General features: G+C 40.5%; 1 protein-coding gene across 5 annotated transcripts; it reads right to left on the bottom strand.

Annotated features, from left to right (window-relative positions):
- Window positions 1-21,572: 21,572 nt before the first annotated feature.
- Window positions 21,573-80,184, bottom strand: TUBGCP5 (tubulin gamma complex component 5). Of its 5 annotated transcripts, XM_082840695.1 has the most exons (23): window positions 80,016-80,184; window positions 77,592-77,645; window positions 77,364-77,472; window positions 54,111-54,207; window positions 53,622-53,701; window positions 53,086-53,221; window positions 49,312-49,426; window positions 43,898-43,987; window positions 43,043-43,136; window positions 42,301-42,547; window positions 40,361-40,563; window positions 39,182-39,297; window positions 37,410-37,678; window positions 36,237-36,435; window positions 34,551-34,739; window positions 33,553-33,735; window positions 28,725-28,809; window positions 28,373-28,493; window positions 27,723-27,898; window positions 26,511-26,636; window positions 25,425-25,513; window positions 23,676-23,776; window positions 21,573-22,123 (listed from the first exon to the last, which is right to left on the bottom strand). In XM_082840695.1, the coding sequence occupies exons 1-23, from the start codon at window positions 80,159-80,161 to the stop codon at window positions 22,068-22,070; spliced, it is 3,081 nt and encodes a 1,026-aa protein (XP_082696821.1). In that variant the 5' UTR covers window positions 80,162-80,184; the 3' UTR covers window positions 21,573-22,067. The 5 variants fall into 5 exon arrangements, with proteins under 5 accessions (XP_082696821.1, XP_082696822.1, XP_082696823.1 ...); XM_082840696.1 differs by lacking the exon at window positions 77,592-77,645; XM_082840697.1 differs by lacking the exons at window positions 77,364-77,472; window positions 77,592-77,645; window positions 80,016-80,184 and adding an exon at window positions 77,176-77,352.
- Window positions 80,185-111,706: the final 31,522 nt, after the last annotated feature.

The following is a 111,706-nucleotide window of genomic DNA, read 5'->3' as shown; positions in this document are numbered from 1 at the left end:
AGAACTTTTAAGATCTACTCTCAAATATAGTTAACAGCAGTGTTAACTATAGTCATGCTGTACACTACATCCCCAGTACTGATTTATCTTATAACTAGAAGATTGTACTTTTTGACCCTCTTCATCTAATTGCTCTACATCCAAGCCTCTGCCTCTAGTAACCACAAATCTGCTTTTTTTCTATGTTTTGTTTGTTTTTGTTTTTTTTAGATTTCACATATAAGTGAGATCATAAAATATTTTGTCTTTCTCTTTCACTTAGCATAATGAACTCAAGTTTTATCCATGTTGTTGCAAAGGACAGGACTTCTTTCTTTTTTGTTGCTGAATAGTATCCATTATATATATATTATATATGTATTATATATATGTATATATACCAAATTTCCTTTATCCATTCATCTGTCGATGTACACTTAGGTTATTTCCATGTCTTGGCTATTGTCGATGTCTCTTTGACATACCGATTTTGTTTCCTCTGAATATGTACCCAAAAGCAGATTTGCTGAATAGTATGGTAGTTCTATTTTTAATTTTCTGAGGAACATCCATACTGTTTTCCATATTGGCTGAACCAGTTTACATTCCCATGAACAGTACACCAGGGTTTCCTTTTCTCTCAGTCCTCCCCAACATTTGTTATCTCGTCTTTTTTTTTTTTTTTTAAGATGTTGGGGGTAGGAGTTTTAGTAATTTATTTATTTATTTTTGTTGTGTTGGGTCTTCGTTTCTGTGCGAGGGCTTTCTCTAGTTGTGGCAAGCGGGGCCCACTCTTCATCGCAGTGCGCGGGCCTCTCACTATCGTGGCCTCTCGTGTTGCGGAGCACAGGCTCCAGACGCGCAGGCTCAGTAGTTGTGGCTCATGGGTCCAGTTGCTCCGCGGCATGTGGGATCCTCCCAGACCAGGGCTCGATCCCATGTCCCCTGCATTAGCAGGCAGATTCTCAACCACTGCGCCACCAGGGAAGCCCATCTCTTGTCTTTCTGATGCTTAGCCATTCTAACAGGTGTGAGATGATATCTAATTATGGTTTTGATTTGCGTTTCCCTGATGATTAGTGATGTTGAGCACCTTTTCAAGTACACGTTGGCCACTTGAATATTGTCTTTGGAAAAAGGTCTGGAAGACAATATTCTTAAGTTGTCAATACTATCCAAAATGATCTGTAGCTTCATGCAATCCTTATCAAAAACCCAATGGTGTTTTTTGCAGAAATACAAAAATCCATCCTAAAATTAATATGAAATTTCAAGAGACCCTAAATAGCCAAAAAATCCTGAAAAAGCAGAACAAAACCAGAAGACTCAAACTTCCTGGTTCAAAACATTACAAAGCTTACAGTAATCACATCAGTGTGTTACTGGCATAAAGACAGACAGACAGACCAATGAGATAGAGTAGCGATCCCATAAATAAACCCTTACATATATGGTCAAATGATTTTTAACAAGATTGAAAGACCACTCAATGTGGAAAGGACAGTCTTTTCAACACATGGTGTTGGAAAAACTGGATATCCACATGCAAAAGAGTGAAGTTGGACCATCACCTTTACCCATATACAAAAATTTCCTCAAAATAGATCAAAGACCTAAATGTAAGAAAAAATACTATAAAACTTCTGGAAGAAAACATAAGAGAGAACTTCATGACATTGGATTTGGCAATGATTTCTTGGCTATGACACCAAAAACACAGGCAACAAAAAGAGAAAAAAAAGATAAATTGGACTGACATCAAATTTTGAAACTTTTTTGCACTACAGGACACAATCAACATAGTGAAAAGGCAGCCCTTGGACTAGGAGAAAATATTTCTAAACCATATATCTAATAAGGGGTTAATATCCAAAATACATAAAGAACTTGCACAGCTCAACAACAAACAGCCCAGTTCAAAAATGAGCAAAGGACTCGAATAACTATTTCTCCAAAGAAAATAACAAATGGCTAATAAGCACATTAAAAGATGCTCAACATCAGTAATCACTAGGAAAATACTAATCAAAACTACAGTGAGTGTATAGCTGATTCACTTTATTATAAAGCAGAAACTAACACACCATTGTAAAGCAATTATACTCCAATAAAGATGTTAAAAAAAAACTACAATGAGATACTACGTCACATCAATTAGGATGGCTATTAATTAAAATTAATTAAAAAAACAGAAAATAACAAGTGCTGCTGAGGATGTGGAGAAATTAAAACCCTTGTGCCCTATAGGTGAGAATGTAAAATGATGCACATGCTGTGGATAACAGTACAGTGATGCCACAAAAGATGAAAAATAGAATCAACATATGATGTAGCAATTCCACTTTTGGGTATATGCCAAAAAGACTTGAAAACAGGGTCTCAAAGAAATATTTGTACACCCATGTTCATAATAGCATTGTTCACTATAGCCAAATGATGAAAGTAACCCAAGTGGCCATTGACAGATGAATGGATAAACAAAATGTGTTATATCTATACAATGGAATATTATTCAGCCTTAAAAAAGGAATGAAATTCTGACACATGCTACAGCATGGATGAACCTTGAGAACCTTATGCTAAGTGAAATAAATCAGTCATAAAAGGACAAATACTATATGATTCCACTTCTATGTAGTACCTAGAATAGTCAAATACATAGAGATAGAAAGTAGAGGGTGGTTGCCAGGGGCTGTGAGGAGGGGGAAATGGGGAGTTATTATTTAATGGGTACAGAGTTTTAGTTTTGCAAATGAAAAGAGTTCTGTAGATGGACTATGGTGATGGTTGCATAACAATATGAATGTACCACTGAACTGCAGACTTAAAAATGGTTAACATGGTAAGTTTTATGTTATATGTATTTTATTACAATTTATTTATTTATTATTATTATTATTTTTTTTGTGGTATGCAGACCTCTCACTGTTGTGGCCTCTCCCGTTGCTGAGCACAGGTTCAGCGGCCATGGCTCACGGGCCCAGCCGCTCGGCAGCACTTGGGATTCTCCCGGACCGGGGCACGAACCCGTGTCCCCTGCATCAGCAGGTGGACTCTCAACCACTGCGCCACCAGGGAAGCCCCCACAGGTATTTTTGATGTTTGTTGGGGGGAAGGTGAGCTCCACGTCCTCTCACTCCACAGTCTCAACTCCCTCCTCCAGCTGATAAATTTTTTGAGAATCCCCTCTAGCTGATGTATCATTTCTCTCTTGCTGCTTTCAGGATGCTCTTTTTGTCCTTGGTTTTCAACAATTGGATAATAATGTGTCTCTGTGTGCATCTCTTTGTGTTTATCCTTCTTGGATTCATAGAGCTTCTTGAAGGTGTAGGTTTTTGGGGTTTTTTTAATCAAATTTGGGAAGCTTTTGGCCATTGTTTCTTCAAATATTATTTCTGCCCCTTTGTCTCACTTCTTTTGCTGGGAGTTCCATTATCTGTATATCGATACACTTGGTGGTATCCCACAGGTCTCCTAGGCTTTTGCATTTTTCTTCTTTCTACTCACAGTGGGTGATTTATATCCATCTACCTTCAATTTTGCTTATCCTTTCTTCTGGGTGCTCAAATATCTATGAAATCCTCTAGTGAAATGTTCGATTCAGTTATTGTATTTTTCAGGAAAAAGAAATTTGGAAGGGCCATTAGATTACAGTTTATTATAAAAGGATATACAGGAAATCCAGATGGAATAGATGTATAGGGCAAGGTATGGGGAGAGGGCACAGAGCTTCCATACCCTCTCTGAGCATGCTACTCTCCCTGAATCTCCACGTGTTCACCAATCCAGAAGCTCTCCAACCCTCTTCTTTTGGGTTTTTATGGTGGCTTCATCACAGTAGGCACAATTGCTTCTATACAAGACACTTTTTAAAAATAATTAATTAATTAATTTTTGGCTGCATTGGGTCTTTGTTGCTGTACATGGGCTTTCTAGTTACGGTGAGCAGGGGCTACTCTTCATCACAGTGCTCGGAGTTCTTATTGCGGTGGCTTCTCTTGTTGCGGAGCATGGGCTCTAGGTGCACAGGCTCAGTAGTTGTGGCACGTAGGCTTAGTTGCTCCGCTGCATGTGGGATCTTCCCGGACCAGGGCTCGAACCCGTGTCCTCTGGATTGGCAAGCGGATTCTTAACCACTGCGCCACCAGGGAAGTCCCCAGCAGTCATCTTTTGATGTTCAACTACTTGTTTTTGTTTTTGCAAAAACTCCTATATATCCTGGCTCCTCTCTTACCTCTTCAGAACAGTCCCTCAGAGCATCTCGACCAGGGCTCGAACTCGTGTCCCCTGCATTGGCAGGCAGATTCTTAACCACTGCGCCACCAGGGAAGTCCACAAGACACTTCGAATGCGTTAATTTCCTCAAGAAATACTTTCTTCAGCTTTTCTTCCCAGGATTTAGGAAGAAATGGTATGGTATGGTATGGTATGCCTCATTTGTAATCTTTTGCCCCAGGTAGCTGTGTGTTGCTTTTTGTCTTACAATGTTTTTGAGGAATTCCTACTTCTTTTCTTCCCTGAGTAACTCTTTTCTAAATTAGGTAAAACAAAGGCAATTACCATATGTTGGTCCTTCAGGTAGCTGCAGATGTCTGGAAGAGGCAAACACAATTCTTTGTAAATAAGTTGTGCTCCCTGTGAAGCCAGGGACCACCAGAGTCCTGCACTGGGAACGTTAGCTTCTGTCTTCAAAGTCACCAGCAAGTTGAGGAGGGGATGGGACAAGGGCAAATAAAAATGTACAAAGCTTTCCCATCATTTTAATTTGGCTTTATCTTGATTCAGTACTTGCTTGGTTGCTGTTAACCTTCAACTATTCCAGGGTTCTGACAAAGTTGATTCTTAGAGTTCTTGCTTGTTTTTTCATGTTTTTGTTGGGGTAGGGCCCTTTGAGCTGCCTATTCCAGTTTTGTTCCCAGAATTAATTTTTAAAACAACAAGAACAAAAATCAAAACAAAATAAAAAGTAAAGTGTGGTGGTGCTCATTTTTCTCTCTGGCTTTTATTGTGGTAGAAACTGCTAATGGCCATCAATACCTGCTTCACCTCTTTTCTGGTTAGTGTATGGATCACCTCCAGGATTAGCTGGGTGCATGTGTCCCTGGCCTGCTTATAGTTAGGTGTAGTTAGATACAAAGTTCTGGCCAATGTGACTTAAGAAGAAGTGGGTGTGCAGCTTCAGGAAGCTGTCTTTAAAGGGCTTGATATGCCAGCCTCCAGCACTTTCTTTCTCCTGCTGACTGATAAAATAACCCTCATGAAATATGAAATGAAACCTGGGGGTAGAGGGCCAAAAAGATAGAAAGAATCCTACAACTTTGTTGACTGAAAAAACAACCACAACCTAGAAGTTGAGAATCATGTTTTATTTGGGGCATTACTGAGGACTTACACTTGGGACACAGCCTCTCAGATGCTCTGAGGGACTGTTCTGAAGAGGTAAGAGAGGAGCCAGGATATGTAGGAGTTTTTGCAAAAACAAAAACAAAAACAAGTAGTTGAACATCAAAAGATTACTGCTGGGGACTTCCCTGGTGGCGCAGTGGTTAAGAATCCGCTTGCCAATCCAGAGGACATGGGTTCGAGCCCTGGTCCGGGAAGATGCCACATGCCGCGGAGCAACTAAGCCTGTGAGCCGCAACTACTCAAGCCCGCACTCCTAGAGCCCATGCTCCGCAATAAGAGAAGCCACCGCAATGAGAGGCCCGTGCACCGCGACAAAGACCCAACACAGCCAAACATAAATAAATAAATTAATAATAATAATAAAAAAGATTACTGGGACTTCCCTAATGGCCCAGTGGTTAACTCTCTGTGCTTCCACTGCAGGGGACGTGGGTTCGATCCCTGGTTGGGGAAGTTCCCCATGCCACGGTACAACCACCACCAACAACAACAAAACAAGATTACTGCTAATTATTAAAGAAAACCAGACATCATCAAGTTGATGAATTTAGCACTTTTCTATGTATGGGAAGATGCAAGAGTCTGAGCTCACTGAAATCATCCTTTTTATATGCACCTTAACTATCTACTATCTTGATCCTGAAATCCCTCAGGATGTGCCGTTGGAAGCAGCTGCAGTGGCTGATGGCCCAAAACATACTTCGTTTACTGAAATGGCAGGTGACACTCTTTGTCCACAACTTTGTCACCAAGATGTTCCATACCTGAGCTGCACTAATTTCAGTGGTCTTTTGTTTTTCATTTTTGCAAGAGAGAGAAACAAACTTCTAATTTCTTTTTTTTTGAATTTTATTTTATTTATTTTTTTATACAGCAGGTTCTTATTAGTCGTGAATTTTATACACATCAGTGTATACATGTTAATCCTAATCAATTCATCCCACCACCACCACCCCCACCACCACCGCTTTCCCCCCTTGGTTTCCATACGTTTGTTCTCTACATCTGTGTCTCAACTTCTGCCCCGCAAACCGGTTCATCTGTACCATTTTTCTAGGTTCCACATACATGCGTTAATAGACGATATTTCAAACTTCTAATTTCTATATGTCCTTGGTATTTTGAGGTTTCTATCATTTCTGTTGAATCTAATCCTGATACATTCCTCATTCTACACAGGAGAAAGTCCACACAACTTAGTCTGAATGTGGCAGAAATCTTCAGGGTTATGGATTATTTTACTCCAGTATATTTTCTAACTTATTATTGGTATATAGGAAAGCATTCTTACTAATTTCAGAGCATTGTTCTCTCATTTTGAGGGGAGAGGGTTCTAGAAAGACAATTCAATTTATCTTCAGATGATGATAATTTTGTCTCATTTCCAATATTAATTCTTTTTTTCTTATTTCATTAAGCAGAACCTTAATAATTTCTTAGCTGATCCCACCATTTCACAATGACAGGATCTCAGTAGCTGTATTTGTACACTCTGACCTCATATTTCTCGCCACCTTATCTCACATGTATTAAACCTGGGTGGACACCTGACCCAAGTTGTGTTCTCTTTCCTGTGTGTTCCTGAGGGATGACAACAGAGGTTCTCAAGGGAGACTTGGTGGGTGAGGCAGCAGTTATTTGTAGTTTACACGTGTCATATGTCGGACAGTTAACTCGAAGCAGTGGCAAGGCCTCCAATCACTGCCTTTCCCTGGATCCTCTGACGCATACAGCAATTCATATGTTTAGCTTCCTGAAGAAGGGCCCTAGGTTTGCAGGACAACCACACTGCCAAGTCAGAGGCAACAGAAATAGACATGGCTTTTAGTCTATCCAAAATGGGGTTTCTGGCATATGCTTGTGGAAACACAAGTTCTCCAGCTTGTTCTTTCCCTCACTTCATATCCATCTTCTCCTGCCCACTGGTCCTGTGGACAACACACTCCAGCATCAGATGCAGACACAACCTTATGGAGACTGAGAAGCCAGCTCCCACAACAGTGTAAGGTCAAATCTTTACAGAAAAATCCCTGTGACAAGTCCATATGTGATTATCCATATTTACACAAATAATATGTATATTAGTGGTTCTGCTTCTTGGATTGAATCTTGACTGTTACGGGGGATTTGTTACTTAGGGAGGGATGCTGCTGTAACAAAACCCTAAAACGTGGGTGTGACTTTAAAACCAGGGTTTCAGCTGTGTGTTAATGATAGCTTCAAGTGCCTGAAACACAGTGTTTTTGCAGACAAGGACCTTGAGGAAGTTGCTGGAGAGGGCTTAGAGTAAAGGGAGAAAAATATCATTGAAAACTGGAGGAGAAAATTTAACAATGCTGTTGCCTGCAGTTTTATGGAGAGAAGAAAATATATCTAATGAAGTGAGTAATTTAGCTAATGAGGTTTTCAAGCAAAGTATTGCAGATGCTGCCTGGTTTATTCTTGACAGTTTTAGTAAAATGTGAGAGGAGAGTGATAACTTAGAAAAGATTTTTAAATAAAAAGGAGCCTGGGGGCTTCCCTGGTGGTCCACTGGTAAAGAATCCGCCTTCCAATGCAGGAGACGCGGGTACGCTCCCTGGTTGGGGAACTAAGATCCCACATGCCACGGGGCCAAAAAAAAGTAGCAGAAAAAGACTTAAAAAAAAAAGGAGCCTGAATTAATGGTTTGAAGATGTTCAGTTTCTCCATGTGGCAAATGATGCTAAAATTAAAAAATGGCTGCTGTGCCAATATCAAATATAATTCACTGCCAAGACAACATGGTCTGAAGATAAGGGGGAGGGTGCGACTATAAAATACTGTCTTAAGACTTCAGAAAGCTCAAAAGTTGTGCCCCAGCTTATCCTCAGTCACATAGAGGACTAGATCAAGGGTGTGCCTCATAGACACTTTCAGACCATAGGGTCTCTAGTAAGTTTAAGGAGGCTACTCCTCAGGAGGAATCCAAGGAAGATAAGGGTTTACAGTTGACCCTTGAACAATGCAGGGGTTAGGGCACTGCCCCTTCACACAGTTGAAAATCCAAGTATGACTTAGAGTCAGCTCTCTGTATCCATGGTTCCACATCCACAGATTCAACCAACTTTGGATCACGTAGTAGTACTGTAGTGTTGTTACTGAGCATAGAAGCCAACACTATGGCACTGGCTTCTAAGAAAATACAGAGCTTTTCTGTGAGGTCCACCAGCAAGGAGACAGGAGTCATGGCTCAAATCTGTCTCCCTGTTCTGGGGTTCAATTAAACTTTTATGAGTTAGGGGAAGAGGGTTGGTATGTGGAAATACTGGTGGGGCAGGATTCCATTGGAGGGCTTTGGAACTTTGGAACATTTATGGTAAAGTGTGGTAAAGGGGTTTCAGCACTGGATCTTCCTGGATAACAGACCCTTCACTTCTGAAAGGGCTCCAGTGTTGAGGTTCTGGTCGTGTCCCTGTTTTTTTGTTCCATGGGGGTGAAGGGTAAACTTTAGTTCTGGGTGTTATTTGAAGTCAGAATTTCTCCTCTGCAATGCTTCAGCTGCATGATGGCAGTTTTGTCCTGTTGTCTCCGAAAAACAACTCAGTATCTTATTAAAGGATAGGGTCAGTTTGAGCTGGTTCTGCAGTTACAAATCCCACCTTTTTGTTGTTCATTCTTCAGTCTTGAAGGATAGGGTGTGATGACAGCTCTAGTTGCTTCCTTCTGGTAAGGGGTACAGGTTTGGGTTTGAAGAATGAAATTGTTTTGCATTTAATTATAAATATTCATGAGTTCCAGGATGAGGCCAATGCTTTGGGTTTGGGCCTGTATGTTGAATGATCATCATATGGGTTGGGGTAGGGGGTCTAAGGATAGGAGGCACACATCAGATACAGAGTTTGACAAGAAGGAATATACATCCTAGTAAGCACAAAACAATGACACCTAGTTTAAATAATCCCTTAAATATAGACCTTATTTCTGATGGGACCCACGAAAAGATATTTCCTAAGAGGTCAGATCCAGGTTCTTGTGATGACATTTGTTGGAGCCTAGTTGCCTGTTGTCTAATTTTACCTGAGTGGGTTTTAACTTTTGAGGTATTAATATGTATACAACAGGAGCTATTGACCACTACACATATGCTTCCTTGTTCTGCTAAAATATAATCTAAAGCAATTCTATTGTCTAGTACTGTTCTGACTAAAGGATCTAGAGCCCTTTGCTGGAAGGTTTACAAAGACAAAACCTAAAAAATTTCATAAGTTGTTTACCAAGAATTAGGATTGGAGTTGGCAAGGAGTAAGGCTTGTTAAGCAAGGATTGGTTAGGGTCCAAAATGGTTTCATAGTTTTCCGCACAGTTTTATATCTCATCAGAACAAAGAATATCAAACATGGCAGGGGTACACTTTTTCAAGGTTTCAAAAAGACAAATCAGCATGTACAGTCAGTATGGCCTTGGAACCTGGCAAGGGAGGCTTATCATTGGAGTACTAGCATTGGCATCCCAGGAAGGGAGGCATTTATCTCTATCTTCAAAACAGTCATTCTTTACTCTGGACAGCCCACCCTTTTCTTTAATGATTAAAACAGATGTGCAATGGGTGTTTGATACGTCACCAACCAGGCTGCTCTAGTTAGCATAAAATTCAAATTAAACCATGTATAAGTCAGAATGATTTCCCCATTTCAACATGATGAAAACTTCTTCCATTGTTTCTCCCTTTTGATCACAAATCTTTTGATAGAAAGCACTGATGATCAAAATATTTGTCCCTTGACTCGAGGGTGCTTGCTGCCTGCCCTGAGTCCATAATGTCCCTCAGTGCTAGGCCTCTTTTTTATTTATAGATAGATAGATAGAAAACTAATTGGGGGAAACTAATTGGACATAGTGAACAAGCACAGAGGTTTATACTAATAGGGAAACATTATATATTTTCTCAATTATATCTAATTGTCACACAAACATTGTACATGTACTTTTAGCAGTAGGCATAAAACAAGTGGCAATACATGTCATGAGTAGTTATACTCTGTGACAACTTCACTAAAGAATTTTGTTTCCATCCTGAACACTGGGGCAAAAGTATACTTAGAATAATAAATTTCAATTTTGATAGGGAGACAAACATTTGGTAAACTGTTCAATTGAACTGGTAGGATGGGTCTTACAGGCCTGGTCTGCATTCTTGGGTCAACTGTCTACCAATGCTGTTGTCTTCTTCTCATTCTGGTGTGGGTGTCATTTCTCCTCTGTTTGAGCATTGTTTTAAGGTGAGTTTGAGGTCAGTAGTCCTCTCTGTTCATCAGTCTGAGGCAGAGGCCCTTTTTTTTTTTAAATAAACACCATGCATTCACTACATTACTTTTATTTATTAAAATATATATTTATTTACTTTATTTTCTTTTATTATTTTTTTGGCTGCGTCGGGTCTTATTTGCGGCACGTGGGGTCTTCATTGAGGAATGCGGGATCTTTCATTGAGGCACGGGCTCGTCATTGTGGCACGTGAGCTTCTCTCTAGCTGTGGCATGCGGATTTTTTCTCTCTAGTTGTGGTGCGTGGGTTCCAGAGTGTGTGGGCTCTGTAGTTGTGGCGTGCAGGCTTAGTTGCCCCGCAGCATGTGGGATCTTAGCTCCCCAACCAGGTATCGAACCTGCGTCTCCTGCCTTGGAAGGTAGATTCTTTACCACTGGACCACCAGGGAAGTCCCCAGAGGCCCTTTTTAAGTGGGAAATTTGAATTCAAGAGTTATTTCCCTTCAGTTTCGCTGTGCATGAGATACCTGATAAGGGTCCTTCCATCTAAGTTGGAGACAGTCCTTTAAGTGGTGTCTTTTCCAGTATGCATAATCTCGTGGTTGTAGGTCATGGGGCATCTGACCTTCATTCAAATATAGATTAATATGATAAGCTTCAGAAACAAACTTCGAATGTCCTTTTAATAATTCAATTAAACTTTACCACGATGTAACATACCATCAAGGAACCATCTAGGAAGTGAGTCTTAGGCAGTATATACTGAACCTCAAAGACCATTAACAATAGCACCAGAACTTAATATCCATTGAAACCATAAACTTTTCTCTCTAAAATTACCCTAATTTCTTACCAGATATAGCCAAATTGAGGCTAATTTGTTTGTAAAATAATTCTGATTTCAATAAGCGTGTCCTGATTATTTACATAAGTGTAATTTATCATATAGGCTCTTTTGAATTGGCTTTGCTGGAACTTTTCATAAGAAATCTCAAACTGAACTTAAAAAAATTTTTTTATTGGAGTATAGTTGATTTAAAATGTGTTAATTTCTGCAAAGTGAATCAGTTATACATATACACATGTTCACTCTTTTAAAAATTCTTTTCCAAGGGACTTCCCTGGTGGTTAAGACTCCATGCTCCCAATGCAGGGGACCCAGGTTCGATCCCTGGTCAGGGAACTAGATCCTGCATGCTGCAATTAAGATCCTGCATGCCGCAACGAAGATCCCACGTGCCGAAACTAAGACCTGGAGCAGCCAAATAAATAAATTTTTTTTTTTTTTTTTTTTTTTTTTTGCCGTACGCGGGCCTCTCACTGTTGTGGTCTCTCCCATTGCGGAGCGCAGGCTCCAGACGCACAGGCTCAGCGGCCATGGCTCACTGGCCCAGCCGCTCCGCGGCACGTGGGATCTTCCTGGACCGGGGCACGAACCCGTGTCCCCTGCATCGGCAGGCGGACTCTCAACCACTGCGCCACCAGGGAAGCCCTAAATAAATATTTTTTAAAAAATCTTTTCCCATATAGGTCATTACAGAGTATTGAGAAGAGTTCCCTGTGCTATACAGTAGGTCCTTATTAGTTATCTATTTTATATATCGTACTGTGTATATGTCAATCCCAGTCTCCGAATTTATCCCTCCCTCCCCGCTTTCCCCCTTGATAACCAAAAGTTTGTTTTCTATGTCTGTGACTCTATTTCTGTTTTGTAAATAAGTTCATTTTTACCATTCTTTTAGATTCCACATATAAGCAATATCATATATTTATCTTTGTCTGACTTACTTCACTCAGTATGACAATCTCTAGGTCCATCCATGTTGCTGCAAATGACATTATTTCATTCTTTTTATGGCTGAGTGATATTCCATTGCATATATGTACCATATATTCTTTATCCATTCCTCTGTTGATGGACATTTAGGTTGCTTCCATGCCCTGGCTATTGTAAATAGTGCTGCTATGAACACTGGAGTGCATATATCTTTTTTTAAAATAACTTTATTTATTTATTTTATTTTTGGCTGCATTGGGTCTTCGTGGTTGGGTCTTCATTGCTGCATGCGGGCTTTCTCTAGTTGCGGTGAGCAGGTGCTACTTTTCGATGTGGTATGTAGGCTTCTCATTGCAGTGGCTTCTCTTGTTGCAGAGCTCTGGCTTTAGGTGCGCAGGCTTCAGTAGTTGTGGTACGCGGGCTCAGTAGTTGTGGCTTGCGGGCTCTAGAGCACAGGCTCAGTAGTTGTGGTGCACAGGCTTAGTTGCTCCCCAGCATGTGGGATCTTCCTGGACCAGGGCTCGAACCCATGTCCCCTACACTGGCAGGCAGATTCTTAACCACTGCACCACCAGGGAAGCCCACATATATCTTTTTGAATTATGGTTTTCTCAGGGTATATGCCCAGGAGTGGGATTGCCAGATCATATGGTAGCTCTATTTTTAGTTTTTTAAGGAACCTGCATACTGTTCTCCATAATGGTTGTACCAATTTACATTTCCACCAACAGTGTAGGAGGGTTCCCTCAAACTGAACTTTTGAAAGGCCTCTCAGGGCCAGGAAAGTGATACCAAGGGCTTGCTATCAGATTCTGCTTGCATAGCTATAGATTTGTGTGAATTCCTCTCTTCTCAAGGTCCCCCAAAGATCTTGAGATTCTTGCACCTCTCAGGAGGTGGCTTTCCTTATTCACATGATAAGGCTGCTGGGAACCTAAGAGTTTCCAATTTCTGGAGGAATCATCTAGAGAGAAAAGATAAATGTTTTAGTTGTGCTCACGCATGTATAATTTACCAGGTTGCTATAAGTCATACCTAGTGTAAGGGGAAAGTTTACTTATATTTGGCAAACCGATTTAAAAAAGCTAGTAATATTTCAGACCAAAACCCCTCATAAGAATTATAGCCATATTCATCAGTTCACTCAGTCCTATGTAACTAATCCTTGATCTTGAGCATTTATTAACAGTTTTATGAAGCATCAGGATTTCCATTAGAATGTTTAAATTTCTTATCCAGTTCAGGAGTATGACCTGAAAGTTATCGGAAACCTGTACTTGTCAAAAAAGTCCTTTCTATGGTCTTCCTATAGCTGAGGCATTTTTTTTTTTTGCAAAAGCATCAGAATGAAACAATAACTGTCTATGGATGACAAAAGATTTTAAAAAGCATGGTTAAATACCTGATTACAATGCAACTGACAAGGAAATTTGGTTATTTTTGTGACATACAATATTAAAATTGTGTAACATTATATGAGGACATATTCAAATCTTGTAAATTTCACATAATTTCTAGAACATTTATATTAATGACGTTTATGCATACAAAATAACCTAAGAAGGTTTATCACCACTCATTTGACAATGCTTCCCATGTAATTTAACAAACCAAATAAACCTAATTAGTTTAACATCTCTTTTGCGTTATGTGGTCCTCTCACTGTTGTGGCCTCTCCCATTGCAGAGCACAGGCTCCGTATGCGCAGGCTCAGCGGCCATGGCTCACGGGCCCAGCCGCTCTGCGGCATGTGGGATCTTCCCGGCCCAGGGCACGAACCCGTGTCCCCTGCATCGGCAGGCGGACTCTCAACCACTGCGCCACCAGGGAAGCCCTCTCCAGCTTTTTTGAGTCTAACCAAATGGGTCTTGAACTTACCACCTTTTCTTCTGGAAGTATCTTTCAAAGTCCTTGTTCAGTGCTTTTGACTGTCAGCTGTTGATTTACTTCTTCACTCTTTGAGGTCTTGTCATACACATGCATGCTTAGGAGTCAATCAAGTATGTGAGAGGAGTTTAATACAGATTATAGGGCTCCCCTTCAGGGTTTGAGCCTTCCCGGCAGTCCTGGAGTCCAAGCCAGTGAGACTTCAGCTTTCCAGCTGAGCTCTGTCTGTTCATCCTGGAGTGCTGTGTATCCTGGGGTGCTCTTAGAGAAACCCTTGTAAATGTGGGTTTCAAATAATGTGGTTTCCTTCTCTAAATACCCGAATTTTCTGCTTTTGTTCATTCTCTAGTACCTTTTTAAAAAACATTTTGTCCAGAGTTTATTATTGGCATAAATTTTAGTCTAATAATGCTCTACTCTGCCGTCACTGGAACCAGCAATCTTACTCAATACTTTAAAGATGTTGTTCCAGTTTCTCTTAGTTGCCTTGATTCATATATGTCAGTATCACTCTTATCATTGTTACCCTGTATGTAATGTATTTCTTTTCCTCAGGCTGCCTTTTAGGATTTTATCTTTTGTTTTTAGCAGTTTGACTATGATGGACCCAGGTATGGTTCTGTTTGTCTTTATCTAACTTGAGATTCATTCACCTTCTTGGATCTACGGGTTCATGTTTTTCAGCAAATCTGGAAAATTTTAGGCCATTCTTTTTTTTTTTTGGTGTGTGTGTGTGTGTGTGTGTGTGTGTGTGCACGCACGCACTAATTTAACCATATAAATATTCATTTATACAGTAAGGAAAAACCTCTTCACCTTCATCTCCTCCCAGGCACCATGAGGCCCCACCACAGACACCCAGCCACCGTCCACCCAGGTGGAGGAGGCAGCTACTGCTGCTCCAGGTTTACTCAAGGAAGCAAAGAAAAGGCCAGGCAGGGAGTCAGCTTGCATTTCTGGGCCCTGGCAACCCTGACACCCTCTCCTGCTGGGGCTCACATTGAATTTGGGGAGGCATTTATTCTTATGCCCACTTCCCACCTTGGCCACCCTCAGGCCACACCAGCTGTCATGGTGAGGTTCTCTTTTGGCTGGAAGGGTCTTTGATGGACATAAGGTTACAGCCAGTCCTTGCTGGGGGAAGAGAAGGCTGTTTCTTGTAGAAAAATGCACTGAATTCAACTGTCCCCATGGAGAACAGAATAAAATCATGCACGCGTGCACACACATCCACACACACCTCACTCTGTGCACACAGATAGGCTCTTCTCAAGCCTGAGCCCCTCTGCCTCCCCCACTGGGCTCAGGTCCTTAAGGGTGGTGCCTGCCTCACCTCATGTGTGCCAAACACTGATGGTCCTGCCCAGAAGCAGCCTGCCATTTGGGAAAGAGTCCGAGGAACTGAGACTACCGCGGTTGAGAGCGTAGCCTCTGCCGCCCCACTAGGCAGGGGAGAAGAGGGGTTCTAGGACTTGCTCAGAACCCAAACCAGTAAGAAGAGGCAGGATGAATGGTACTAAGAGCCTCCAGGCCCTGGGAGGACCACAGACTCTTTCCAGCCCTACTCCATGGCTTGCACTTGCTCTGGCCTCTGCAAGGAGCTCACCTCTCCAAAGATGTGTACAGAAAGGGTTTGCTCTTGAGAGGGAAGCCAACATGCTTGGGACAATTACCTTGCTGGGTAAGATTGCCTAAAAGCAAGAGGAGGAGCAGGGTCCTTGTGGCAGGGCCAGAGCCACTGACGGTGACCACGAAGCCACTGCTGAATAACGGGCAAGGGGAAGCGGCACCCAGTGTGAAGATGTGATGCTTTGAGGGCTATCAAGTGAGGAGAACAGCTTGGCATGTATGGGTTCCAGGGCAGCAGTCTGGGCCCAACAAACACAAGGCAATCGTGAACCTCTTTGGCTTGGAGCTGTGGCGGTGTGGGCACCTTGCAGGGACTCCCCTCTGCTGTTGGAAATGGGGTGCTCTTTGTGTGCAAAGAAAGTAGGTGCTCCAGTGTGAGCCCTAGTCCAGCCCCAGCCCCAAGGGCACTGCCCTTTCAGCAGGCTGGCTCCACCCTCCCCCAGGCAGGGCTTCTTCAGGGGACCAATGTTTATTCCCCCTTTTATTTGGGGGGAGGTGCAGAGGCAAAGAGGGGATTTCATACAAGCTTTTCTCTCACAATCAAGCTCTGAAAATACAACAGTCCTAGAAAAGGATGAGGAGGAACAAACGACACACATTTTTGGAACTCAGACACCCAGATAGAGACAGACAGGCACCCCACACCCAGGTTTGCTTGTGTCACACTCCCGGGGTGGGTGGGGTGTGGTAACAGGCAGGTGACCCTGCAACTGCACCCTAGATCCATGTCCCTGGGTACCAAACCAACCAGGGCTTGGCCATTATTCCTTTTTTGTTTTTAATATTTATTTATTCATTTGGCCGTGCACGGCCTTAGTTGCGGCACACGGGATCTTTTATTTGCAGCATGCAGGATCTAGTTCCCTGACGGGGGATGGAACCCAGGCCCCCTGCATTGGGAGCACGGTGTCTTAACAACTGGACCACCAGGGAAGTCCCTCAGCCATTATTTCTTAAAATATTTTTCTGGCACATTCTGTCTTTTCCTTCTGGGTCATCAATTACATGTATGTTAGATTATATAATATTATCACACAAAATTAGTGATACTTTTTCATTCCCAATTTTTCTCTTTCTTCCTGTAATTTTTAGTAATGTCTTCAAGTTTATTAACCTTTTTGTCTTCAGTCTCAGCAGATTTGCTGATAAATCCATCTAATAAATTTAAAAATTTCGGGAGGTATATTTTAGTTTTTTTTTAGACTTCCCATTTCTCTACTTGAAATACCTGTCTTCTTCACCATGTATGTCATCTGTTCCTGCAAATTCTTCAACACAATCATAAAATTATTTCAAAGTACTTGCCTGGTAATTTTAATAACTGAATTAACTGTGGGTGTGCTTCTATTGACTATGTTTTTCCTTGATTATGGGTCCCATTTTGTTATATATGGTGATAGTTACACATCTTCTAAGTTTTAAAATGGTAATCTAGATATTGTCTATAAAAAGAACATTGGACACTGTAGTATAATATTGCTTTATTTAATTTCCTAGAGAATGCAACTCTGTCCTTGTGATACTGTGTTTTATAATAAGAAATATATATTTGGTCTTTATCCCTGTTCCTGACAAAGAGCTCCTAAAATCCTTAGGATTTCCTGTGATGAGAGCAACAAAGGTGTCTTTTATTTTTTAGTACCACTGTAAACATTTTGTCTAGACTTTATCACTACTGGTAAAAATATTAGTCCGATATGCACTACTCTGCCATCATTAGAACCTGCAGTCTTTCTCAACACTTTAAAGACATTTTTCCAGTTTCCTTTTGTTAATGAGGTGACTTTTTGAAAGCCCCTGGCCTAGGTAACCTAAGGATGACAGTTTGTCACCAGAGGAACCAACCATGTGATTAGAGGGGAGAGCGGCTGGAGACTTGAGTTCATCACCAATGGCCAATAATTTAATCAATCACGTCTATGTAATGAAGCCTCCATAAAAACCTAAAAAGGATGGGCTTCAGAGTGCTTCCGGGTTAGTGAACACATGGAGATGCAGGGAGAGTGTTGCGCTCAGAGAGCATGGAAGCTCCGCACCCTTTCCCCATGCATTGCCCTATGTACCTCTTCCATCTGGCTGCTGCTAAATTATATTAGTTCATAATAAACTGGTAATCTAGTAAGTAAAATATTTCTCTGAGTTCTGTGAGCTATCCTAGCAAATCAAACCCAAGGAGGGGGTCGTGGGCACCTCCGATTTACAGCCGATCAGTCAGAAGAGCAGGCGACAACCCGGACTTGTGATTGGCATCTGAAGTGGGGTACACAGCAGTACTGTAGGACTGAGCCCTTAACCTGATCTGACACTATCTGCAGGTGGATAATGTCAGAACTGAGTTGAATTATGACAGCGAGTTGGTGTCAGAATTGTAGTGTGGGGAAAAACACACACATCAGAATGGGAGTGTCAGAATCTTGAGTCCTATATTTGGTGACAGGAAAGGATTCTACAGATTCCTCCTAGGTTTGAACTGAATTGCAGCTGAGCTGCACTAATCATATTGAACCTGTGGTTCCCAATCTCTAGCCTCTAATACCACCGCCTCTTTAATCTTGTGAATATCTGAACTAGGAGGGGTTGGGCTGCAGTTTCAGATACTTTTGGTTCACATTTGGATTTGGCTTTGACAGGGCTCCAGAATACAATCACTCTGAGAAGGCACAGGACTACTACACTCCCAGCTTTTTATCTACTGCCACCTTCTCAGCAAAATCTGAGCAGGACTGGGGGAAAAAATTGTTGGGGTAAGTGACTGATCTTTCATTCGCAGCTTTCACATTCCAATCCATCCTACCAGACCACATTGCTTGTCAAAGACTCAACTGGTTTCTTCTCAACTGTATATTCTCTCCATCTACGGCACATGAAGTCCTACTGCAAACTCACACCTGCACCAGTGGAAGTATGTAGGGCATTTTCTGAGATAGAGAATTTGGATCAGGTCTCAGATCAATCTCTGATAAAAGTGAATAAGCGTAGGTAAATTATATCTCAGTATTTGAAAAAGGCCGGAACTCTAGGTACCTTAACTAAATTTTCAGTCTTCTTGCAACTACGTGTGACATGTAGGACAGATGCTTGCCCTCTGCTTCCTCTCTTCCTCTGTGGGCTGAAAAGTAGACAGAGGGCTGCCAGCTGTCCTTGGCTATTCAAACAAGGGCAACATCATTGGCAATAAGAAGCCAGAAGGGACCTCTGTCCTCAACCTCATGGTGTAGAACCACTCGGCCACCTTGAACCCCACTTGGACCTCTGCACTATCATGGGAGAGAAATGAACTTCTCTTTCCTCATGGAAATGTGTTCTGGTCTCTTTGTTACAGAAGTTGAGCCTATGTTCTAACTCAGTGGTCTTCAAACATTTTCTCTTAACTTTGCAAAGACTATAGGTTCTGCTCTATTGGTTTATCACAAATGCTTTCAATACGTCTTCATTAAATTTTTAAAGCTACACATTACCTATGCAATTTATGCCAAATATCCCCAAGTTTAACGTAATTGCAAAACCAGTCCTCATTGGCAAAACCATTCTCTGACTGAAGTAATGAGCTAAGTCAGATTACTTCCTATCAGAAAATGTCTGACTTCATTTTTAAATTTCATAGGTGTTAGCCCAGGCCAACCATGTCACTTCTGAATCCTAATTCTAGGATTGGTAGATTCCCTTAAATTTTTCATGCCCATAAAATACCTGGAGAGTCTTCATGTACCCCAGGGTACAAAAACTCCAATTGGAAGGCCACTGCCGAGTAGAGTAGCACACACAGTTTTAGCCCTGTCAGTGGCACCAGCTCCTGTCCACAGGGGCTCCTCCTGGACTCCCCTCTCCACCCAACTACCTCTCCAAGCCTGTCTCCTGACATGCCCCTTGCTCTCTGTGCACTAGCCACACAGGTCTTGCTTTGTCATGGACACACCAGGCTCATTCTTCCCATCCCCACCTTTTACATGACTGTTAAGACATGACTTTCAAATGTCACCTCTCAAGGAGGCTTTCCTGGATCCGTCACATGGGAGATCATTCCCAAGTTGATCTTACACATTATATTTTACATCAAGATAAATTCTAGATGGAACAAACAGTTAAATATAAAAATGAAAACTTAAAAGTTCCTAAGGGAAATAATGTGAAATTTTATAAAATCTTGGAGTGGAGAGGACCTTTCTTAAATTTTATTTATTTATTTTTTTGCAGTACGTGGGCCTCTCACTGTTCTGGCCTCTCCCATTGAGGAGCACAGGTACCGGACACGCAGGCCCAGCGGCCACGGCCCACAGGCCCAGCCGCTCCGCGGCATGTGGGATCCTCCCGGCCCAGGGCATGAACCCGTGTACCCTGCATCAGCAGGCGGACTCTCAACCACTGCGCCACCAGGGAAGCCCTTGATCTTCATTTTGTTTAGTTTTTTTCTTGTTCCAAGGATGGGAATGATGACTTCCAAGCTCCTAACATGCCCAACTGGAAAACCATAAGATTAAAGGTCCAAACAGAACCAGAAGAAAAATTAAGTAAAAGAGATCCCATCTATTCCACACAGAGGAGAAGGCGATTTAATGTACATCACAGCATTAACTTTCCTACACAAACTAGTTAAGGAGCAGTTCTTACTTAGAGTTAGTGTAAAAGTCCTTTATTTAGATGACTCAAGAATCACCTGATGAGTGTAGCTGATGTGCTGGTGCACTGCCAGCACACAGCTGCAGTGTCGCTGCTCCTGGGGTGGCCTCAGCTGGAGAGGTCATGCTTGCCCTAGGGACCCACAACCAAGGACTGATGAAGGTGGGGGATAGAAGCCTATTGTCTCAGCCCTGCAGGGCTGGCTTTTCTCTCCAGCCAGTTCATCGCCCTTTCCCTTCCTCCCACTGGGCACTCTGCATCTTGGAGGCTCCTTCCCAAAGAAACCAACTGGTGACACTTTGTGAAGTCTATTCTTCCCCCAATTTAAACTTTGCTAATCTTCCCTTGGAAACTCTTAAAGTCATGAGAAAAGTACAAATACAGTATAAAATCAGTCTAAGATAACAACAAATTCCAAATACTCATTTTTTAAAATGAAAATATTTACTTTCCTAAATATCCTGTAAATAAATGTATCTTCTATCCCAGGTTTAGAAACACTGATAATAAACATAATTCAGTTTATGAAAGAATTATGTTTTGGTATGTTTGATGTGATGATTTTTGCTATGCATAAAGAACTTTACCAAAAGAGCCAGGCCATCATTGTTCGAACCTTGACTCCATCATGACTGCTTTATGCGAGCCTATGCTTCCATCAGTTTCTACAGGGTTTTGACTTAAAGCACCAGATCAAGAAATACTTCTCATATCTTATAGCTGTTAGGTTATACTGCAGTGTTTTCTTGAGACCTGGAAGTAACTATTCATCCCTGGCATTTGAAGGCCTCCTCAGTGAACTTCCTCCAAGACTTCAAAGTAAAGCCTGAGACCTGGGCTCATTCCCAGGAGGGCTTATTAGCCGACTTTGCCATCTGCATGCAGGAAATGCTGATGCTGTAAAATGACTGAGATTGGGCAGAGGCCCCTGGTGCTCAGCTCTGAGGCTATGTGGACTTCAGTAGTTGTTTTTAAAAAAATAAGTAGTAAATATAGGTTAAGTCATAAATGCTAGAGACATGCCAAGGAGTATATAAAGAAAATGTAGGAAAACTGAACAGTAAATATAGTTTTAATTAATTGTGGTTAGCTCACAAAAGCCATACAGTAGGATGTATCAACAGCGGGCTTTTACATTTATTGACATTGGTGGAAGCTATTTTCCATTTTGGAACTTCCCAGGCATACAAAAAAAACACAAAACTTCTGTGACTAAGCAAAAGGGGAATAAAGTGGTTTAATTTATTTTTAATATTAATAATTACATTTTCAAAAACAATTATTTTATATTTAAAGGTATCAATACCATAAATCTACAGCTTATAGTAGGAAATATAAGTGTAAACAGCCTATACACATTCTGCATTATTGATACAGTTTTATATGCATAACCCAATATACTAACCAATAATCTCCAGAGAAAACACATAAAACCCACTTGTCTAGACAGTAGACAACAGTTTTAAAAACAAACCAAAATAGACTCCCGTTTCGCAGCTGCATGTGGTGGAAATGTGTATGTATGAAGATTAAATCTGAGGCATTTACTACACTGAAGATATTTGCTCCATGCCAGCCATGAGTGACAGTGCTAGAGATTCCACTGTGGGAAGAATAAAAATAGGTTAATAAAATAGGTTTAAATGTTTGAAAATAGCTAAATAGGCTCTAATAAATGTCTTGAAAAGTATTTAGAGACACTTTCTATTTTTAATTAAAATACTCATTACTTCTAACATACAATAAAGATGATAATCATTTATTAAATACAATTGAGAAAGTATGATTTATTTCTATTTCAGATCATTTTAGTTTTGAAAACAAAAAAAAAATCTGGGCATTACACTGAGCAAATCACATTTTTCAAAATGTCATAAAATCTGGCCTCAATTCATAACAAAACGCCATGTTCTGAGCTATGAGTGGAATCTCCTTGCCTAACAGTCACCCAGTGCAAAAATGGACAAATGTATCAATGTTTCCTCTAACACATTTCTAACACAGTATGGTTTTTTTTTTTGGCCAGGGGTAAAAATGGGGGAGGCTGAGAGGTGGCAGTAGGGGCTTACAACAGTAATTTGTTTTTAAATACTTGCATAATAAACAAATGCCTCTTCGTTGTAGAAGTCACACGACACAGGAATATAGGGATCTAAGTAAGCACTGTGAGATCAGAACTTTCTCTGTTTTCCTGCCTGGCCGGCCCCCAGCTTCTTCACCACTTACGCAGAGCATTCGGGGAGGGCTGGGGGTCAGGAGGACTGGCTCTGCGTGCACTCCTCTAGGATTCCAGTCTGCCACGCCAACAACGAGTTTCTCTATCCTGGCAAACTATCCTGGCAAAGATTATGTGCCTCCGGCCGGTCACTGCCCCGCCTACCTGAACTGTGGGTGCAGCAGGTCAGCACTGAAGGGCTCATCTCATCCCAGAATTTATTTAGATTTCTTTGCATTCACAACTTTCTGATGATATGTTTTTGTTTATTTATTCTATGTTCACTCGTTACTCTAACAGTATTTTAAAAAATGTTCAGCTACTTTTAATGAGCATATCACAATTTGAACATACAGAAATAGGGAACAAATTAGTCCTGCATACTTTTCCCAAAAAAGCTCTGCAAGAGATATTACTTAGTCCTTTGTGTCTGTAGATTAAATGACCATCTTCTCCCCATGACTCACCCCACAGACCTCTGTCTGCTTCACACACTGTCTGTGTACTGAACCGTCAGGCCTGCATTTCCTTGTGTAAGAGCCAGCCTTGGGAATTTTAAAATTGCTAAAAAAACAAAAAACAAATACCCCCCCCCACCCCCGCAAACCCTATATTTTGAAAAGGAATAGTTACAAAGGCTACACATGACAGTGAAGTGTACTGAAACCTATTCTGCCATCTGCTTTAATTAACAATGGTTTTAGAAATCCATTGGTGTAACACATGATATACTAGAAAGCAAAATCTTCAGTCTCAATGTTTTACAACTGATTCACTCACCCCACTGTAATTTGGGAAAAACAATTCAACTGCTGAGGGACTTTCCAGGTTCGAAGTGGTGAAAAATTCTAATTCTTCATGAGATCAGTACCAAAACAATAACAGGTAGACTTAGTTATCAGAAAATATAAAAGCAGTAATATTTTAACATAATACTCACGATGGGGAAAGGATCCTCTACAGACAGCTTTGTTTAAAACGGTTACAAGAAACATATGGCAGTTTTTAAAATCAGACTCCATTTTCTCTATAGATTCCATTCTAGGAAAGAAAGTAAATTTCAATTTAGGTAAATGCATAAGGAGTTACTAGGTAGGCTATAAAATACCTTTGGAGTAATTTCAAATGTGCTTCAGTTTAATTATGTAGAATCCTAACTCTAAAGATTCTAAAATAAAATATAAAATTTCCTGCCAAACTTTCAAAGAGTCTGAAGGAAAGTGTCATTAGGATACAAAACTGCTGCTTCAGGATGGTAGTGAGTTCTAGAGTGAGGATAACTGAGGATATTCCCTTTTCTATTGTACAGTTCTATACTTTTACTTTTCACAAGCACACCTTCTTTCAAATAAACAGCACATTAAAGATATAAAACCTTACATTTTAAACTTACTAGAAAACTGTTATTATGGGAAATAGCAAACACCCATACCCAGCTTCAGTAGTCACCCCCTTGCAGGCAGTCCCAATTATACCCTTAGCCCCATATCTTTAGAAGCAAAGTTGAGACATCATAGCATTTCAGTCATAAATATTTCAGTGTGTACACACAAAGATAAATACTCCTTTAAAATCATAGCCACCATACCATTTGCTTAAAAATTTCACCTTGCTTTAAAAATTTTTCACTTTCTGCTTTAAATGTGAATCAAGATCAGTTAATTTCCATAAACTGTGATGGTTAATATGCCTCTTAAGTCCTCCTCACCCCCTTGTTGAAGAAATAGTTCAATTTTAGCCAACAATATGCAGCAGTGTTATTACCTTCTCCTCCACCTGACAGTGACATGGAGGGGGAAGTCTGCTGCACACACTTGAGACAGCAATAATAAAGTAAGACTTCTGTTTTCACCCCTGCAATGAGGAATTTTATCTACCATTCAGAGTATTCTGACACAGCCATATGTTAAGATTTTAGATTAGTGCTATAACGAACTTTCGGCTCCTTACTAATAACAACTAAGTACAAGCTATTATCCCAACAGCCCAGTCAACCAGACTTGCTCTTTTAAATATATTTCAAGGAAGTAGTAATAGCAAGATTACATTAATTTTATAAACAAGACAGGGACAAACTATTGAGCTGCACATTCAAGGTAACAGTAGAGGATGGTACTCTGGATAGGAAGAAAGAGCTCCTGGGTCCTCTTTCTATGTGATAGGTGTAGATAATAAACACCCTAAAAGTAAAATATACAATCATTCTTTTAGAGCTCTCTAAAATGCAATTTTGGACTAGGATCTAGCATGATGTCCAGAATTTGGTTTAAAATAATTGAGTGAATGGGAGTGGGAGTGGGCAGTAAACACAAAACAGAACTGATTGTCACTGGCATCTGCTGAAGTGGAGTGATGGACCCCAGGGTCTGTTATGTTCCCCGCCCGCTTCTGTGTATGCTCGAAGGCATCCATTAACAAAAATTTAGCAAACCTATACAACAGGAATGTAATTTAAGGATATTTGCTTGTTCTAATCAAAAGACTTCAGATTTTTCTTGTTTTACCGCTCAGAAAAGAATTGCATAATTCTTGATGTTGCCTAGTTTAGATGAACAAATTCAATTCTTTCCATAATTATAAGTGTATGTGATGTGTTGCCAAGAAGAAAAACAAGGCTCCCAGAATGAAGCCAGCTAAAAGTGAAACTGAAATGGTCACAGCACAGAGGCCCCACAAGCTGCGTACTTACTGCCATGCCCCCAGGCCAGCCTGCCAACCATCTGCAAACATGAGGGCCAAGTTCAACACCTTCATGATGGCTTCCTTCACAAAACTGACCTGGAGAGAAAGCCATGGAAGAACATAGGCTCTGTGACCATGTTTGGATACTGACACCAACACTTTCACCTAATTTAAATGAGTCACAGAAAAAGCTCAGTGCAATCATTGCCTTCTAGGTATAAGGAAGGGTACTAGGCTCTGAACAAAATGCACTTGGAATTGGACCACACGCCTACTGCACCCACAGTACAGGTATATCAGCAGCAGAGTCTGACCAACAGAGCCAGCAAGCTACCTTTTCCTGGGACAGCCATTTGAATTCACCAGTGAAATGGGGCAAGTTATTCCAATGGCTGTAAGATGACTTAATATATTCACATCAAGCTGGACACATTTCCTGACCAAAGCACTATTATTCCATAACTGCAGATAAAATTTTCTTATTGAATCCAAACACAGTGCTGAGTGCAGACTGTCACAATAAAGTTGTCAGCTGTTTCTCTTATATGTAATTTCCAGTCATATGGCACAAATTTGTAACCTATTTGATCTGGTCCTTCCTTAAAGAATATTTTGCAATGTCATGAAGAACCTAGGGGTAAGACAGGAATAAAGACACAGACCTACTAGAGAACGGACTTGAGGATATGGGGAGGGGGAAGGGTGAGCTGTGACAAAGCGAGAGAGAGGCATGGACATACATACACTACCAAACGTAAGGTAGATAGCTAGTGGGAAGCAGCCGCATAGCACAGGGAGATCAGCTCAGTGCTTTGTGACCACCTAGAGGGGTGGGATAGGGAGGGTGGGAGGGAGGGAGACACAAGAGGGAAGAGATCTGGGAACATATGTATATGTATAACTGATTCACTTTGTTATAAAGCAGAAACTAACACACCATTGTAAAGCAATTATACCCCAATAAAGATGTCAAAAAAATATTTTGCAGATCAGAAGCTTAATAAGTATAAAATTCCAAAGTAGAGAGACAACTTCCCTTGGCTGGCTTCATTCCTGCCTCAGTGGCCAAGTTCACAGGTGACACCTCACATACCTTTTCTCTCAGCAGACATCGATCATGGATGGTTGACAAGTATCTATAGTGAATTTTAATCAATTGATCTAAATCCTTGGCTTCTTCGACTTGATGTTGAAACTCCAGCCCTGTACTGTGAAGAATCTTGAAAGATGACAAATTTAATCAATATATTTTTTTCTTTGAGAACTAATGTGCCACACACAAAACTTTTTTTACCAACCTCTTCTACATTCACTTGCACAGGGAGGGAATGCCTCACTCTGGACTAACAGACTGCTCCTGTGTGGAGGGGCAAGTATATGAACTGTATAAGATATGCATTGATTTTTTTAAAAAAAGTCACCAGATAAATTGAATTTATATGTTTTAATAAATTCCACTGCTTACATAATGGTCTTTCTTTAAAAGGAATATGACTGTATCAAGTAGAAAACAAAAAACAAATTAAACAAAAACTTAACCATTTACTCTCAACAATTAAGGGCTTAAGGTTGGTCCTCTGAAGGCCACTAGTGCACGGGAAAGAGAGCACCTCTGCCATGTGTATCATGTATAAAACACAGGCTTCAAAGGCTCACTTCATCCAAACAAAAGTGGGTTCTTAGAACCTATCTACCAGAATGACTACAAATTCTTTTTTAGCAACCATTATAATCCCAATGAGTACCGTCCTCGAATAACACTGCTACTGTTCAAACATCTGAACTCCTCTTCAGAAGTTCCTCTAGAACTGGTTTTAATACGTGTAAGAAAAGCAGTTTTATTTACCCTACGAGTTACTTCTTATATTTAAGAAAAAAAGTATATAATCTGGCTGCATTTTCCTCCTTACACCCCATACTAGCCTGACAGATTTGTTTTTAGGCTTCCATTACAAAAAATTGAAGCCATTTTCCAGGGACAGCCCTGTTCCCACTGCTGACATTTAAAGGACTATGTGGCAAGTTCTGATGGCAAGTCCAAAAGAGGCGCTCTGGGTGTGTCATCCCAAGGGGTCACTAGACAGGAGAGACACAGTGTCTGGAAAACATGTGCTCTGGCATGTTTTAAAAAACACTTCCCCCTGCTGCCATGTTACTTTATGATCAAGTTTTTAGTATGTGCTACCTTCACATTTACAGTCTATTATCTTGTGTGCTTGTTTGTATTTATAAATATATTACAAGTAATTCTCCACGAACAGATGTATACACGGTGACAGAACTGAGTGGATGGACAGACACGAACCCTGGTCATGATGTAGTTGTGTAAGCTGTTCACAAAGTGCATGAGCTTTACTCTTAAGAGGAACATACGATGGATCTGCTGTCTTACTGGCTCCTTCTGTGGTCCAAAATTAGCAGCTGTGTCTTGTCCACCTAAGAGTCCTTCAAGTTGTGGTTTTTCAGCAGGACTAGCTAGTTCTGTAAAGGAACGAAGAGGAGAGGGGGTGGGAAGAGCATCCACGCAGACCCCACCTGCACCACTGCACAGAGCAGGACTTGCAATGGTGTGGTCGTCTGCCCTGTAAAGGGCACTCGGCTGGATGCACAGCAGGGACCCCATCCTCCCTATCTGGAAGGTGAAGCAGTTAAAGCTGCCATATCACCCTGATTATCACTGTCATCAAAAATATAAAAACAAAGTCCTATTAACTTGTCATTAAAACTTTTTTACATAACCTAAGAATTTTTATTCTGGCTAAATTCCTAATTTAGTTATTGTATTTCAGATTAACTGTACTCATTCAGGGAAGTTAATTCTGATGTCTATAAGCTATGGCCATAAATACATATCATTTTGGCACTTGTGTATATATAAAAAATGACCTAAGACTACCAACCTTTTTTTCAGTGCTAAAATTAAATTATAATTTATCTGTTGAAAACAAATCTTACCACCAAATAGTAAAACATCCAGACTATATTTTGCCCATTTTATTTGCAATAAGAGAAGAAACACCTGATTATAAATTTTTTGACATTCCAAACTTATAACAATGTCCACAGGCCATGGGACCTATGAAAACAAAAATAGAAAATTAGAATAGAAAGTAACCTATTACTCATATGTCTCAAATTTTTTTTTTTTGGCTGTGCCGCACAGTATGTGGGATCTGAGTTCCCCGACCAGGGATCGAACCCGCGCCCCCTACATTGGAAGTGCGGAGTCTTAACCACTGGACCGCCAGGGAAGTCCCTTGTATGCCTTAATTTTAATAGAAAATGTTCTTAGAGTATCAGCACATACCTTATAGCTCAGGGTCAGACCATCTAAGATATGAACAGGGAGTTTCTTCTTAGCTGTGTCAACATTTTCAAAAGATATAGATAGACTAGGTAAAGAAATAAAAGTTTTAGTTATTTAGCATTTTGAGTTATTTAATTTATATATTCCAAAAAGACATTTCATAAAAGGAATGCAGATATTCCATATTTTTCTAAACATATATTCCAGAATAGAAATCAGGTTTTAGAAATAAAGAAGGGGGGCAAAATTTTTAAATAATGGGTTTAGCTATAAAAATGAAGATACTTATAGTAAATTACTTAGGAAAAAAGACAAAGTCAGGGAAGGTTAACTGTATTTGGCAGGTGCCTAGTCCTGGTAGAGTTCAGCGAGAGGCTCAGGAGACAGACACTCTGTTGGGGGTGGCAGGAGAGAGGGTGGGGAGAGACAGAGAGACAGAGAGAGAGAGGGAGAGGGAGTGTGTGTGTGTGTGTCTGGTGGCGGGAGAGGCTGTTCTCACCCTGGAGAGCAGGCATATGCAAGTGTGTGGGCAAGAATGGGGTCTGAAAGTGAGAGAGTGGCATGTACATATATACACTACCAAGTGTGAAACCGATAGCTGGTGGGAGGCAGCCGCATAGCACAGGGAGATCAGCTCAGTGCTTTGTGACCGCCTGGAGGGGTGAGATAGGGAAGGTGGGAGGGAGGGAGGCGTAGGAGGGAAGAGATATGGGGACATATGTATGTGTATGGCTGATTCGCTTTGTTATGGGGCAGAAACTAACACACCATTGTAAAGCAATTATACTCCAATAAAGATGTTAAAAAAACAAACAAACAAGAATGGGGTCTGCTTCTAAAGCAAAGGTGTCACACATGGCTTCATCCACTCCTGCCCAACTAGTCTGAGTGTGACTCTCAACAGAATGCAGCTACCATAGGGCATGGAAATGTTCCTGAGCCAGGCACTTATTTCCTTCACTCCTCAGAGCAGTTCTGTCACTGTGCTGAGAAAGGACGTGACTCTCCCAGGATACAGAGGCACCTGTGACGATGCCTGGATGCAGCCCACGGAAGGTTAACTTGAAGGCCAAGGCAGGAGTTAGCCTTACAACCAGAGATGTAAGGGTCGGTGTGTGACTTACAAGTTTAGCCAATTCATTCCATGTCACAGACTAGTCAGAATTTTTTTAGCTTGTAAGTCTGTTACACGTGCATCTACCAAGTACTTAGTAGGCAGCTACTGAATACCTTGTCAAGTGCTGCACTAAGCAGGTGATAAAAAGCCAATCCCTGCCCCCCTCCAGGGGCTCATAGCCCAGAGCATACAAAACGTGCAGTCACCCTCCAGTCACCAAGCCAGGGGGGCAGAGCTTTGCGGAGTGCAGACAACTGCTGGCCATGCCCATGGGAGAGCAGCTAACTCAGGTAACTGGAGGGTGCAGACACGTGAAGGCTCCTGGGGGAGAGAGTACAGCTCTCGGGGAAAACACAAATGTCCCAAATCCCTGAAGTGGGAAGTATGGTGGAGAGAGAAGGTGATGTGTCTGTCTCTGTGTGCACAAGAAGCGAGGTGGGGAGCCAGACAGTGAAAAGCTCTCTCTCTCAGGAGAAGCTCGGCCCGTCTGCTCCAAGGCGCCAAGCAGCCCAAGCATGCGTGGGGGTGGGGCGGCTAGTGTCCCGTGTGGCCCTAGAGGGCCAAGTGGGAAGGGAGAGATGCCGAGACAGCTGGTTAGCAGGCGGCAGGGAGGTGCTCTCCAGTGAGCACTGAAGGGCATGGGGAATGTCATCCAGGAGGCAGAACCGAGGGACCAGGGTATGTGGGGGCCGGCAGAGAGGAAGGAATCTAAGGTGAGCTACACTGGGCACTGGGATGAACAGTGGTCCCATCCAGAAGAAACAAAGGGCTGAGAAAACGATGAAGCTCAGTTTTGGACACATGGCATCTGAGGAAAGTCATGAGGCACTGGTTGTGCAGACACCTGGGCTAAAGGTACTGACCTGCAGGTCACTAGCGGTCGCTGAAGCCATCGACATGGAACGAAGGTGCCCCAGGCAGGAGAGCGAGAAGCTATGCTAAGGGTGGGCGGAGGGCAAGGGGCTCACAGGGAGGATGCAGAAGGAGCACCAGTGACAAGGGAGGGGTATGGGCAGGGCAGGGGAGCTTGGAACCGGGAAGGAGACCTGTGGGTGCAGACTCAGGGAGACTGAGGGCACAGACAGGCACCTAGAACACATGGAAGCCATAGGAGAAGGGGTCCCATTAAATTAAACTAAATTAAATTAAATTAAATTAAAACTACACTGAGACATCATTTTTCATCATCACTGGCAGAAATCTGAAAGTCTGACAACATACTCTGTTGGTGAGGCTGTGGAGAAAGCCTCATTGCTGGTGGGAATTAGAAAAAATACAGCCTTTATGAAGAGGAATTTGGTAACAGCTAGCAGAGTTACACAGGTGTTTACCCTTTTACCTGGCAATCCCATTCTAGAAAAATACTCCAAAGTTACACTGGCAAAAATAAGAAGCGAAATGCACAAGACCAGTCACTGCATACATACATCGCAGAAGAACAGAATCCACGTGTCCACCAACAGGACACCTGGTTGAATGAACACAATCAGCTGTAAAGTAGTGAGGACAAGCTCTCTAGCCTGCAATGCAGTGGGTCAGATGTATTATCTACTTAAGAAAAGTTAAGCAGGTGTTACAGAGTGCACACTGTGTGCTTCCTTTTCTGTAACATGTGAGGAGAAAAAGGAATATGTACACATACGGTTTTGGTTCCAAAAAATAAACACTGGAAGGATAAAATAAAATCTAATAAAAAAAGGTTATGAGGAAAGAGAGAAAATGGACAGGAATAGGAACAGAAGCCAGAGCTCCCTAAAAGTAATTTTGTATCAATGATTTTAACTTAAGAAATATATAGCTGTTTTATACAATTAAAAAACAAAATGGAATCAAGAAAAATAAAAATGAAGTGATTCCTAAAAGTAGAAAATAAAACAAATGAACCCAGCCCTATATTTGTGGTATAATCACATTGAGAATTGTTCCAGGTGACCCTGAAATACAGGATTCTGATGACTTGAAAGTACAGGAAGAGAATATAGTCACAAGCATGTTTTAAACTCTCAGTGGGCTTGTTGCTGTTATTGTTACTTTGGAACTATTATGATTTATTATAGAATAAATATAATAAATATTTATGTTCATGAGTTAGGAAGCACTCAAGGGAAGATACAAAAGAAAATCAAAAAAGTGAAATCCTATAATCTTTAACACATACTGGAAATATCAATATGAGCTTATGATTCATCTTCCTCTTTCTACATATTTCCTAGCTCCATCCACTGAGTGAGCCCAGAAGTACTGATAATCCAGTATAGACGAACACTCTGGGACACAGACCAAGGGCTTTTAAAGCCACAGAACAGACAGGACCAGTGATCCTGGAAGAGGTGCAGAGCCTGGGGCAGGAAGTGCACAGGATGAGTCCAGACATCCAGTCCTGAAAGCAAAGATGCTCTCCAAGATTACTAGAGTCAAGTGAAGGAGTTCCGTCTGGGTAAAGATGGGACAGTCTGAGCAAGAAAAAAAGAATAACTGTAATAGATTGAAACATACTAAAAATAACAAAATTCATGAGTTTCTATTGATAGTGAAAAATATAACTTTAGCCTTCCCTGGCCCCCCCTGAGGATTACTAGGCACTAATTCCTTACTATGAAAAGAATCTAGCTGTTACCCTGCTTTTACTAATAATTGATGAAAATTCTACTTCTATGGAATCATCAAAGGACACATGACATAAATAAAAGGAATTATTTTATCTACTACTAAGTAGTAGATGGTTAGTAACCTGGCATGGCTGTGAGGAAAATAATGTCCTAAGTGGCATGTAATAAATGTTAATTATTATCATTATTACTTTTCAAGGGCCACTGAGGGAGCCAAGAAAGGTAGCCAAGCAAGGACACGGAACAGGAAAAAGGACGAACAAGCAGGGTGGAAAATGAGCCTCTGTTATACAAAGATTTAATGGCATCAACCCACAGACCTGGCCCAGGTGCTCAGCAGGCCGACTGACAGGGAGGAGGGAAGGTGAGTTCCCGAGCCGGGGATAAACCAGTACAACAGCTTGAAAACAGGCAACGCTGTCTGTGAAAAGTGGTGGAATCTATTTCCCCTCTAACTGGGCTGGCCTCTGACTTGGTCTGTGGTGGAAGTAAGGGTCTGTGAGGTGAGGCCTGCAGCTCAGGTCTTGGCCAGTGCCAAGGGCTCTGCTCTCACTCTCTCAGAACACCGCCTGTGACATCACAATGAAGGCTGGTGCAGCCGGCTGGAGGGCAAGGGTGGGGCAGGAAGGCAGCCAGTATGGACTCCAGCCATGTGAGCAAGGCCATCAGACCCTGAGAGACCACACGGTGCCATCTCACATCTCCTCTCATTCAGTGGGCAAGTTGCTGCTGTCTCAGCTTTTTTTTTTTCTCAAAATATTTATTTATTTGGCTGTGTCAGGTCTTAGTCGTAGCACGTGGGATCTTTGCTGTGGCATGAGGGATCTTTTTCGTTACGGCATATGAACTATTAGTTGCGGTATGTGGGATCTAGTTCCCTGACCAGGGATCGAACCCGGGCTCCCTGCACTGGGAGCCTGGAGTCTTACCCACTGGACCACCAGGGAAGTCCCTGCCTCAGTTTTCTAATGTGTAAAATAACATTAGTAAAACTCATAGGGGTTGGTGTGAGGATTAAATAAGATAACATATAAAAGAGAAGAGTTCGTGACACATGGATTATCTTATAATTTTTAAAATAAAAGGTCCTCCCATATTTTACCGTGAACTGTCTTCAGGATAACGCTGTCCTACTGCTTCTTGAAGCTGGACATTAAGAAAAGACACATTCTGCCAAGTTTCCTTTTCTCTTATTTTATCAAAAATTGACGTGTAGAAGTCATACATGGTATCTCCCCCTTCCATTAAGAAGAAATTCCTCATGGCCTGTAAGTACTCAACCAACCTGAATGAAGAGAAAATAAGTGACAGAAAAATCTTAGGCTCATAAGATAGGATTCTAGATCAGGATCAGGTATCATTTTTAGTGAAACGCGTTTACACTGTACATTTACTAAAATTAGAAATACTAATACATCTTAAAGATTTTCAAAAATAATAAAAACAGCATATGGTTTACTTTTAATAATCAGAAAGAAGTTATTTTTCTATAACATTGAAGAAAATTTGGCAAAGTCACAAAAGTGTAATAAAAAAAGTTAATCCAAATCTACTATTCATGATGAATTTCCACTGTTAATATTTAGGGTAGTTCTTCCCAGTCTTTTTTCCATGCATTAAAAAAAATAGTTCCTACCATATTATATATCCTATTTTTTAAGATTTAAGAAACTTTACATTATTTAAAACTCTGCATAAACATAATTTGTATGAACTTTACAAAGTTCATACATGGAAATGAATATGCCATATTTTAAAATGGATGTGCATATTTATGGATATGCCACAATTTAAAGAACTAGTCATCCATTACTAAGTAATTTCATGTTTTTTCTCTGATAGCAAACTTCGTGACAAGCATTTTTGTGTAACAAGCTTTTTCTGTATTTCATTTGGGATAAATTCTCAGAAACAAATTTCACAATAAAGTTAGGAAAACACTGATGGTCTACTGATCTTCTCAAAAGAAAATTGTTTATTGCCTATCCATTCCCTACTCTAACAAAAATTAGCTTGAAATCTAGGTTTAAAAATAACTTCAGCTATTCTTAAAGTACAATAAACTACCGACTACCTCCCAAATGAAACCACTCCTCATACCTGTAATCTTTTTTTAGAGTTCGCATGAGGTTTCCACAGCAATCTAGATACTGTTTGTCAATATGAGGATAGAGGCAAGATCTCAGCGTTAATTCAAAAGTCTGGCAAGTCACAGATTCTGATGATCTATCCACACATATGTCTCCACCAGCAAACTTCTCGTGAAAGTCACTCTGTTCCAAATACAACCTTTAATATAAAAATATGAGTCTTCTTTGTAAGAGCTGCTGTCAACAGAATTCTCTTTTCAAAAAAAGACATCAATTCTTTTTTTGTCTTTTAATGGAGGTACAGCTGATTTACAATATTATATAAGTTTCAGGTGTACAACACAGTGATGCACAATTTTTAAAGGTTATACTCTATAGTTATTATAAAATATTGGCATATTCCCTGTGCTGTACAATATATCCTTGTAGCTTATTTATTTTATACATAGTAATTTGTTATCTCTTAATTCCTCACCCCTATCTCACCCCTCCCCCTTCCCTCTCCCTACTGGTAAACCAATATTTTGTTCTTTGTATCTGTCAGTCTGTTTCTTTTTTGTCATATTTACCAGTTTCTTGTATTTTTTATTTTTAAAATTTATTTATTTATTTTTTGGCTGCGTTGGGTCTTCGTTGCTGTGCGTGGGCTTTCTCTAGTTGTGGCAAGCAGGTGCTACTCTTCATTGCGGTGCACAGGCTTCTCATTGCAGTGGCTTCTCTTGTTGCGGAGCGTGGGCTCTAGGCACGTGGGCTTCAGAAGCTGTGGCACACGGGCTCAGTAGTTGTGGCTCATGGGCTTAGCTGCTCCGCAGCATGTGGGATCTTCCTGGACCAGGGATTGAACCCGTGTCCCCTGCATTGGCAGGCGGATTCTTAACCACTGACCCACCAGGGAAGCCCTGTATTTTTTAGATTTCCCATATAAGTGATATCATACATTATTTGTTTTTCTCCATCTGACTTACTTCACTAAGCATAATACCCTCTAAGTCCATCCATATTGCTGCAAATGGCAGAATTTCATTCTTTTTAATGACTGAGTAGTATTCCACTGTATACATATACACCACATGTTCTTTATTCATTCATCTCAACAGAATTCTCTTAAATCAAAACTCTGTAGTCCCGTATTTACCTTTAGTCGTAAAATTACCAACTATTACAGAAATAAAAATCTTTTTCCTCAAAGTATTCTTTGTGTGAAGCAGACCTTCACAGAGTTGCTTCTGCCTAAAAGATCAAGTACTGAGTAGGTCTTTCTAGCCCTTAGGGTTGAAAGAAGTGAATGACGGCCATTAGACAATAAACAGGGTATTGTGTGGGTATTAATAATTTATTTCATTGGGGCAATTATCTAAAAGCCCCTAAGGGCCAAGATACATCGGGAGGGTCTGACTCAACATGTCCCAGGACCCCTAACTTCCATGAGCATCTTCTGTATGAGTGACAGCGCTGCCCATGGGCCTAGGGCTCATGATAATCTGTGGACTTTCACAAATAATAAGGAGGCTAAGTTATGTATCTGAAATAAATGAATGCAATATATTCTTGTATTTCATTCATTAGAAAGGAGAGGCTACAAAGGTTTCTATTTTTAAGGCTGGAAAGCCCTACCTGGCAGAGATAAACAGTTACTAAATATTGCAGCACAGATTCTGCCATTTCAATCATTGAAAATCCTGCAGGTGCGTATCACCTTGCAAAATTAATCGCCAGCAGCGGATCATGAACATCATCCAGTTCAAGATGCCTCTCGGCAATGGACTGCATCTTAATGAGGGTCTCTCTGGTGGCCTGTTGCTCAGTGAGGGCCTGTGCAGTGGAGTCTTCTCCGTGTCGAAGACGAGACTGCACAGACTCCAGAAACAGGGTATACAGACTTTTTCTTTCTGCATCTGAAACATAAAGAAATGTGTAAGATGCATTATGTTCTAGTAAATAACTAACATTAAGAAATATTAAGTAAACTTATCTAAATATATTATAGCCTGGTATTTTTCCTTTGGCCTATGAAGGTCTATCCCTGTTTTGTTACCCTTACAGTATAGTACCCTTAGTACAACTAAACATTTTTATAACCTCCGTTAGACAATTGCAAAGTTCATGGTTAAACATTCAAAGTATAAGCTAGTTTTTTTCTGAACAGAGTAACAGCTTAAGCAGGAAGCCTGAAAGTAAAGTTACCATTATACTAGATAGCACTATGATAACACTAATAGGAGTCATAATTACATTGGGAAAAACACTTTGAACAGTGGCCCTGGAAAGTTCTTTACGTTTTATTATTCAGTTAAAAAGGAAACATTCCACAAAGTGAAAATATTACTTAAAGTAGATATAATAATTTAAACTAATTAACGTAACATTAAGATGATTTACAAACAAAACAACTAAGGTCACACCTATACCTCTCAAAGCCTTTTTAGACAGTTGATAAAACCTTAAGTATATTGCTTAAATTACATCCAAAAAGACCACAAATTATATCAAGATTTTCTCAAAACCTATGATCAAGTCTGAACCGCTCACCAACAAATTCCTATCTGCCAGAGTTCATGTCCTCAGGTGCCAAATGCTGCTCTGCATTAAGAAATACCAGAGAATTATTGTTAAAGGACCAGTCCTAAGGCATCAAGAATAAGTAAAATGCATGTGGAACATATTATCACTGCCTTTCAAACATCGTGATAAAAGTTTCCAACGAGGACAATCTTTTTTCAGTCAGAGCAGCGTGATCTATCAATTTGATCATGGTGATCAGTTCCAAGAAAATAAAAGGCTTTGATAATTTTCAAACTGCAAAATAATGTCATATCTCAGAATGGCAAGCGTGAAGATTGGAGCAGCTGCTCCATCACTAAGGGGTTACCTCTGGCTGTGGCTTGGCACGTGGTGCTCTCCATGCATTGCAGGTTCTTCAGCAGCTGCATTGACTTGCCAGCCATTATGATCTGCTTAAGGACAGGTTTCAGGAAGGACACCATGGTGTGCTGCCTGCTGGAGGGCCCTTGATCACTGCCAGAACTCGCGCTAGCGTTATCACTCATTTTTTCTTCGTTTTCTGTCTTTTCCGATACACTGTATAGCGTGTAAGTTGCATACCAAAAGTCTCTGTGATTTACCGGAACATTCTTGTTTCTATAGGGATTCAAAAGAATTTTAAACTTTAACTTCTCTTCCTTAAAAACAACAGTATATCTATTCTAGCTTAGGCATGTTGTCCAAACATTCCAAAACATAGTAATATCAATTATTAGTAAAACAATGCAATCTTTAGGTAAAATGGGACAAATGTTTTACCTGACTTCAGCTTAACATAGAAAAGTGGACAAATACTCTGAATGGCATAGGTAAAATCTAACTATGCAGAAAGTTTCCTGAATTGGAATTAAACAAAATATGATTAATTTGGTTCTCTTTAAAGGTAGAATAAAAGTTTACCCATCTCCTCTGAAAGTAAACTCCAGAATTCCACATCTTTTCTTCCACAACTATTTCCACTGGACTATTTTAACAATGAAACAAGGTGTACTCATCACCCCCTGAGGATAGTCAGAATCCCGTTTTTACAAAAATCCTCATGTGCAACAGAAGAAACAAGACATAATGAGACCCAAGATTCAGCTAAAGAAAGGCCAGTTCTTTTATATGAGCACTGTGTAAACAGGGTTACCTTTCTGTAGCTCTAAGTTACTCTCCCTGATGAGTTAAATGGATAGCTATCAATAAAAACATGTATCCAGGGACTTCCCTGGTGGCGCAGTGGTTAAGAATCTGCCTGCCAATGCAGGGTACACAGGTTCGAGCCCTGGTCTGGGAAGATCCCACACGCTGTGGAGCAACTAAGCCCATGCACCACAACTACTGAGCCTGTGCTCTAGAGCCTGCGAGCCACAACTACTGAAGCTCGCATGCCTAGAGCCCGTGCTCTGCAACAAGAGAAGCCGCTGCAATGAGAAGCCCATGCACTGCAACGAAGAGTAGGCCCCACTCGTCACAACTAGAGAAAGCTCGCATGCAGCAACAAAGACCCAACGCAGCCAAAAATAAAATAAATAAATAAATTAAAACAAAACAATAAACATGTATCTGTACAGAGTGCAGAACTTAAGACTGAGTTAAGAGAGTGCAAATAGTTCTACATTGCAGTTTCCATGATTCTGTTCAGAAAAATCAATTAAATGAAGGGGAATCATCATAGATTTTATGATGATCAAGATTTTCCTTAATTGTTTTATTAAATATTATACTAAATAGGTAAAAAGAGCAGCTAATTAGGAGAAATAAATATATTAGAGGCATATTCTGTAATATTTTCACACCTTTTGTCTCACAGATAATTTATTCCCATTGGTTCCCTTTAATGAAGCCATCTGACATCACCTAATTCATTTTAAGGGACTCAGTGTGCCTTTCACCATACCAGCCAGCCAAAAACACACTATCACTCAAAAATATAATTTGCTAATAAGCAAAGCTGTGATTGACATAAAACTTGGAAAAATATTTTTGCACTGGTACCTGATGTCATCTATAAAAATGCAAAAGAACCTGCCTATGGATCAGGTGAAGCTAACAGAAGTGTACGATCTCCACATGGGAGAAGAGAGGTAAAGCCAGCTCCTGCTGTGCCTCCCTCACCTCTGGATGATGAACTCCCGGGCACAGTCGCACAGGTGCCCATGCACGATCCACTCATCTACAGTCTGCAGGTAGGGCCGCACGGTCTCCACCCAGAGCGAGAACAGCAAGGAGACCTGAGGAGACAGCGCAGCACGCACATCCATTCTCAGAACTCCCTCGTCTCTGGATTAAATGAGGTTCGAGCGTTTCTGAAGCACCTTTTAAAAAGTGATCCAGTTTCTATGTTTTTTGAAACAAAGTAAGAAATTAAAAATCCTAACCATATGCTATAAAATCCTTATGAAAAACCTCACCTAAATATGAGAAGACCATATTGTCCATAGCAGGACCCTCTTAGGAGTGAAAGTTACCCAGGGACAACAGGTCTAAACTGGACAGTCCAAACTGGTATATGGTTATCCTATCCAAATAGTGCTATTAGCAAAATGTTCATTAACAACAAGGAAGTGATTCTGTTCTACTATAGTTCCTAATAAAAAGAAATTACAGAGCTGAAAGAAATCAACTTTTTATTGAAATGCAGTATCAAAATGGTGAGGAAAAAGAGTCACACCAACAAACTAGGCAAAACGCCTAAATTATGTGCCCAAAGAAACATGTGGCTTTCTAGATTAAAGTCTAGATTTGTATTTTTTAAAATTGTGGTAAAAAAATACATAATATAAACTACACTGTCTTAACCATTTTAAAGTGTACAGTTTGGTAGTGTTAAATGTATTCATATTGTTATGAAAACAGACCTCCTAAACCTTTTTCAGGCTACAAAACTGAAACTCTGTACCCATTACCTATCCCATTTTCTCCTCTCCCCCGGTCCCTGGTAACCACCATTCTCTTCTCTGTTTCTATGAATTTGACTACTCTAGATACCTCATATAATAGATCTGTATTTTTATTTAAGAAAGAGTTATTACAAATATCTATAAAAATCAGCTAGGTATTTTTCACATCTTGCTTTTATGTTTTGTTTTATTCTTGCCTCATACATCTGGTGATCTTGGCAATTATAGATGAAAAGCTAGTTTCCTGCAGCCTCAAATTTAGAATCTAATTTGAAAACTCACAACAACTGTCTGACATACTATTTTTACAAATATCTATGACAAGCTATTGACCACTCCTATGGCTGAGCAGAATTAGTCACACACGGTGGACTAGACAAGGATCCCCACATACAGTTTGCTCAGAGGCTTCTCCAACATTGTCATATTCAAGGATGGCTTTATACAGGGTGTTGAGCAGGTGAGATGCTCGAACGACATTTCGAGTGTCAGGTGGAACTTCTGCTACTCCAGTACTAAACACTTTGTGCAGAACCTTGAGCTGAGCCAATCGAGGTGATAACTTGTCCACCACTATTGCAAGAGTTATTGTAGTATCTGCAAATATCAAGAAATCAAACTTATTAGCAAGGAAAAATATCTGCATTCAAAATGTGATATAAATGCTAAGCTACTTATGGAAAGGCATGGCAAACCGGAGGGTGGCAGGTTTTTTATTGGTTTTTTGTTTTTTTTTTTTAGTACGTGGGCCCCTCACTGTCGTGGCCTCCCCCGTTGCGGAGGACAGGCTCTGGATGCGCAGGCTCAGTGGCCATGGCTCACGGGCCCAGCCGCTCCGCGGCATGTGGGATCTTCCCAGACCAGGGCACGAACCTGTGTCCCCTGCATCGGCAGGCGGACTCTCAACCACTGCGCCACCAGGGAAGCCCAGGATGGCAGGTTTTAATCTCATGTTACAAGGAACTGATTTCCCCCAAAAAAGAACCCCCTAAAGAAGGAAAAGACAACTCAGCAGAAAAATAATGAATAAAGGAAGTGACAATTCATGGAAAAGGAAATTCAAGCAATTCTTAAACATACAGAAAGATACTCAACCTCACTTATGAAAAATGAATGCAGAATAAAACTACTCTGGGCAGATACAAAACAGACTACAATGGGCTCCTGTTTTAGTGAGGGGAGGTGGAGAGGGTGACTACTAAAGGTAACAAGAGCAAGTCCCTTCGTCAGGATGGCACAGCTCTGAACCCTAAATATGGAGGTGGTCATAGAGATCTACACATGTGATAAAATGTAAAAGAACGGCAGAAAGATACTGCTTACCTCCTTGCAAAAAAACAAGGCCCTGCAAAACTGGTGAAACCCATGTCAGACCTGCAGATTAGTTAATGTACTATGCCAATGTCAATTTCCTAGTTTTGATAACGTCCTATAGGTGTCAACACTGGAGGATGCTGGGTGATGGGAACATGGGACTTCAATGCACTATTTTTTGCATTAGTTGTAAATAAAAGTTAAGGGGGAAAACCTGCATGCACTGGGTTACCATTTTCACCTGTCATATTGATGAAGACCTAAAAGTTTGATAACACACTGCTGGCAAGACTGGGAACAAACGGGTACTCATATATATTGCTGGCAAGGGTGTAAAGTTATTTATCTGTACCTCCGTGGAGAACAATGTGGCAATATCTACTAAAATCACATATGCCATCACATACTCTTTGACTTAGCAATTCCACTCTTAAGAATTTGTGCTATAGCTAACTTGGTGCACATGTGTACAATTACTTATATGTAAGTGGTTATCACTGCAGCACTGTTGCCAACAGGAAAAGATCAGGTACAGCCCAAATGTCCATCAAAAGGGGACTGGTCTATGATACATCCATACAATAAGATGCTCAATATGTAAAAAAGAACGAGGAGGCTCTTTAAATACTTGTATGGTATATTCCTCAAAATTTAAATTAGAAAGCAATTTGAAGAGAGCAGTTAAAAGACTACTAGGCATGTGTATATGAATACATGTTGCTTGCATATGTCTAAATTATTTCTGGAAGGATGTACAAGAAATAGATCAGTTGGTTGTCTCTGGGCTGGGGAACTAACGCAGCAGGAAAAAATTTCACTGTAAATCTTTCTATACTGCTTGGATTTTTAGAGATGTGAATGGCTTAAAAATACAAATTTAAAATAATTAAAAAAATGAGTGTATCCAGGAGAATTACTTATTTGCCATGTAATTTTCAAATCTTGTATTATATTAACCTAAATGGCATTCAAAATATGAGTTATGTGTGTTATGCGTAAAAGGGAAGAATATTTAAATACCATTATTGATGATGCACTTCTCAATTTCTGTAAGTTCCTCTTTGAAACTAATGAAGTATTTGTACAGGGCCCACATGAAAGCCTGGTATGTTCTAAAAGGTGCTTCTGTCGACTTCTTAGGAACGGAACCATTTCCAGGTAACATGCTTTCAGAGCTGTGCCCCATGATTTCATCAATAAACTCCTGGAGTCGAAACACAACCTGGCCATATGCTGCTATTTGTTCTAGCACTGATCGTAAACAGCTCTACAACAGAAGCAAACCAGAATGATTTAAAGTCAGTCTTCTGTAGGCATTCTAATTAATATCCCCTCACTGTAAAATATTTCTTTTGTGACTTTTTTAAACAGTATGCTTAGTAAAAGACAAAGTAATAAAACGAGTATTTAGTTTTACATTCAGAGGAAACAGTGTAAGCATTAATTTTTATAAAATATAGAACTGTGGCTTACACTTTTTAAAAACACATAAATATAAGGTAAATGTACTGTAGGCAAAAAAATTACAGTAGACAGCTTTCCCAATAAAGAATGACAGAAAATACAAATCAAAACTAAATATGAACACCACAAACAATATAAAAGAATTCACTAAGCACTATAAAAATACACACTTAATTTTGCCTTTTGGAACTTAAATATATTTAATAGTTAATTTTACAAAATGTTCTAAAGTTACATAACCATGATTTACATAAATCTTATTATTTAATTTTAATTACAGTAAATACAAATAACTTACATTTGTCAAATGAGTTACTATAATGTTGTTCCTCACAGTTACCTTTCCATCTATCAGCTGAAATATAAAGAGCTTTTTTACCCCTGAAAGTAACCTGAAATAAAAAGATGAATGTACTTTAAGTTTAGAAAAATATACACTACAGTAATGCCTAAGAAATTTTAATAAAAGATTCAGAAGGGGAGGGTAAGGGAGGACAAAGAGGTCAGATAATTAGAAAATAAGACATCAGTCTTTTATCTGATTACTTTAAGACTGATTATTTCAATACCATCTTTAAGAAAGTACAAAACAGTACTGTCAAAACATTTCCTCACATACATGATGGTCCAAACAGATCTTCCCACTTTTAAGCATGTCAGTATTATATTTTATGACAGAGAGAACCAGAAACTGGAAATCTCAGTAGTAACAGCACTACATGTTACATTCTTCATCTTCATTTTTGTGTGAACACAGTCTAAATTCTGAGATTCCTGGTTCCTAGGTACAGGGCACAGGTAACTCTCACTGATGTGCTCTGCCTAAAAAGCAGTAAGCAGAAAATTAGAAACCTTAACTTGAATTCACATATTTAAAAAGTGATAGTCTAATCTTGGTTAAATCATATATGACAGTATTTAAATGGAAAAGAGGTAAATATACCAAAATCTCCATGGTTGACTCTAAAGTTTGGGCTTACTGAGTCTCCCAATCCAAATTTAGGTGTCCACAGGGACCTGATTTGGGTTCATACCTAATGGTCTATTTCTAATATGCATGTGAAAAACCCTCAAACACCTTTCTTCAGAAAACCAAAATTCTGCTTCTCATTAATAAAGTCTTTAGACTATGAATTAGGTTAACAGGTCTTACCACAGGGTTTCCCGAATAACCTGCGTTTCAGTAACAAAAACTCTGTCATCTGGAACATATAATGGGTCACTGGTGTACAAGTGTTGGTCCCTATTAGATAACAAACATCAAATGTCAATGAAAAGATTTCTCATTAAGTAAAAGTAGAAGTCTCAAAGAATATGTGTAATTTAGTGGTAATTTAACCAGTAATCGATAAGCAAATAAACATAATACATACTTTAAATTTCCTCCCATATTCATTTTCACAAGTCAACTGAAATACTCTCAGAGAAGCACTTTCAGAGCAATTTTAAGTTTATTGCCGACTTAGGCAAATATTTAAAACTATGTATTGTTGTTTTGGAAAAATAGTAACTATTTTTGCAGTAAGTACACTAAAACAGAAATCAAATAAATGGCCTAATATAAACCAATCCATTCACTTTGAAAATAACAAATCAAAAGACAGATTATAGTTAAATAATTTCACTTTAAAAATAATAATTAAATAACAAAACTGCTTAGGGCTTCCCTGGTGGCGCAGTGGTTGAGAGTCCGCCTGCCGATGCAGGGGACACGGGTTCATGCCCCGGTCCAGGAAGATCCCACATGCCGCGGAGCGGCTGGGCCCGTGAGCCACGGCCGCTGAGCCTGCGCGTCCAGAGCCTGTGCTCCGCAATGGGAGAGGCCACAACGGTGAGAGGCCGCGTAGCGCAAACAAACAAACAAACAAACAAAAAAACTCTGCTTAATTGGAATTGTTAAAAACTTCAAGGAAAAGCAGATTTGAGATTTGTTTTCCCTTCTCACTTGGCTGCCTTGTGAATAAACCCTTTCTGCTGCAAACCTTGGAGTTTCAGCATTTGGCTTGCTGCTCATCAGGCAAACGGAGCTAGTTCGATGAGGAACTGATCACAGGTTAAGTGGCAAGTGCAAAGTGTTATGAAGAATAAGTGACTGAGGAGAGCGGCCAAGATGGCAGAGTAGAAGGACCCTAAGCTCACATCCTTTCATGAGCACAGAAAAATTACAACTAACTGTGGAAAGAAAAACTGATAAAAAACACTGAAACATACCAGAAAATATTAAAGAAGGAACCACAACAAGACAGGTAGGAGAGGCAGACTCGTGATATAATCAAATCTGATACTCCCCAGGTGGGTGACCCACAAACCGAAGAATAATTATATTATAGAGGTTCTCCCACACGTGAGGCATGCCCTAGTCTGGGGGGTCTGGCACCGGGAAGAGGAGCCCCCAGAGCATTTGGCTCTGAAGGCCAGTGGGGCTTGACTGCAGGAGCTCCACAGGATGGAGGGAAATAGAGACTCCACTCTTAAGGGCACAAACAAAATCTCATGAGCACCACGACTGAGGGCAAAGGCAGAAATATGATAGGAGCCTGGGCCAGACCTACCTGCTGGTCTTGGAGGGTTTCCTGGGGAGGTGGGGGATGGCTGGTGACTCATCCTGGGAACAAAGACACTGGTGGTGGCTATATCAGGGAGCATTCACCTGTGTGAGCTCTCATGGAGGTTGACCTCTTGGCACCAAGACCTGGTCCCACCCAGTAGGCTCTAGGCTCCAGTGTGGGGATGCCACAGGTGAAACAAACTGGGCAGGGACACAGCCCCTCGCCTCAGCAGACAGGCTGCCTAGACTTCCTGAGCCCACAGCCACCCCTACACATGCCCGCAGATACAACCCTGCACACAAGAGGGACAAGACCCAGCTTCACACATCAGTGGGCAGGCACCAGTACCTCCTGCAGGAAGCCTGAAGAAGCCCCTGGACCAGTCTTACCCACCAGGGGGCAGACACCAGAAGCAAGAAAACCACAGTCTGCAACAGCTCACTGATGAAATCAAAGAGGAAATAAAAAAATACCTGGAGACAAATGAAAGTGGAAACACAACGATCCAAATCTACTGGACACGGCAAAAGCAGTTCTAAGAGGGATGTTTATAGTGATACAAACCTAACTCAAAGAAGAACAAATAAAACCCAAAATTAGTAAAAGGAAAAATCATAAAGCTCCACAGTGGAAGTAAATGAAATAGAGACAAAAACATAATAGAAAAGATCAATGAAACCGAGGACTGGTTCCTTGAAAAGATAAACAAATTTGGTAATTTGCTTATCAGACTCATCAAAAAAAAAAAAAAAAAAAGAAAAAAGAGAGAGAAGGCCCAAATCAATAAAATCAGAAATGAATAAGAAGTTGCAACTGACACCACAGAAATACAAAGGGTCACAAGAGACTACCACGAGCAAATGTACGCCTAATAAAATGAACAACCTAGAAGAAATGGACAAATTCCTGGGAATGTACAATCTCCCAAGACTGAATCAGGAAGAAATAGAAAATATGAACAGATCAATTTCCAATAATTAAATTGGATCAGTAATCAAAAAAAGCCCCAACGAACAAAAGTCCAGGACCAGATGGCTTCACAGGTGAAGTCTACCAAACATTTAGACAAGAGTTAACACGTATCCTTCTGAAACTATTCCAAAAAATTGCAGAGGAAGGAACACTTCTGACCTCATTCTACGAGGCCACCATCACCCTGATACCAAAACCAGACAAAGATATCACAAAAAAAGAAAATTACAGGCCAATATCACTGATGAACACAGATGCAAAAGTCCTCAGCAAAATACTAGCAAACTGACTTGAACAATACATTAAAAGGATCATATACCATGATCAAGTGGGGTTTATCCCAGGGATGCAAGGATGATTCAACATTTGCAAATCAATGTGATACATCACATTAATAAATTGAAGAATAAAAATTACATGACCATCTCAATAGATGCAGAAAAAGCTTTTGACAAAATTAACATCCATTTATCATAAAAACTCTAAAAAAAATGGGTGTGGAGGGAACATACCTCAACATAATAAAGGCCATATACGATAAGCCCAGCTAACATCATACTCAAAGGCAAAAGCACTTCCTCTAACATTAGACACAAGACAAGGATGCCCACTCTTGCCACATTTATTCAACATAATTTTGGAAGTCCTAGCCATAGCATCAGAGAAGAAAAATAAATAAAAGGAATCCAAATTGGAAAAGAAGTAAAACTGTCACTGTTTGCAGATGACATGATAATATATGTAAGAAAATCCTAAAGACGCTACCAGAAAACAACTAGAGCTTATCAATGAATTCAGTAAAGTTGCTGGATACAAAATTAATATATAGAAATCTGTGGTATTTCTATACACTAACAATGAAATATCAGAAAGAGAAATTAAAGAAACAATCCCATTTACCATTGCATCAAAAAGAATAAAATACCTCGGAATAAACCTACCTAAGGAGTCAAAGACCTGTACTCCAAAAACTGTAAGACGCTGATGAAAGAAACTGAAGAGGATACAAACAGCTGGAAAGATATACCGTATTCTTGGATTGGAAGAATCAATACTGTTAAAATGACCATACTACCTAAGGCAATCTACAGAATGCAATCCCTATCGAATTACCAATCGCATTTTTCACAGAACCAGAACAAGAAAATTTTAAATGTGTATGGAGACACAAAAGACCTTGAATAGCCAAAACAATCTTGAGAAAGAAAAATGAAGGTGGAGGAATCAGGCTCCCTGACTTCAGACTATATTACAAAATTACAATAATTAATACAGTATGGTACTGGCACAAAAACAGACACATAGATCAATGGAACAGGATAGAAAGCCCAGAAATAAACCCACACACTCATGGTTAATTAATCTACGACAAAGGAGGCAAGAATATGCAATGGAGAAAAACAGTCGCTTCAATAACTGGTGCTGGGAAAACTGGACAGCTACATGTAAAAGAATGAAATTAGAACAGACTCTAACACCATATACACAAATAAACTCAAAATGGATTAAAGACCTAAATATAAAACTGGACACTATAAAACTCCTAGAGGTAAACATAGGCAGAAAACTCTTTGACATAAATCGCAGCAATATTTTTTTGGATCCATCTCCTAGAGTAATGGAAATAAAGAGAAACATAAACAAATGGGACCTAATTAAATTCAAAAGTTTTTGTACAGTAAAGGAAACCATAAGCAAATCAAAAAGACAACCTACTGACAAGGAGAAAATATTTGCAAATGATGCAAATGACAAGGGATTAATTTCCAAAATATATAAACAGCTCATACAGCTTAATTTGAAAAAAAACAAACAACCCAATCAAAAAATGGGTAGAAAACCTAAAGACACTTCTCCAAAGACATACAAGTAGCCAATAGGCACATGAAAAAATGCTCAGTACACTAATTATTAGAGAAATGCAAATCAAAACTACAATGAGGTATCACCTCATACCAGTCAGAATAGCCATCATTAAAAAGTCTACAAATAGGGTTTCCCTGGTGGCGCAGTGGTTGAGAGTCCGCCTGCCAATGTAGGGGACACGGGTTCGTGCCCCGGTCCGGGAAGATCCCACATGCCGCGGAGCGGCTGGGCCCGTGAGCCATGGCTGCTGAGCCTGTGCGTCCGCAGCCTGTGCTCCGCAACGGGAGAGGCCACAACAATGAGAGGCCCGCGTCCTACAAAAAAAAAAAAAGTCTACAAATAATAAATGCTGGAGAGGATTTGGAGAAAAAGGAACCCTCCTCCCCTGCTGGTGGGAATGTAAATTGGTGCAGCCACTATGGAGAACAGTGCAGAGGTTCCTTAAAAAACTAAAAACAGAGCCCCAATGTTCATAGCAGCACTATTTACAATAGATAAGACATGGAATCAACCTACATGTACATCAAAAGATGGACAGATGAATGGATAAAGAAGATGTGGTACACACACACACACACATACACACAATGGAATATTACTCAGCCATAAAAAGAATGAAACACTGCCATTTGCAGCAACATGGATGGACCTAGAGATTATCATACTAAGTGAAATAAGTCAGACAGTGAAAGGCAAATATCATATGATATCACTTATATGTGGAATCTAAAAAAATGATAGAAATGAACTTATTTATAAGACATAATTGCACTCATAGGCATAGAATAGAAACTGCTACCAAAGGGGATAGCAGACGGGGGGAGAGATAAATTAGGAGTTTGGGATTAACATATACACCCTACTACATATAAAACAGGTAAACAACAAGGACCTACTGTATAGGATAAGCAACTATATTAAACATCTTGTAATAACTCATAATGGAAAACAATCTGAAAAAGGATTATATATACACACACATACATAAATGTATGTATGTATAACAATCACTTTGCTGTATACCTGAAACTAACACAACACTGTAAATTCAATACTTCAATTTTGAAAACTGTTAAAAAAAAGTTCAAGAAAGCATTTGATTTAAATCACAATTCAAAACCAAATATTAAAACATCCAAGTTTCCTCTATCAACACATGAAATGGAAAATAGCTTCTTACCAGACAGCAGCTAGATTGGAGTGCAAATGTAAACTATGAGGAAACCTCGAGGACCTGACTGTCCAGTACTGACGGACCACATGTTGTTCCAGCCAGCTTCGGGCATCTGACTCATCTAGTGGAAGGGAATTTATTTACATGTAAGTTATAAGAGTTAACAACAAAATACTTGATCAGCTTTGCTACAATATCTGGACTTATGATTCCATTCAAATATTCAATTGACAAAGGGTCTTTAAAATAACAGCTACCCAACAACATTTACATATATAATCATTTACTTAAAACCATACACACACACACACACACACACACACACACACACACACACACACAGACATACAAAATTTAATTGTCACTGCTAGAAAGTAAAAAAAAAAAAAAAAAAATTACTCGATTTTAAAATGACCCATGAATAAAAAGACACAATCAGTATACTTGAATAATTCAATAATCATAAAAGAAATTGAAATGGTAACCTAAGATGTTCCCAAGCACCCCCAAAGCCTCAGGACTAGTAGCAGGGTTTGAAGGATTAGCTATCTTATACAGATTGTTGTAGAAAACAGAAAAAGGGAGAGCTGTCTAACATTTTATGAGGCCAATATAACCCTGCTTCCCAAACCAGATAAAGACATGATAGAAAAAGTAATGCATCGAAGAATAAAGATTAAAAATTCTCAATTAAAAAAGGCTAACCCAATCCAATACTATAGTAAAAAAATAACAGAATGATCAAGGAAGTTTAGCTCAGGAATTCAAGGATGATTCACTATCAAAAAAATCTATCAGTAAAGTACTAGAGTAAAAGTGATGAATTATAGAATTATCTCACAGATAAAGAACAGCACTTGATAAAGTTCAATATTTATTTATAATTAAAAACTCCTAGAAAAACAGGAATAAAAGTCTTAATTTTACAAAGGACACATATCCAGAACCTATGCCAAAAACTATCACACTTAATTAAGGAATTTCAGGGGCAACCCTCTTGGGATAAAAACCACTCCAGGAAACCCATGCACATTGCCACTGCTTCCTCTGCAGACTAGAGGGCTGGCCAGGAAAGAGACACGGTTAACATGTCATTAAGAAGATATAAGGTATAAGAACTGGCAGGAGGGGCTTCCCTAGTGGCACAGTAGTTAAGAATCTGCCTGCCAATGCAGGGGACACGGGTTTGAGCCCCGGTCTGGGAAGATCCTACATGCCACAGAGCAACTAAGCCCGTGTACCACAACTACTGAGCCTGTGCTCCACAACTACTGAGCCCACGCGCCACAACTACTGAAGGCCACAAGCCTACAGCCCGTGATCTGCAACAAGAGAAGCCACTGCAATGAGAAACCTGCGCACCACAACAAAGAGTAGCCCCCGCTCGTCGCAACTAGAGAAAGCCCACAAAGCAACGAAGACCCAACACAGCCAAAAATAAATAAATAAAATAAATAAATTTATTAAAAAAAAGAAGAACTGGCAGGAGATAAAACTGTCAATATTTGCAAACAATACTGATTGTCTACGCAAAAAACCTAATGGAATCAACAATATATAAGCAGTATGAGAGTTCAGCAAGAATGCTGGATATAAGAACAATTTACAAAAAACAAGTGTCCCCCTACTCCAGCAATAAATAAAACAAAAAAAGACACTATTCACAATAAGAACTATTAACATACATAGAAATTAACAAAGACTTAAGGTCTTTACAAAGAAAATTTCCAAAATCTGGTAAGACATTAAAAAATTAGAATAAATGCAGATATTTTCATAGTAAAGATGTCAGATCTCCCCAAGCTAAATCTATAAATTCAATGCAATCCCAATAAAAATTCCAGCTGGATTTTTAAAAAGGAACTTTTAAAATGTCTTTAGAAGAATAAAAGCCCACAAATAGCTAAGCCTATTTTGAAAAAGAGTAAAGGAGGTGAGGGGGAAACTTGCCTTCTATGTGTTGAAACACAGTACAAAGCCATATAAATAAAAAGTCTGTTCCTCCACAACTCACACTCAGGGAAGAGAACTGAATGTTCAGAAATAAATAAGTGTATAGATACATAATAATGTTAGAACCACAAAGCAATGTGGAAAGAATGGACGGTTGGGAAATCTGCTCATGACATGGGAGAAAAATAAGCTGGACCTTTTAACCTCACTTCATACATAAAAGAGGATCTGGTGGTCACTAAAGAGCTAAACACAAGCTCTAAAAAAGCAAACAGAAGGAAAATACAGGGGAATGTTCTTTTAGAGAAAAATATCAAGGCCCAAATTCTAACCATACCATGAAAAATTCAGATTTGAGTACAATAAGGTATTTTTAAAAATCACAGATTCTGTTTGAAGGATACCATGAACATACAGGTGACTAACTAGAGGAAGAAAATTGCAATGTCTAAAACCTAGGAATTACTATCTAGATATACAAAGAACTCTGAAGTGTGGGGATGGGCAAGAATGACATGAAACTCCAAAGAAAAGCAAGCAAAGGATGTCAATGGATACATCGTAGAAGGGGCAAGACTGATCCCAAGTACTTATCCTGTGTAGTCACACAAATGCAAATGAAAACAGCAGACCAAATCAGAGGCGGGGTCCTAATCAAGTAGGGATGAGATTGTGGACCAGGTCCATAATTGGGCATGGCATTAGGGAGAATGGCTGAAGGCAGTTCAGGCCTGTCCACAAGAGAAGCAATTACAGAAATGAGGTACTGCAAACTGCAGCATCCTACTCAGCCATTAGGAGCAACAGAAGAGATATGCACAGAGTGACATGGACAGATTAAAACAGAGTTAAATGAAAAGAAGAACAGAACAGAGTTTACACAAAGCATAATACCAGTATGTAATTTTAAAAAAGGAATACAACCAACCAAAACAATGTACTTTACAAGAACTCAACATGTTTGAGAACAGATATCAAATACATTAGAACAGGAGCCTGTCACTGGGCTGGCAGAGAAAAGGAAAGGGGAGTGAGAATCAGAAAGGGCAGAAGAGAAGAAATAAACTAAACCAAAAGGCCCTGCACGGGCTGCTGCTGCTGCTCACATGCTCTGAGCTGATTAACCCACACTCTACCCTAAAGGTCCAATTCAAGAATGAAAAAGAAAGGGAAGAGAAAAGAAAGCAGAAAATCGTTAGCATGCTAAATCAGCTTTAACTACTTTATGTGCATTTGGCAAGGTTCAGGTACAAGGAACAGGGCTAGGTCACAGACCCCAGCTTCTGGGTTAGCTTCCTGGCTGTGACCGTGGGAAAAACACTGTAACCACGCCTCTGTTTTTTATCTACAAAATGAGAAGTAGGATTAGATGTTCTAATCTCTAAGGTTGTTTCCAGCTCTTTCTGGATTCTACCAATTCATATTTTTTTTACTAAAAACTGAAAAAGCAGACATTCAAATTTAAAATTAAATTGTATGGATCTTTTCCTTTTATTTAGTCACTAACTTTAGCAAAGCCAATCCTTCTCAAAAAAAAAAAAAAGAAAAAGAAAAGAAACAACCATTTAGGACTAACAAAGTTCTCAGAACTATATTAAAAAAAGACCAAAATTGCACTGTAAATGCCCTTTCAACATTAATTCTATAGAGCTACTTCTTAGGCACTACAGAAGAAAGACCTACTAATGGTTTAAAAAGGTTTGTTTTTAAGGACGGCAGAGCTTACCAATATTTTAAACCACATGGAACTGATTCTCAAAGCTTGCCTTTCCTTCTAGAGAATTCTTCTATCAGAAAATGATGCCAGTATCTAAGAACACACACTACCTTTCCAGCTGACTTGAAGTCCCAGCTTTTTGTTTTGATCTTGTTCTTCTAATGGTGTCCTGTCCACCTGAATCCCAGAGTCCTCTCTGCTTAGAGGCTGTTGATCATCTTCATCTTCACTTTCTTCAGACCAATTCTGATTAAAAGAAGGCAATACACCTTACCCTTAGAGCACCTAACAACTGGAGCTATTTAGACTAAAAGATTAAGAAAATTTCAGAAGAAAAGCAAAAACTTTATCAAATAAAACCTTTTTCTACATATCTTGAAAGTTACTATTATAGGATGGAATTAGTTTTGGTGGCAAAATCCCAAGATTTACAGCTCCTTAAGGAATACATATATTTTCTGATCAACTTCCTAGTACCGATGTTTGGGTGCAAAATCTTAATAAAACTTCCATAATAAACCACTCTAACTTAGTGAAGAGTGTTCCTGTTTTAGATAAGTTGCTGTAGGGCAGAAGGACCCATAAAAATCATCTAAATAACTTGGCATGTATTTATATTTTCAGTAGCAAAACCACTGCTACTTACTGGTGTGTCTACATTTGGGCCAAGGTCAATTTCTTCACCTTCCATCAAGTATTTTCCCCAGTCGAAATCGTCTTTCTTTTCTAAAATACAGCAGAAGAATTTCATCAGCTTGATCAAAAATATGTGGGAAAAAAACCCCAAATTACAGTAAAAAGTCTAACAAAACTCATAATAAAATACACTTGGGAAATGAAAGTTCAAAAATATTGAAACACTCAATAAGTTGACATTCTAATACATTAAAAAATTTAATTTCTTTATCTTCAAAAGTGATTTTTCTCTTTATATAACTGAAAGTTTAACTTACAAAGTCAGAACTCATATTTTAAAAGAAAATTTACAACTACAATTGCACTTAAGACAACAGAAATATTTTAGTTTCAGATTTTTTTTTACAACTTTTTATAAAATCTCAAAGTCTGGTAATTAAGTCATAAAACCAATTTCTCTTTTATTTGTTATATATATGAAAAGCATTTGGTAACATACCCACTTCTTTATCTCTTGGTGTTTCCACATAATTGCTGTTTGAAGGAGAATCAGACAGACATAGAAGAAGTGACAGTATGGAATAATGTGCATCTGTCTTTAAAACAAGAAATGAAAAATATGAATCACTGAGGTTGGTAAGAGCTTTCTAAACTAGTTTGAGTAAAGAAAAGATAACCCCATGACAGTTATGTCCTCAATTTTTTTCCTGGTTTAAGAAAACACAAATCATACCTAAATAAATCTCAAACTCTAAACTTGTTTTTATAGTTCAAACATGTACAGACAAGGAACCTGTCAAATAATGCACTACCTGAATAATAATGAGGAATCTCAGACAAACCTAAACTGAGGGACAAGCTACCAAATAATTAGCCTGCTCTCTTCAATAATGTCACGGTCAAAAAAAGAAAGGGTGAGGAATGTTCCAGATCAAAGGACACCAACTGGTGAACCCAAGCAAAAAGTACACAGGAGTTCCTTTTAGTATTCTTCAACTTCTAAGTTTTTTTAAAACTTAAATTGTATTTTAAAAATCACATTTAAAAAAGCTGCCAAAAATGAAAAATACTCCAAATATGCAAATAGTCATAAACTATGCATGGAAAGGAGAGAGGAGGTGAATTAAAATCAAGGAAGGTAAGGAAGTCTCAGGTTACCTCTCCCTATTATATGTTTTATAGTACTTTATGTACAGCTTCATAGTGTTTATCGTAATTATAATTAAATAGCTATTCACAACTACTTGGGTAGTGATGATCATGTCTTGTTTATTCCGTATTCCTACCACCCAGTGATGACAGGGACACAGTAGACACTTGGTAAACTTTCCTGGGAATGATAAGGCAATATATCACAAATTCTCTGCTTAGAAATGCGTTAAATTCCTTTAACAAAAAAAAATAATTTTCATTCCATAGAGAAGAGTAGTCTAAAATGTAAATACTTGAAGAAAATAACTCCCAATATATAAATCTATTATTTAGTAATAATTGCTAACATCAGATTGCTTATTTTGGAAGAATTTTGTACACCTGAAACAGGTGAATGTTACCAGTGAAAGAGGAGAGAACTATGTACAGTAAAAGCAAGAGCACACATAGTGCCCTTGCAGACCTCCCTACTTTGCCAAGGACCAGAACTACCGCCCTGTAGCTGCATGGTGATGCACAAAAGCAGCACATAGTCCTGGGAAGAGGACCTGGATGAGGCCATTCCCCTACCCCTTGTTCATTTTTTTGCTAACATCTGTAAGGGAGCTTGACACCTAGAAGACTGATTAATTGAGGTAATCACTGAACTAAAAATTAGCATTAATGGCTAAAACATAACCTATCAATCAGCTAATATCACGTTTTAACTGAAGTCACTAATAGCATTAAAGAACAAAGAAGACTGCTGCTAAAAGTTAGGGCCCTGGAACTTAACATTTAGATGATACAGGAGACTGTCCAAGATGGCAGATTGGGAAGACCTGCACTCACCTCCTCCTACGGGCACCCCAAAATTACAACTATCTACAGAGCAACTATCAGTGAGAATGCTCTGCAGACTAGCAGAACAGATCTTCTGAAGCTAAAGATACAAAGAAGGAACCACAATGAGATGGTTAAGAGGGGTGGAGACATGGTATAGTCAAGACCCATGCTCCCATCCCAGGTCAGTGACCCACAAATAGGAGGATAATTATAACTGCAAAAGTTCTTCACAAGGAGTGTGGGGTCTGAGCCCTCTACTGAGCTCCCCTGCCTGGGGGTCCTGCATTGGGAAGACAAGCCCCCAGAATGTTTGGCTTTGAAGGCTAGTAGGGCTTATATTCAGGTGACCCAGAAGGCTGTGGGAAATATAGACTCCACTCTTAAATGGCACACACAAAATCTCACATGCTCTGGGACCCAGGGCAGAAGCACTAATTTGAAGGGAGCCTGGGTCAAACCCACCTGCTGATCTTGGAGAACCTCCCAGAGAGGCAGGAGGTAACTGGGTCTCATCCTGGGGACACAGATGCTGCTGGCAGCCATCGTGGGGAGCTTGTTCTACCACAAGGATGCTGCTGGCAGCTATCGTGGGGAGCTTGTTCTACCACAATAAGCTAGAGTCCTCCTCTAGCTTATTAGCACAGGGGGCTTACCTGCCGACCAGCCAGTCTGTAACAATTCCAGGGCCCCCAGGCCAGCTGCCAGCCATGTGGAGACCCAGCCTTGTCTACCAGTGTGCCCACGACCCAACCCCACCCACCAGTGGGCCAGACCCAGCCCCAGGACCTCCTGGGTCCTGCAGCCAGCTGTGCCAGGACCCGGCATTGCCCACCAGCATCCGGGCAGACCTAACTGAGGCTGAGTCTGGCAGCCAACTGTGCTGAGGACCGTCCTGTGTACCACTGCACCCACAGTAGTCAGCCCAGCACAAAAGAAGGGTCCATGCAGCCCATAGAGGGGGCACCCATAGAACAAATAGCTCTGGTGACCAGAGGGGAGTGGTCTGCTGGGCCCCATAGGGCATCTCTTATATAAGGCCACTTGTTCAAGTTCGGGAAACGTAAGCATTCCACCTAATGAACAGAAGTGAAAACAGAGAATTAGGCAAAATGAGGTGACAGAGAAACATGTTCCAAATGATAGAACACAATAAAAGGCCAGAAGAAAGAAGCAAAGTGGAGATAAGTAATCTACCTGGTAAAGTTTCCAAGGCAATGACTGTAAAGATGCTCAACAAACTTGAGAGAAGATTGAACACAATGAGAAGCATAACAAAAAGTTAAAAAATACAAAGAAAAACCAAACATAGGTGAAGAATATAATAACTGAAATAAAAAATATACTAGAAGGAATTCACAGTAGATTAGATGATACAGAGGAATGGATCAGTGAACTGACTGTAGTGGAAATCATGCAAACTGAACAAAAAAAATTAAAAATAAGGACTGTTTAAGAGACTTCTGGGACAATATCAAGAGTACTAATATTCACATTATAGGGGCCCCAGAAGAAGGAGAAAGGGGCAGAGAACTTATTTGAAGGATAATAGCTGCAAAATTCTTTAACCTGGGAGAAAGGAAACAGACATCCAGGTCCAGAAAGCACAGAGAGTTCTAAACAAGATCAACCTGAAGAGATCCACACCAAGACACATTGTAATTAAAATGCAAAAATTAAAGTTAAAGACAGATGGACTTCCCTGGTGGCGCAGTGGTTAAGAAACTGCCTGCCAATGCAGCGGACATGGGTTCAATCCCTGGTCTGGGAAGATCCCACATGCCGCGGAGCAACTAAGCCTGTTCGCCACAACTACTGAGCCTGCGCTCTAGAGCCTGCAAGCCACAACTACTGAGGCCCACGTGCCTAGAGCCTGTGCGTCACAACAAGAGAAGCCACCGCAATGAGAAGCCCATGCACTGCAATGAAGAGTAGCCCCGACTCACCACAACTAGAGAAAGCCTGTGCACAGCAATGAAGACCCAATGCAGCCAAAAATAAATAAAATTAAAAAAAAAAAGTTAAAGAGAGAATCTTAAAGGCAGCAAGGGAAAAACAAGTTACTTACAAAGGAATTCCCATAAGGCTATCATTTGACTTTTCTGCAGAAACTTTGCAGGCCAGAAGGGAGTGGCATGATGCATTTAAAGTGATGGAAGGAAAAAAACCTACAACCAAGAATACTCTACCCAGCAAGGCTCATTCAGATTTGAAGGAGAAAGCAAAAGCTTTACAGACAAGCAAAAGCTTAAAGAGTTCAGTACCACCAAACCAGCTTTTCAAGAATTGTTAAAGGGACTTCTTTAACTGGAAAAGAAAAGGTCACAACTAGAAATAAGAAAATTACAAAAGTAAAAGCTTCAGTGGTAAAAGCAAATATACAGTAAAGGTAGTAGATCAACCACTTATAAAGCTAGCAGGAAGGTTAAAAGATAAAAGTAGTAAAATGATCTATATCCACAATAAGTAAATTAAGGGATACACAAAACAAAAAGATATATCATGATGTCAAAAACATTAAATGTTATGGGGAGAGGAAAAATGCAGGGTTGTGAAAATGTGTTCAAACTTAAGAAATCAGCAACTTAAAATAATCACGTGTATATATTAGCTTGCTATATACAAACCTCATGGTAATCACACACCAAAAACCTATAATAGATACCCACACACAAAAAGAGAAAGGAATCCAAACATAACACTAAAGATAGTCATCAAATCACAAGAGAAGAGAACAAAAGGAGGAACAAAAAAGAAATAAAAAAACAATCCCAAAACAATTAACAAAATGGCAATGAGAACTTACCTATCAATAATTACTTTAAATGTAAGTGGACTAAATGCTCCAATCTAAGGATACAGAGTGGCTGAAGGGATACAAAAATACCCATATATATGCCACTCCTAAGAGTCTCACTTCAGATCCAAAGACACAGGCAGACTGAAAGTGAGGAAATGGAAAAAGGTTTTCCATGCAAATGGAAATGAAAGCTGGGGTAGCAATACTTAAATCAGACAAAAACAGACTTTAAAACGAAGACTGTAAAAGGAGACAAAGTACATTACATAATGATCAAGGGATCAACCCAAGAAGAATATACAATACCTGTAAATATATATGCACCCAACATAGGAGCACCTAAATACAGAAAGCAAATAATAACAAACATAGAGGGAGAAACTGACAATAACATGATAATTGTAGGGGACATTAACAGCCCACTTACATAAATGGACAGATCATCCAGACAGCAATCAATCTGGAAATAGTAGCATAAATGATACGTTAGATCAGATGGACTAAATAGATATATGTAGGACATTCCATCCAAAAAAGCAGAATACACATTCTTTCAAGTGCACATAGAACATTCTCCAGGATACATCACACATTAGGCCACAAAACAAGTCTCAGTAAAATTAAGAGGACTAAAATCATATCAAATATATTTTCTGACCATGCTGCTAAGAGACTAGAAATCAACTACAAGAAAAAAATTTGCAAAAACCACAACCACATGAAGGCTAAACAACATGCCACTAAAGAACCAATGGGTCACTGATGAACTCAAAGAGGAAATAAAAAAATACCTGGCGACAAATGAAAGTGGAAACACAATGATCCAAATCTACTGGACACAGCAAAAGCAGTTCTAAGAGGGATGTTTATAGTAATACAAACCTAACTCAGGAAAAAAGAAAAATCTCAAATAAACAACCTAACCTCACACTTAAAGGAACTAGAAAAAGAAGAACAAATAAAACCCAAAGTTAATAAAAGGGAAAATCATAAAGCTCTACAGCAGAAGTAAATGAAATAAAGACAAAAACATAATAGAAAAGATCAATGAAACTAAGAGCTGGTTCCTTGAAAAGATAAACAAATTTGGTAATTTGCTTATCAGACTCATCAAAAAAAAATGAAAAAAGAGAGAAGGCCCAAATCAATAAAATCAGAAATGAATAAGAAGTTACAACTGACACCACAGAAATACAAAGGGTCACAAGAGACTACTATGAGCAAATGTACGCCTAATAAAATGAACAACCTAGAAGAAATGGACAAATTCCTGGGAATGTACAATCTCCCAAGACTGAATCAGGAAGAAATAGAAAATATGAACAGATCAATTTCCAATAATTAAATTGGATCAGTAATCAAAAAAAGCCCCAACGAACAAAAGTCCAGGACCAGATGGCTTCACAGGTGAAGTCTACCAAACATTTAGACAAGAGTTAACACGTATCCTTCTGAAACTATTCCAAAAAATTGCAGAGGAAGGAACACTTCTGACCTCATTCTACGAGGCCACCATCACCCTGACACCAAAACCAGACAAAGATATCACACAAAAAAAGAAAATTACAGGCCAATATCACTGATGAACACAGATGCAAAAGTCCTCAGCAAAATACTAGCAAACTGACTTGAACAATACATTAAAAGGATCATATACAATGATCAAGTGGGTTTTATCCCAGGGATGCAAGGATTCTTCAATATACGCAAATCTATCAATGTGATAAACCATATTAACAAATTGAAGAATAAAAATTACATGATCATCTCAATAGATGCAGAGAAAGCTTTTGACAAAATTCAACATCCATTAATGATAAAAACCCTGCAGAAAGTAGGCATAGAGGGAACTTTCCTCAACATAATAAAGGCCATATATGACAAGCCCACAGCCAACATCATCCTCAATGGTGAAAAACTGAAAGCATTTCCTCTAAGATCAGGAACAACACAAGGTTGCTCACTCTCACCACGCTTATTCAACATAGTTTTGGAAGTTTTAGCCACAGCAATCAGAGAAGAAAAGGAAATAAAAGGAATCCAAATCGGAAAAGAAGTAAAGCTGTCACTGTTTGCAGATGACATGATACTATACATAGAGAATCCTAAAGATGCCTCCAGAAAACTACTAGAGCTAATCAATGAATTTGGTAAAGTAGCAGGATACAAAATTAATGCATAGAAATCTCTGGCATTCCCATATACTAATGATGAAAAATCTGAAATTGAAATCAAGAAAACACTCCCATTTACCATTGCAACAAAAAGAATAAAATATCTAGGAATAAACCTACCTAAGGAGACAAAAGACCTGTATGCAGAAAATTATAAGACACTGATGAAAGAAATTAAAGATGATACAAATAAATGGAGAGCTGTACCATGTTCTTGGATTGGAAGAATCAACATTGTGAAAATGATTCTACTACCCAAAGCAATCTATAGATTCAATGCAATCCCTATCAAACTACCACTGGCATTTTTCACAGAACTAGAACAAAAAATTTCACAGTTTGTATGGAAACACAAAAGACCCCGAATAGCCAAAGCAATCTTGAGAACGAAAAAAAGGAGCTGGAGGAATCAGGCTCCCTGACTTCAGACTATACTACAAAGCTACAGTAATCAAGACAGTATGGTACTGGCACAAAAACAGAAAGATCAATGGAACAGGATAGAAAGCCCAGAGATAAACCCACGCACATATGGACACCTTATCTTTGATAAAGGTGGCAGGAATGTACAGTGGAGAAAGGACAGCCTCTTCAATAAGTGGTGCTGGGAAAAGTGGACAGGTACATGTAAAAGTATGAGATTAGATCACTCCCTAACACCATACACAAAAATAAGCTCAAAATGGATTAAAGACCTAAATGTAAGGCCAGAAACTATCAAACTCTTAGAGGAAAACATAGGCAGAACACTCTATGACATAAATCACAGCAAGATCCTTTCTGACCCACCTCCTAGAGTAATGGAAATAAAAACAAAAATAAACAAATGGGACCTAATGAAACTTCAAAGCTTTTGCACAGCAAAGGAAACCATAAACAAGACCAAAAGACAACCCTCAGAATGGGAGAAAATATTTGCAAATGAAGCAACCGACAAAGGATTAATCTCCAAAATTTACAAGCAGCTCATGCAGCTCAATAACAAAAAAACAAACAACCCAATCCAAAAATGGGCAGAAGACCTAAATAGACATTTCTCCAAAGAAGATATACAGACTGCCAACAAACACATGAAAGAATGCTCAACAACATTAATCATTAGAGAAATGCAAATCAAAACTACAATGAGATATCATCTCACACCAGTCAGAATGGCCATCATCAAAAAATCTAGAAACAATAAATGCTGGAGAGGGTGTGGAGAAAAGGGAACACTCTTGCACTGCTGGTGGGAATGTGAATTGGTTCAGCCAGTATGGAGAACAGTATGGAGGTTCCTTAAAAAACTACAAATAGAACTACCATATGACCTTGCAATCCCACTACTGGGCATATACCCTGAGAAAACCAAAATTCAAAAAGAGTCATGTACCAAAATGTTCATTGCAGCTCTATTTACAATAGCCCGGAGATGGAAACAACCTAAGTGCCCGTCATCGGATGAATGGATAAAGAAGATGTGGCACATATATACAATGGAATATTACTCAGCCATAAAAAGAAACGAAATTGAGCTATTTGTAATGAGGTGGATAGACCTAGAGTCTGTCATACAGAGTGAAGTAAGTCAGAAAGAAAAAGACAAATACCGTATGCTAACACATATATATGGAATTTAAGAAAAAAAATGTCATGAAGAACCTAGGGGTAAAGCAGGAATAAAGATGCAGACCTCCTAGAGAACGGACTTGAGGTTATGGGGAGGGGGAAGGGTGAGCTGTGACAGAGCGAGAGAGATTCATGGGCATATACACACTAACAAACGTAGTAAGGTAGATAGCTAGTGGGAAGCAGCCGCATGGCACAGGGATATTGGCTCGGTGCTTTGTGACAGCCTGGAGGGGTGGGATAGGGAGGGTGGGAGGGAGGGAGACGCAACAGGGAAGACATATGGGAACATATGTTTATGTATGACTGATTCACTTTGTTATAAAGCAGAAACTAACACACCATTGTAAAGCAATTATACCCCAATAAAGATGTTAAAAAAAAAAAAAAAAAAAAGAAGATGTGGCACATATATACAATGGAATATTACTCAGCCATAAAAAGAAACGAAATTGAGCTATTTGTAATGAGGTGGATAGACCTAGAGTCTGTCATACAGAATGAAGTAAGTCAGAAAGAAAAAGACAAATACCGTATGCTAACACATATATATGGAATTTAAGAAAACAAAATGTCATGAAGAACCTAGGGGTAAAGCAGGAACAAAGACGCAGACCTCCTAGAGAACGGCCTTGAGGTTATGGGGAGGGGGAAGGGTGAGCTGTGACAGGGCGAGAGAGAGTCATGGACATATACACACTAACAAACGTAGTAAGGTAGATAGCTAGTGGGAAGCAGCCGCATGGCACAGGGATATTGGCTCGGTGCTTTGTGACAGCCTGGAGGGGTGGGCTAGGGAGGGTGGGAGGGAGGGAAATGCAAGAGGGAAGACATATGGGAACATATGTTTATGTATGACTGATTCACTTTGTTATAAAGCAGAAACTAACACACCATTATAAAGCAATTATACCCCAATAAAGATGTTAAAAAAAAAAGAAGATGTGGCACACACATACAATGGAATATTACCCAGCCATAAAAAGAAATGAAATTGAGTTATTTGTAGTGAGGTGGATGGACCTAGAGTCTGTCATACAGAATGAAGTAAGTCAGAAAGAGAAAAACAAATACCGTATGCTAACACATATATATATGAAATATAAGAAAAAAATAAATAAAGGTCATGAAGAACCTAGGGGTAAGATGGGAATAAAGACACAGACCTACTAGAGCATGGACTTGAGGATATGGGGAGGGGGAAGGGTAAGCTGTGACAAAGTGAGAGAGTGTCATGGACATATATACACTACCAAACGTAGAATAGAGAGCTAGTGGGAAGCAGCTGCATAGCACAGGGAGCTCAGCTAGGTGGTTTGTGACCACCTAGAGGGGTGGGATAGGGAGGGTGGGAGGGAGGGAGACGCAAGAGGGAAGAGATACGGGAACATATGTATATGTATAACTGATTCACTTTGTTATAAAGCAGAAACGAACACACCATTGTAAAGCAATTATACTCCAATAAAGATGTTAAAAAAATAAAAATAAATTAAAAAAAAAACTACAATGAGATATCATCTCACACCAGTCAGAATGGCCATCATCAAAAAATCTAGAAACAATAAATGCTGGAGAGGGTGTGGAGAAAAGGGAACACTCTTGCACTGCTGGTGGGAATGTGAATTGGTTCAGCCAGTATGGAGAACAGTATGGAGGTTCCTTAAAAAACTACAAATAGAACTACCATATGACCTTGCAATCCCACTACTGGGCATATACCCTGAGAAAACCAAAATTCAAAAAGAGTCATGTACCAAAATGTTCATTGCAGCTCTATTTAGAATAGCCCAGAGATGGAAACAACCTAAGTGCCCATCATCGGATGAATGGATAAAGAAGATGTGGCACATATATACAATGGAATATTATTCAGCCATAAAAAGAAACGAAATTGAGCTATTTGTAATGAGGTGGATAGACCTAGAGTCTGTCATACAGAGTGAAGTAAGTCAGAAAGAAAAAGACAAATACCGTATGCCAACACATATATGTGGAATTTAAGAAGAAAAAAAAATGTCATGAAGAACGTAGGGGTAAGACAGGAATAAAGACACAGACCTGCTGGAGAACGGACTTGAGGATATGGGGAGGGGGAAGGGTGAGCTGTGACAGGGCGAGAGAGAGTCATGGACATATACACACTAACAAACGTAAGGTAGATAGCTAGTGGGAAGCAGCCGCATGGCACAGGGATATCCGCTCGGTGCTTTGTGACCGCCTGGAGGGGTGGGCTAGGGAGGGTGGGAGGGAGGGAGACGCAAGAGGGAAGAGATCTGGGAACGTATGTATATGTATAACTGATTCACTTTGTTATAAAGCAGAAACTAACACACCATTGTAAAGCAATTATACCCAAATAAAGATGTTAAAAAAAAAAAAGACAGTTTAAACCCAGAAAAAAAAAAATACCTAGAGACAAATGACAATGAAAACACGACGATCCAAAACCTATGGGATGCAGCAAAAGCAGTTCTAAGAGGGAAGTTTATATCTATACAAGCAACCCTCAAGAAATAAGAAAAATTGCAAATAAACAATCTAACCTTAAACCTAAAGGAACTAGAGAAAGAAGAACAAACAAAACCCAAAGTTAGAAGAAGAAAAGAAATCATAAAGATCAGAGCAGAAATAAACGAAACAGAAACAAAGAAAACAAAAGCAAAGATCAATAAAACTAAAAGCTGGTTCTTTGAGAAGATAAACAAAATTGATAAACCATTAGCCAGACTCATCAAGAAAATGAGGGAGAGGACTCAAATCAATAAAATTAGAAATGAAAAAGAAGTTACAACAGACACTGCAGAAATACAAAGCATCCTAAGAGACTACTACAAGCAACTCTATGCCAATGAAATGGACAATGTGGAAGAAATGGACAAATTCTTAGAAAGGTATAACCTTCCAAGACTGAACCAGGAAGAAATAGAAAATATGCACAGACCAATCATAAGTAATGAAATTGAAACTGTGATTAAAAATCTTCCAACAAACAGAAGTCCAGGACCAGATGGCTTCACAGGTGAATTCTATCAAACATTTAGAGAAGAGCTAACACCCATCCTTCTCAAACTCTTCCAAAAAACTGCAGAGGAAGGAACACTCTCAAACTCATTCTATGAGGCCACCATCACCCTGAAACTAAAACCAGACAAAGATACTACAAAAAAGGAAAATTACAGACTTATATCACTGATGAATATAGATGCAAAAATCCCCAGCAAAATACTAGCAAACAGAATCCAACAACACATTAAAAGGATCCTACACCATGATCAGGTGTGAGTTATCCCAGGCATGCAAGGATTCTTCAATATACGCAAATCAATCAATGTGACACACCATATTAACAAATTGAAGAAAAAAACCATATGATCATCTCAATAGAGGCAGAAAAAGCTTTTGACAAAATTCCACACACTTTTATGATAAAAACTCTCCAGAAAGTGGGCATAGAGGGAACCTACCTCAACATAATAAAGGCCATACATGACAAACCCACAGAAAACATCATTCTCAATGGTGAAAAACTGAAAGCATTTCCTCTAAGATCAGGAACAAGACAAGGATGTCCACTCTCACCACTGCTATTCAAAATAGTTTTGGAAGTCCTAGCCACGGCAATCAGAGAAGAAAAAGAAATAAAAGGAATCCAAATTGGAAAAGAAGTAAAACTGTCACTGTTTGCAGATGACATGATAATATACATAGAGAATCCCAAAAATGCCACCAGAAAACTACTAGAGCTAATCAATGAATTTGGTAAAGTTGCAGGATACAAAATTAATGCACAGAAATCTCTGGCATTCCTATACACTAATGATGAAAAATCTGAAAGAGAAATTAAGGTAACACTCCCATTTACCACTGCAACAAAAAGAATAAAATATCTAGGAATAAACCAACCTAGGGAGACAAAAGACCCGTATGCAGAAAACTATACGACACTGATGAAAGAAATTAAAGATGATACCAACAGATGGAGAGATATACCATGTTCTTGGATTGGAAGAATCAATAATGTGAAAATGACTATACTACCCAAAGAAATCTACAGATTCAATGCAATTCCTATGACATTACCAATGGCATTTTTTATGGAACTAGAACAAATAATCTTAAAATTTGTATGGAGATACAAAAGACCCCGAATAGCCAAAGCAGTCTTGAGGGAAAAAAACAGAGCTAGAGGAATCAGACTCCATGACTTCAGACTATATTACAAAGCTACAGTAATCAAGAGAATATGGTATTGACACAAAAACAGAAACATAGATCAATGGAACAAGATAGAAAGCCCAGAGGTAAACCCACGCACCTATGGTCAACTAATCTATGACAAAGGAGGCAAAGATATATAATGGAGAAAAGACAGTCTCTTCAGTAAGTGGTGCTGGGAAAACTGGACAGTTACATGTAAAAGAATGAAATTAGAACACTCCCTAACACCATACACAAAAATAAACTCAAAATGGACTCGAGACCTAAATGTAAGACCGGACACTATAAAACTCTTAGAGGAAAACATAGGAAGAACACTCTTTGACATAAATCATAGCAAGATCTTTTTTGATCCACCTCCTAGAGTAATGGAAATAAAAACAAAAATAAACAAATGGGACCTAATGAAACGTCAAAGCTTTTGCACAGCAAAGGACACCATAAAAAAGACCAAAAGGCAACCCTCAGAATGGGAGAAAATATTTGCAAACTAATCAACGGACAAAGGATTAATCTGCAAAATATATAAACAGGTCATGCAGCTCAATATTAAAGAAACAAACAACCCAATCCAAAAATGGGCAGAGGACCTAAATAGACATTTCTCCAAAGAAGACATACAGATGGCCAAGAAGCATATGGAAAGCTGCTCAACATCACTAATTATCAGAGAAATGCAAACCAAAATTACAATGAGGTATCATCTCACACCAGTTAGAATGGGCATCATCAGAAAATCTACAAACAACAAATGCTGGAGAGGGTGTGGAGAAAAGGGAACCCTCTTGCACTGTTGGTGGGAATGTAAACTGATACAGCCACTATGGAGAACAGAATGGAGGTTCCTTAAAAAACTAAAAATAGAATTACCATATGATCCAGCAATCCCACTACTGGGCATATACCCAGAGAAAACCATAATTCAAAAAGACACATGCACCCCAATGTTCACTGCAGCACTATTTACAATAGCCAGGTCATGGAAGCAACCTAAATGCCCATCGACAGACGAATGGATAAAGAAGTTGTGGTACATATATACAAGGAATATTACTCAGCCATAAAAAGGAACGAAATTGAGTCATTTGTTGAGATGTCAATGGATCTAGAGACTGTCATACATAATGAAGTAAGTCAAAAAGAGAAAAACAAATATCGTATATTAACACGTGTATGTGGAATCTAGAAAAATGGTACAGATGAGCCGGGTTGCAGGGCAGAAGTTGAGACAGAGATGGAGAGAACAAACGTATGGACACCAAGGGGGGGAAACTGTGGGGGGGTGTTGATGGTGGTGTGAATTGGGCAATTGGGATTGACATGTATACACTGATGTGTATAAAACTGATGACTAATAAGAACCTGCTGTATAAAACAAACAAAAAAACAAAAAAACTAATACTAAACTTTCTTTGGGTTATTTGTATGGAAATATATCAATATAAATGTTTCAGCCGTTACATGAAATTCCTAAAAATCTTATATATTCTGGTATAATGTTATAAATCATAGTTCTAGTTATTACTTTAAAATGTATATCTCAGAAATAACTAAATTTCCTTTTCAACTGTATTATTATGAACTTTCATCAAATCTTTAACCGTGGTCATTTTTAAGTGTTTTGTCATTTACAGACAGTTCTGGGTGTACTCTGATGCTTTTGCAAAAATGTTCCTGTAAAAGGGTTTCATCTTCAAGGAATTCATGGAAAAGACTCTGACAAGTACAGGTTTCTGGCAACTGACTATACTGCTGAAATATACTGCTGAATGAATAAGCATTTTCAGAACTCTAATGGAAAACTGATGAATTCATAAAAGTGCTAACAAAAGATCAAGATGAAAAAAAATTAATTAATGGGACTGAGTGAACTGATGAGGATGATTATAATTTTTGTGACTTTGTTTGAATTTAAAAAAAAGTTAAAAAAAAAAGGCAAAAGCATTTCCTCTAACATCAGACACAAGACAAGGATGCCCACTTTTGTCACTTTCATACAACGTAGTCCTAGCCACAGCAATCAGAGAAGGAAAAGAAATAAAAGGAATCTAAATTGGAAAGGAAGAAGTAAAACTGTCACTGTTTGCAGATGACATGGTAATATATATAAGAAAATCCTAAAGATGCCACCAAAACACTGTTAAAACTATTTCATGAAATCACTAAAGTTGCAGGATACAAAATTAATATACAGAAATCTGTTGCATTTCTATACACTAACAATGAACTAATGAAGGAAAAATTAGGAACTCAATCCCATTTACAGTTGCATCAAGGAGAATAAAATACTTAGGAATGAATCTAACTAAGAAGGTAAAAGACCTATACTTGGAAAACTATAACACACTGGTGAACGAAATTGAAGATGACACAAAGAAATGCAAAGATCTACAGTGGTCATGTACTGGAAGAATTAATACTGTTAAAATGACCACACTACCCAGCAATCTGCAGATTCAATGTAATCCCTATGAAAATACCAAGGCATTTTTCACAGAACTAGCACAAATAATTCTGAAATTTGTACAGCAACACAACAGACTCTAAATAGCCAAAAGAGTCTTGAAAAAGAAAAACAAAGCTTGAGGTATCACATGCCCTGATTTCAAACTATATTACAAAGTGATAGTAATCAAAACAGTATGGTACTGGCACAAAAACAGACACACAGATCAATGTAACAGAACAGACAGCCCAGAAATAAACCCACATTTATATGGGCTATTATTCTATGACAAAGAAAGCAAGAATATACAATGGGGAAAGACAGTCTCTTCAATAAATGGTGTTGGGAAAACTGGACAGCTACATGCAAAAGAATCATTTTCTTACATCATGAACAAAAATAAATTCAAAATGGATTAAAGACTAAATATAAGACCTGAAACCATAAAATCCCTAAAAAAAAATAGGTAGTACACTCTTTGACATCAGTCTTAGCAATATTTTTTGGATATGTTTCCTCAGGCAAGGGAAACAAAAGCAAAAATAAATGGGACTACAGAAAATAAAAAGCTTTTATACAATGAAAGATAATATCAACAAAATGAAAACGCCACCTACTGAATGGGAGAAGATATTTACAAACCATATATCCAATATGGGTTTATATCCAAAATACACAAAGAACTCATACAACCAATATTAAAAAAAACAATCAGATTAAAAAATGGGCAGAGGATCTGAATACACATTTTTCCAAAGAAGACAAAGAAATGGCCAGACACAGGAAAACATGCCCAACGTCAGTCATCATCAGGGAAATACAAATTAAAACCACAAGATATCACCTCACACGTGTCAGACTGGCTATTATGAAAAAGAAAACAAATAAGACGTGTTGGCGAGGATGTGGAAAAAAGAATTCTTGTATACTGGTGGTGGGAATGTAAATTGGTATAGTCACTATGGAAAACAGTATGAAGCTTCCTCAAAAAATAAAAAATAGGGAGTTCCGTGGTGGCCTAGTGGTTAGGATTCTGGGTTTTCACTGCCATGGCCCAGGTTCAATCCCTGGTCGGGGAACTGAGATCCTGCAAGCTGTGCAGCACAACCAAAAAAGAAAAAACAAAACAAAACAAAAACTACCATAAGATCCAGCAATTCCACTAAACAGAAACACTAAATTCAAAGAATATATGCACCCCTGTGTTTATTGCAGCATTATTTACAATAGCCAAGATATGGAAGAAATTTAAGTGTTCATTGACAGATGAATGGATAAAAAAGATGTGGTGGTGGTATTAATGGACTATTACTCAGCCATTAAAAAGAATGAAATCTTGCCTTTTTTGACAACAGGGATGGATCCAGAGGATACTACGCTTAAGTGAAGTAAGTCAGACAGAGAAAGACAAAGACTGTATGATTTCACTTACATGTGGAATCAAAAAGCAAAACAAATGAAAACCAAAACAAACATACAAAACAGAAACTGAGTCACAGATACAGAGAACAACAGGTGGTCACCAGAGGGAAGAGGGATGGGGAATAAGCGACATAGGTGAGGGAGATCAAGAGGTACAAACTTCCAGTTACAAAATAAATGAGTCATGGGGAAGAAATGTACCCTATTGGGAACATAGGAATAATACTGTAATAACTTTGTATGGTGACATACGGTAACTAGAAATATCAAACCACTGTACTGTGCACATGGAACTAACATAGTGTTGTAGGTCAATTATACTTCAATTAACCTTTAAAACACAGGTTAATTTGCTCTTTTATGCTACCTGTTCGCAAAGAGATGAAAGTAAAGAGTTAGAGCTTCATCTCTAAATCAGTCACGTGTCCCTTCATAGTCTGTCTTATGAAGACCTGCACAATCCCTGCTACTCTATGGGAAGTCAAGAAATACATGTACATATATATTGAAAGAGCAATTCCATGTGCTATACATTCATTATATCAGAGGTGGCCTTGAATCTCAAAGTTAGAAATAATTTTCTACTTCCACATCCTCTGAAGTCCAAAGCTAGAAAGAGCCAGAATTCCTAGTTCCAGTGGGGTTTTACAGATATGCCAAAGTCTTTGCTTATTTCTTCTAGAATAACAAATAACCCTAAATTCTCCTTTGCCAAACATCGTTTCAAGCCTGGAGGTAAGGTGTCCTTTACTGAGTAACTCCTATGGAAACTATGTCTATCTATTTGTAAATCTAAGTAAAGTGGGGTTAGAGATTCGCTTCTGGCATGATGGAGGAAGATGGCCTTCAGATTTTCTCCCCAAAAAGTAACTGTAAGTCTGGACAAGATTGCCAAAGACAACCATTTCAGCACTCTGGATCAAGCATAGGTATACAAATGCAGTGTTTATCCATGAAAATAACCTCAGGTAAGAACAGTGTGAGTTTGAGGCATGTATGCCTAAAGCTATCTCCCTTCTCCCACCAGCTCCATCAGAGTGGTACTTCAGCCAGGGCTGGACAGCAAGTGAACACTAGCAGCTTTGCTGCCATTGTCTTAGTGGTGATCGCAGTGGCAAGTGAGTGGGGAAACCAGCAGTTGCAGACCTGAGTGTCGGGCAAGCAGTGGACCAGCAGAACAGTTGAGGGTTTATCAGGGAGCTCCTGGATGCAAGACAATGAAAGGGGGCTTGCTAAGCTCTCCACATGTCTTGGGTTGACTAGAAGCTGTGATGTGCACAGCAGAGACTGGAGTGGACCCAAGCCACCCACATCTTTGGCCGATGGAGACTGAGTTCATGTGCAGAGATGAGAGAGCCCACACAAAGTATAAGCCAGGACAGTCTTGAAAAGAGCTTAAGTAGTAATGTACTTTTCAGTCCACACACAAGTAAATCAGATTAACAACCAAAAATCATTTAATGTAATACACTATATCTTATGAACTCAACTATGTCCCCCTCAAATTTATATGTTGAAAATCGAACTCCTATTGTGATGGTATTTGGAGATGGGGCCTTTGGGAGGTAATCAGGTCATGAGGGTGGAGCAACTGGTCCAATGGGATAAGACCAGAGAGCACTCTCTCTCTCCACCATGTGAGAAGGCAGCCACCTACAAGCCAGGAACAGTCCTTACCAGGAACCGAATTGGCCAGCACCTTGACCTAGACTCCCAGTCTCCAGAAGTGTGAGAAAAATAAATTTGTTTTTTAAGTCACCAAAATACCAGTGTGTGGTATTTTGTTACGGCAACCTGAGCTGACTAAGACATATGAATAGGATTCAAGGCAAAAAAAGATATGATATCTCAAAGACACAGAAAAAAATTTGACAAAATCCAACACTCATTCATGGTAAAAACTTTCACCAAACTAGGAATACAAAGGAACATCCTCCTTCAGATAAAGGGCATCTGTGAAAATCCTAAAACTAACATCATAATAAATGGTTGAAACTAAAGCTTTCCTTTTAAGACTGGGAACAAGGCAAAGATGTGAACTTTGGCTTCTGTTCAGCATTGTACTGATACCAGTGCAATAAGACAAAAAAACAAAAAGACACCTCCCATTGGAATGGAGGAAGTCAAACTGTCTTTATTCAGAGATGACACAATCCTAAGTGTAGAAAATACTAAGGAAATCCAGAAGAAAATTACTAGAATAAATGAGTTTAGCAAGGCTAGGCATAAAAAAAATCAATATAAAAATGAGTTCTATTTTTTACATGCTAGCAATAAGCAAACCACAAATGAAATTAAGACAATTCCATTCATAATAGCACCAAACAGAATAAAATATTTAGGAATAAATGTAAAAGAAATGAGGTAATTGGTGAAAAAATTAAAAATGGTCTAAGTAAATGGAGAGTTCACATTTGTGGATTAAAAGATTTAATATTGGGGGCTTCCCTGGTGGCGCAGTGGTTGAGCATCTGCCTGCTAATGCAGGGGACACGGGTTCAAGCCCTGGTCTGGGAAGATCCCACATGCCGCGGAGCAACTAGGCCCGTGAGCCACAACTACTGAGCCTGCGCGTCTGGAGCCTGTGCTCCGCAACGAGAGAGGCCACGATAGTGAGAGGCCCGGGTACCGTGATGAAAAGTGGCCCCCGCTTGCTGCAACTAGAGAAAGCCCTCACACAGAAACGAAGACCCAACACAGCCAAAAATAAATAAATAAATAAATAAATAAAATAAATACACTGCATTATTAAAGAAAAAAAGATTTAATATTGTTAAGATTGTGTGTTAGTTTCCTAGGGTTTCCTTAAAATACTACAAACCATGTGATTTAAAACAAAAGGAATTTATTCTCTCTCAGTTCTGGAGGCTAGAAGTCTGAAATCAAGGTGTTGGCAGTCTATGCTTCCTCTGAAGGCTCAAGGGAAGAATTCTTCCTTGACTCTTCCTAGCTTCTCATGGTTGCTATCCATCTTTGGCGTTCCTTGGCTCATAGCTGCATTGTTCCAATCTCTGCCTCTTTCCCTGCATGGTGTTGCCCCATGGTGTTGTGTATCTCTGTATTAAAATTTCTATTTTCTTATAAGGACACCAATCAATGAATTAATCCAGTTTGACTTCATTTTAACTTGCTTACATTGTCAAAGACCCTATAGTAAGGTCACATGCACAGATTATCAGGGGATAGGATTTGAACATATCTATCTGGGGGACACAATTCAACCTAACAAATGGCAATACTTCCCAAACTGATTTATGGATTCAATGCAATCCCTACCAAAACCCCAGCTGGCTTTTGCAGAAGTTTAGTTGACCCTAAAATGTGTATGGAAATTCAAAGGGTCTAGAATAGACAAAACAGTTTTGAAAAAGAAACAAGTTGGAGGATTTATATCACCTAATTCCAAAACTTACTATAAAGCTACAGTAATAAAGACAGTGTAGTATGTAGTATTTGTGTAAGGACAGGCATACAAGATTAATGAAATAATTGAAAGCCCGTATATCCTTATATGGTAAATTTGTTTTTGACAAAGTTGCCACGACAATTCAATAGGAAAAGAATAATCTTTTCAACAAATGGTGATAGGACAGAAGAATATATTCGTAGGCAAAAACAAAAAAACAAACTTAGATCCTTTCCTCACAACATATACAACAATTTACTCAAAGTGGGTCACGAATCTATGTGCAAGTACTAAAAGTGCTAGAAGAAAACAGAGGAGAAAAGTATATCTTTGGGTTAGGCAAAGAGTTCTTAGATATGACATCAAAAGCATGAGTCATGAAAGAAACAAATAGCTAAAACGGACTTCATTAAAATGAAAAAATTTTTTGAGTTTCAAAAAAACATCACTCAGAAAATGAAAAGCTAAGGTAGGGTCTAGAGGGAAATATTTGTAAATCATTTTCCTGATGAAGAAGTTGCATGAGAAATACACAAACAACTCTGAGGATTTAATAAGAAAACAATCCAATTTAAAAATGGTTAAAAGACCCGAATGAATATCACAGAGGCATACAAATGGCTAAAAAGCACATGAAAAAATGCTCAACATCGTTAGTCACTCAGGAAATGTAAATCAAACCATAGGAGACATTACTACCTACTCTCTAGGATGTCTACAATCAAAAAGACAAACTATAACAAGTGTTGGAAAGGATGTGGAGAAACTGGAACACTTAAACACTGTTAGTGGGAATATAAAATGATACAGCCACTTTGGGAAATAATTTTGCATTTTTTTTAAAGGTTAAACCTAAGCTTACCATTTAAACCAGCCCTTCCACTCCTAGAAATCTACCAAGAAGCGTGAAGAAAGCTCATATGAGAATATTCACAGCAGTTCATTACTCATACTAACCAAAAACTGGCAACAATCCAAATGTCATCCACTGGTGATTAAGCAAAATGTGGCCATATCCATACAATGGAATACCATTTAGTAATTAAAAGGAATAGAATATGGCCATATGCTACACATGGATGAACCTCAAAAACATCATGAAAGTAAAGCAGACACAAAAACTGGATATTGTACAATCTCATTTATATGAAATATCCAGAAGGGCAAATTTATACATACAGTAAGTAGATCAGTAGTTGTGTGGGGTTGGGGTGAGAGCAGGCATTGATTGCAAAAAAACTGGGCTTGAGGAGAACTTCTGGGGTGACGGAAATGTTTTAAAACTGGACTGTGGTTGCATAACTACGTATCTACTAAAAATGAGTGAACTGTACATTCAAAATGGAGGAATTTTATAGTAAGTTATATATCAAGAAAGCTGAAAAAATGTGACGTTATTGCTGCACTACAAGAGATGTGTCAAAGACACCACAGCAAAGGAGAAAAGGGCAACCAACCAACTTTGCCTGTGTAAGTGGGGAAGAAGCCAAGGACAGAGAGGGACAGCAAGGCAGAAAGGAATACACAGATTTATTTCCTCAACAAATATCTATTGTCTACTCTGTTTTAGGTGCCTGAGAACACATCAGAAGCAAAGTCTACACCTGTAAAACTCCTATGTTAATGGGAAGATAGGAAATAAACAATAACAAACATGATAAACAAGTTAAAAGTATGTATAGACAATATTTGAATTTAACATTAAATGATGAGGGCTTCCCTGGTGGCACAGTGGTTGAGAGTCTGACTGCCGATGCAGGGGGCATGGGTTCGAGCCCTGGTCTGGGAGGATCCCACATGCCGCGGAGCGGCCTGCCCCGTGAGCCACAATTACTGAGCCTGCGTGTCTGGAGCCTGTGCTCCGCAACAGGAGAGGCCGCGATAGTGAGAGGCCCTTGCACCGCGATGAGGAGTGGCCCCCGCTCGCCACAACTGGAGAGAGCCCTTGCACAGAAATGAAGAGCCAACACAGCCATAAATAAATAAATAAAATTAAAAAAAAAAACAAAACAAAAAAAACATTAAATGATGAGATTCCTCAGGCACAAGGGGAAGGGCAGGTACAGGACATAGGATGTGCCACAGAAGAACTAGGGTATGCGGTTTCACTGTGTTCAGTGAGCCCTGTGACTGGGGGTGTACAGAAAAATAACCAAAGATGGCAACAAAAAGGTCAAAGTAGGAATCAGAAGTGACACTCAATGTTTCATTTAATTATTCTGCACCACATAGGTATTTTCATTGGTACAGATGAAACTGAGATTAGGGCATTTGCCTGGCAAAATGATAGTAACAGTATGTACTGAAGATGGTCTTTATTGGACTAACAGTGCTTGGCATGTAGTAAATGCCCTAAAAATGCTTGCCTTTATGTTTATTATTAATATTATGGTGTCATAGTGCCTAAATTATTAAGTTCTATAGTCTATCAGGAAACCTATACAAAATGAATCAAGAAGAGATATAAAAAAAGATTTGCCTCCTTCTCTTTCAAAATGATCCTTGCAAGAACAGTACACAGAAGTGTATTTCTAATCCTTAGGGCATGGGTTCATAGCACTGCAGTTCTCTCCTCCAGAAATACCTTTATAGCCCTTCCTTAAATTTATGGACAGTTTTAAAAATTATCTAAAGCTTTCTTTCTTAGGCCACAAACTCAGTGCAGACAAAGGGCAAGTCTATCAATAACAGAATACTCCACAGAGGTTATTGTGAAGATTGAGTTAATATATGCATGCACTAAAGTGTTAACTCAGGAGGCCTGGGTTGCCCAAACCCTGAACATCTCAAAGATCTTCAGGACTGGCCCTTGACCGGCTCCTGAGATATCCTCTGAGCCCTTGGGATATCCTGCTAGTACAGTATATTTGTATGCCTTTCTTTGGGCCACACTGTTATCAGCCTGACCAGACAGTTTATGCTAACAGTGTGACTTATGGTGAACGATTTTGTAGGCCTGAAGTCCTTGGTTTGACCTCTGGGAGTGCTGGAGATTGAGTAGCTAAGGTCAGCCACATGGGCAAGAAAATCCTGGACACCAAGAAAATCCTGGACACCAAGACTCAGGAGAGTTTCCCTAGTTTGCAACATTTTGTCACTGGGAGAGTTAAGTGCATCCCCATGCAAGTTCACTGGGAAGGGACATCTGGAAGCTTGTACCTGGTTTCTCCCGGACTTCACCCCATGCCTTTTCCCTTTGCTCATTTTAAATCTGTATCCTTTCACTGTAATAAACCATAACAAAAAGGAGAGCAATTTTTTGGGAGGGAGCTCTGTGAATCCTTCCAGTGAATCACTGAGCCTAAAGGTGGTCTTGGGGACCCATGACAGAATATGGAAGTCCTTAGAAAAGCACCTGGCATCTAGTGAGCAATATATGGATAATTACTATTGCCAAGTGCAGAGAAGTCATTTAAAAGTTTAAGGATAGCCAGAGAGTGCTATTATTTCTGCCAATCTCTGATCTCAATTTCCATAGTAGGTTGGGGCTAAGATGATTAAACAAGAACATACTTCTTTCATCACAAGCTTGAGACACACTGGATTTGATGGCAACACTTAAGTCAATTTCCAGGAAATTCTGGTTCTAGTTAGTAGACAATACTAAAACAGAATGAATGTTTAAATGTTAATAGAAACAGGCTGACAATAATCAGATTAGAAACAGTAAAATACAACAGAGATCTCACAATATAGCATACCTTGATTTCCTTTATGCTTGGAAGTGATGCATTTAGAAATTCCTCAGTTAATCTCTTCCAACTAGCAGCTTTGCTGAGATCAGAATGAATGATGAATTTTTCATAAATCCTAAAACGTTAAAAAAAAAATCAACCGGTAACTGTAAAACTATATTAACAAAAAGGTCTGTAAGAAAATTTATATATATCTGAACATGCACATATATATATACACACATATAAACTTACCCTTCTATTGTCTTTTCTACTTTGTGGCTGTTGACATCTAAGAAACGATGAAATCTAAACGAGAAAATGTAATTCTTATAACAATCTTGTCATAAAGCTATGCAGATTAGTCTCACAACCATGCACATCTCCCCGACACCCTATCCTCAGCTATATGTTTCCAGTGAGTGCACCTCTCTCCCTGTATCACCTCTATCATTCATGCAAACAACCACTGAATCTGAGAGACTTCTCAAGCATTCTTTCCACAGGACACAGGCTGTCCTGAGCTACGCAACCCTGTCCTCTGTCTTTTCATAATGCCACGTGTCTAAGTCCAGCACAATACATTCTATAGCAGGGGTTCCTAACCTTTTTATGCCAGCGAAGCCCAGTGAATCCTAGGGACCCCTTCTCAGGATAATGCTTTTAATCATAAAATGAAATACAAAAGAAGCCAAGCATAGTGAAATACAATTGTGAAATATTTTTTTTACTTTTTATATTTTTTGTGGTACGCGGGCCTCTCACTGTTGTGGCCTCTCCCATTGCGGAGCACAGGCTCCGGACGTGCAGGCTCAGCAGCCATGGCTCACAGGCCCAGCCGCTCCGCGGCATGTGGGATCTTCCCGGACTGGGGCACGAACCCCCAGGGAAGCCCTATATTTTTATTTTTATTTATTTATTTATTTGTGAAATATTTTTTTAAAGTTTGTGATACAGTAAGAGACATATATCTTTGTTACAGCATTAAATAACAAAATCTAGCAGTGGGTTCATAACTATGTAACAGTAAATGACATTTAAAAATATCTGCAATAACTACAATATGGCAGTGAAATATGTGATTTCTGCTGGTGACACAGTCATATAATAAGTTACTGCTTGTTGCTTTCATTCATAGTTGAAGGAAATGCTACTTTTTAGTTAGAGATTAGTGTAATTTTTTTCTTATCCAAATCCACAACATCTGAATTCTATCTTCAGGCCCTCAGGTTAAGAAGTCCTATTCTACATCATATGTAATTAATTTTTGTCTGTCTTACCGAAGGACAGAAGCTTTATTTTGCCTATCTATGAATTTCTAAGGCCTAGAATGTGGTCAGTTTTTTAAAAAACAAACATGAATTGTTCATTTTTCTGATGGATTAAAGCATCATGAAATTATAGTATAGCTCACTCAACTCTTGTTTTTCATCTTTTATTATCAAAGCCACATAATCTGTACTTGAAGTAAATTATACTACTAAATAACATATCAAATTCTAACCCAGTAAATGGCTGAGTGGAATACCATTTTACTTACAATAATTTAGTTTCTCAGTGTGCAAAAGTAGATAATAACTGCTAATGTCTCTCTCAACTCTAAAATGATGTCTACTTACCTACTGTCATTTAGAAATATTAATATAAAAAATTATTTGAGATACAGCATTTAAATTTCTCTATTTATATCACCTATTCAGGCATTGTTATATTTATAAGTTACATTTAAGAACTGAGTATTTTATTTCAGAAACTTGGGGGGGCTGTTAGACTCATCTATTCTTATTATAAACCGGGTAGGCACTTTATGATCATTAAGGTTGATAATCAAGATTACAGATTTTGCAAAACTGTTTACTATTCAAGAAGATTTCTATTGAAATTAAACAGGTAGAATATTAACAATGACTAACATTCTTCTGATAATTTTTTAAAAATAATAATTTAATTACAGGTAATGATCAAAACAGTATCGTCTAATTTACATGTTCCATAAAGAAAAATGGGAGTTCTGACTTCACCTAAGTACCTAAACTGAATAAATCTTTAAAAATTAATTACATGAAAAACTGTATTAGAAGTTGCATTAGGTGGCCAGGTGTACTCTATGCCAAGAACTGTTCTAGGTGCTGGAATAAGAACTGAACAAAACAGACGAAGATCCCTACCCTGGTGGAAGCTGTATTCTGCATGAAGGTGGGGGAGGAGACGACAAACAGTAACAACAGGTAAGTTATCCCATGTGTCACGCTACGCGTTTTGGAAAAAGAAAAAGAGCAGGGTAAAAGAGATCTGGAGTGGCCCAAGCAGGGAGGGAGAGTCAGCGAGAATACAGTTTTAAATTGGGTATGGCCATTATTTTGCTCTAAAACTTTACTCACCCATCCATTCAAAAAATTGTTTGATGGGCAGTGGCCCGCGCTAAGCGCAGTGGGCGGGGCAGGGAACTGGATAGACAGAACCCTTCCCTAGGGGCGCACTTCTAAGACTGGAGGACGACCCCCAGCAACCCACAACCCACTGTTCGAGCTTGCGTGTGTCACTGCGTCAGGGACCCAGAAGGCGCGAGGTCACCAAGCAGCTGGAGCGGCAAGGCGCGCTGGGGCTCTGCCGGTCGCGCCACGCGCCGCACACCTCGCCAGACCCCTTCCGTCCCCGGCTCCGGTGCAGCGCCCGCACCTGAAGTTGGACCAAGCGAAGTGCAAGGCGAGCTGGAAGTTGGGGTCCGCCTCGTCCTGGACGCCCGCCACAAGGCGGACGAGCTCGCGCACGTCGCGCTCTTGCCGTCGGTCCAGCCGGCTCCAAGACGGCGCCGGAGACGCCATACCTCCGGCGCTCCCGCAATCCTTCGCCCGGTCGCGCCCGCTCTCGCGAGTGTTCGAGCTACCGCCTAGTTGAGCGAGGCTGCGGCCTCTCTCGCGAGAGTTCGCGCTGCAATCGCGTTGAGCCCTGGCTCTGATTTTTGTTGGTGGCTTGGGTCTCACGTGGTTAAGTTTAGGAACGTCTTAAAAGGGGTAGACGTTATTAGTAGTTTTATTAATAATAGTCTCTGGCTAACCTTGGTTGATGGTTTAACTCCTAATGTTTTGAGAGCAGCCACTTCTCATTCGGTGTATCTGTTTGCACCTGCATTTCAGGTACCATGATCCGTTAGTTGCCCATTCTTCTCTAAGCTTCAGTTTCTCCTAGAGGTGATCTCCAGTGATCTTTGGGTCCCTCTCTGCCTACAAGGGCCACAGTACATGGCCCACGCTCTGGCAGGTGTAAGGAAAGTGCGTTGTCCCCCACACAGGCTGAGTGCTACACCTCCTGCTCTTGCCGTGACTCCCAGTGGCCAAAGGAGAATTTGGTAAACCTCGTTGGCCAGAGGTAGAGTAATGTCTTTGCTGTTCTTCGTAATTAAAACTGTACTTTAAAACTGTTTCCGTTAAGAATTGCTCGTAACCATTCCAAGACTTGTTACATAGAACTCTTTAATTTTTTCTTTTAGGGATCTACTGGGTTTTCATGTGGTTTATTACATTGCATTACCATAGTAAAAGATAGCTGATACACCACTGTCTCAGTCTGTTTGGGCTGCTGTAACAAAGTACCACATACTGGGTGGCTTATAAACAACAGAAACTTATTTCTCATATTTCTGGAGGCTGGATTTTGAGATCAGGGTGCCAGCATGATTGGGTGAGGGCCCGCTTGCTGTAAGCTGACTTCTGGTTGTGTCCTCACATGGTGAAAGGGGTAAGAGAGCTCACTGGGGCCTCTTTTATAAGGGCACTAATTCCATTCTTGAGGGCTCCACCCTCCTTTTCTAATCACCTCCCGAATACCAGCATATTGGGCATTAGGATTTCAAATTATGAATTTTGAGGGGACACAAACAACTACCTAAAACATAGGCTGCACACAACTGCACAAATCCCACAAGAAGGCGAAAATCATAGCAGTAGAAATGATTCTGTTAAATGGAATTTATACTCTCTCCCTAGGCAGTCTTTTCTACTCCAGTCTCAACTATCATCTGTGTGTTTATAACCCTCAAATTTGTGTATGCAGCTCACATTTTCCTTAGCGCTCCAAATCTATAATTGCTTATTGTACATCTCCAAAATCAAAGTATACATACACACTTACATGTGTCTTTCCTGCCTCCCTATGTAGCTGGTTGGTCTTGACCTCTGGAGGGATTCTTAGAAAACTTTCCACAGGGCACTCCCAATGACTTGGACCCAGTAGGGACTGAGCTACTCTCCCAGGCCTCCCTGGCTGTCCTGGGCCAATGTTCCCATTCTGGAAGGGGAATTGGAAATTTTTTCTAGAGGTGCCTCTGATGACTGAGCCCCATTCAAAATACAGTTGGCCCCCAGATATCCTCTGTGGGCCTCAAAGGCTGGTCACCCACTCTGCAGGGGATGTGGAAACATTTTTGGAAAGAACATACAAAGCAACAGGCTGGGTGCACTGCCATGTGTCCCTTACTGGCCTAGGCCAGTGCAGCCCTCCAGAATGGCCCTTGGATAAATTTTCTGGAAGTGCATGCAAAGAATAGGCCCCAGGCACCACTGCAGCCTGGCTAACAAACAGGCTGGGTGCACTGCCATGTGTCCCTTGCTGGCCTAGGCCAGTGCAGCCCTCCAGAATGGCCCTTGGATAAATTTTCTGGAAGTGCATGCAAAGAATAGGCCCCAGGCACCACTGCAGCCTGGCTAAGGGTGCCATCCCCATCCTCCTGTCCAGCCTGTCCCAATGTCCCCTTTGGAGGGACTTAGAGATATTTAAGGGGTGTTTCTGTCGAATGTGCCATATATGGGACTGTGCCAGTCCAGGGATGCCTACCACAGATCTACATGCCCAGCCAAGTTGGACTGGCTTTTAGAGGGAACTTACAAAAATTTGGGGGAGGTCCAATGCCCTTCCCTTCATCCATGGCCAGCCTGAGGTGATGCCCACCTCTGGAGGTGAAATTGGAAATGTTTGGGGGAGTTATAGCCAGTGACTAGGACAGATGCAGGATTGTGGTCAGAGTGCCCTCCCCAGGCCTGTCTGTACTAATGGGGCTGGTCCTGGCCTTGGAAGGGCAATTAGAAACTTTGGGGGTGGGGATCCCAATACCAGGACCTATCCAGTCTCCTTCTTCAGGCCTCCCTGGCCTGCCCAGGCCTTTCCACACCAGAGAGAGGCTTAGAAATGTTTTGAGGTATCTCCAAGGACCAGTCACCAGGCAGGAGCACAGCCAGGGCCAAGGTGCCTCTGCAGCCTCCAGGCTTGTCTTGGTGATGACCCCCCTCAAGAGGGAGACATCAATATCTTCAGAATGTGCACCCACCTTTTAGTCTCCAAGTGGGACCATGGCCAGAACTGGGGTGCCCCCTGTGGCCTCCCTATTGACCTGGGCTGGTACCTGACTCTGAATGAAAAGGGTGCCTCCCCAAAACGTTTCTCAATCCCCCTCCAGTGGCTGAGATGTGAACGGCCTGCCAGGGAGGCCTGGGGAGGGCTCTGGGCTCTGCCACAGTCCCACAAAGGCCCGGCTGTCAGCAGCACCCACCTGAGTGTTCCTAGCCCCGCTCTGGCCGAGACTGGCCCAAGCCAGATGGGAAGCAGGGGAGGGCAGCATGGACACAGCTCTGGTCCTGCATGGGCCCAAGTCATTAGTGTGCCTCCAAAAACATTTCCAAGTTCCCCTCAAAGGGTGGGTGTGTGCCACCATGAGCCTGCCAGGGAGGTCTGAGAGGGCACTAAGCGTCAGGCCCTGGTCCTGTGTGGGTCTGGTCATTGGATGGCCTCTGGATGTTCACCTCTGAAGGACGTGGGCACTGGCCCAGGTCAGCAAGGGCTGCCCAGGGAGAGTAATGTGTGAGGTCCAGTTTTTGACGTGCCCCCAGAAAATTTTATGTCCCACTTTGGTGGTGAACACCAGCCTGTGACTGACATGGAGGCTCCAAGAGGGAGTCTTCATCTCAGCTGTTGTTTCTGTATCCCCCTTACAAATGGGGATTGGTCTGAGCTGGCTAGAGAGGCCCCTGGAAGGGTGCCTTATGGGGCCCAGTCGTAGAAGGCACTCCTAAAACATTCCTAAGACCCATTCCAATGATGGGGAGCCAGTGAGAATCAAGAAGGACGTGCCCAGGCCTGGTGATATCCCATGTGGGCCTGGTCGTCTCATGCAGCCCCCCAAATGTTTTCATGTCCCAACCAGAGAAGGGGGCACTGCAGGCAGGTCAGATGCACCCTGAGATCCCACCGAGACTCCATGAGGTCCTCTATAGGGCAGGTCACTGGAGGTGGCACCCAACCACTTTCCTAATCTCTCATCAGTGGTGGAGACTGGCCTGGGATGGCCAGGGAGCCCCACGGAGTGTCCTGAGCATGGTCAGGCATGGGGCCTGGTCAACTGTGGAAAATGTCTCCAAGTCTTCTCTGTGCGTAGCACTGGGTAGGGATGCCATGGGGTGGTACTGGGGCCTAGACACAGTCCTGTGTGGGGCCTGGTTACCACATGTGTCTGTTGAAATTTTTACCAAGTCCCTTTTGGAGTCAGAGACTGATCTGGGTTGGACAGGGAGGCCCAGTGATAGCACCGTCCTGACCACAGTCCTAGGTGTGGCTCGGTGGTCAGATGTGCCTCCAGAGACACACAGAGATGTGTGTATCTGGAGTGGCCAGCCAGAGATGCCTGTGGAGGGGCAGATGGCCCAGCCACAGTCCCGCATGGGCCACTGTCATCACACGCCCCTTTAGAAAATGTTTCCATGTCCACTTCTGGACCTAGGGATGCTTGGAGAGGAAGTCTGGGACTGGCTTCCCCAGCATTGGGAGCACCTCACACAATGTTTTGTACAGTCCTGGAATGATTCAGGCAGAGAGGGGCGACTGTGGAAGCTGTCCATGCACACACCACACCGCTGCACAGGGCCCACCCTCTGAGGCCCAGAGAGTAAGAACTGCAAGAACTCATGGCACAGAACAACTCCATCCAAACCCTTCCACTAAAAGACTTGAGCAAACTGTGGCTTGTCTTTTGGCAGCATGTGTCTCTAGGATGACCCCAGGTCCCACCCACCACCCACCCCAAACAAAATACCTGCTTGGGAACGCCCAGTGCTGACATGAAGTGTTCCAGCCGACACCTGACGATTGGCCCCTGCCCTCCCTTTCTTAGAGGACTTACTGAAAGGAGTCTGTAATTGTATCTATCTCTTGCAACTCAGAAGCATCTCTCTCAAGGACCTGAGAGCCATTCCTTGGAAATGTAATCACTAAGATAAGGCCTCTGTCTCCCAGTCTCTGTCCTAACTTCCAAAACTGCCAGTGAACAAACACAGACGAACACGTTGCATCTGCACTGAGCAACCCTGTGTACTTCTTCAGCTCTCTGACTGTGCCCAGCCGTCACACGGCCCTCCATCATTCTCCCCTAAAATGCCCAAATCAGCTCTGCACTTATTGGAACAGAGCTCAGCTCTATCCCCTACTGTCAGAAGTTACTGAGTAAAACCTCTTTTCTGGCTTTAACTAATGTCTCGCTGTGTTTATCTTTGACAGGGGGCACCCGGGCCTGGCTGACTCTGCTTGGTCAGTGCGTTTCCCAATGTTTTCTGTCCCCCTCTGGTGGTGGGGACAATCCAGGATGGACAGGCAGGCCCTGGGGGCACCAAAGTGAGGTGAGGGGCTGGGCACGGTTCCACCTGGGCCCTGGTGAGCGTATGACTCTCCCTTACCATTTCCAGGCCACCCCCTGGCGTGGGGACAGCGGTCTGGGTTGGCCAGGGGTCCTAGAGGTTGCACACCTGGTCATGCCTCAGTCCTATGGGGTCTCAGTAATGAGCAGCCTCCACCAAAAAATGTCCAAATGGCGGGGGGTGGGGGGGAGGACCAGGACTGTTCAGAGAGGGCCAGGACTGGGCCAAGGAGGTGCCCCAGTCCCACCACAACCCTTCACAGGGTGCAGGTGGTTGCACACCATGAAGATGTCTCTGTCTCTCTCTGGAGGGGGGCCAGGAAGTCCTGGGGAGGGTGGTAGGGACTCCATCAAAGTCAGCTTGTGTCGGCTGTAGGAGGATATGGGACCCTGTTGCAGGATGCACCTCCAGAAGGTTTTCTGTGTTGCTTCAGAGGGGAGATGAAGCCAGCCAAGACGGGCCGAGAAGTGTCCACGTGGCCCTTTTTATTGAACCACCTTCAGAAGATGTTTCCAACTCACTGTTTAGAAACACATGTATATGAAACTGTATTTAGTGTTGTGTGTTTGTGGCAGACACTGTGTTGGGTGGGCTTTGTGTGTGAGACACTGTGAGTATGAGGGCTCGAAGCTTATTGGAGTGGGGTGTGTGTGTGAGAAAGAGAGAGACACTGTGTTGAGTGGTTTGTGTATTTGTGATCACTGTGTTTTGACCCCAGGAGGGCTCTTTTAGCTGTCTCCACCCTGCTTTGGGTGGTGAGCCAGCTGGCCATAGTTTGCTCCTTGCTGTTAATTAAGAGGGTGATTGTTTTCAAGTATCCTTGGTCACTTCTCTGGGTGATGGGTGGACAAAGGGATCCCCCAACTGCTCAGCTGCACAAACCAGGAAGTTAGCTTCTTTACTTGGAGTTGCAGGGGATGAGAAATGCTGATTCTCCCAGTGAAATGCTGGTCAGTGGGGGGCTGAGGGGAGAGGAGCCCTGCCTTCTTGGCCACCACCTGGAGAGGAGCTTTCAGCACACTGAGAAGGCTGGGGAGGAAGAGAGCTGGTTGTGCCTCAAATGCTGTAGACTGTTGCTGTTTTTATTGAGTGTTAATTGATTTAAAAAATAAATGTTGGGAATTTCCTGGCGGTGGTTAGGACTCTGAGCTTTTACTGCCAAGGGCATAGGTTCGATCCCTGGTCAGGGAACTAAGATCCTGCAAGCCACACGGCACAGCCAAAAATTAAAAAAACAAAAGTTTCTTCATTTCCTGTACAGTATGTCCTTAGGACTATTTTCAGATATTTTAAATGTTTTCACAGCTCCGCTTGTTTTGATGGCCCACAGAGCCTCTCATGCCAGCATCACGTAAGTGGAACCCTTGTCCATCTTTCTTTCTGATTTATCTACTTGTCTGTGTGTCTGAATGCTTAGTTATTTTCTATTTATCTGCGTCTGTATTGTTTCTCTGTCCATCCATTTATACATCTATTTGTCTATATCCCTTCAATGTGTCTGTCTTCTGTCTGTCTAGATGTCTTAATCTCTGTTCACCTATCTGACCGTCTGTTTACTCTTTTGGTTTTCTGTCTGATTCTCTGTCTGCCTATTTTTCTGTTTCTCTATTTCTAAGTCTCTCTCTGCTCCCTGTCTATCTATATAGCTGTCAATATGTCTCTCTGTCCATCTGTCAATACGTCTATTTATCCATTTCATCATCTATCACTATCATAATATTGATCTGTCCTTCTGTCTCTTTTTGTCCTGATTTTTTTTCTGTTTCTGTATCTTTCTGTGTGTCTGTATCTCTGTCATTCTGTTTGTCTAGATCTGTCTTTCTGTCTGTCAATCCTAGTAACTGTCTATCTTCAGGTCTCTGTATGTCTGTCATTTTGGCTTTCTACCTATCTTTTTGTCTATATTTATGCCTACTTTCTATCATCTCTGTTTTTGTTTCTTTCTTCCTATTTACCTACCTGTCTGTCTGTGTGAATGCTTGAATGTCCATCTATCTATCCCTCTATCTAGCCATCTGCCTGTCTCTCTATCTATCTAACTCCCTATGCAAGTATGTAGGGAGTATCTACATACTCTCTTTCTGTATGTGTTTCTATGTGGCCACTTGTCCATCTGTCTTTGTCTACCTTTACACTATTTGTTTATCTGACTGTCTGTCCATCTTTCAACTATCTTTCTGTTCATCTGTCAGTTTTAAACCTATTTTTGTATTCATAAGTTCATCTGCCATTCTGGTTTTTTAAACAGTTATAGTAAGATATTAACTCATCTACATATACTTCACCCATTTAAACCATATGATTCAATGGCTATTTTAGTATAGAGTTGTGCATCCTCACCATAAACAGTTTTAGAAAATTTAATTTTCTAAAGGAAATCCTGGATCTCTTAGCTATTATCTCGCAACCTCCATTCCCTCCAGCTTTAGGCAGCCACCAATCTACTTTTTTGTTTGCTTATTCTGGACACTTCATATAAATGGATTCGTGCAATAAATTGTCCTTGATGACTGGCTTTTTTCACTTGGCATAATGTTTTTAGGTTTATCCACGTAACATATATTAACTATCAATACTTAATTTCTTTTTTTCCAAATAATTTTATGATACCACTTTTTTTTTTTTTTGCAGTACGCGGGTCTCTCACTGTTGTGGCCTCTCCCGTTGTGGAGCACAGGCTCCGGACGCACAGGCCCAGCGGCCATGGCTCACAGGCCCAGCCTCTCCGTGGCATGTGGGATCCTCCCGGACCAGAGCACAAACCCGCGTCCCCTGCATCGGCAGGCGGACTCTCAACCACTGAGCCACCAGGGAAGCCCTATGATACCACTTTTTATTTACCCATTCATCAGTTGATAAACATTTGAGTTGTTTCCACTTACTGGCTCTTATGAATAATCTTGCTATGCATAATTGTGTACAAGTTTTTGTGTGGCTATATGTTTTAATTTCTCTTGGGTATATGCCTAGGAGTGGAATTTCTGGATTATTGAGGGAAAGTACAGAAAGTGTACCCCATTTCTCCTCACCCTCATACAGTTTCCCTCTTATTGACATTTTGTATTAGTGTGGCACATTTGTTACAATTGAAGAAATGATATTTATACATTATTATTAACTAAAGTCCATCATTTACATTAGGGTTTGTTCTTTGCATTAAATAGTTTATGGATTCTGACAAATGTGTATGTCACTTGTCCACCATTATAGTATCTTACAGAATAGTTTCACTGCCCTAAAAATCCCCTGTGCTCCAACTATTCACCCCTCCCTTCCTGGAAACCTTTGGCAAGCACTGGTACTTTTACTGTCTTTATAGTTTTGTGTCTTCATGAATATCATATAGTTGGAATCACACAGTATGTAGCCTTTTCAGATTGGTTCCTTTCACTTAGTAATATGCATTCAAGTTTCCCCCATGTCTTTTCATGGCTTAATAGTTCATTTCTTTTTATTGCTGAATAATATTCCATTGTTTGTATGTATCATAGTTTTTTTAATCCATTCACCTAGGACATTCACCTGTTTCCATTTTTGGCAGTTATCATGTTGAGCATCTTTTCACGTGCTTATTTGCCATCTATATATTTTCTTTGGTGAGGTTCTGTTCAGATCTTTTACCCATTTTTATTGAGTTTTTGTTTTCTTATTGTTGAGTTTTAAGAGTTCTTTGTATCTGGTTTCTCACCATTAAGTATAATGTTAGCTGGAGGTTTTTTTGTAGATGTTTATTATCAAGTTAAGGAATTCCCCTCTATTCTTATTTTACTGAGAGTTTTTAATATGAATTGGTGTTAGGGAATTCCCTGGCAGTCCAGTGGTTAAGACTCTGCACTTTCACTGCCGAGAGCCTGGGTTCAATCCCTGGTCATGGAACTAAGATCCCACAAGCCACGCAGCATGGCCAAAAAAAAAAAAAAAAAAGAATTGGTGTTGGATTTTGTCAAATGCTTTTTCTGCATCTATTGATATAATCATATGATTTTATCTTTTGCCTGTTGATGTGATGAATTACACTGATATTTCAAATATCAATTACTTGTTGAATTAGACCTGCATACCTGTGTTTAAAAGACATGTATAGGTAGAAAGTGAAAGGATAGAAAAGGTATTCTGTGCAAACAGTAATCAAAAGAGAGCAGAGGTGGCTATCTAATATCAGACAAAATAGACTTTAAGTCAAAAACTGTTATTTGAGACAAAAAAGGACATAATATATTGATAAAAGGGTCAAATCACCAAGAAGATATTAACAATTATAAATATATGTGCACCAAACATCAGAGCTCCTAAATATGTGAAGCAAACATTAACAGATTGAAAGGAGAAATAGTTCTACAACAGTAGTTGGATACTGCAATACCCTACTTTCAATAATAGTTAGAACATAACAGGTATATACAGAACGCTCTGCCCAAGAAAAGCAGAATACACATTCTTCTCAGGTGCACATGAAACACTCTCCAGGATAGACCATATGTTAGGATACACAAATCTTAAAAATTAAAAAAATTGAAACCATACAAAGTATATTTTCTGATTGCAGTGGAATGAAACTAGAAATCAATAGCAAAAGGAAAACTGAAAATTTCACAATATGTGGAAATTGAACAACATACTCCAAATAACCCATGAGTCAAAGAAAAAAATCACAAGGGAAATTAGAAAATATCTTGAGACAAAATAAAACAAAAACAGCGCATACAAAACCTTATGGAAGGGGCTTTCCTGGTGGCACAGTGGATAAGAATCCGCCTGCCAATGCAGGGGACACGGGTTCGAGCCCTGGTCCGGGAAGATCCCACATGCCACGGAGCAACTAAACCCATGTGCTACAACTACTGAAGCCCACGTCCCTAGAGCCCATGCTCTACAACAAGAGAAGCCACTGCAATGAGAAACCCGTGCACCACAACAAAGAGTAGCCCCTCCTCACCGCTACTAGAGAAAAGCCCGCACGCAGCAACAAAGACCCAATGCAGCCAAAAATAAATAAATAAATTTTATATTAAAAAAACCTTATGGAATGCAGCAAAAACAGTGCTCAGTGGGAAATTCATAGCTGTAAATGCTTACATTAAAAAAGAAGGAAGATCTCAAATCAACAACTTAATTTCACACATTAAGGAACTAGAAAAAGAAGAACAAACCAAACTCAAAGATAGTAGAGGGAAGGAAATAATAAAAATTAGTGCAGAGATAAATGAAATAGAAAATAGGAAAACAGTAGAGAGATCAATACAACCAAAGTTTAGTTATTTGAACAGATCAACAAAAGTGATAAACATTTTTTAGCTAGATTATGAAAAAAGAAGACTCAGATAACAAAAATTCAAATAACTAAAATGAAAGTGGGGATATTAATATGGATTTTACAGAAATGAAAAGGGTTATTAGAGAGGTATACAACTGTACCATGGACAGTTGTATGCCAAAAATTAGATAACCTAGACGAAATGGACAAATTTCTAGAAAAACAATCTACCAAAACTGAATCACGAAGAAATGGAAAATCTAAATAGACCTATTACTAGCAAAGAGATTGAAACAGTAATCAAAAACTTCCCAACAAAGAATGTATTTTACCACAATTTTTTAAACAATCACAAAACCTCCCAACAAAGAAAAGGCCTGGACCAGATAACTTCACTGGCAGAATTCTACCCAACTTGTAAAGAAGAATAAACACTAATCCTTCTCAAACTCTTTAAAAAATTGAAGAGGTGGGGATACTTCCAAACTTATTCTGAAGCCAGAATTTCTTTTATACTAACACTGGACAAAGAAACCATAAGAAAAGAAAACTACAGACCAATATTCCTTATGACTATTGATGCAAAGACTCTCCACAAAATGTGCTGGAGGAAGTCATTGAGAAGACGTCACTGCTGATTGACCCATGAGCTAGACCCAGGCAATCTGAGGCTCCTCATCTTCTACCCAGTCCTTGGATTGTTTATTCACTTGCCTTCCCCATACTAGAAGTTGCCACAGGGACGCAACTTTCAGATAATAAAATGCTGTTGAGACCATCTGGATGGCATACGTCTGATGGAACTCAGTTAAGACATCTATATAAACTTTTAAGATTCTAGTGGGTGAGTATGGAGGTCTACTTGTGGCTGCCCAAGACAAGCCTTGTATGCAAGTTCCCTTCCTTATTAAACCTGCTACCTACCAATTTAGAGTGTCTGCCTCTTTCTTTAGTCTCTCCGTACCATCTGTATATGGGGGCCCATTTCAGATTTCACCCAGGAAACTCCTGAGTGTGTGAACGAACAATTGGTGAGCCAGCCAGGTGACCAAAGAAATGGGCCTTGGGAAAGAGGCATACTCAGGGGAAATCCTGAGTTGGCCATCAGTCTCTATGTGGGGAGGGTGATCTGTATGTTAGGTGCTTGTGAACTGCCACGTGAATATGGGGATGCACCAAATGCTGGCTGGTCTAATTCACTTGTTTGAGGAACTGTGCAGAGCTCACTGTGGCAGAGAAGTGGAATGCATGGCTGCACAGTGGGCTGGCCACCAATGCCCAGCTAGAAGCTGAAGGTCAAGTTAGAATGTTGGAAGAAGAGCTGAGGTTAGAGAATGACTTGTGGTGTCCACTGCTCTGCTGGCTTCAGGGTTAGCAGACTAGGTGGGAAAGCAGGATAATAAGTTGCAGACCTTAGTGTGTTGTTTTGCAAAGCTAGGAGGGTGCAAGCTGCTATGGATGAAAATCCAAGCATTTGTGATAAATCCTGATTGGGACACTGAGAAGTGAAATCCCTGGGAAAGTGAGGAGGGTGAATTGTTATATTAACAGTGAAATGGTTGGAGCGCCGTGTGCCCTAATACAAAGGAAAAATTTAAATAGTAATTTCCCTAGACTTCTGATAGTAGAGGAATATACCCCAAAATTCTTGGGAGAAAACCTCATTGTTTCTCTGTCCTTTGCAGTTGTAAATCTTATCATGTCTTTGAAATGTAAACATGCCAGGAGATAACTCAAACACTGCTCACAGATTCTCAGGGAAAAAGGGGGTAAAGAGAGTTTTTAAAATACAGAAGCTTTCTCATCCCAGATTTAGTCCACAGCCTCCACAAGGTTATTTGTCATGAGCAAATACAAATATTAAGTCTTCTCTATAAATATTAGTAAAATCTTTAGCTGTATGAATGGGTAACCTTAACTCATTCTGCCTGCTAGGGACACAATTTGGATTCAACCGTTATTTATAAACTAATGAGTTTTCTATTGTTATACCTGATGTATGGCTAAGGTTTTGGAACGAATGCTATGGGGTCTCTGTCTCTGTCTCTACGTTTATGTATATCTATGGATATATGTTATGTATATGTGATTTTTTTTAACCTTCAGAGGGTATTGCCAAAATTAATTTGTAAAAGGTCTCTAATTGGTTTAAAGGAAAAATAAGCTTTGATATCAATAGTGCACTTATGTAAAACTAAGAAGTTAATTTTCTTTCATCTGCTAGAAGCACAAACTTTTATTGGACTGTTGGTCTGTTCTTGATGGGATTTGGAATGGCTTTTTTTTTTTTACCTTTTAAGTAATTTGCCTAAAAACAAAGATTCTGTGTTCTAGTAAAATAATTTCCTGTGCTTCATGTTGTCTTTATCAGGTTTTTGATTACTTAAGAAAACTGTTAAAAGAGTTACTTTTTTTTACAACTATGTAACTTTCTATATTTGCCTAGTTAAATGGATAACTAAGTATTGTTTCACAGTGAACGATGATCCTATTTAATCAAGTGTTTTAAAACCTTTTGATATTTTTGACAAGCTTCCCCAAAATCAAATTCTAAATGAGGTCTTGTTGACCTTGAACTAACTTTGGGATTTTCCAGAGGGTCCCTGAACTATCTCAAAAGATATGTTCTTTTTCCTTATAAAAGAGAGATATTAAACTAATTGGGCTTATTTTATATGTTAAATTACCTGGGAAGCAGATGCTAAACTTTCTTTAGGGTATATTTGTATGAAATTCCTAAAAATCTGATATATCCTGGTATGATGTTATCATTCATAATTTTTAATTGTATGTCACAGAGATAAGGAAGTTTCCTTGTCAATTGCATTATAATGAACTCTCATCAGATCTTTAACCATGGCTATTTTTAAAGTCTTTTCTCATTTATAGACAGTTATTGTTTATTTTGCTGTTTGCAAAAGTTCCTGCAAAAGTGCTTCATCTTCAAGGAGATTCATGGAAAAGACTCTGACAAATACAGTTTTCTGTAACTAAGATCAATTTGCCTTCATGTGAGAGGGACAATAGTGGGCCTTTCAAGTGGTTCCCCAAGGCTGCCTGCACAGCCCCACCATATGTCATGGATAGTAGTCTGAGACCTGCCCCTGTTCTCCTTCACACATCAGTAAAACAGGCCCCTTACATTGATGATATTATGTTGAATGCGAAGACTTGCCTGTGCTGCAGGACACTCTGCAGACTTTGCTAACATCGGCAAGGGAGAAGATGGGTGGTGAGCCCACAGAAAATTCAAGGCCCAGGCAACATGATAAAGTTTTGGGGAGTTGTTTTGTTGGATAAGATGTACATTGTCTCAGAAGCTGTGATTGGTAAGGTACAAACCTATCCAATCCCTAAGAATGTAAAAGAGGTGCAAGCTTTTGCAGGAATTTTGGGGTTTGGAGGACTTTCATTCCCCATCTGGCACAATGCCTCCATCTCTCACCATCTGGTAAAGAAAGGCACATATAGGACTGGGTATCAGGGCAACAAGCCACCTTTGACAAGGGAAAGATGTTAGTAAAGCAGATTAAAGCTCTAAGCACCTCCCAGTCAGGGGTACCACTTGAATTAGATGTATCTGTGACTCTGAAAGGTATGTGTTGGGCACTGGGGAAGACACAACCAAAGGAGAGAGTACCCCTTAGGCCTCCAGAGAGGTCTCAGCTCCGGAAGGGGGCAGAAACACAATATATCCCCATAGAGCAATACCTCCTAGCACAATGCTTTTCCAGGTAGAGCCTCTCACAAAGAAACAGTGTCTCATAAGAACTTTCCTTTGAGACTTCCCTGGTGGCACAGTGGTTAAAAGTCTGCCTGTCAATGCAGGGGACATGGGTTTGATCCCTGGTCCGGGAAGATCCCACATGCCGCAGAGCAACAAAACCCGTGTACCACAACTACTGAGCCCGTGAGCCACAACTACTGAAGCCCACGCACCTAGAGCCCGTACTCCGCAACAAGAGAAGCCACTGCAATGAGAAGCCCACACACCACAATGAAGAGTAGCCCCTGCTCACACCAACTAGAGAAAGCCTGTGCACAGCAATGAAGATCCAACTCAGCCAAAAATAAATAAATAAAATAAATACATTTATTAAAAAATAAAAAAATAAACAAAAACTTTGAAGTTTTTAATTTTTATGGGGTCCAATTTGTCTATTTTTTCCTTTTGTTGCCTATGCTCTTGGTGTCATATTCAATGCCATGAGGTTTTCCCCTGTGTTTTCCTCTGAGTTTTATACATTTAGCTCTATGTTGAGTTATCTGACCCATTTTGAGTTGATTTTTGTATGTAGTGTAAGGTAAGATTTCAGCCTCATTCTTTTAATTTTTTTTTATTTTTATTTTTTTGCAGTACATGGGCCTCTCACTGTTGTGGCCTCTCCCGTTGCGCAGCACAGGCTCCGGAGGCACAGGCTCAGCGGCCATGGCTCCCGGGCCCAGCCGCTCCGCGGCATGTCGGATCTTCCCAGACCGGGGCACGAACCCGTGTCCCCTGCATCGGCAAGCGGACTCTCAACCCCTGCGCCACCAGGGAAGCCCTCAGCCTCATTCTTTTACATGCGGATATCCAGTTTTCCCAACACCATTATATAATCCTTTTAATAGTCTGTTAAATTAGGTTTGCTAGCATTTCGTTGGTTCACACACTCAGGGGCTTCCTGAGTAAAATCTGAAACCTGCCCCCTTGGATGGAGGGCAGAGAGAAACTGAAGCAAGAGGCAGACCACTCCAGACTGGTAAGTGACAGGTTTCATAAGCAAGGGAACTTACATACCAGGCTTGTCTTGGAGCCCATAAGACAAGTGTAGATCTCTGCCTGCCAGAATCTTAAAAGTTTGTAAAGAGGCTTTTCTTTTTTCTTTCTTCTTTTCAGGCATTTCACATAACAAAGAATATAGTCTTTACAAATATAGTTTAGAAAAGTCACTAAGCAAACACTCTACAGTAAGTAGCAACAAGAAACTCTGGAGAGGAGGGAATATCTGATTTCTAGATTTGCCACATTATAATATTCAAAATGTCCAGTTTTTAACAAAAAAACTGTGAAGCATGTAAAGAAACAAGAAAGTATGGTCCGTTAACAGGAAAAAAGAAATTAACAGAAACTGTCCCCAAGGAAGCTCAAACATCGGACATAATAGACAAAGACTTTAAACCAACTGTCTTATATATGCTCAAAGAATGAAAGGAAACCATCCACAAAGAAATGAAGGAAACCAGGAGAAACATTTCTCACCAAATAGAGAATATCAGTAAAGAGATAAAAATCATAAAGGAACCGAAGAGAATGCTACAACATGGATGAACCTTGAACATTAAAAAGAACAAATATTGTATGATTCCACTTATATGAGGCATCTAAGATAGGCGAATTCATAGAGCCAGAAGTATTGTAGAATAGGGGTTAACTGGGGGTGTGTGTGTAGTGAAGAGTGGAGGGTTATTGTTTAATGGGTGCAGAGTTACTGTTTAGGATGATTAAAATGTCCTGGAAAAAGATGGTGGTGATGGTTACACAACATTGTGAATATACTCAATGCCACTTGTAATAAAGTTTTTATAAATGCCTTCTTGACCTAGTTTTGAGACCCTGGCTAGAGGCTGGTCAGTTTCCCTTCTTGAGCAGCCAATGAATTCCACACCCCCAACTACCTACCTTATCTGACTCTCACACTCTGACTATCGACATGCCCTAATCACCCAGGGTGAGGAACCAGATAACCAGGGACAGCCCCTATGCCCCAGAGCTGGTGAAAGTATCCAAACTAGCTAATGAGCCTGCTTATTCTGCCCTGCCTGTTCCTTCCTGTGGAAACCACAGTAAAGTGCCCACAGTTCCCCTATCTCCCTCTGCCTCCCGACTGAACCCGATACTTCCCCTGAATGGGCCTGTGTGGCATGCACGTTCTCTCAGAGGACTCTGAGTATAACAAACTGTAAAATTCTTCCCATTTTCCCTCCCTTGATCTGCCCTTGACCTTACCACACCTCACCCAAGGCTTTATGGTTAAAACAATCTGCAGTGAGCAGGGTGGTTTGTCCCCAGAGACAGATGACACCTGATTGCTCTTGCCTTACTAACAGGATTTGCTGAATGGTGGAGGCAGCCTGGAAGGCATCACTCCCCGCTGGAGTGCTTGTGCTTTGACCACTGCCACCGTTTGCTATTTGTCTGAGGTTTTGCCATGACCTGCACCCTAACTGTAGCACTTGTAAGCTGAGTTTTCCCTGAGTTTCCACTGTTGTAAACACAGCAAAGGAACTGCTGGCCTCAACAACATTGTTTTCTTTCCCAAGGTGCCCTATCAAATCCCAGGGAAAAGGTGCCCCTGTGGACCACTCAGGGCTTCCAGATGCTCTGTGGGCAGTCTTCCAGTGCTCTATCAGAACAGGCAACAGGGAGCTAGAATTTGACTCAGATATGCCCAGCTGCTTGCTGGTGGCTCAGTGATCTGATCAAGCCCTTCAATGGCATGAAGTGGGCAGCCCCACTCTGCTCCCTTGTGAGAATGGGGTGCTCATCATGGGCCCCTAATCCCTAAGTGCTTAGGTACCAGTTGCTAGGTGAGTTCACGTTACCTGTGCTTAGGCAGTGCAGTGCTGTTGAGGTCAGGGGCTCCATGTTGCCAGCCTTGTGCCTGTTACTTCTGTCCCAGACCAGATGGGCTCTTGAGGCACACACTGGGGTGATTGTTGAGCTGTGATTTGTACTGTTTTTTTTTTTTTTTTTAATGAAACACCATTTTTACTCAGAAGAACAACTATGATAAAGTATTGTAATAGGGAAGAACATTTTGTATTCTATTACAAGCTAATCACTACAGGGATGTTGCCTGTAAGTTTAAATAATACATAACGGTCCATCTCCGGGAATCTTCCCAGGTAATGAGCATTAAGCTCAAATACCTTTGTTTAGCTTACAGGAAACATCCTGACCAGGTCAACCTGTGAATGACTGCAGAGAGGAAGAAATTAAACTCTCCCTCTGGAGGCTGATGGGAACCAGGAAGTGTTAGACTTTTTTTTTTTTTTTTTTTTTTGCGGTACGCGGGCCTCTCCCTGTTGTGGCCTCTCCCGTTGCTGAGAACAGGCTCCGGACGCGCAGGCTCAGCGGCCATGGCTCACGGGCCCAGCCGCTCCGCGGCGTGTGGGATCTTCCCGGATGCGGGCACGAACCCGCATCCGCTGCATCGGCAGGCGGACTCCCAACCACTGCGCCACCAGGGAAAACCCCAGAAGTGTTTCACTTTATTTCCTCCCCTTCTAGTATAAAAGGAGCCTCAATTCTAACTCAGGCAAGATGGTTCTTTGGGGCACGGGCCCACCATCTTCTCGGTTTGCTGGCTTTCCAAATAAAGTCTTATTCCTTGTCCCAAAAACTCGTCTCTTGATTATTGGCCTGTCGTGCGGTGAGTAGTACGAGCTTAGACTCCGTAACACTATGAATATTCAAACTTGGGTGTTTGGTAGTTATTTTTAAAAAATAATCAAAGTGAGTCTCTGACTTCAAGGAAAACTGAAAGAATGTGTTGCCAGTGTTAAAATCTGGGCTTGGAAGGAAAAATTATAATTTTGAAATACTTGTATTCACCATGAGCTTGACGGCTTCCCAGTCCTTAAAGGCTTTTCTATTCAACAGTGAAGCAAATGTAATTTTTGATATTGGATAAGGAAGTATATTAATACTTGGAATATCTGCATAACTCAGTGAACCCATATTTTTCAAACGATCAATGCATGGTTATATTAGTTGGGGTTCCCCAGAGAAACAGAATGTTTATGAAGAAATTGGCTCACGTGATTATGGAGGCTGAGAAGTCCCAAAATCTGCAGGCTAGAGAGAGACCCAGGAAAGTTATGTATCATTCTAGTCTAAGTCTAAAGACCTGAAAACCAGGAGAGTGGATGGTGTAAATTCTAGTCTGAGTCCGAGTCTGACCAGAGGAACTGTCCCAGCTCAAAGACTATAGGCAGAGAGAGCAATTCTCTGTTGCTCAAATTTTTGTTCTATTCAGACCTTCAGTGAATTGGATGAGGCCTGCCCACATTGTAAGGACAATCTGCTTTACTCAGTCTACTGCTTCAAATGTTAGTTTCATCCAGACATACCCAGAATAATGTTTAACCTTATATCTGGGCACCCTGTGGCCCAGTCAAGTTGATACATAAAATTAACCATCACAGTGATGTTTTACAATCATTTATGGGTAAAAAATCCATCTAAAGTGCAAGATAAGCCAAACCATAATATAACAGAATCCACAAAGTTCATTGTTAAGGCTTCAGATTCCACACTGTAATTAACCTTTAAGAAACTACAGCTAGTTTTGTTTTAGTGTCATATCAAAGAAGAGTATCCACAGTTACCTGAAAAGATAAGTTAAAGTAAGCCAATCATTAAAGAGATTTGCAAAAATTTAAAACATTGCAACTCTTCTTACTGATTTTTTTGTTTTGGGAAAATAGCTTTTCATTAAATTACTATTTTTTGTTAACATGTAATTGGTATATATAATTTTTACACAAATCAGTAAATATTTTAAAACTTTTGTTTTAATTTCTAATTTAGTAAACATCCATAGATATATCCCACTGCATAGTCAAAAATTTAACTTTGCCCAAAGAAAGTTCTGCCCTTTGCCCTTAGCTTCCGGGAGATAACCTTTGTTTGCTTGCAAACCTTGGGTCCCACTGGATAGTCTAACAATATGATTTAGATCGGGTGCTGGCTACACCAGAAAGACTATCAATGTGTGAGTGGGGTCTTTCTTTGTGTCACCCTCAGCGGGGCTGGAGCCTAAGATCACCCATGCCTATTTAATACAGCCCCAGTAAAGACGCTGAACACTGACACCTGAGTGAGCCCACCTGGTAGGTAGCACTCTGTGCATGCTGTCACACATGCCAGGAAGGTGAGGCATCCTGACCCCATGGCGAGAAGACTGTAGAAGCTCCAGGTGTGGTATTTTTCCTGGACTCTGCTCTTTGCACTCTTCAGTAAGATGATTTCAATCTGTATTCTTGTAATAAGCTATAATCATGAGTATAACTGCTTTCAGTGAATTCTGTGAGTCTTTCTAGGGAAATATCGCACCCAAGGGTGATCTTAGGGACCCCTAAACTTGCAGTTGTTGACAGAAGTAAGGGAAATCTTGTGTACTGTGTTCCCTCTAATTTCAGAGTTGGCTAAACTCTTGTACTCACATAAACCTCTTTGGAGTATTTACTACCACTACTATTACTACTAGAGGTTCAAAGACTTTAAGAACCACCAGTCTGGGAGTAACACTGATAGGTTTATCTGGCAAGATGTGCACGGTTTTTGCCTGTTTCAAAGTTACATTTTAGTAGGTCCCCTTTGGTCCTGTCCTTCCTGCTCCCTTGAACTGAAGCCACAGGCTGAACCTCTGAGTTCATTTTGGCATGGGGACAGAGGCCTAGTAGCTCAGGATCCTTTCTACCCACTTAGAAGCTATTTCTGCCTGGGGCATTGTGGGGTGGGGCGAAGGAAGGCATGGTGGAATAGATTCACCCTGGGATGGCAGTCAGGTACATGAATGCCTTTTAATTGAGCCAAAGGGATTCAGGGGTGGGGAGTATGAAGTGGGGACAGCACAGGGGTCAGGCAGCCTTTGAGCCAAAGCTTGAGGGATGGCCAGGCAGTACACAGGTCTGAGGCAATCTTAGGTACACTGGCTTTATCCCGGTAAAACCACTTCAGTTCTTAGACAAGAACGTTGTCTACTCTACTGCCTTTGTCTACTCTTTTTCTATCTCTATGTCTCTTCCCATAATGAAACATCATTCCCATGACGCCTTAGCATGCCTTAGAATAATGCTATTATCAGAAGTGTATTTGGAAATGCTCTGTGTGATTTGAGACTGAGAGTAAAGCCTCAAGATTAGGTGATATTTGCACAAACCTCCCATGAAGAGACCATAGGCACTGGAATAGGACAGAGCTCTGTTGGAATTCTGGCTTTCCTCTGTCCTTAACCTGGGATCTTGAGCAAATTACTCAAACATTTTAAGCCTGTTTCCCCATCTGGAAGGTAGATATAAAGTGGTTGGGACAATTAATCAGAACATCCATGGTAGCACAGGGCCAGGGACGAGGCAGTCACGTGGTAAATACTGATTATTTTCCCTCCTTTCCCACCACCTCCCTCTCTCCTGCAGAGACACTCAGTCTGGGATTCAGTGATGACCAACCACAGCTGTGAGGTCAGAGCCATCCTGGCTTTAGTTCCTGGGTTAAGGTAAGAAGTTAACTAGACTAGAAAACAGAATACATGCCATATGTGAATAGCCACTTTAGTAATTTTCTTTTAGTGACAAGTCAGTAGAGCACAGAGATTATTATCAGAATTTGTGGTGGGATAATGAGGCCACATTTAGTCTGCTTAAGGCATATTCAGGGATTGGGGACTTAACTTGGGATTTTATGGAGACAACAAAAGGATTAGTTGAAAGTGGCTGAGAGTCTTCAAACAGAACAGGAGCTACATGCAACTGTCCGTACAGTTAACTTGGAAACGATATTAGACATACTATAAACAATTTTCCCAGAGATTCTGGTTTCAATTCCAATTTCCTAATGAATGTTTCTGTATTGTGCCTCTGCTTATATGTTTGCTCAAAATTTAAGAACAGAGTCCTAACCTGTGGTGTTACAGAGAAATCTGCTTCTACTAGTTCTTTCAAAGGTTTATTGCTACTTATTCTCCAGGGAGTGGCCTCTCTTTTTCTCTTTCTGTCTCTGTCGCTTTCTGTCTCTGTCTGTCTCTCTCCTATGTCTCCTCCTCTCTCTCCTCCTCTGTCTCTCTGTGTCCACCACCTCCCCTGTATTGTTGACCCTGAGGCTGAAGTCAGAGGTTTGACCCTATAGCCAGCCATTCCTGCTTTTTGTGAAACTCTTATTGTACTGTGGTGAAGGAAAGGATTTATCTGGTTCACTCTTTGGTAGGAAAAAGAATTTCCCAATTCGGGGTAGGAGCTGAACATGAAACCGTCAAAAAGAAGGACATCACAACATTTTCTGTTTAGTACCATTTAAAAAATCCCCACCCACCGTCTTCTGCAAGGGCTCCAAGAGGATGACTGCTTAACTATTTTATATCTACCAGTGAGTACTATGGAAGCACCAAAATAAGTAGAAATATCTTGCCTGTCTTCATATCACACATAATCATAATATGGTTTTCAGTTCCTTTGGCTCTGTAACATCAAGTGGCAGCAGCTGTAGCATATGTTTCTCCATTAGAAATGACTGAAAGAAGGCTTCCCTGGTGGTGCAGTGGTTGAGAGTCCGCCTGCCGATGCAGGGGACACGGGTTCGTGCCCCGGTCCGGGAAGATCCCACATGCCGCGGAGCGGCTGGGCCCGTGAGCCATGGCTGCTGAGCCTGCGCGTCCGGAGCCTGTGCTGCGCAACGGGAGAGGCCACAACAGTGAGAGGCCCGCGTACCGCAAAAAAAAAGAAATGACTGAAAGAGAAAAAAAAAAAGGCATTAGTAAAATGGAAGCAGCCAATAGGAGTAAGTCTCAAAACGAGTGCTCGCCTCTTCAGAACTGAAGTGGGCAGGCATGATGGACAGCAAGAATGGGTAGGAGAAGAGGCTCCTGAGGGTGCAGGGCTGTGAATGCAGAGTTTGCATACCTGTGCTAGAAGGCCCAAACCTCAACCTTCTACAAGAGCATCACTGCCCCAACCAAATTAAGTTCTCAGTGAAAGAGGCCAGTACTATTATAAGGAGTTATGATTATCCCTATGGTTCAGATGAGGAAACTGAGGGCTAGAATGGCTAATAACTCACCTGTTGTAGGTTCTGTGGCTGCTATGTGTCAGGTCTTACTAATTCTAAAGCCTCTGATCTCAGTTACTGTTCTCTGTGGCCAGGGGCTGTTTTTGTGAGGGTGGAAGGATGCAAAGAGGACTTGGAACAGCACATCATATTCAATGGCCTACCTAGGTGGGAAGCTCAAGGTCCTGGGGGCTGGGTCTTCACTTGGCAGTGCCTCAGTCTCAGCATGGGGTTGGTGGGAGCTTCAGGTTGTCTCTGAAGAGAAGGAAGCAGCTTCTCCAGTGATGCAGCTATCCTTGGACCATGGGGGGAGGAGAAAGCCTGTAGTCCTGGAGAACATCAGGCCTGTGGGATCACCACCACCTCTCTATGCTCCTCTTCCCAATGCTCCAATGAGCCCTCTTAAATCTTTCTTTCCCTGCAATTGAAATTCTCCTCGTCCTCAACTTCCTTCCCGATTTCCTAAAGTCCTGCTCTACCTCCTGGTTTTCCCTGAGGGTATTGTTCCCTTGAAGCCCTCTGGAACAAGTCCTGACAATTTTTCTGCATATTCCCAAGTTCCATGAGCCCAGCAGGGCTGTTGTCTTTCTTTCCTTCCCACTTTTTACTTTCAAGCCATCATTTACCTTGCATTAAGCAATAGCCTCCCTCCTTTGAGGTTCATACTATTCAGCTCTACCTACCCTCCTGTGGGCTGCTGTCTGCCTCCTTGAGTCAAAAATGATGAGGCGACGTAGGGGTCAGTTATGGATAAGACAATGTACTGATAATGGAAACACAAAGAGTCAAAGTAGAGCCTATCTCCAAACATAATATTGCTGAAGCCAATGTAGTCATGAAAAAGAGTGATCATATGGAAAAGTTTCCATAGGATCATCATTATTTGTCATTAAAATTTTAATATATTATCTATATTTTTTAAATCTTAGAATATAGATGCTCATAACTTTACCAAAATATGAAATATGTTAGGCATTGAGGCTAAGAGATTAAATTTATCCAAGAACATTATCACCCAGAATTCATTGAACAGAGACATCATAGAAAACTACTTAAAGGGACTGACGCTGACTGATTTCTGAGGGATCTTCTAATTCTAATGAGGACCTCAGGGAGCAGAGCTGGGTATCCTTCTTCACTGTCCGCAGGGCACAGAGCCGCTCAGCAGGATTCTAGTCTACTCAGAAATCTTTCTACTTTGTGATATTTGATGCTATTATAACAAGGAGAAAACTAGTAGTTTATTAGTATTCACAAGCCAAATAAAATTTGAATTGCTTTTTGTTATATTTTCCTGCCAAATTGCTGGTTCTTTGACTATGACAACCCCATCAAGTCTGGGTTGTGTGAACTCCCTGGTTTATATGTGTTGCATTTTAACACTGGCTTATCATATGAGAATGTGGATCTAAGATATGGTGTCCAAGTGTATCTTGGATTAAAATAATCACCATAGGCCCAATCTAAAAATGCATCTTTATTGCCAGATTGTTGGATTTATAGAGCTCTGGAGTCAAGTGCACCAGACACAAAGCATCATGGATTGGGACAACCACCAGAAAGACAAAGGAATTTTGTAGAGATCTCAAGATTGGAATCACAATTTTAAGACATATACATGGTTTGAGAATATCAGCCTTATGTAACATTAGGTGAGTTCATAAAATTGAGAAGGTCTAAAAGTAGAGTGATCACCCATCCTGGTTTGCCTAAGGCTGATGGGTTTCCTGGGATGCAGGAAATTCGATGCTAACTGAGAAAGGGCTAGGCGTTGATAATAGAAACACAAAATATACTCTGAAATATGAGTGGTTACCCTATCTAAAATACGCCCTCATGAATTACCAATTAGAAGTTGACTTCTAATCTCAAAGGACACATAGTTTCATAAGAAATTAAGATTTTTTTTTTCTAGAATGGGAAAGGAGGTTGGTAGCAGATATGCCAAGAAGAGCTCACAACTTTTCCAGTGCTTTATAAGTTGAAACAAGCTCTCTGGGAACTTGGTTGTTGCTATGAAATTCACAATGAAGCAGGCTTTGAAGTCACTGCTGTAATACTGAGTAAACTTGAAGGACTTCCCCGGTGGTCCATTGGTACATTGGTAAAGAATCCACCTTCCGATGCAGGGGACATGGGTTCGATCCCCGGTCAGGGAACTAAGTTTCCACATGCCGCGGGGCAACTAAGCCCATGCACCACAACTACTGAGCTTGTGCCTCAACTAGAGAGCCTGACTGCTGCAAACTACAGAGCCCATGCACCCTGGAGCCTGTGCACCACAACTAGAGAGAGAAAACCTGCACGCCACACTAGAGAGAAGCCCGCACACCACAAGGAAGAGCCTGCGTGATGCAAATAAGATCTGATGCAGCCAAAAAAAAAGAGAATAAACTTGAGAAATCCCTGAGATGGATTGTGGCAGCTAGTCTCCAAATATGTCTCCCTGCCCGGTCAGTCCACACAACTCTGAGAAATAATAACAGAGTATATAATTTTAAGCCAGTAAAAATTTAAAATTGTGGTAAAATATGCATAACATAAAATGTACTATCCTAACCATTTTAAAGTGTACAGTTCAGTGGCATTAAGTACATTCATAATGTTGTGCAGCCATCACCCATCCATCTCCAGAACTCTTTCACCTTGCAAAACTGAAACTTTAGACCCATTCAGCAATAATTTCCCATCCTCCCTCCTGCAAGGCTCTGGCAATCACTGTTCTCCTTTCTGTTTCTATGAATTTGACTCTTCTAGGTCTTCTGGAATCACTGTATTTGTCCTTTTTTTTTCTTTTTTTTTTTTTGCGGTACGCGGGCCTCTCACCGCTGTGACCTCTCCCGCTACGGGGCACAGGCTCCGGACGCGCAGGCTCAGCGGCCGTGGCTCACGGGCCCAGCCGCTCCGCGGCACATGGGATCCTCCCGGACGGGGGCACGAACCCGTGTCCCCTGCATCGGCAGGCGGACTCTAAACCACTGTGCCACCAGGGAAGCCCTGTATTTGTTCTTTTGTGACTGGCTTATTTCACTTAGCATAATGTCCTCAAGGTTCATCCATGTTGTAGCATGTGTAGAGTTTCCTTCCTTGTAAAGGCTCCGTTTTATGGATATATCACATTTTGTTTATCCATCCATCTGCCGATGGACACTTGGGTTGCTTCTAATTTTTGGCTATTGTGAATCATGCAGCTATGAATATGGTACGGAAATATGTATTTGACACTCTAGTTTCAATTCAAGCCACCAAATTTGGAGGTGGTTTGTTACATAACAATAGACAAACAGCATGCTGAGTCATGATTAGATCACACCATTGAAATGGTACAAGGATGATGATTGTTGAAGGAGAGAAATGTGTTTCTGTGTGAGTGGATGGAGGTCAGCCTGAAAACTGTGTGCTGACTTAGTGTCCCTAGGACCTCTGCTTTGGAACCCCTCACTTCCCTGGCTGCCCTGGAGAGAGGGTAAAGCGGGCTGCAAAGTAGCAGCATTTATATACTGGATTGAAAGCTGTGTGTCAACAGTACGGAAAGCTACTCCATGTTTGTACTCAGATTGGACAGTCTGCTAAGGTGCTTCCTCCACCAGGATGGTGCTAGAGCCCAGCTTGGAAGACAAAATAAACAAATTGTGACTGATTGGGTCAGTCAGTGCAGGAGAGGTGAGAACAAAGAATGTTGAATCAATCTTGGATTCCATCACAAGCCAGAGTGGCTAAAATCTCGCTCTTGTCCAGGTTAATCAGGGCTGAGGAAGCAAAAGAAGAAACCATAGGATTTTCCTGGAACAAGTTCAACAAATGAAGGTCAGATCTAGGTACCTAGGTGCACTTGGGGATTCTGATGTGATGCAGGTGAGCCTCACCTTCTTGAAGGTGGACCCCTGACACTGATAATAAAGATAAGTGGTTTTCCAGCTGTTAAAAAATATAGTGTATTAGTAGAAAATTTGAGGGTTTTAGTAAGGGCAACAGATCAGGAGACAATTAGCATTGAAAAGATACTTGTTACTCACAGTTCCCAAAAGGAGGGGGCACACCCTGCCACAGGGAGTCACACGGGGAAGCACCAGCTTCAAGAGGCAGGGGGAGTGAGGAGAAAACATTTATTGTGGTTTCCATGGCAAGTAATGGGCAAGGCAGGGGAAGCAGAGTTAAGATTGACTACTTTGAATAATTTCAGTGGGCTCTGGGGCATAGAGGCTGTCCCTAGTTGTCTGGTACCTGGACCTGGGGTGATTAGGACAGGTGGATATTGGTATTGACCCAGATAAAGTAGATGGGCAGTGGTGAGTTGGTTGGTTTGCAAATGAAAGGTACACTTTGCAGAGAAGTCATTTACTATCTCTAGGAATTAGCGAGCCCTGAGAGAAGAGGCCATCCCTCCAGAGTCAGCAAGGCCCCAGATGTCAAAGCATCAGAAAACAGAAAATAAAAAACATGTTTAATACATGCTACAACATAGATGAAACTTAAAAACATTATGCTTAATTCATTTTGATATGAAATTCACAGTGAAGCAGGCTTTGAAATCACTGCCGTTAATAGTGAAGAAATCCGAGAAATTCCTGAGATGGATTCTTGAGCAAACACACAAAAGGCTACATATTGTATGATTTCTGTTTTGTGAAATGTCCATAACAGGGGACTTTATAGAGCCATAAAGTAGATTAGTTGTTGATAGAGGGAAGGGGGAGGGGGGAATGGGGACTGCTGATGGGTACAGAGCTTCTCTTTTGTGGCGATGAAAATGCTCTGGAATTAGATAAGAGTGATGGTTGCACAACATGGTGAAAATACTAAAAAACCACTGAATCGGCCACTTTAAAAGGATATATTGTGGTATGTAGACTATATTTCAATTAAAATAATGTGAAAAGAGAGAGGTGCTCCTACGGCTGCTGGAAACTGGAATAAAGGTAGTAATGGTGATGGAGCATGTTCTAGAACTTTTGAAACAGTGGAATAGAATTTGGTGACAGGTTGGGTATGGGGCAGGAGAGACAGGAGTGGAGGCTGGTTCTTAGGATCCCAGAAGTGGTAGCCTGTGTGGATGGGAGTGGCATTGGGCCAGGCGGGTGAGGAGCAGATTGAGTGGGCACTTCAGGAGGGGGCGCTGCATGTGCAGGGAAGACTCACGGATGCACTGCTTTGAGGTGGAACTTTGATGTGGCGGTGGCCGGTGGACAGAGGCAGCAGTCTGCCTGAAATGTAGATCTGGGTGCTGTTAGCAGGTGAGTGGAACCCAAGCCAGAGAGTCAGGGACATCTCCCAGGCCACCATCCTGTTTGTTCCTTTGTGTCTTAGGCATGTAGCCCCCTCCATCCTGAGCACCTTTCTCACCTTCTTTACTCCAATGCCGTATAATTCTAGCAAGCATGCCTTAAACCACTCTCCTGCCACGCCTCCCCCTCCCAGGCTGGGTCCTGTGCTTATCTTTATCTTTGCTGTGACTACTTGGTATTGAAAGTGAGTATTTTTTAGTCTGTATCCCTCACCAGGACAGGGATCCTTTTTTTTTTTTTAATTTTTGTATCCAGAACCAAGTGTCTCTGACTCCCAGGCTAGAGGTCTCACCCACCAGCCTACACTACTCATTTGCCCATGCCAGAAACCTCAGGGTCGTCCTCAGTGCCTCCCTCTCACCACTTTTGCCCAACCCAATGCCAGAACCTGAAGATTTGAGTGGCTCTCATATTAGCTCCTGTTCAAACCTCTGCCTTGACTTACTTCATTAACTCCCATCCTCACCTGGATGCAACCATCTCCTAACCAGTCTTCCTCTTGTCAAGTCAGTCTTTTTTTTTTTTTAAGTCAGTCTTACATTTAGAAAAAGTGATTTTTCTACAACACAGATCATGTCACTCCCATGCTAAAAGCTTTCAGTGACAATCCCCAGCTTTCAAGATAAGAGCAAGCCTTTTCACTGAGCAACAGGCCTCTGTTTCTCTAGCATTATTTTTTTTAACATCTTTATTGGAGTATAATTGCTTTACAATGGTGTGTTAGTTTTTGCTGTATAACAAAGTGAAACAGCTATACATATACATATATCCCCATATCTCCTCCCTCTTGCATCTCCCTCCCACCCTCCCTATCCCACCCCTCTATGTGGTCACAAATCACCGAGCTGATCTCCCTGTGCGATGCAGCTGCTTCCCACTAGCTATTTTACATTTGGTAGTGTATAGATGTCTATGCCACTCTCTCACTTCATCCCAGCTTACCCTTCCCCCTCCCCGTGCCCTCAAGTCCATTCTCAACATCTGCGTCTTTATTCCTGTCCTGCCCCTAGGTTTGTCAGAACCATTTTTAGATTCCATATGTATGTGTTAGCATCCGGTATTTGTTTTTCTCTTTCTGACTTACTTCACTCTGTATGACAGACTCGAGGTCCATCCACCTCACTACAAATAACTCAATTTCATTTCTTTTTATGGCTGAGTAATATTTCATTGTATATATGTGCCACATCTTCTTTATCCATTCATCTGTCGATGGACACTTAGGTTGCTTCCATGTCCTAGCTACTGTAAATAGTGCTGCAGTGAACATTGTGGTACATGACTCTTTTTGAATTATGGTTTTTTCAGGGTATATGCCCAATAGTGGGATTGCTGCGTCGTATGGTAGTTCTATTTTTAGTTTTTTAAGGAACCTCCATACTGTTCTTCATAGTGGCTGTATCAATTTACATTCCCACCTACAGTGCAAGACGGTTCCCTTTTCTCCACACCCTCTCCAGCATTTATTTTTTTATTTTTTTTTTTTAATTATTTGATTTCATTTATTTTTGGCTGCATTTGGGTCTTCGTTGCCGCGTGCAGGCTTTCTCTAGTTGTGGCGAGCGGGGGCTACTCTTTGTTGTGGTGCACGGGCTTCTCATTGCAGTGGCTTCTCTTGCTGTGGAGCACAGGCTGCAGGTGCATGGGCTTCAGTAGTTGTGGCACATGGGCTCAGTAGTTGTGGCACACGGGCTTAGTTGCTCCACGGCATATGGGATCTTCTCAGACCAGGGCTTGAACCTGTGTCCCCTGCATTGGCAGGTGGATTCTTAACCACTGCGCCACCAGGGAAGTCCCTCCAGCATTTATTGTTTGTAGATTTTTTGATGATGGCCATTCTGACTGGTGTGAGGTGATACTGCATTAGTTTTGATTTGCATTTCTCTAATGATTAGTGATGTTGACCCTTTCATGTATTTGTTGGCAATCTGTATATCGTCTTTAGAGAAATGTCTGTTTAGGTCTTCTGCCCATTTTTGGATTGGGTTATTTGCTTTTTGACATTGAGCTGCATGAGCTGGTTGTAAATTTTAGAGATTAATCTTTGTCAGTTGCTTCATTAATGTAGGTATTAATCACTATAAACTTCCCTCTTAGAACTGCTTTTGTGGCATTCTATAGGTTGTGATATTTTTTGTTTCTATTTTTCATTTTTTCACGATATTTGACTTTTCCCTTGGATTTGTTCTTTGACCAATTCAGGGGTGTGTTGTTTAATTTCCAAGTATTTCAGAACTTTCCAGCTTTTGTTCTGTTATTGATTTCTAGTTTTATGCCATTGTGGTTGGAAAAGATACATTGTATGATTTCAATCTTCTTAAATTTTCTGAGACTTCTTTTGTGACCTATCACATGACCTATCATAAAGAAGGCTCCATGTGCATTAAGAAGAATGTGTATTCTGGTGCTGTTGGATGGAATGTTCTGTACATGTCTGTTAGGTCCATTTGGTATAAAGTATAGATCACATTCAATGTTTACTTATTGATTTTCTGTCTGGATGACCTATCCATTGTTAAAAGTGAGGAATTGAAATCCCCTACTGTTGTTGTCTATTTCTCCCTTCAGCTCTGTTAGTATTTGTTTAATGTATTTGGGTGCTCTGATGTTGGGTGCACATATATTTACGAATGTTTTATATATATAATGATAAAGAGGTCAATTCATCAAGAATTTGTCTTTCTCTTGTTACTGTTTTTAGTTTAAGATCTATTTTTGTCTACATGTAGCTGCTTCTTCTCTCTTTTGTTTACCATTTGCATGGAATATCTTTTTTTCATCTCTTTAAGTTCTCTTCATCTCTGATAAATTACAATTTCTTTGGTCTTGCTGCTTTTAAGATTCTCTCTTTGTCTTTGTTTTTTGAGTTATATTATAATGTGTCACTGAGAGGAACTCTTTAAGTTGATTTTGTTTGGTGACCTGTGAGCTTCATAAGCTTGGTTATCCAAATCTCTCCCCAGATTTGGGACATTCTCAGCTATTATTTCTTTAAATAAACTTTCTGTCTCCTTTTCCCTCTCCTCTCCCCTTGGAACTCTGATAATTTGCAAATTGGCTCTATTGATGTCATTCCATAGATCAAATAGGCTTTCCTCACTCGTTTTCAGTCTTTTTTTCTTATTTATCCTCTGACTGGATAATTCCAAAGTTCTAGTCTTCTATCTCACAGATTCTATCTTCTGCTTGATCCATTCTGATGTTAATGTTCTCTATGGCATTTTTCATGTCATTCATTTTATTCTTCAGGTCCAGAATTTGTGTTTTTTTATGATTTCTATCTCTTCGTTAAACTTCTCATTTTGTTAATGTATTATTTTCCCTCTTTTGTTGAATTGTTTTCTGTGTTTTCTTGTAGCTCACTGAATTTCCTTAAAATAACTATTTTGAAATTGTATTTGGTAAATTGCAGATCTCCATGTCTTTGGTGCTGGTTACTGGAAGATTATTGTGTTCCTTTGGTGGTGTCATGTTTCTTTGTTTTTTTAAAATAAATTTATTTATTTATTTATGGCTGCATTGGGTCTTTGCTGCTGCACGCAGTCTTTCTCTAGTTGTGGTGAGCAGGAGCTACTCTTTGTTGTGGTGCTCAGGCTTCTCATTGTGGTGGTTTCTCTTGTTGTGGTGCACAGGTTCTACACGCGCAGTCTTCAGTAGTTGTGGCACATGGGCTCAGTAATTGTGGCTTGCAGGCTCTAGAGTGCAGGCTCAGTAGTTGTGGCACATGGGCTTAGTTGCTCTGTGGCATGTGGGATCTTCCCAGACCAGGGCTTGACCCGTGTCCCCTGCAGCAGCAGGTGGATTCTTAAACACTGCGCCACCAGGGAGGTCCTGGTGTCATGTTTCTTTGATTTTTCATGTTCCTTGAAGTTTTTCATTTCTGTCTTTGCATTTGAAATAGCAGTCACCTCCTTCAGTCTTTACTGCCTTCAGGAGAGAAATACCTTCTATCAGTGCTGCTAGTGATTCTGAGGCTTTCTCACGCCTTTTGTGGTTACACCTTCACCACCCCTCTTGTTCCCTCTTGGTGGTAGAGGGAGTGTAAAATTCTTAAGATTGTATGCCTGCCCTCAATCCTGCAATGCACCAGCCTGGATTTTGACAGTCTTTGTTTTCCATAAGGTGGCACTAAAACTCAAGTTTGTGGTCTCTTCCTGGCCTGATCTGGTTCCATTATCTGTGCATGCCCACCAGCTGTCTGCCAAATCTCACTCTTGCTGCTGCTGTCTGGAGTGTGCCTGTGTTGGGAGCTAGCCCCAGGGGCGGAGGAGTGAAGGTAGAGGAAAAGTGAGGCATACTGAGTGCTGGGATGCCTGTGGGCCATTCAGGGTATCTTCAGGTAA

This window comes from Leucopleurus acutus (assembly GCF_964270905.1).
Source record: "Leucopleurus acutus genome assembly, chromosome: 6".
Taxonomy (NCBI): Eukaryota; Metazoa; Chordata; class Mammalia; order Artiodactyla; family Delphinidae; genus Leucopleurus; species Leucopleurus acutus.
This window is presented reverse-complemented; position numbering and strand designations above follow the sequence as displayed.

Excerpts from the sequence above, each read along its gene's own strand:
- TUBGCP5 (XM_082840695.1), bottom strand. The coding sequence starts at position 80,161 with ATGGCGTCTCCGGCGCCGTCTTGGAGCCGGCTGGACCGACGGCAAGAG. Across the intron at positions 49,427-53,085 it reads ACTTCAAGTCAGCTGGAAAG|ATGAGTCAGATGCCCGAAGC; the intron begins GTAGTGTGTGTT and ends CCCTTCCACTAG. Across the intron at positions 36,436-37,409 it reads GTGCCAAGCCACAGCCAGAG|ATGCAGAAAGAAAAAGTCTG; the intron begins GTAACCCCTTAG and ends TTTATGTTTCAG.